This window comes from Castor canadensis, chromosome 9 (assembly GCF_047511655.1).
Source record: "Castor canadensis chromosome 9, mCasCan1.hap1v2, whole genome shotgun sequence".
NCBI classification, from domain to species: domain Eukaryota; kingdom Metazoa; phylum Chordata; class Mammalia; order Rodentia; family Castoridae; genus Castor; species Castor canadensis.
Genome location: NC_133394.1, coordinates 68,118,208 through 68,262,386, shown reverse-complemented (window position 1 = coordinate 68,262,386; position 144,179 = coordinate 68,118,208). Strand labels below are relative to the sequence as shown.

General features: G+C 35.7%; 1 non-coding gene and 2 pseudogenes across 1 annotated transcript; 2 read left to right on the top strand and 1 right to left on the bottom strand.

Moving 5' to 3' along the window:
* Positions 1–44,329: 44,329 nt before the first annotated feature.
* Positions 44,330–118,560, top strand: LOC109675178 (targeting protein for Xklp2-like; annotated as a pseudogene).
* LOC141411156 (U6 spliceosomal RNA) lies at positions 103,033–103,135 on the top strand. Its single transcript, XR_012435996.1, has one exon. It is a non-coding gene; the product is annotated as a U6 spliceosomal RNA (small nuclear RNA).
* A 1,357-nt stretch (positions 118,561–119,917) lies between the features above and the next one.
* LOC141410806 (gamma-tubulin complex component 5-like) lies at positions 119,918–135,451 on the bottom strand (annotated as a pseudogene).
* Between the last annotated feature and the right edge of the window lie 8,728 nt (positions 135,452–144,179).

The following is a 144,179-nucleotide window of genomic DNA, read 5'->3' as shown; positions in this document are numbered from 1 at the left end:
GTCAGGAACAGTCAAGGAATCCCTGTTAAGCTCAGTGGTTTTCTATCCTCTCCAACATCTCATATACCACGAGATATGTTTCTTTGTCCATTTTGCAATCTGTTCTCTCACATGATAACTGTGGCAATAAAGGAGGAAGTAATTTTTTCTATTTAAGGATTCCTTGGGAACTTTCACTAGAAAATTTTCTTCACCTAATCCCAGAGGACCTTCTTTTTCTCCTTGATGTAAAAAATAACACAAGGGGCCTCATCATTCCTCAATAAATAGTTTAGACAGAAATGTGTCCCTCAAAATTCCATAGAGATGCCTGGGTGACAATTTAAACCAATTTGTACTTCAATCTCCTACAAATGGAAATGAATAATTCTGATAAGACAGCCAGGAAGTATAGTCAATTCTGTGGGTGACAGGTGTTAAATATAATCAGGAAAAATTTCTTCTCAACACCAGAGCAGCTCAAAAAAATATTAATTCTACCTGTCCACTTTTTTCAGACAGGAGAACATCTGTCTCAGGTGGGCATCAACAGACCTACAAACTTCTGCCCCTAAGGTGCCTAGACTCCCTGGTTTTTTGAGCATCCTGGTCCACTTGCACACTGTGGTTCTTGATGCTCAGGGTTCCCCCATCTCCATTATGTGCTCCTGGATGGATAAAGAGGACACAATGTAAGCAGAGAGTACAACTCAGAGGTTGCTCAGAAGGGAGGTAGTAGGACAAGCATGGAAATATAAACCATTGTCATCACTGCTGGGCCATGTTCTGGGTGAGGCTGTGAAAGAAGCTCTGGGAATTGTGTCATTAGATGGGTCATTCAGCTTCCACATTGACAATTGAGATTGATAGAGGGAAAGTGAGAATGAGATTCCTGGAGCCCTGCGTGCTTCCTACTCTCTCTGTCTTGGGTATACCAAAGAACTTTCCTCCATGATATGACTTACCATTGAACAAGTGAATTCAAATGAAATCTGTCCTCAGACCATGAGGACCATTGACCAGTGCTCTGTTCCCTTCCTACCCCTTTTCTCTCATCTCCAAGTACAATAGGTGGTTCAATGCAGTCTTGTCTTTCTGTGCCCTGATAATTCCATGTAAGATTATACAATCTGGTTCATCCACATTGTCAAAAGTGACAGTATTTCCTTCATTTTAGTCTGAAAAATATCCTGTTTTGCAAAAGCTCCACATTATCATTATCCATTCCTTGTTTCAAGGAAGTTATGTTAACTTCTTTACCTCCTTACTTGGCTCCTATAAATAATTGTGCCATTATTGTACATGTGTGTGCAGACATGACTTTGACAAGATTGCTTTCTATCCCTTGGACATGTGCTCATTAGTGGATGTGTGGGAGCTATGTACTTATAGTATTTTTTTCTTTTGCAAATATTTTATTAGCATATATGAGTTCTACATGGTATTTTATTGTGGTGCAATGTATCATGGTTAGATTCATCCACATCATCATTCTCTCCTCTACTCCCTCTACTTAAAATGATTGCCACATGTTTGTTTATCTCTTTTCATGCAACAATATAAACTGTCTCAATTACATTAGCCCTATATTTACCTCTATATTCACCCTTGCCTTTTCCTAGTACTCAGCCCCCATACCTTTTGACTTCATATTCATTGTTAAAAGGGGTATTTCATCTGTGAATATCTTGTATTTTAATGAGATTAACCCCTCTATTACTCTTTTTTACCCCTTCCACTCTACCCAGCTTTGATGCGTTTCATTCTAACTTCACAAACATGGATGTAATGTACTTTGAAATATTGCTGTGATTTTAATTTGCAATTCCCTGATGGTAAGAGAATTTGAAGATTGTTCATGTGTGGATTATTCATGTGAATGTGAAATATCCATTTAAATTTGTTAAACAGATTTTTAATTTATTTAATTTTGTTTCCTTGCTCTTAAATAGTTGGGAGTTCTTGATATATTTGGCCGGAAATTCCTAATTGGGAACATGTTTTTCAATAATTTCCTTGTAATTCCTTTGTAATTCCTCCCGGTATGGTGAATAAAGTCAGTAACATGATGTAATCTCATTTGTCTGTTTTCTCTTTGGTTCCTGTGCATTTGGGAGTCTGACATTTCTTGCCAGTGCTGAAGTCTAGAAAATCTCAGAGAGAGGGAGCAGAGACTTTCACAGAAATTTCCCAGGTTCCTGTCACTGGCAAATAAATCAGAGATTACACAAAATGAGTAAGTATGGGACTGTTTCATCACAGAGGACAGTACACCCTTGCAAGGGAATGAGGGCTTCTAAAGGGAGAGTCATATGTTATGGCCTTTGCTTGGTGGGATTTTATATTAAGATGTGGGATGTGATACAATGTTATATAGGTTATTTTATGACAAAGACAATAGGAAAAGAATTATTATTTCTTTGACATTTCAGAGTTTGTGTTAGAAAGACAGACAAGAGATTTATAGATGACACTGTTTTCAAATTGAACAAGTTCTACAAATCTAGGGATTCAGAATGATCTGCATGGGTGTGTGTGTGTGTGTGTGTGTCTGTGTGACTGATATAGGTGTGGTGAGTGCACATATCTATCCAGGATCAGCATCTTCAGCACATTTATTATTTTTATTTCCCGCCAAATCAAGACCCTGGGGATGATGAAGCTGACAGGAAAGGGCTAGCCTCCCTGAGAGATCAGCCAGCACCCTCATCCCAGGGGAGGCAGATGACAGGGATTTGGCAATCCCTCTTATGTACTCTCATGCAGGATATAGCCAACATGCAAATACCCAATTACATCATCAGATGAAGCTGCACATTTACTTAAACTCAGGCTCTTCTAAACGTGGGTATATTCTCTTGGAGTTTTCCATAACAACATGGAACAAGTGTGGATCTGTTTTTTTCTTTTTTCCTGACATTTCTCCCAGATATGAGTATCTCAGGGACTGTGAAGGATGACATAGTGATGCTACATTTGAGCTCATGTATTACTGTTTTACTCTGTCCCCAAATGTCCTCTCCCAGGTGCAGCTGCAGGAGTCAGGACCTAACCTGATAAACCCTTCACAGACACTGCCCTCACCTGTGCTGTCTCAAGATACACCATTAAGAATGGTTACTAATGGACTTGGTTCCCCCAGACTCCAAGGAAGGGTCTAGAATGGTTGGGGCAAATAGAATATGATGGTAACACTTACTACAGCACATCCATCAAGAGCAGCATCTCCATCTCCAGAGACACATCCAAGAATCAGTTCTCCCTGCAGCTGAGCTTTGTGACCACAGAGAATACAGCCATGTATTTCTGCTCTGGACAGAGTGAGATGACTTCAGTGTGAGCCCAGACAAAAACCTGCCTTCAGAGGTGCTCAGGACCAGCAAGGTATGTTCATGACATGCAGGGAGCAATAGGCACAGACAGAGCACAGATTTAGCCCCAAGACCAGGAAGGGTTTCTTTACCATGATTATGAATGTATATCAGTATTATCTTCTAGATTTTTGGAGAACATTGATGCTGTCAAACATTCCACAGAGGACAGCAACAAGGAATTGCATGATCTGAGACATGAATAGAGCTAGTCTAAGAAACTCTGGCATAAAACCTAAAATTGATAAAAAAAAACCCATAGAAATATGTATTTCAGAATTGTGATCTGTGTGAACTATATTACACAAACACTCAAACACACACCTTCACACACATACTCCCAAACACATACTCTTACACACATACACCCATACATGCACCATTAGACACAACCATTCAGGCACACACACTTCTTACATATACACAGATAGACACATATATCACTCACACACATTGACTCACACATGCATTATCTCACACATTCTCACTCACACTCCCTCCTACATACATTCATACAACCTCACACATAAGCACATTCTCTCCTCTTTCTCACATACACTTTCACACACACACAATGCTCACACACACAAACACACTCATATACACTCACACCCATTTTCAAACACACCATTCTGCATGCATTCACACACAAATATATGCATTCTCACTCACACATTCTTCTAAATACATTCATACAACATCACACATAAGCACATTCTTTCTCACATATGCACAGACACCACCTACTCACACTCATACACACATTTATACACACACATTCTCATGCACACCTTATACACACTCAAACACTGTCACACATTCTTATACATATGTTTATATGACATCACATAAAAACACATTCTCTCTTTCTCTCTGTCTGTCTCTCTCTTTGACACACTCATAGTGGAGGACATTAGGGTAAAGGTGCCCACTCCTTGTGCAGTTGGTTTTGGCATGGGGAGAGTGGCAACTTGAGCATGGAGACAATGTGGCACCTTTGCCAAAAAAAGAAAGAAACAACTTTATATTGCCTTGACATATTTTAAATTAGAAACTTATGCAAATGATGTTGACTTTCATTTCAATTTATCTTTTTTTCCCCAGTATAATAAATGAAATTCTCCCTTTGTTGTGTCTGTCTGATGAGCTTTCAAGTACCTTATTAATACTGACACAATGTACAATTTATTGTTTTTAGTGAGCAAAATAATGTCACTTCTGTAAAACTGAGATTCTTCCCCAATACTTCCGTTTTTAGTTCTACATGTAATTAAATAAATTTGATTTATTTTTTCCTGGTTCTTCTTTTTTATCTCTTTTATTATTGTTTTTCTGGGGTAAATTGTGACATTCACCCAAGTTAATATATCATAGTTCAATTCACCCCTCCATCATCCTTCTTTATTCTCTTACCCTCATTCCTGGAATAGTTTCAACAGATCTTATTTTTCCATTTTCATACATGAGTACATAATATTTCTACCATATTCACCCTCCAACACACCTTCCCTAAATCTTCCCCTCTTTTACTGTTTCAATCCCCCAAACAGGACCTGACTTACCTGCTTATTCTCCAGCTTAAAAAAATTTGTTTTTAATAAGATAAGCTATACAGGGAGTTTCATTGTGACATTGCTATGTATGTTTGTGTTATAACTGGAATTGGACAATCCCTTCAAATTTTCCACTTTCTCTCTTGGTCCCATTATTTTTAAAAATTTTTTTTCTTTTATTCATATATGCATACATTATTTTGGTCATTTCTCCCCACTTCCCCCAACCCCTTCCCTTCCTCCTCCCCTCCTCCTCTCTACCCTACCCGCTTGCTACCAGGCAGAAACTATTTTGCCCTTATCTCTAATTTTGGTCCCATTCTTATAGTGACAATTTCTTAAGATAAAGTATGTATGCATTTTTGTTACCTGCATAAAATGCATTGTGTTTATTGTGTTGAGCCTTCATATGAATGAGGTTTATTATTACATTTCTTGGAATACTGACACCTATATCAGACACTTAGGTAGGTCTGCCATTGTCTTTTCAAGTTTTTTAATTCACATATGATGACTATGAGAAAGAGCATAATAATTAGATGCATGTATGTGATGTGTGGTAGTAAAATCAAAGTAGGTGTCATATCTATATACTCAAACATTTTCATATGTCTTTGGTAGGAAACCTACAAATTATTCTGCTCTTGTTACTTTGAATTATATAATATCTTTCTACATGCTGCATTTACTCTATGATTCTTCAAAAAGCTAGAGAACATTCATGCTAACTCTGTTATTACACAATCATCCCCTCACTCCCTGCTCTCTCTCTCCCTTTTCCATCTCTAGTGAGCACTGCTCCACTCTATTATTCTATGTGATTCATATTTTATCTTCTGCAATGTGAGTGAGGTCATGTTGCATATGTCTTTCCCTGCAGTAGCCCTAACTCAAACCCCACCCCTAACCCAGCCTAACACTAAACCTAGTCTGAACCCAAGCCCTGGCCCTAATGCTAACCCAAACCCTAAACCCTAACTCTAACCCACACCCTAACCCTACATTAACTCTAGACATAACTCTAACTTTAATCCTACCAATAGCCATAGCCAAAGTGCAAAGCCTATCCAATCCATAGTCCTAGCCTTAACACTAGCTCTAGACATAACCCTCACCCTAACCCTAATAGAAGCCCTAGTCTTAGCCCAAGCGATAGCTCTAGGCCAATCCCTAACCCTAAGCTTAACCTTAACCTAATCTTAACCAAAATCCTTGCTATAATCATTACCCTAACCCTAAAGGTAACACTAACCTAATCTAAACCTAAACAAAATTCTAACCCTAAGCATAGCAGTAACTCTAGCCATACCTCTAGCCCTAGCCCTAGTCCTAACTCTAGCCTCAAGCCCACCCTAACCCTAACTATACTTAGCCCTAGCCCTAGACCAACCCCAATCCTAACTATAACCTTAACACAAACTCTAACTTTAACCCTTATCTTAACCCTCCCATTCCCTAAATATAACATATCCTAACCCTAACTCTAACTGTAAGCAAACCCCCAGTGCTAGACCTAGCCCGAATCATAACCTAATCGTAACAAAAACCCTAACCCTTACCTTAAATCTACCAACCTTAAACATATCCCTAACCCCAACCATTACCTTAACCCTACCTTACTCCTAAACACAACCCTAACCCTAACTCCATACCTAACCCTAGCCATAGCCCTAGCCCTAACCCTAACTCAAACAGAAACCCTAACCATAACCCTTACCCTAATCCTTCCCAAATCCTTGATGTAATCCTAATCTTAACCATAACCCTAAACATAGCCCTACCCCTAAACCTAACCCTAACACTAATCCTAGTCCTAGCTCTAGTCTTATCCCTAACCCTAACACTAAGCATAACTGCAGCCATAGCCCTAGCCCTAACATCAATTCTAAAACAAAACAAAAATAATAATAATAAAAATCTAACATCCTTTCATGATAAAAGCTCTGAAGAATCTAGGGGTAGAAGGTAGGCTCCTCAACATAATAAAACCAGAGCCAACATCATACTAAACGGAGAACAACTGAAACCGTTCCCCGTAAAGTGAGGAACATGTCAGGGCAGTCTGCTTTCTCCACTCCTATTCAATATAGTTTTGAAATTCCTAGCCAGTTCAATAAGACATGAGAAACAAATAAAATGGATCCAAATAGGGAAGGAAGAAGAAAAACTATCCCTTTTTGCAAATGATTTGATCCTCTTCCTAAGAGTCCCCAAAAACTGTACCAAAAAAACTAGTAGAAATCATAAACTCTTTTGGCAAAGTAGCAGGATACAAAATTAACATACTGCAGCTTTCCCATATACCAAAAATGCACAAACTGAGAAAGAAATCAGAGAAAAACCCTCATTTACCATAGCTTCTAAAACAATATAGTACCTAGGAATAAATTTAACAAAAGTAATCAAAGACCTATTTAATAAAAACAATAAACTAATGAAGAAAGAAATTGAAGAGAACAGCAAAAGATGGAAAGACCTTCCACGCTTGTGGATTGGTAGAATCAACATTGTGGAAAAAGCCATACTACCAAAGAAATGTACATGTTCAGTGCAATCACTATAAAAATTTCAATACTTTGCAGAGAAATAGAAAATTCAATCATGAAATCCATATGGAAATACAAAAGACCTCAAATAGCCATAGCATTTCTGAGAAAAAGTCCAATGCTGGAGGTATCACAATACCTGGCTTCATACTATACTACAGACCCATAACAATAAAAACAGCATGGTATTGGGCACAAAAACTGAAAGATATACCAATGATCACAATTGATGATCCAGACATAAACCCACCCATCTATAGCAAAGGAGCACAAAACACATGATAGATATAAGACAGCTCTTCAAAAAATTATGCTGGGAAAACTAAATATCCACATGCAGAAGACTGAGATAATATCCCTGTTTTTCACCCCATACCAAAATGAACTCAAAGCAGATCAAGGACCTTAATATAAAGCTTGAAATTTTGAAACAACTGCAAGAAGCAGCAGAACATACACTGGAACAGATAGGTGTAGGGAACAACTTCCTCAAAAGAACTCAATAGGTTCAGCATATAAGAGAAACAATGAGCAAATGGGACTGCATCTAACAGAAGAATTTCTGCACATCAAAGAAAACAGTCACCAGACTCAAGTGACAGCTTACAGAATGGGAGAAAAATCTATGCCAGATACTCATACAACACAGGATTAATATCCAGAATCTACAGGGAACTCAAAAAACTCAGCCCCCAAAGAATCAACACCCCAATGAAGAAATGGGCACATGACTTACACAAGGAATTCTCAAAGGAAGAGGTACAAATGACTAGTAAATACATGAAGAAATGTTCAAGTTCTTTGGTTATAAAAGAGATGAAAATCAAAACAACACTTACATTTCCTCTCACCCAAGTTAGAATGGCCATGAACTAACAATAACAAATGCTGGCAAGGATGCAGAGAAACAGGAATGTTTTTACACTGAAGTGGGAATACAAACTAGCACAACCACTATGGAAAACAGTATGCAGATTCCTGAAAGAACTAGAGATCAACTGGCATACAATGCTGTGATACAGCTCCTGGGCACAAAAACAAAAAATATAAAACAGGATATAGCAAAGACACCTATACACTCATGTTCGTTGCAGCACTATTTACAATAGCCAAGCTCTGAAAACAAACCTGATGCCCTACAACTGATGAATGGATCATGCAATATTTTGTATATATAAACACTGGATTATTACTCAGCCACAAGGAATGACGACATGTGACATGAAGGTAAATTGATGCAATTGGAGCTCATCATGTTAGGTGAAGTTAGCCAGCATCAGAAACACAAAAGACGCATGTTTTCTCTCATAAACGAAGAGAAGTCCAAACATCAATATGTTTACAAAACAAACATGTCATATACAAACTCAGTTGTAGAACATTTTTGTAACAGTGGAATTTGGGGAAAGAGAGAAAGGAAAAGAAAATAATAGAACATCAGTAATATTGTAAAGCATAACATGTGAAGGTAGAGGAATAAGAATGTGTACTAAAGCTGCTGAAAAATGAGAGTGGGTGTAAAAGTGTAAGGGAGACTATTCGAATGGATTGAACAGGCCAAAGTAAAGCACACCTACAGTGTGCATACATATATACATCCTTTTGGACATCAACTCAAATATTAAGTATGAAAACCAGGACTGTAAAACAGGCATAGTGTGTGTGGCTGGTGGGTGGGGTAGGTGCTAGTGGTAGGGTGGTGGAAGAAGGAAGGAGATTAAATTGATGATCTATTGTTGATAGACTTCATATACCTATATGAAAGAGAACTATAAAAACCTCTTACCATTGCTTCAATTGGGGCAGGGGGTAGGATGAGAGGGAGAGATCATGGAGGCAATGTAAATAATGTACAATGTAACCCTAATCAGAATAGTCACTATGAATCCCCCCTATATAATGAATATATCTGAATAAAGAAAAATTAGAATTAAAAAAATCCATACTATGGATTTCTAAGTCATATATGGGCTAAATTCAAGTTACAATTCATCTTAAGGCAAGTTTCCTTGAGCCATTGACACAGGAAATTATGTAAAATAACTACTTACAAATTACAATGTTGGCAGTTACATCAAATATGAATTCCTTCCCCTAACATGGGAAATGAGAGAGAGAAATTGGGTACCTGGTTCAAGAAAGTGCAAGATTAGACAGTACAAGCAACATGCAAACATGAAAACCCACTGACTCCAGGTCTCAAGTACACTGGGCAGGGGTGTAGTCCAAGGGCTGAGGCATCCCAGCTCTTTGGATTTCTGGAGCCAGCCCATGCCGAGCTCAAACAGGTAGGAGTCCCATACCTGCTGCTCTTCCAGGCAGACTATGCACACTGACAGAGTCACATTTTTCAGGGGTCTTGGGAAAGGCTTGGCTTCCTTGGCTCCACAAGATGCTGAGTCTTAGTGTTGGCTCCTCATTATGACAAACCTCTGTCTAAACACCAGGGCTATTCGTGGTATCCATTGTAGTCTTGGTGAAGGAACATATTTCTCTATAGTTCTTACACTTGTTGTCCTTGCAGAATTAGAACCATGTGGATTCTGCAAACGTTGGCCACTTCCCTCTTACACAGCAGTGGGTCAAGCTTCACATGCACTAGCTTTCATATTATCTTGAGAGCAGACAAGTGCTGATCCATACACAGAGAGCAGAGACTGACATCAGAGCCCGACAATGAAGGCTAAGGATCCAGAGGCCTTCTGGGCTTCTCGCTCAAGGTTTTTTGCCTAGAGGATCCTAGCACCCTAAGCCTGTGATGGGAGGGACAACTTTGCCCATCTTCAAAATTTATTTGGCCTCATTCTTCCATTGACCAATAGTACCTAGCTTTCTTTTTTAGATGTAAGTCTCTCCCTCAAGTCATTGCTTGGAGACACTCTGAGTTCCTCTTAACTTCATCCCCAAGAATGAGAGACCAATAGAAAAGAAATTGATGAACGAAGATTCTGCCAATTTTCTAGAGAAGGCTTGAACTTCAGTGTTTTACAGTACATTGTTCTAGGAAGAAATATAATCAGTAAATCAAAACTAAAATCTGTTATGAGGATGCTATGGCATCTATGATACTGTTTGTGCCTCCTTTCAATGGCTATTTAAAGACTCTTTTCCTTACTCTCAAGAGAACTTTAGTATACCACACCTGGTAAAAGGAATTGTATTCCTTTCTCCACCATCATATAGGCTTTGATGACTGAGAGGATCAGGTTCTCATGGTTCCAGTTTCCACAATTTTTTCATAGTGGTGATGTTTGCACAGGTGGATTTGTATTTCATTACATGTGCTGGGTAATGGTACAATAGGTAAATTTATTGTTCCAATACATCATTAAAACTATTGCAAATCAAGACAGATGCACAGGTAGAAAGAACACCTGAAAACAATGGTGTGGACAGAGCAAAGACTGTAGTGATGCAACTGCACCATAGGTTCTTCACACATTCCTGAGTCAAGTCCTGGAGTGAATCAAGAAAGGCTATCTCCTCATTCTAAAAAGTGGGTTGTGCCCACCAAAGTAGGCAGGGTGAAATTCTGTCCTAAGGCTGGATCACAGGAGAACTAGGTCCCAGTGATGAGAACCACAGGTCATCACTCTGGGCTCAATCTTACCAAAGTGATATCTTGGAAACCATGCATCACCACTCCATGCTTTTCAGACTATGGATACATCTCTAAAGTGCTACAGACTCTCCAGGACATTCACATCTACTCTGTACACTAACCTCTCTGTGACTTCTAGCTAGAGCTTACTATGTAGCAGGAGGATATTGAAATAGACTTCCCTCTGATCATGAAAACCAGACTAACCTTGACTCTGCAGTTCTGGGACAGGAGCCAAGCACTGGTTTCCCAGCTGATCCCACTCAGTGATCAACACTGAACACAGACCACTCACCATGGATTTGGGGCTGAACTGGATTTACCTTGTGCTACTTTTGAAGGATATTTATGCAGAACGTGAGATACTGAGTATGTGAGTGGACATGAGTGAGAGAACCACTGGATAAATGTGCCTGTTCCTGACCAGAACTCTCTATATTTGCAGTTGTCCAGTTTGAGTTGCTTCGTTGTATTCTATGGTTTCTGGTGTTCCTGAAAGATGCTGTTCACTTGAGAGATGGTAACAATTTCACTGAGTAGGGAATGCTAAGCAATCATTGAGTGTACCCTGTGTGTGCTGGTGTACTTCTCAGATCAAAGTGAATTAATTTCTTTGTCGACATGAAGTGAATTCTTCTAGTCAGTTTGAGGCTCTTGATAACCAGTGTGTGGGTTTGTGTGTTTTGATGAAGTGAGGAACACAAAAGACTGGAATAACAACCCCCTGGTTCCCAGTGTGCTGTATTTTGCATCCACATAAGGGAATATCCTCCCATATGATGGGAGATGTAGTTCTGGTAGGGAAATTTCCTCATCCAAGGTTAAAGCAAGGTTAAAGGAGTTTTCCTAGCTGATGGCACTTCAAAGGGCTTGAGGTGGTTTTTGTAGTTACCACTTGAAACACTTCCTGTCCTTCAAAATGCTGGCTTCAAATTGAGAGTTCTATGCAGGAATATCAGAGCCTCTTTCCTTCTGTTACCTTCATAGAGTGTAATGGAAGTGGAATGCAGTCCTGGTCTGAAATGATGAGCAGTGTGGTCAAAGTGTATCATCTTCAATGTCCCAGTGGTCTTGAGAGTCACAGAATTGGAAGAGAGAGACCTAATGCATTAATATTTCAATTGGGTGTATGTAGCTTGATCCTTTAAGTACTCAAGTAGCAAATTAAGCAAATGTGCTCATAGGTGAATGTGTAACTGCTATTTCTTAGCAAACCAGCAGATTCACAAATGAATTCTAGCACTGTTTTTACAAACTTAATGGTTTGGAAATTATGTTTGCAAATAGTCTTGCTTGGGAGCAATAGTTCAGAAAGGTGTACAGTTTCATTTGAGTGATAAGAAGTAAAATATTGTTCCTCCTTCTAAGTTCCTAAGCCACCTATTACATTGTAGTTGTTAGCAGTGCTCTAACAACATCATGTATGTGAAGAATGAAGTGTAGACCTCTTTTGGCTTTTCCAAACCACTTGATTTGATGTGAAAAGCTTAATTAGGATACAGAATTCTAAGAGCATTATATGTTATATCAGTCCCCTACCTTGTTGTCCTTTACCATTTTTCAGATATTTGATTGATTTAATGGACTAATGCATATCAAATTTAATGTACTGAATATACTAAAGTAATGGAAACTAGATTAATTTTAAGTTGACAAAAATTAAATTTAGAATATTTTCTTATTATTTGTCAATTTGTTTTAATTTACCATAATATTTTACATTTTTGGAATCATAAGTCTTTTGTCATATTTTTAAAAGGAGGAAACAAGTTGGTATTCATGGGACTTGCATTACATCTTTTAGTAATTTGTGGTCTTGTTCAGTTCTAGCTGACAGGGATAATCCTAGCATGATTCTCCTGGCAGGGCCCAGGATGATACCTGGTTTCTCCAATTTTTGGTTACATTGTCCCATTACTCTTCAGTTTGGGGTTCAACATCCAACTCCTCTTCTAGGTATAGTTGCTGTATCCCTATAACAAGTAGAAATCAGGATTCAGTTTCTAAATTTTCCTTTGATAGAGTCTCTGCTAGCTTCCCACTTGGGGAACTGATGATGTCTCTATCCTGTGTTTCAGAAATGCTGTAATTTTTCAACAGCATTTTGTTAAAGGAACAGTCAGGTTGTTAGGTGTCCATTTGAGTCCCTCATTTTGGAGAGTCCAGATGTCACCTGTTCATACAGAACTGTAGGAGTACAGTTCCAGGATGAATAACTCTGGAGACACTCAGATATGAGGTATATATTAGAAGACCATAATCAACAGTTTTTGAACATAGTGAAAACATTTTAAATTAAAGGGGGAGTCCAGATTGCCAAGTTAACTTTCTCAAGGTCATGTGACCAGTTAAGGATTCAAACACATATCATTCAACACAACACTCTTCATAGAGTAATGGGTCACTCAGCCCTTCCTGAAGGAGAGCACAGCTACACTCTCAGTCTGGAAAAGTCAGGGCACAATTTCCTTTTATTTCTTGAACTATAGAATGGTCATCATGCATGTATCTATGATGGTAAAGAACTGAGCTCTTTTTATAGTGGAAAGGGATATATGAAATGTGAGATACCTCCCTATGCTGGGTAATCTGCTTACTAGTTCTAGCAAAATGAGAAAGAAACTTCTGCATTTTCTTTGGTGGGGCTGGGGTTTGAATATTCACACTTGCAAAGCAGGTACTCTTCCACTTGTGCAACACCTCCACCCATTCTGCTGTGGTTATTTTGGAGATAGGGTTTCATCTGTTGGTCAGGGCTGGCCTTAAACCTCCCAATTTTAGCCTCCCAAGTATCTAGGATTACAGGTGTGAGCCACTAGCATCTGGCTTTTATTGACTCAAAATCTTTCTGCTTCTCAAATTTTAAATTTCCTCTACCTTATTTACTTTGAAAATAAGCAAAACTGTGTGAGAGGGGAAGAAGAAAGTGGTATAAATAATAAGATATTTGTTACAACATAAAAAATAAACTCAGGGCTATTATCTCACGTTTTGACCAAGTCCACTTCTAATTTTTCCATCTATATTAAAAAATAACTGAACATAAGAAAGAAATGTTATTTTGTGGTTATTGGGAGTTACATGCATTTATAAGGAATGACAGAAAGAGCCCATATATCCTTCCCTGAGGTTCCCTATAGCAACATGTCAGAAAACTATTGAAACCTACCAGGATTCTGACATTGGTATAATTCAATGATCTTGTTCATATTTTCCAGTTTCACTTTCGTGTGTGTGTGTGTGTGTGTGTGTGTGTGTGTGAATATTTAATTTTATGGAATCTTATCACCTGTGTAGGTTTTTGTATGCAGCACAAAAACTCAGGAAGAACAGTTCCATTTACCACCAGGTGTCTTCATAACCCACCCACATCATCCTTACACTTCTCTACTCTCAGTCCCTGGCTCCTGGAAAACACTAATCTGTTCTATATTTTGCAATTGTTAAATACAAGGAATAATATAAAATGTTACTTTTAATTTTTAAGGGTCAACTTTCATTTAGCATAATTCCCTAGAGATTTTTCCATGTGCAAATATCAACTCACTCATTTTCTTTGCTGAAAAGCATTCCATGTTAATGTATGACTCACAGTTTGTTTAACCACTTATATATTGTACAAAATTTGGTTTGCACATATTTTTGGCTTGTGCGTTCTGTATTTCACTTTCTTTCCCTGCTGGTCCTTCTTAGGTCTACAAGTCCTAAAAAGTGATTTTAGGTTCACTGTCTTATAAAATGATTTTTCTCTTAAAAGTGTTTTATTTATGGTATTTTTGAGTGTATCTTTGTATAATGCTGTAAGTGGGGCTCTGCATATTGCAACACACACATGAGTTTCTTCTCTCTGGAACTGACATTATACTATTCTGAGTCAAGGATAGGAGTCTTGCTTCTGTTTAAAACACCTATTCCCTATATTTAAATATATAGGGGCCCCTCATCTTATCATGAAGATATGTTCCAGTAAACTCAACTGTAAGTTGAGAATATCCTAAAGGGAACATGAGGCTGATGCACTTAATTCCGTGCACATCCCAGCTTCACAAAACCATGCCCTGTGGAGCAGTGGTCTCATTGCTGAATGAGAGCTGTGGTTGCTGTCACTGTCCAGGATGGTGAGAGAGAATCACACCATGATTGCTGGAAAAAATTATAATTCAAAGTTTGAATTTCTACTGAATGTGTATTACTTTTGCATTATCATAAAGTCAAAAAGCATGTCAAGCCATTGAAAGTTGGCAACCATCTGTAGTTGTTTTTGTTGGTAGGTGCTGTTGCAATTTTTTAATCCCTAAAATTATTAATAAAATTTATGAAAAATATGATGTGTTATATCTGCTTTTTCTATTGTTTTTTCTTACTTCCCAAGGCTCTAAGATTATTTCCAATATTTAATTTTGTTTGAGAAAGTTCTATAATTTTTAGTTTTTCTTCATCTCAGAATCTCTTCATTTCTTCTTTACTCCAGCAAGATACACTGGGCATAGGATTCCTAGGTTATAATCATTTTCCTACAGTATTAACGTAGGCTCATTCCTTCTGGCTGGCCTAGGTTTAGATGATATACCAGCTAACGTTCAAATTTTTACCCTCAACAGGTAACATGTTTTCTGCCTGCTTTAAAGATTTTTATCTTCAGTTTTTAGTAGGTTTTTTTTTCCCACTGAGACTAGATATAGCAAAGTCTTGTCGAGAAATCATATGTAGCCAATGTTTACCTCAAACTCAGGATTCTTTTTCTCTGTCTCCTAATAGAAGTTTAATTACGGTATGATTTGGTGTAGATTTCCCACAGTTTCTACTTTCTGGAGCTTGATCAGCTTCTTGCATCTACATCTGTTTGTTTCACAATTTTAGGATGTTTTCCAACCACTATTTCCTTTACTACTCCTATAACTCTGTTCTGCTTCTCCTGAGACTCTAGTGTTACCAATGTTGAATCAAATTATTGTCATGCAGGTTTCTGAAACTCTGTTCAGTTTTGTATCTATTTTCTCCATGCTTAGATTGGGTGAAGTCTATTTATCATCCCTTAATTTATTAACTATGTTTGTTGTCATTTCTTCCCTTCTACTGAGAAAATTCTGAGCTTATTTTTTTGCTCTTGCTTCATTTCTGTAATATCTATGCAATTTATTTTTATAACTCATGTTTATTAAAATTTTCCTACCATTTCATTTGCTTCAAGATGATTTGTAATAGTTTGTTAAACATTTTATGATGGGTACTTATACTACTAGCCAGAGCATTCCAACATCTTATTTACCTCAATCATGTGGTAAGGTGTTTGCTTTCTTGGTATAAATTGTGTTTTCTTTGGTTCCTTGAATGATTGATGACTTTGAATCATACACGGGGAATTTTGTCTATGGTGTTCAGACACTAGGTGTTAAAATCTTTTATTTTTAGAGCCAGTCATTGTACTTAGATTTATTAAAGAGACCTTGGCCTATTTTGTGGGGTGTTGTTCCAATGAGAGTTCAGTTTCTCTAATTTTCTGGTGCTGTTTGGTTCTGCTTAGTTTACCTGTCATTTCTGGTGCTCTCCTAAGTCTCTGAAGATGCTTGTTGCAGGGACAGATGGGGTTTCATCACACTGAGTGTATCTTTCCTCATTAAGGGACCTGCAGTCTTGGGCAATCAGAGAAGAGAAAACATGGCAGATGACATCCTTGTTCAGCAGATGCCCTCTTGCTATGGGGACCTTGGCTTTTTCCAAGCCAGGACAATTTTAGCAGAATAACATCTGGGCTGACTCTATGCTGCTCAGTGTCTGAACAGGGACATGTTGTGGTAGATGCCCTCATGATGGTCATTCCAGGATCCCTTCCATGCTCCCTAGGAGATAAGAACCATTTCCTGGTTGTCTGTTATCAGCGGGTAAACCCACTGACCACCCTTGCTGGTGATGTGGTAATATCCAGTTGTTGTCACTGAAACTCCTTTCTGTTAAGGAAGAAGGAGCCCAGCTGGGCCTCACTCTGTTACTATGCTGTTGGTTGGGCAATACAGGGATTTGCCAATTTCTGTAGAGTTGTGGTCATAGGACTCCTTCCTTGTATTACCCCTCTACTCCTGGTGTCCCTTGCTTCTTTGTCTTCATCTTCCCCCTTCTCTCCTCTTGCAGGAGGTCTCTTGCACTTTTACAAGGGGTATAGAGGTATTTAGAGGATATGAGCAGGGAGAAACAAATTTCCCTCATTTTGTATGGAAAGACCTTTTCTAGGTTCATCTGATATTTTTCTAGTGATCTTTGATGGCTGCCTCACTGTCCAGTGAGGCACTCATGGAATGTGTTTCTTATTTCCAGCCTGGAATAAGTCACATCTCCAACACATTCTGCTTTCTTTTAAAGGCTTGAGAGCCTGTGAAGACCAGACTCTTGATTACAGGGAGACTCATTGGGACTTGTCACTGTTGTTGATACAACAAACATTAGATGTTTGTATGAGGTTGTATTGGTAATTTGGCAGTTTATTCCTAAAATATGTTTCACTGAGATTTAAATAATTAACATTGCATAGTTGTGTGTTAGAGCTATTTTGCACACTTGATGGCTTTTTTCTCAGTGTTCTTAAATTTTATATTAGTTAATATTAAATGCTTTAAATGCACTTGAAAATTTTAATTATCTTATAATTTTATTCTTTATTAAAATTTTTCATGTTAAATGATTTAAGTGGATCCTAATAGTTCAGTAAATATTGCATAATTAAAAATTAGACTTTCAGAGGCTGACACACATCTGATTTATTATTTAGAATAGTCCATGATTTATTGTTACCTTTTTTCTCTAAATCATTTATTTTTAAATTTTTCTTGAATAATTTCTTCTTCCTGATTTCCATAAATTTTCTGTATTTTTTCTATGTTTTGTGAATGTTTGGTTAATTTTTTATTTTAATTTAATTATAAACATTTGATTTCTAGTTTTGGTTCTAGGCAATACACTTTTTTGAAAAAGTATCTGAAGTTCAAGAAATATATATCATAATGATTAAAGTTTCAATTTATTTTGCAATCATTTATAGAAGCATTTGTTAAGAGTTTTAAATTTCATTATATATGGCTAAATAAACTTTTATTTGTTTTTTACTGGAAATTTCTTTGTATGCTAGCCTAATCCATTTTTCTTCTGCATTTGCATCTTTGTATGTATTTTGTGGGGCTGGGGTTTGAACTAAAGCTTTCCCACTTGCAAAGCTGGTGCTCTACAACTTTGGCCACTTTTACAGTCTTTTCTTGTGTGTTTTGAAAGTAAGTATGTGTGTGTTTATCCAAGATAAATTCAGATATTGATACTTATTTAAGTTGTAACAACTTGCTGTATATTTAGATAAACTCATAAACATAAATGTTTTTGCATGTGTGTATATATTCCGTATTTTCAGATTTAATCATTTACACATCTTCTAAACTACTCTCAGACCTCTTCATGTCTCTACATTTTTTGAGCACCATGGCTGTCATTACATTTCATTTAGTATTTATAATCTCTGGTGAGAGGACATTGAAATACTGAGTTATCTTAATATTTACAGCAATCCCACCCCTATATTTCTTGAAGCCTCTAAAAACTGAAATGTTTGTGACTGCCAAGGAAAAGCCACAAGTGGAAAACTCCAATGCTCTAAAATCGTTTCTGTTTTTAGATCATTTCAGATTTTAGATTTTCTGATTAGATATTTTTTTGCATGTATTGTGTGGAGGATTAAATCCAGTAAGATTTTCTGATCAGAGATGCTTTCAATATGTATTTTAAAATAAGTGATATTTATGTCCTTAAATACATTTTTGTCAATTAAAGCACATTTTAAAAAACTGACTTCCCCTCTTATGTTATTAGATCCAAGGACTGATGTAGGTCTGAGAAATTTTTCCGTGAAAACACCAACAACCTCATTACTTTGCCTCTTTGATGGTGGTGGTGTTGATGTACATGCCTCAGAGTGTGAAATGGATCAGAGCCACATGTATTCAACAAGCTGCTGAGAAATAACCAACACCGCTTTTGGGTAGGTCTTCCCACATGTAAATTTCTATTATAAAATTAAGGAAAATGGCAGATATTCTGATCTTTTTCTACATTTTTGTCAGGGTGCATAATGTGGTGTTTCTGTGGAATTTTGAAATCCTGAAATGCATCTCTTCTTTTTGGCCCTCTCCTGAATTCTGCGACTAAAGATTCTGTTGGTTATTTTTTATTCAACACCTGTCAGCCTTCCATGAACTGGGACATTGTGAAGACAGGCTTTGGGTGATGTGGGATTAATCAGACTAGAACCATATCTCCATTTATTTTGTTTTATGTGGTGCTGGGGCTCCAACCCAGGGCTCTGTACATGTTAGGCTAGTGCTTTACCAGTGAGCAACACCCCCAGTCCTGCATAACTCCATGTGTAATGCTCTAGCTCAGAATTAGCTCTCCTTGTTGCACAAGTCTTTGAAATTTTTATCCATATCATAAGTACATTTCTTCATCCTGTAACTGTTATCTAGACATGTAGTAAAATGTGGATTTGAGGGTATATGGATGTGAAGCCTGGAAATTTTCATCTACTCATTATATCTTTTTAATTGATTTTATAATTAAAAAAATAACTTTTGCTAATTACAAAAAACAAAAGTATTCTTTGGAAGAAACATTAGTAGATGCAAATAAATCTGAAAAATTCATACATCATCTCATCACAAATACCTATTATAATAGCTTTAGAGTTCTTTATCAGGTAGACTTATATGAATTTGTATGAGCATAGACACAGGTAGCTTCACACAGTGATCATCCTACCATATCATTTGTAGGTCACATGTGAAAAATAACTCTTTTGCAAAGGTTCTTCATATCCATAAGAAGTAATGCTATAACTTGGAAAGAATCCACTAGCTGAGCCCCTCTCACATTTTCACTCCTTAAAATGAAATTGTTTAAACTTTCTTAGTAAGTTCTTGTGAATTGATCATCATATCCTTAAATGATATGTTTATAATAGCATATCTGATTCATTCATTGTAGAAATTATCCATTGATTTATTGCACCCACTCAAGCTATATTACAATTTTTGTTTTCATAGATCATAATGACTAGATATATATTGTTCATTGCAGAGCCAGGCAGTTCAGAAAAAATGAGATTTCCTTTTTTAATATTTCCCTTATCTTCACATGTGACATTTGCTACCCATTGCCCTTTCACCAGCATGCCAGCACATCTTCTCTATGTCCAGTGCCCCTGTTCAAGGAGATAGCCTACCTTCCTTCCATCCTTCCACTTCTTGAGACTGATACTTACATCATCAATTTCCCCTTGAGCATGTCCTTAACTGCATTTCACTTCACCTGTTTTGAGATGGTCCATTTTCATTATCTGTCAATTAGAAATATGTTTTCATATCCAGTATAATTTCTTTTATTTTGAGATTTTAGTTATTTGAAAGATTATAGCTTCTGCATATTTGGAATTTTCTATTTATGCTTTTTTGGTGATGCTGGGATTTGAACTTAGGACTTTACACTTGCTAAGTAGGTATTCTACTACTTGAGTCACACTCTTAGCCCTCTCTATATCTGTTGCTTTCTCAGACTTCTAGCTTTGACAGTGGTCAGACAATGTACATATCCATATATTTTCATATGTTTTAAATTTGAGATTTTCTTTAATGATCCACACATGATCAGTTTTGGTTTTTGCACATGGTGGTTCAGGAACTGTCCAGTACAATCTTGTGTATCCTTACTGTCTGCTTGTGCTATCAGTCATTAAGAGGTGTGTACTTTTATTTTTCATAATTATTGTGGGTTTGCCCATTTTTCCTTTCACAATTTTACTACTCTTAGCAGACATTTTTAAGTCCTTTTAAAATGAAGATTATTATCCTTTAATTAAGGGAATATTTGTCACTGTTTCTGTGATTTTTTTCTCTCCATTAAACGTATTGTTTTTTATGTTTAGGGTATTGTTTTATCATTGCTACTAATTTTTGCAATTAGTTTATTTAGAGTTCTTACATATTGAATGGTTTCCTTACATCCTGGTTTACTACAGTTGAGGCACTGAAACCTGACTGGTGCCATCTTGGAAAAGAACATAGGGAAAACAAACTAGAAAATACTAAATAATGCAGCTGTCAAATTTCTCACACAGTAGTCAGTCCAGTCCAGCTGTGTATCATCAACAGCTTAATTGGTAGGCCATACTTTCCATCTTGGTGGGGTAGGTATTGGTTTGGAAGCCTGAAAATCTACATTCCACATAGAACAATGCTTTGACTTGCCATTTTATTTAACTGATGTATGAGTCATACAGCAAGAAAAAGGCAATGTTCTTTGTCTATGTCTCCATTGGAAATATGTTTTGTATGCTATGTCAACTATGACACTAGGAAACACTGATTTATTTGTTCACTCTACACTGGAAACAGTGAGTATCAGAGGTGTTTCATGTATTTTTTTTATTTTTAGACAATGATTGCAGAATGGATCGTTATTATAGTTATTTCATAAGTGAGATGAGGATTAAATAAGAACAGGTACCTACTGGGGAGTGATCCTCCTCATCTGATCCTTATGCCACAAGACCCAGTAGGCAGAAGAATTCTTGTGTTTTGGCATGGGTGTGGATCAAGTGGTAGAAATCTCGTGTTTCCATCTCTAGGCCAAGGGGCTCAGTGCCCCAAGATGCTCCTGAAATCAAACATCCCATGGCCTCTTGTTGAGTTAGGAGAGTCTGGCTCCAGTGAATCTTGTGTGGAAGCCAAGACAGACCATTGGCCATCCCCTCAAGCCTTTTGGGTCAATGCCAAAGCCATGTAATGGCTATGAGGTTCAGAACTTCTCTGAGCAACTTGGAGATGCTTTATTGTATCTATGCCCAGATCTTTCACTGTTGGAAAGCTTCTTAGGTGTTAGAATTTAGCAGGAAGAGAAATAAGATCCTGACTTTGGGGATCCTTCTCTTTCTACCATCAAGCAGTCACAGATCTCTTTCTTTAAACCTTAGAATTTTTGAAGAATGCCAGCGTGCTATTCTTACTAGTTACTTAGGCTGCTATAGGTAGGATGTGGTTTGAGGTAAGCTTAAACAAAAATTTCTTGAGACCCTTCTCAACCAAAAACATGACACAATGGCATGTGAATGTCATTCCAAGCTGGTCAGAAAGCTGAGATTGACACAGTTTCAGGACAGCCTGGACACAGAAAATTTACCAGACTCCATCTGAATGGAACAGGTTTGATGTGATGTTGTATGTCTGTCCTCCCTGTGATGACATGAATCATAAAAAGAGCATCACATTCTATGCTAGCCTGATTACAAAGCAAGTCCATACATTCAGAATAACGACAGCAAAAAGAGCTGGATGCATGGCTTAATTAGTAGACTCCCTGCCTAGAAAACCTAAAGCTCTGACTTAAAACCCCAAAAATTGTGGAGTATGAAACTGAAATGAATGATGCATATTTCAGTCACTTTTGTTCTTTGTAAATTGTTGATTGAGCTATTCTCATGGGATTAAATTAATTGTAACCTATGTTTTTTAGGACTTTGGGAAAAGAGAGTGTATCACAAGCTTATGTCTTACATTGGCTTGAGAGTGAGAGCAAAATAAATAGGCCCATTGGCAAGTGAGTGAACACTGACAACCATGTTGTTGCAATTTTATCTAGAATTTTTGATTTGCCGTGTGGTTTGTAAGTGTTGTGTTTTTTTCTAGACATGTTGGTATGGTTGCACATATATTCAACTCTTCCCAATTCCTTTTCTTCTGAAGTCCTAAGTGAGGAAGAAGAAAGACTGTCTCTTGATTACATTAAGCAAGATTGTGTAAGATAGGTGGACAACTTTGTGCTATGAATATTACAACTAGATGAGCAGTTTCCAGGACCTGGCTGAGAAGAACCACTTTCTCTTCTATCACTGAGGAGATGGGAGGCAAAATTGTTTCCCCCACCCATAGTGACTTTGTAGTCTGGGTCAATGATGGTATTAGGACCTCCTGCATAATGCACAGCAAACGTGAGGGACTTGGTTCCCACCCCATCCCTTATGGGATTTGTGATCTCTCACGTCACTTTCTGGGCTGTGTTCTGGGTGTTCTTCTCCACCATTTTCTCTAGATCCATCCTGACTGATTTTTGTTCTTCCTTCCTTCTTTTGGTGACAGTGGGTTTGAACTCAGGGTCTCACACTTCCTGGACAGTGGTCCTTACTGCTTTAGCCACTCTACCAGTCCTCTAGATCCTTCCTAAAACCACAGTGAAGATTCCAAATCATAGTCAATGTTTGTCTCTGAAAAATGTTTGAGTTGCAGTTTCCTGAAGCAAGATGTTGCCAGAATTAATTTTCTGCTGTATTTTCCCTTCTCATGCACTAATCTGGGACAGAGACTCTAGAAGGAAGGATTTTCTCACTGCTAATATCGTCATGATAATTGTATTGAAAAATTCACTTCACAAACAACTTCCACAAAATGCCTGTGGTTTCAGTGAAGATATTTTTTAGATTTGCCTGAATCCAGGTTGAAATGTGCACTTTTTCACTTTTAATGAGTTCTCTGTGGAGGGTTCTTCCTTACTAATTATAAAATTATTTCTTTTTGTTGATTCTGCCTTGCTCTCACTGTCATATGTTGCCTTGGGATACGATCTCATACTTTTGTGTGCTGTTTTATTTTTTCCTTATTTTACCATTTATATGTATGAGCCTTACAGAAAACATACATAAAGTGTATTTTCCCTAGGTTAATGAATAACAAAATTTTCATATGAAAATTTTACATTCTGTATTATTATCACCCAGGTACCAGACAAAGCCAGGTAGCTCTTATGAATCACAGTCTGGTGAAATTATATAAACTCATTGATTCTCAGCCTATATGACCTTCCTCACTTGTTTCTTCCCTTGGAACCCACCAGACAGGTCAATTTCACATTTGCCGTGGTTCTCTCTTATTTCCTGACCTGTGTGGCAGGATATGCTTTCTCCTGGGTATCTGTGAATAGAAAACTATCTTTCAATGGAAACTTTTTTTAGTCTGTTGGTTTCTCTTTATAAAAAGAATAAAATGTATTTTTAATTTAATTCACCCTACCTTGCCATTGTATCTGCTACCCAAACACCCTTTTTTCACTTTATCCAGTACCTCCAACTCTTGCCCTTCCCCACTGTAGTCAGGTGGAAGTGACCATCTGCTGGCACATACCAGCAGATACCTCCCTTTCCTTAAACTCTTCCCTTCCCACCACTTTGAGTTCCTTGGAGTTTTCCAGAGTTCCTGCTATACCCCAGTGAATCTCTGAGATTTCTCCTGAGAAGGAAAGGGAAGTCATGTTTGGTGGATCCAGCAGAGAGCACCAGGGAACTTGCTGAGTCAGTATCTGTTTCTCTCCTTTGCAAGGTCACATGGTAAGGTGTGAGGTGTGGAAGAAAAGAATTCCTTTCAGAGCAGATTTATTAGGATGAGATTACTGGAGATGACTGGGCAGAACCTGGAGAAAATGAGGCCCTGGCTATTGTTTCTCCAGAGGAGGAGCTTCCTGTGGAGCATGGAGCTGTTTCTCAGCTCTGTTCTGGGTTGCCTATGATGGGAATCACAGCAGGACCCTGCCCTTTTCCTGCCTTCTTCTGTGTCCCCTGAAGAAAGAATGGGAGCACCACCAGGGGACCTTCCAAGCTGTGCTCAATGGGCTGGCCACACCTCTTGCTATGAATGTTCACCCCAGGTGGTGGAACTACAAGAGCATGATTTATGCAAGAATTCTCATCAGGACTTCTGAACCACATGGTCTGGAACCACAACGAATTTTTGCTCAATGATAGAGTCAAGGCTACCCAGCTCATGAAGAAAAAGGGGAAAGTAAATAGTTCCTGGACAAAGGGTGTAAAACAGACTTTTGCTTCTGTGGAGGTACTGGTAAATCTGTGCCTCAAGAAAGGCAGCCATGATGAGTTGTTCACCTCCCTCACTGAAAAGGTCATGTAAAAAACGATTACTACACCTATGCTGTAAGGCGCTAGATCTGTTTCCATTGCCCATGTAAAATATTAATATGATCCTGAAAATGGTTCAGCTGAACTCTATGAAGTAAACAGTACCTGGAAACTATACACCCTGAGAAACTTAGTTTCTTATGTAGTACAGATATCTTAATATCAGTCAGATTTCTGATCTGCATCAGATTTCTTCTCTCCTACAACCATAAGTCTCCTGACACATCACTGCAGAAGGAGGAGCAGTGTGTATAGCAGTTCATCTCTCAATTCCTCATCTGCATCACTCCAGCAGCTACATTTGGACTCTGTCTCCTGCTTTGATGGCTGTCACAGACTCGGGTACCTGAAGACCCCCTTGAAGGTCCATTTTATCTTCAACCTCCTGCTTTGGGAGTCCTACTTGATGTATCTGTCCCAGTGCTTCAACATAAGTCAGTGAAAGGACCTGGAACTTAATGGGATCAATGTGAACAACAATGATTGCTGAGCACTTTGAAGTCTCCTAGAAAGAGCCTCTACCATCATCCATGACCTTAAATGAGTGTGGGATCATAAGCCCCAAGGTCACTACCAGACTGCCTGCCATGAGACACTGTTCTTAGCTCACAACCTTAAACTTCTGTGGGAAGTGAATCTATGTGGTCATGCTGGAAAATCTCCTGCACCATACCATCTGCTGATCAAGAAAAATCACATAGTGTATCCTAACCCACTGGAGAGTTATGAGGATGTCTGAGGCACCTCCACATGGTAAAACTTGTCCACTTGCACACAAAGCTGATGTAGATCCTGCACCATTTTGGAGAATCCATCAAGGTCTGATTTGGTTCCATCCTCTGTCATCACTATTGTGCCAGGACACTCTATGATCTAGTGCCCATCCTGTGCCCCTGATACCTGCCTGCTTACCTAGGTGTACATATGTACATCTTTATTCTGGGAATGTGAACACAAAAGCTCAAAATATATGTGATTCTAAAAAGAACACAGAAGTGACAGTTTTAAACAACTGCTAAAAGTAGGCAAGAAAAAAAGTGATCATGGGTTGAGGGTAGACATTGACTTGGGGTTTTTTGGGATCTTTCAGGTGATGCATCCTATAGAATTAAAATTACAAATCAGAAATTCTAGAGGGGCATTTGTACTTTGGAGGTATATGTGAAAATTTACCTAGAAAGGATATCATAAAGAAATGGAAACTTAATGTAAAAGTTAAAAGGAAAACAAACAAACAAAAAAACCAACTAATTCACTGTGTCAATAAAACATGACATTTGCCACATGTGTAAAATATTCTGAGAGAGTGTTAGCATATTGGGAATCACTGTGTGACAGTAGTCTGTGAGTAGGAGGATCTCTCCAGAAGGGATTGTTGTTCTTGTTCTCTTTCTTATTCTTTCTCATCTCAATCTCTCATCTCTCTCTCTCATCCTTCTCACCTCTCTTATACACATGCAAGAAGGTCCTAGACAATTACTTTTTTTCCCCATTTCTTTGTACAAAGCGATTCATAGTTCTGATCCTAACATTTCTCAAATCTGTGTGGATGTAGAGTTCACTGTCAGTGGCAGATCTTGCTATATTTAAGAACTCTTAAACAAACATCTAGTCCTTTCAATGAGATTTTGTTTCATAAGTTCTTGTTTATATGGTTCCATTTAAATTGGATTCAATTCTGTCTAATGTCATTGACTTCTTCCTTTTCCGAAGAAGCTTTTTGGGAGACAATTTCTAATAAGTTTCTTGGCCCCCATAACCCAGAATGCATTTCTCCTGAAAGAGTAAAACTCAATATAAATTAAGGGTCTCTGGATGCATAATAGTGTGCCTGGTTACATTTGGTATCATGGCAGAGTGTATGTGCTTCTAGAGTGTCCACATTAAGTTAATTTTTGTCAGTGATTTCCTTCTGAACCACTTTGTCTGGAATGTGTGGCTTAACTTGGGTCAGGTTTGTACAGATTTTTTGTGGAGTTCCCAGATGATCACTGTTGAGGCATTTCAGCAAAATGACTAATAGATCAGTGGTGCACAATTTGCTTTTACTTTTTGAGTTTTATTTTCACTTGTTGACATTTATGATCATTGAAAACTGCATATGGAGGAAAGAGCAGAATTGCTGAAGTCTTGGGGGCTCACAGCCACTGTTGCTTGGAGGGCTGAGCAGCACCTTCTGCCCTGCTAGGTTAGGTAAAAGGTGCAGGATGGGCTGAGGCAGATGGAAATCAAGGAATGCAGGTGCCAGAGGTGTTTCTCTGAGATCCACTAAATAAAAGCTCTTAACCTTGGACTTTCTCAGGAAAGACCTCACATTAGAAAAAAAGAATATAAGAGATGGAGTCTATCTAAGGAAGTGCAGCCTTCTGCAATCTGTTCCTCAGCTACAGATTGATGAAGAGAATAATTAGAACTAGGGAAATGGCTGGGAGACTGTCCAGACACATCAAGCTCACTCTACTGATTTTCTTACCCCTATAGGTGGCTCTTCAGGGAAAATCCTACCTGCAAAGGACTCACCTACATTTGCAGAGGGCCACCAGTTTATTCTTTCAGTAGACAACCCTTCTGAGGAAGTGACTGCATTACACTCTGGAAGTCTGGTAAAACACTGTCTCAGACTTGTTGCTGCCTATCAGCTTTATGGCCTTGGCCATGGGCTTATTCATGTTGCAGACTTGAATCATCTACCATCCCCTCAAAACAACACAGTCTTCTCTACAAAATGGCATAGCTGTATTGTTATCCTGTATTGTTTTCAATATCTAAAGTAATTCAGAAAATTACATCATTTCTACCTGTAAAGGAAAAGTAAATGAAAGGGAAGAACCACCTCGGTACCAAACAGGAACAATGAACAGAATCTATTACAATCATCACCCTTTATCCTAGGAGGACATATTATAAGACTACTTGTAGATTCCTAAAACTCTGTACATCAAACCTTGTACATACTGTGTGCTTTTTCCTACACAAACATATCTATGATAAAGTTTATATATTGAAAAGAATAGCAGATTCTGCTATAAGAATAGCAGATTATAAATAAGTAGTAATAAAATAGATGATAATTTGCCACAAAAATATTTTCAGCATCACCACTGTTGCACTGAAGGACCATTAATAAGTAACATAGGATACATTTGATCACAAGATTGAAGGAGATCTCATTCAATTCTGAATGTCATAAAATCTGAAACATAAAATTGTTTACTTCTTGAATGACTCACTTAAATATTTAAAATTTGGGGGGAGCCATTGATGATACATAAATGAAAATGCAGAAAGCAAAATTATACTTATGAGAGGATTCCTGTGCTTGATGCTATGAAGAATGTGTTGAAAAGCCACAAGCCCCTGGCCTAAATGATTACAAAATTTTTAAAAGCCATTATAAAATACACTGCAAGAGCTATATAAAATTTAAATCAATTGACCTATCTATTTTACCTTTAAAAATCTGTCTCAGAAAATCTAGTCATGTAACAGAATAAAAATTAATATACATTCATGCTATTGCTTTGATTTTATATTAACTGAAAACCAGTTAAGCATCTAGCATCAGGCACAGGGATAAATTAGAGTACACTTATAATATAATATGCTGTGGAGACTTTAAAATTCTTTATAGATGTTATTAAAAGTCATTATATAAAGTTCCTCCAACTTACATAATCAAGGTATAAAACATATAAGCTACTTAAACAATCCAGCTACTGCATGCACAAATGAAACTTTTCAAAATACAGGCCCCAAGCTTCTAAGGACTTAAAAAATCTGAGAAGCATGGCTTAGCAGTTGCTAGCATGAAAACAAGTAAATTACAATGTGAACCATCATGTGAAAATCTAGAAATGATATCACTAGGTTCTGTGATTATATAGCCATTAGTTGACTACCTGCCAGTGCCAGATCACATTCATGATCTCATAAGACCCTTGAAGTAATGCTGTGAGTGTGACAGAAAGGCAGTTATGTCTTTTTCCAAAAGTCAAATGCAAGGAGATTACATGAAGGTTGAAGATGAGACAGCTCTTGGAAGCCCAAAGCTCCAAACTTAAGTGTAGTTTTATTTTCATGGCATCATGAGGGAAAAATTGATTTCTGGGAATAAAAATAGCCCTCATTAAATACTAAAGAGGTTCCAGGTCCTAGGATAAATATTTCTACCACACCCACCAGCAACATTACTTAGGAAATGCTAAAATTATCCCCTTTGGAGAAAGGAAGAAGCAGACAGATTTGTTCAAGTGACACATGAGGTAGATTAAGCCAGAATTCACACCAAAGTTATCTCATTCCCAAGCCAGGGTTACTAGTGTTACTGCTTTAAAAATGTTTGAGAATGAATCAGAGTTCCAGAAAAAAACCAGAACAAAAAAGTAATATCTGTCCATATATATATGGAGATAAATACACATACACACACACACACACACACACACACACACACACACACACACACACATATAGCTACAAACTATAGTAACACAATCGTAATCCAATATGAAAATAAACAATAGCAATATATGGCATGATTGGGCCAGTAGCCCAATACCACTGTGGGGAGCACACCTTCCCCTTCCCAAATTGCAATGTGCAATGGTTTTCCATTTCTCTTAGAAACCATAGAAATGAAAACATTATGAAGGCAATTTTTACTGGTGTACAGAGTGATGTTTTATTATTCCTTAGCTTATATTCAAATGAACAGATGAATATTTGTTTGTTTACATTCTTAGCAACAATTCTATTTCCACTTGTAAAATGATTGTAATTTGGATGATGTACAAAAGTTTGAGCTTCTAAATGATTTTTTTAAATTAAGATCACTGAGAATGTTTCAGTGAGCCATTTTATGTGTCTCTGTCTTCACCTCTGAGTTTCATTCTGAGCATAAGAAATAGTTCCAGCTTGAACTAAATAAATGTATAATTTTTATAATCTTTAATTGCCTAGCTCCCCACCTATACAGCATTCAAAGAAGCCCTTTCTCTCTACTTGGGACTCTCTATGCAAAGAAGCAAACAATAGGTGGAATTTGGGGTGAGACAGGATCACATTATTTTGTTCATGCAGCAGGAACAGTGTAGCTGTCCTGTAGGAATCTCTGTATAACCAACGTATTAGATAGCTCAAGGGAGTGAGCCATCAAATTCAGAGGCCAATAGGTGGCCAGATGTCAGCAACCTGACCTTCATGATTTAATGGCCTCCAATCCACCTGCATGCCTGCTTCAGAAATATCTTTTTATAGTGCATATCTGATTCTACTGCTCTCTTGGCAACCTAATAAGTGACCTAGGATCTGTTTCTATATCAGCTCTTGCCACTGCCTGTGGTACTCCAGGCACACTGAATGCCAAGCATTCTCAGCTTTTGGAAAGTCCCTACACATCACATGTAATACCCTTTTTCCAGAAATACTCCCTGATGTCTCTGATGAACTCTAACTGATCGTTCAGTTTTTCCTGGGAAAACTCTTCTCTGTGGTCTTTGTGTTTCACAATTGATGTGAATTTGTTTTTTACTGGACATGAATTCCTCAGAGTAAAAATGACTTTTATTTAGATTTTCATTCCCAGTGCCTGGAGGAATTGTTAGTATTGTGTTCATAGAAAGCATTCAATAAGTATTTATTGAACAAAAATGAATTAATAAATGGATGGATGGATGGGTATGTTGGTGGATTAGTGAATGCATTGAAAAATGGGTGAATAGACTAACACTGGTTAAGTGGATAAAAGAGCAGATGGACAGACAAGTGAATGACTATGGATAGTTGTGTGAGCAGATGGACAGACAGATTGGTAATTGGATGGAATGGGCACAAGTTCTAAATTTGCTATTCTCTTACTGTATTTCCCTTAAAGAAAGAAAACAGAGTAGATAAAAGAGAGATCTGAAGAGAACTTAAAGTAAAATTTTAAGGCCCAGTTGACAATTTAGGAAATAGTACACCAGATCAAGAAAAGATCTGGGCCATTCTATTCCCTTTCCTGTGGAAGGACTACTTATTCAATTAGTGGAATTAAAGTGCACATCAAAATTCTTTCTCTGATTTATCTTGCTTTTTTTCAAATATTTCCTCCCAGTAGAAGTAAATAGGTATTTAAGTTGATGAAAGATTAAAATCACAGAACCATGGGTTAATATGACATTAGAAGAAATTGCATTAAAATTTTTAAGTCCTTTTAATTTAAAATGTAATTTTTGTTAACAATGACTGCAGAATGTCTATAATGGTGCAAATATTTCTGTTTTGTGTTCGTTTTACTTCTATATTTTATTAACATCAAAAATTCTTTTTTGTTGATATTTTAACTGGATCCTTTTATTGAACAACATTTTAGCCCTATATTGATTGTAAGACACTGAAATAATGAAATATTTTGTAATATAACTATAGGTCACAGATGCAGTAATATCAGCATCAAGATGGTCGCATTCAGTATAATTTCAGAAACCTGGGAGAAACTTTGGTGGCATGGTAGCCAATCTTTATTGCCCAGAGATGTTAAGGAACTATAATTGAAGAAAAGAAACAACAACAACAACAACAAAAAAACAATGCACTGTGAGTTGGTAGTCAGTCAAACAATCACTATCAATTCCATATTTACTTAGGTACCATGGACTGGACCCAAACTTGTTGCAAGAAGTGGCTGGACCATTTACATATCGGAATTCCTCATGGCCATAATGCAATCCTAAATCCTGGTTAATGGACTAGAGATGAATTCCTATTTTGGAACCCTAGAGAAATTGGTTTTTGGCCCAAATCATGGGTTTGTAGTGGCACAACCATGTTTGCTATTTTATTCTTAGAGATGAATTTTCCTGTACCATTTGTAGACAATGAGGCCATGAAGGACACAAAGGTTACACCACCCCTTGGCAACATGATCCACAAACAGAGGTCCAGCCTTGGGGAGGACTCCAAAGTATAAGGCACAGGAAAGGGATGCTCTCACCCTAGTCTGAGTCCACTGCAATTTGTTTCCATTGATGACACATGACATAGTTAACAGATACAAATATGAAAAGAATATACACCTTTACTAATAAAATACCATGTTCAATAATTAACACAGGGAATTTAAATATTCTACTGATTAAAAAATGGAAAACCTACTACAGAATGTGGTTCTCATAAAGGTGATCCCAGGTAACTTGTGGTCAGGTCCATGATACAAGACTGTTTGCAAATTACAGAATTCACATGGCATGAAGTGAGAGCATCAGGAGTGGATGATATCTTTGAGCAACTGTTGCATAATGTATTAAGTAAATTATGTTTATACTACCACATCCCCCAATGAGAACATTATGCATCCAAAGGAAATGGTCATTTGCAGACTGTAGGAACCCATGAATAATAATGAGGTAATTTTTTTTATTGTGGAAAATATGGTCTAAGCAACATCTTTGCACCAATGCAAGATATGTATCCTATCACATAGGTCACAGGTACAGAGGTTCATGAGCCCCAGGTAACAACATTGTGAATTTTTTTTAATCAATTATTCAGTGACTATATTACTCTTTAAAAAGTGAAAAGGTATAATACCTGTAATTATTTATATTTCACTTAGTTCAGCACTGCCTAGGGATAGTTTACCATATACATGCCATCTTCCACATGGACATTTGTTGCATGTCATCTTGGCAATGAGAACAGAAAATCTCAGATATGAAATTGATGGTGGAGGCTTTTCATTTTTGATATCCTTGGTGTAATTGTGATGCATCTGACAAAAAACCAAAATTTTTCCTCTTGAGTTTTAGTAAACTTTTATTGTTGCACTGGCAACAATAAAAAAACAATTGTAAGTTTTTAAAACTTACAATATTGCATATATTTCATGGTTGCATTCACCCCCTTCAACATTGTCCTTTATCCCCCACTCCCCACATCTGGAATAGTTTCAAGAAGATTTTTTTGTTGTGTAGTGGGGGTACATTGTGACATTTGCAAAATTTCTTACAATGTATCAAATATATCATACTTCAATTCACCCCCTCCACTGGTCTCCTTTATCTCCCCCTCCCCCATTCCTGGAATGGTTTCATCAGGTATCATTTTTGCTTTTACATACATGTATACACATTTTTGTACCATACTAACCCTCCTACTCCTTTTTGCTACCACCTCCCCCTCTCCTCCCACTTATATCAACACTGCCTCCACCCCTTCCCCAGGCAGGACCTGTTATGCCCTCTTATTCTCCAATTTTGAGGAAGAAAAGAAAAAAATGATACAGGAAGTTTCCTTGTGATATTTCTAGGTATAGATGTATTATAGTCCAAAATGGTTCATCTCCTCTGTTTTTCCTCAGTCTCCCTCAGTCCGTTTCTTATTTTGATTTCAGCGAGTTTAAGAATTCCGTATTCATTCTTGTATACAGAATACAAGTAATTTTCACATGTACATGCATGTGTACATAGTATTTGCAGTATATTCGCCCACCCTCTAACAGCTATCCACATATCTTGCCCCTCCCATTGGTACCAAACCCCCATTCAGTATGAGAGAGAGAGAGAGAGAGATGCAAAAACATAAGAACATTGAACCTCTGCTCACAGAAACCCCTTCCTAGTATCTTGTTTTCATTATTAATATTTCAAAAGTCTGGAATCACATTGTAAGTCTGAAAGTAGTCAAAAATGAAATACTAGATAAACCTACAATTTAAATAACTGTAAACTCTTGGAGATCAAACTGCAGGGAAGAAGGAAAGAAAAAAATTGAGGGAGTAGTAAAAGAATCAATACAAAGAATAAGTGAGCAGAGACAGAAAAGGAGGGAAGAAAGACTTGAAGGAAGGAAGGAAGGAAGGAAACAAGGAAGAAAGGAAGGAAAGAAGGAAGGAAGGAAGGATGGAAGGAAGGAAAGGCAGGGTAATGAGAAAGGGAAGAAGGAAGTCTTCCAGTCCCAGCCACCGTAAGTCTGGTGGTCTCCAGTGGTGGGTCTACTCCTGGGTGCTAGCTCTGCAGTAACGTCTTCCCAGGGCAAACTTGCTTCAGAGGAGGGGCAGCTGCAAATGAAAATATTTACAGCATGAGCTTGTTATGGGACACTTTGATCAGAATTCTGTGCCCTCTGGGAACTGTCCCCTCTAAATTGTAGTAAACAAAAGTGCCAGAAGGAGGTGATGGTGGTAAAATGAAGACCTCTGAATCAACCCACAACTTCTACAAGAGACCTTTCTGCTCTTTTCAGAACACACCTTGAGATATGATTATACCATTCTCTCTAAACAACTCCAGTCACATATTCACTCATCTCAGTCCCTCAGAGCCTTTCTTGTTGGCATCACCTATGACCCTATGCTGCCTTCTAGTGGTCAACCCAGCTCAGGATTTTGATACCAGTATGATTTTCCTGTATTAGGGTAGTTGCTCATTCTGCAATAAAATCCCTACTGTGTCATGGACTCCCTACCAACTAAATGGTGGAAGAGAAAACAGAAACCTGGAGAAGTTTGGGAAGAGTTTGAAAATCTGTAGGGCAATGTCACTGGAGGGATCCAAATATCTGCAGGGTATAGGTTGTACCCTGTTTCGGAACTGGGTTTCTCCAGGGAAGAGGCTTCAGCCTGTCTTTGGCCCAAGGTGTTTGGATAGCAGAGGCCATGGTATTTCATTAGCCACAGTTGTTCTCAGGCTAGAAGACTAAGATCTTAACCACCCTCAGTGTGTCTGCAGGTCAATAGTTGGATTTCATCCCTATTCATGGGGTACCTGCAGGACAGAGGCCGCTTGAGTGTGCATGGTGTCTGCAGGTCAGAAAATATCTCATGTCCCTGATCTCTAGGGCAGAGTCCAGTGCCAAGTCACTGTCTCTGGTCTTCCACAGGGAAATCTTGCATCTTATACTCAGCTCCCATATATCTGCTCAGGTGTAGCAGTGGCCTCTTCTTAGAACTAATGTATGTAGAGCAGAGGCTATTCTTCCACCAACCTTCATTGTTCAGAGCAGAGCTGACAGTTATGTATAGGACAGTGGTTGAGGCCTATCCTGTCATAGGGGTCTGCAAGATAAAAGCTGTGTCCTGTACACTGTACTCTGATTGCAGTCATTTCCAGGGCAGAGAACACAACCTGTACTTTCCTTGGGTGCCTTGAGAGCAGAGACCACTTGTTGGCTCTGGCTGTGGTCTCTTCCTAGCCTAAGTACCTGCAGTGCAAAAGCCTCAACCTGTTCCCACTTTCTGGGTGTCTTCAGGGCAGAGGCTTTGTCTTCTCCCTGGCCTTGGGGTTTCTTAATGACAGAGGTGCTAGAGGATTCCCATGTCCATAAATCAGAGGCCATGATGAATCTCTGTGTCTGCAGGGCAGTGGCAATTGATGTCTCCAGGTCAATTATTTTCATGCCATGATCTGCCTCCTGTCTGGCCTCTGTGTATCCACAAAGCAGAAGTCCAAGCATGTCCTCTGACCCAGGTATCTATAAGGCAGCAACTGAATCCTATCCTTGGCTCAGGGTACTGTTATAAAGAAGCTGTACCTATCTCATCCCTTGGTGTCAGTAGGCCAAATGCTACTTGTTGGTTCTGGTGTATGCAGGGAAGTCTTGCCTAGGTGTGTACAGGTCACAGACTGTGGCCTCAACCAACCCTGGGGATCTGTAAGACAGAGGACATGGTGTGTTCCACCATGAAGTTATCTGCAAAGAATAGGTTGCACTCTGTACCCTAGTCTCAGGTGCCTATGGGGCAGAGGCAGTGAACAGTTTCCTGACTTGAGGAATATGCAGGTTAGAGGATTTAATTTGCTTCTTGCTCCTAGGTGTTTGGAAGGTAGTGGTTATGGAATTGCTCCAGATTTCTGCAGGATGGAGGCCTCGACTTGCTCCCCACGAATGTCTGACTGCAGCACTGTGGTGATGGTCTTTGACTCCCATGTTTCTGTAGCCCAGAGGTGATGCATTTTCCCTGAGCCCCGTTTGTGTGCATAGCAAAGGATTTAGCCTCTTCCCACATTCTACAGTCATCAGGGCAGAGGCCATAGCCTGTCCCTGGTGCACCTGCATCTACAGAGATGAAGTCATGTTCTGTTCCCCATCTCCATGTGTCTACAGGGCAGAGACTGCTGGCAGGTTCCATGTGACTGGAGGGCACAGGATGTTGGAGGACTATGGGAGTTTTCATGCAGAGACACAGTTGTCTCACCTTAGTTGTCTATAAGGGGGGCAGTGTGGCCTGTCTCTACACAGGTTAACTTCAGGGTCATGATGTCTGCATGAGAAAGACAGTGACCTGTTCCAAACCCTCAGGTGTATGGACAGAAGAGGTTACCTGAAGTCTCTATCTGTATGTAGCATAGATCCTGCAACCCATCACAACACTCAGGTGTTTGCAGTGCAGAGGCCTTGGCTTGTTCTCAACACTTGCATGGCTGGATGTCTCCAGGTGTCATCAGGGTCAAAGCCATGGCACACACCCATCTCAGGTTTCTCCTGAGCCTATCCCTAGCTGGAGTGCTGAGGCTGTGGTCTGTCCCTAATCCTCAGGGGTATGGATGGCCCAGACTGCTTGAGGGCCCAGGATGTCTGAAATACTGGAGGTAGCCTGTCCTTGTATAGGCTGTCTCTATGGCACAAGCTATGGCCTTTCCCTGACCCTGGTGTGTGTAGGTTAGCAGGGCAGAGGTAGCATCCTTTTGCTGGCCCACAGTTTTAGTCATGAAGAGATTTCTTGAGGTCACTGGGCATCTTATTTGCCACATTGTAGCCAGCATGAAGAGAGAGTAACAGAAAGGTGCCAAGACCAAGATAATAAATTTAACATGCACATGTTATCTGACTATCATCCTTTTCATTGCTCATAAGATTTTGTTATCTGTCTGTGAACTAGGTTAGATACTGACTTCTCCTTGTTAGTCTAAAAACAAATATGTCATTTTCCCAACGCATTCAAACTGAAACTGTGTGACTAAATAGAAATTTCAGAAAAGTCAACACCAATTTTGTATGGTCAAACTTCATGCCTGACACTTTTGGGAATTTCCCAAAACATCAGATGACATTGTCAAAGGATTTCAAACTTGAGGGCAATCCACCAGATATCAAGTGCTGTTGTCATTTTACCATCTAATGTTGCTTCAAATTCAAATCTACAATATGTACTCACCTTCTTCTAGACTCTGTATCTAAGTTTATAATTTGCTCCATCAACCTTTTCTTTTCTTTCTCATTTTTATTGAAAAATAATTTAAATCCTCTTCAAGCAATGCAATCCAGAGTGAGCTGTTTAAATATGACTATAACATAGGAACATTGTAGATATATTCATTGGTCAACAAGGCACACCCTGTACTCTTGTCTGAAAAAATGCTGTTTTCTTATAAATTCTGAAGCTGTTAACCAAAATTTAAAAAATAATTAATATTAGATCTAAATATTTCATCAGGTAATTGAACCATTTTCCCATAATTTACTTGGATTTGTGTAATCTCTGCTTCTGGCTACTTCTCAAACTCTACAGTATTCTCCTATTAGTCAGATTGATAACATCATCTGGGCATCATATTTTCTGAAGTGCCTTAAACATTTGCCACCTGCCCCTGATTCCTCTAATGATTTCTATGGGAATTGAGCAACTGAACCTCATGGACTAAATGACAGAAAAACTACTGATATCCAGTGTTGAGATTTTCAGATGACATGTGTCAGTTAATCAGAAAGGCTGAACAAAATGGGGGAAATATTAAAATAAAATTGAGACCAGTGTTGAAAATTCCATGAGCAGGCAGAGGGAGTAAGGCCATTCAAGCAAGACTTAGTATTTCTTGCAAGTGTCCCTGATCATTGCAAATAAATCTTAAGTCACTCTCCAAAAATGGTATAAGGTGCTCTATTTGAAACAACCCTCACTATCTGAAAATCCCTATTATGTTATATTATATATTTTATAGTATTATAAATAATAATCAATGATTATGAAGGTTATATAGCTTCCTCATTTTCACTGTATTAGCCATGTCCTAAGGTCTTTCCACATTTTATTTGCAGTGAGGACAATATTCTATTGTATACACAGTAATCATTTTAAATATTTTGAACCTGATAAGATTTTATTTTTGACATTGCTGAGTTTTATACTTTTTCTCTTTAACTTAGTTTAGGTGTGGTAATTTAAAAATTGACTTGTTATTGGAAAGAATGAACTCTTTGGTTTTGACAGTAATTCTACCAACTTAATTTTGTTTGAGTGAATTTCTAATGACTTTTGTAATTAATAATGCTTTTACTATTGCTATTCTAATGATTTCTTTTACTTAACAAATAATTTATAAAATTTCAAATTTTGTACTTAACACCAGGATGTATATTCATGAATTATAATTAATATTATATTACAAAATTTGAATGCTCTGTTTCTATTTATTCAAGTTTTAATTGTGTCATTTAAGTTTCCCTAAATAGGATAAAAACAAATTTTTAATTGAATATTTATTTATTCATTATTATTAACTTGGTGGTATTGAGGTTGAAGAACACCAAGGCCTTGACTTTTTCAGCAGGCACTCTACCACTTGAACTATGCTCCCAGTGTGGGTATTTTGAGATGGGGGTTGCCTTATGTCCTGGCCAATACTCCAAGTTGTGCTTCACCACATAGTTGGGATGACAAGTGCACAAGCCACTGCACCCAAACATTGTTCAAGATGGAGTCTCATGAACATTTTCCCCAGGCTGTCTTCAGACCGTGATCCCATTGATCTTCACCTCCCGAGTAGCTGGAATTTCATGCTTAAGCCACTGTGCCTGGGTTGAATCTGTAAAGTTTTTGAATGATTTCATTTTTAATATTTTTGGTATTAATTTTTGTTGTATTTTTTCAGAACTCTAATTTTGCCATAAGTCTATTTTTCTTGGTTACTTTGAGATGGCTTTTACATAATGAACTAATGAAAAACTACTAGATAAATTTTGTAAAAATATATAGTGTAGTCATCAAATAAGCAAACATGTCAAACCTGTTTGGTAAAATTCAGTTTTATTATTCTTATCCTTTTTAATTTATCACTTTGATATGTTTATTTGGCAATATTTTAAAATATAATATAAATCCTAAATCTAATTTGTCTCAATGATTCCTTAAATGAACATTACTTTTAATGTTATATTTATTTCTATGTTTCCCAAATATGTATTTTTAATGGATGGTGACTTTTAGCAAGTCCTGTGTAATGTCTTTGTTTTGAAGGTAATGTTGATATTAATACTGACATATTGGCTTTGCTTTATTCCCATGTCTTTTTCCTCATAATCACCTCATAAAGACCTGCTGATGAAGCAAAGCTAACTTTAGTAACTTGAGGGAGCAAGGGAGAATATCATTCTTTACAAAACAACATAGGGGGAGAACTAAAAAAGAAAAATGTGTCTATGTGTGTGTGTGTGTGTGTGTGTGTGTGGTGTGTGTGTGTGTGTGTGTGTGTGAGAGAGAGAGAGAGAGAGAGAGAGAGAGAGAGGTTCCAAGGAGGCAAAGAATTTGAAGCAATGTTTGGTGGCTAAATACTTTTCCAGAGAAGTAAACTGTCAATACTAATGAACTAACTGATGTTCTGAGTAGATGGCAATTTGCTCAGAAAAATGAAGTGTATGTTAGTACAAATGGGTTTGCATAAATATCGTCAGTCCAATTATGGTGTTACTTAGTGGTTTGTAATCTTACCTTCTTCAGCAGGACTTTCTTGAAGAAACTAGCTAAGTCATGTTGACATGAGTCCATTCAGTTCTCAAACAATACAAATCATGTTAAAACAATCTATTTCCTTTTTGCTCTGTTCAAGTTTTGATTTTTGAACATTCGTACCATTTCATTAGAAGTTTGACTTCCAAATTATACATTAATAGATCTAGTTTTGTATTTCCTCTTCTGTTCCTTATGTCTGTATTTCTAGCTTTATGTCAATGGCATCTCTGTTTTCTTCTATAAATTCTTTTGTAATCAAATTTATTTTTGTGCATGGAATTATGTAATACTTCTGAGTTTTAATGAGTATTCAATTGTTTTGAAATCCTATTGCTTATTTGCTAAAATTAAGTTCATTTTTACATACATCTACATTTCTGGGCTTCCTATTCTCCCTCAGTGATCTATATGTCTATCCTTATGTTTGCTATCCATTGCAACAATTATTGTACTTGGTTAATATGTCTTAGCATAAGTGCCTAAAAACTTATATTGACTTAAAATATCACTGATGCTATTCTAGATTTTGTGATTTTCCCATTTAATCTGGGAAACTGGACATCCTTTGGCATTCATTGCAAAGGAGTCTGATAAAAAGTGCTATCCAGTTTCTGTAGTGGCTGTCCTATGGCAAGGTGTATAGTTTGATAATGGGGAGAAAGCCTGAGCTACTAAAGAAGGTTGAGATTCAAAGACATAGTGCTTGGAAACAAGAGATCCTAAAAATGAGAAGAATACTGACACATCTGTGAGAATCACAGGGATAAAGTGAACCATACTTTTCTGTTGAGAGTATCATGGATCTAGAGAAAACCTGTGCCCAATATTTCTTTCAGATCTGGTACATTCCAATGGCTAATGCACAAAGAAAAACTGAAAACCTGTGTTTTCCACAAAAGGAATGTTGAAATTCTACTGTTTTGTGTAGATAATGTGTAGGATAATTGTGTGCGTATGTTTGAGGGTGATGTTGTACCTCTCGATGATTAAATTTCCTTTTAGCAATCCACAGGTGATAATTGGCTAGTGCTTTAGAAGACACGTTAGTATTCTGATTTGTTTTTAAATAAGCTGAAACATATTACCAGTGAATCATACAGAATAGAGAAATCTACCAATAGAATTTCTGTTCTCTTTAGGGCCACAATCCTTGATGAAATCTTGGTATGATGGGAAAAAGATTGCTATTCCTGTAGTAAATACAAGTGTTGGTTTACTTCTCTGATTATAAAAACAGTGATTTCAATGGGAAGTATTTGAGTACAGTGGAAATTAAAGTAGAACAGCACTAACAGAAACAATTATGAGTGCTATTTAATATATGGTTATTATCTCTATTAAAGTTAACAACAAACTTTGAGAAATCTTTGTGTCTCATCTGGAGTGGAGAAAAATGTAATGCAAGGATATATCCTATTACATTCTCATGGGTCACAACATGTTTTTATGCATAAATCTTGTTGGTATTTAATAGTAACATAATGTTCAGTGTATTGATTACCCTTGGTCCCACCATGTCAGTGTCGGCTACACATGACCATGTAAAATATCTGCTCATACAAATAAAGACATTATCAGGCAGCTTCTTCCAAGAAGTTGGGCATATCCAATTTTGGAGGAATAAACTTTAAAAGAAATTAAAGCCTTTTAACTGGACTAATGAGAAAACTCCTCTAGTGTGGTGATTGTAAGAAATACCTTAAACCTTCACCGAGTAAGGATTAATGGATATTTTAAACATTTTGGAACCTCCTGTATTTTTAAGATCAGTAGCCTGAATTTCTAGAAGGCCAGGATAGATAGCTACACTTTGGGGAACCTTATTTCCCATGACTTATACCATTAGTTAGGGCAGGTTCCCATGTGACTGATGAATTCAACTTTACTAGCAGCTGAGAAAACATATAGACAAGAATTTTTCTTCTGCATGTTGTAACTATCTTGAAGACAGCAGATAAAGCAACACAATTATGCCATTCTTATGTAGATTATATGGGCTAGGTTATACAATGATATCTGAAAGCAAATATATTAGTAATCTATTGCTATGCAATGAGTAAGATAGTCTTAAGGCTTCCTTCAATCTATGCAGACTTCAGACAATTTTCTTTCTCCCTAAACACACTTATTCCTTTTATAAGAAAATTGAAATTGTAATTTTGTGCCTTTTGAGATAAAAAAAACCTGAGTATTTTTCTACACAGGAATATTGTCATAAAGGAAAAGACAAAAATCAATAAAGAGTGTTCAATATATTTAGTCATGAATGAAATGTAAATAAACTTATACTGAGATTCCATCTCACCCCAGTAATAATGGCTATTGTCAAGAAAACAAAAATTACAAATGATGATGAAGATGCAAGTGGACAGGGAGCATCTACATTGTTGGTGGAAATGTAAATTAGTGTAGTAACTGTGGAAATCAATAGGGAGGTGCCTCAAAAAATTAAAAGGATCATATGATCTTTCTCTACTGCTTTTGGATGTGTGCCCAAAGTAATTTAAATAAACATATGATAGAGATAGATGCATTATCTGTTTATTGCAGCACTATAAACAATAGGCAAGTTATCGAATCAGCCATTCTATATACATTTGTCTGTTGTTTGGTAACTGCACTGACTATATATAATAATATATATTATATATAGATAGATATTCAGTCATAAACAAGGCTAAAAGTTTTATTTGCAGTAAAGTAGATGTAACTGGAGATCATCATGCTAATCTAAAATACCCAGATTCAGAGAGACAAATATCACACCTTCTCTAATATGTAGAAACTAGAACTAAAAACAAAAAAATATAACCATAAAAGGGGGACCAATTTTGGAACAGGGATCCTGGTGGAGGTGGTAGAGAGAGAGGGCAAGGGGGAGGTATGATCAATGTACATTTGTATGTGCATATGAACAGGAAATTAGGAAATCCATTCAAAATTTTTGTAAGAAGTTTTAGAAGTGGGTTGAGCAAAGTAAGGAAAAGAATGAGTGTTAGAGAGAAAGAATATGATCAGAGTACATTATATGAGTGTACTCACAAGCAAATATATGTAAGAAAATATCCCAAGGAAACAGTTCACTTTGTATAATTAGCTTGAATGAATAAATACGTTTAAAAACAACAGTATCCTAATGTCCCATTGTCTGTTGGGAGGAAGAAGTCTCAGCACCACTTAGCAAACATGGTGACCTAATTAAATTGAACAACTTCTCTGCTGGGGCTAGTGGAGTGGCTCAATTGGCAAGAGCACCTACCAGGTCTGTGTGTGAGGCACTTAGTTCAAACCCCACTCCTGCCAAAAAAAGCTAGAAAAGAAAGCATGGCTGGTGGAGTGGCTCAAGTTGTAGAATGCCTGTCCAACAACATCTTTGCCAGTATTCCTCAGAATATTCCCTTTAGCTCATTCTGAAATTTGAAAGTTCTCCAACCTTTTGTTTAACAAAGCAGAGGTCAATTTCTCTCCTATTGCAAGAGTCTTGCTATTCTGAAGTCAGAGGGTTAATAAATTAAGAAACAGTATATGCAGCTAATTACCTAGTGAGAACTCTGTTTATAGCATTCAGTACAGAAAAACTTTTCCACAAATAAATTGAATGAAAACCAGCAGAAAGTGGTTAGCTATGTTTGTTTTGTTTGCTTTTATAAAAGTATATTTCCTGTTTAGAAAATGATGTTTAAATAATAATAAATATATAGCATGTAGAATCTCTGAGATATCTCAATAATGTATATCAGCTAGTATACTTCTAGGCAATTTGAATATAGTTGACAATAACAACTCCTTATTACCAAAGGCACTAAAGAAATGCTCTAGTGGATTTTTTATTGCACAATAGAAGTGGTAGAACCATACAAACTCATTGAGGATCCAAGTCACATGACCTACTAAATCATACTCTGTAGAAATTAAAAAGAAACAAATTAAAAAATACATGAAGAATTTAAAGAAGAGATAAATTCAAGGAAGAGTGTAAAAATATACATTAAATAAAAATAATAGTATAAAAGACACTCTATTTGGTTTACTCATATATATACATGTATTTGATATTTTGAATTAACAATATTTTGGTAGAATCCAGAGAATAGAATTTTCAGATTCAACAAAACTTCAATTCCATTTGTGATTCCTAATAACACAAATACTCACATACACACACACGCACACAAACACACAAACACATCTGGTAATAAAATAATTTCAATATATACGCATCAACTGTCTGTAGCACATATAACCATTCTATCACCCTTATTGCTATAAAGCTTGTTAAATTGATATTATACCTCTTATGATGAATTTGGTCTACTTGCATTTGAGAATCAATCAGTGATTCAAAACCTTAAAACACAGGAAAGCATATGTAAGAGAATTATTCTCTGCAACTGCTTGTGTAATATCAAAGAGATGGGGAGTACTGACATTCATTTACAGTCATTTAATACTGAATATTGTAATAACAACTAATATTATGATAATATTTCAGCAACTTCACCAGTAGAACACAGATACTACTGAAGCTGGTTTCTTGGCTGGTGACACAGCAGTGGTTGGCAGGAGGCTGCTCTGGGCTACCCGGATGACGTTTTGTCTACAGCCATGGAGGCTTGAGAGCAGGTATGGGGACTTGGCACACAGCACCAGCGCCAGAAGGTTTCGTGTGCATGCCTGAGGTGCTGGGAGGCAAGGGAAGCCCAAAGCCAGACTCCAAGGTCGGGTCTGTGTAACAGGCCAGGGCTGCGGGAGCTCATTAGGCAACAGGGCCCAACATGGCCTCGCGTGCACCCAGGTTCCCAAAGAGGCAGCACAGAAGTCCTAGCAGTGATGGCTAGCTGCCAAGGTGCATGGGGACATTGGCAGCTTTCGCAGGGCAGGGATCCTGGATCTGACAGAAGGGAAGATCAGGAAAAGCCATGGGGAGCAACAAGAGCAGTGTCCACTCCTGTGGGCAGCAGGAAGACGGGCTCTAGTACCAGGCGGCCAACTGCGGCGATTCTCTGATCTGGCCTCCCTCCTTTTGGATCACTTCGCCCCAGCTCCCCTGTGACACAGACAGCTCCCCATGAGGCAGATGTCCTCCTCCACCACCTCTTCCCCCTTGGCCTTCCTGCATTGATCCATCTTACTATTCCTCCTGCACTGCATTGATGCATCTTCCCCTTCCTCCTGTACCAGCATAACTGCAAACCCAGCATGCTTAGGGCTTCAGGAATCTCCCTTCCCCTTGTATCTTGCAGACCACAGCAGTCAGTTAACAGCTGACAGTGGCATCCCAAGTGTGGTTCCACTGCCTTTCTCCCTCCCTCAGATGGAACCCTGATGAAGCTCCACCTGGAAGTGGTGGTACTGAACTGCCAAGGTAGGAATTTCATTGGTCTGCATGCTTCGAGCCCTGGTTGTTTGTCAGTAGCAGGCATGTGGAAGAGGAACAATATAGGAGAGCAATCAAGGTGTGAGTTTACATTGGCTGAGTAGGTCAAGGCCCAGGGCTCTGGGCAGAAGTGCTGGCGAGTGGGAGGAACCAATTGCAAATCATCCCACAAGTGAGAGGATTTTTTTTAAATTTCCTTCTTCCTCCTGCACTCCCAGGGCTCTCACTCACTTTGCTAGATAATCAAGACACCAACCAGAGTGGATTGCATTCACACCTCTAATCCCACTCAGGAGGGAAGTCTGGAGTTCTATTACCAATAGGAGGAGAATGACACGTTTTTCCTGTCTTCCACCTAGACTTTATGGCCACTCTCCTGCTTTCCTACAAAGTCAGGACAGAGAAGAAGGGTGATGGTGCTAAAAGTCATGTACAGGCAAGTAATCTGTGAGTCCCCATCTTAAAAGATGCATGAATAAAAAGAGTTGCAATAAGCACTGATGCTCCCTTTGAAGCACACAGTTCCATCTCCAGTCCCACAGAAACAAATAAATAAACAGGGAAAGAGAGAAATACAGAGATGATAACTTCATATATCAGCAAGTGAACTAGTAAACACATAAATACATAAACAGACACATAAATACCTAACAGAAAACATAAATGAGTGAGTGATGTTGTGAATACCTAAGTGAAGAAAGGACTAAAAAAAATAAACCAACATACCTACAGAGTAACCAACACATGCATGCATACATAAACACATATATACATAAAGGATGTAATAAAATCCTGATGGGAAGAATACATCCACAAGCACAGAAAACTGTGCAGGAATAAATGAATGAATGATAAATTAATGCTCATTTGAATAACTGAATGAAAATACAAAATTGAATAAATCCTATAACTATCAGTATTTCCATAAATATTTAATGTATCAAGGACTAAAAACCAAATGAATGCACAGATAACTGCTCAAACACCTAAAGAAACACAGACATACATATGAAAATGAACGAATGAATGAATAAATAAATGCGTAAAAAAACAATAAACATGTAAAAGATGGAAGGAAGAAAGGAAGTAAGGAATGAACAAAGGAAGGAATGAAGGAAGGAAGACAACTGTGAATCAATGAGTAAAAATAAATAAATAAAAATATAAATGAATATATAAAAACTCCATAGATCCATCAGAAAAACACACATTTTGCTCTTTAGCATCTGGCCAGACGTCCTGCATCCCAGATGGCTGCAAGGAGGCAGCTGTCTTCCTCCACCACCTCCTCCCCCTTGGCTTCCCTGCATTGATTCATCTTCCTATTCCTCTGTCCTGCATTGATGCATCTTCCCTTTCCTCCTGCACCATCACAACCATAAACCCAGCATGCTTACGGCCTTAGGGATCTCCCTTCCCCTTGCATCTTGCAGACCACAGCTGTCAGTTGACTGCAGACAGGGGCATCCCTAGAGTGGTTCCACTGCCTTTCTCCCTCCCTCAGATGGAACCTTGAGCGATTACCACCTGGAGGTGGTGGCGCTGAGCTCCCAAGGTAGGAATTGCACTGGCTTGCTTGGTTCAAGCCCTGGTTGTTTCTCAGTAGGGAGCCCATGGGAAGAAGTAGAATACAGGACAGCAATCATGGCAGGAATTTCCATTGGGAAAGTTAACTCAAGGCCTAGGGTGCTCAGCACAAGTGCTGGTGGGCAGGAGGACCCAAGTGAGAAGAAATTTTTATTTATTTATTTCCTTATTCCACCTGGACTCCAGGAGGCTCTTGCCTGCTTTGCTAGAAAATTAAGACACCAACTGGGGCGGATTGCATTCTTACCTCGAATCCCACTCGGGAGGGAAGTCCTGAGTTCAATTACCATTAGGAAGCAAATGCTAATTTTCCCTGTCTTCCACCTGGACTTTATGGCCTTTCCCCTGCTTTCAAAGAACATCAGAAAAGGGAAAAGGGAGATGGCACTGACAGACAAATCCTTGCAAGTAATCAGTGATTCCCCATCTCAACAGATGCATCAATAAAAAGGGTTGCAATAAGCACTGTGGCTCCTTTCGAAGCATACAGTGCCATCTCCAGTTCCACAGAAACAAATAAATAAACAGAGAAAGTGAGAAATACAGAAATGATAACTGTATATATCAGTGAGTGAACTGGTAAACACATAAATACATAAACAGACACATAAATACTTAACAGAACACATAAATGAGTGAGTGATGTTGTGAATATCTAAGTGAAGAAAGGAATAAAAAGAAATAAACCAATACACCTACAGAGTAACCAACACATGGATGCATACGTAAACACATATATACATTAAGGATGTAATAAAAGCCTGATGGAAAGAATACATCCATAAGCACATAAATATGTACAGGAATAAATGAATGAATGATAAATTAATGCTCACTTGAATAAATGAATGAAAATGCAAAATTGAATAAATCCTGTCTCTATCAGTATTTCCAGAAATATTTAATGTATCAAGGACTAAGCTAACAAATAAATGCACAGATAAGTACTTAAACACATAAAGAAACACAAATATACACATGTAAATTAATGAGTGAGTCATAGAATAAATGCATGAAAAGAACAAACATCAAAATGATGGAAGGAATGAAGGAATGAGTATATGTGAGAATATATTTCTGGACTCTATTTCATTCCATTGTTTCTCTACTTTCATACTCATATCATGCTGTTGGTATTTTCAATGCTTTATAACAATACTTGATTTTGTTTGGCAATAATGGGGTCTGAACTCAGAGCCTCATGCTTTCTAGAAAGGTGCTGTGCCACTAGAGCCAAACTACACTTTTGCTTTAGTTTGTTTTTCAAATTGGGTCTCTGATTTTTGTCCAGGCTGTCCTTGGACTAAGATCCTCCTTCTTCTGCCTCCTGAATAGCTAAGATAACAGGCATGCACCATCAAGTCCAACTTATTTTTTGTTTTTGTTTTCAAGATAAGATTTTTCTAGCATTTGAAGGGGAAGGGATGGGTTTGGCTCAAATCATGATCCTCCAATCTCTGCTGGGATTATAGTTTTGTACCACCATATCCAGCCTAAAACTTCATAGTAATTCTTTAACTTCAACAGGCAAAGTCCGTTAAAATTGTTTCATTTTTTTCCCTAAAGTTGTGTCAGGTATTCCTGGTATTTTGTATTTTCATTTGCCTAATAAATTGGTATGTCAGTTCAGAAAATAATATAAGTTCCCATTTTAACTTATGCTTTAGAAGTGAGTTTTAAATTGACTTGGGTATATTTATTGGGTGCAGTGTGTCATTTTAATGTATAACTATACTCACTGGGTTTCCACTTAGCACTGAATATGTAGAAAAAACTGAGGCTAACTGACAGGTTGATATTGAGTCCTCTGATGCATTAATACAGTATATCTGTCCAATTATTTAGCCTTATTCTGATCTCTCAGCTGTGCTTTCCAGGGTACATTTCTTGAACATTTTCAGTAAAATTAATTATAAAATATTTCAGGTAATTTATGATATTGATAATAGTATATTTCACTGGTTGCAAATTTCAATCACTCATTTCAGGTACACAGAAATATCACTATTCCTCCTACTGTGTTGGATTCTGTCTTGCTAAACAACTTTGCTTAACACACTTATTAGTACCAGTAGCTTTCAGTCAATTCCAAACAACTTCTTCCATACATAATCATAGCTAGAAGATATAAAGATAGCTTTATTTCTCAATTTTGGATCTAGATTTAAGTTTTTCATTTTACTGCATTTTTCTTAGCTAGAACATTTAGCATAATATTGTATAGAAGTGGTGAAATAGGGTGCCTCTGACATATTTCTAAGCATACAGGAAAACACATAGCTTCCTATATTGAAATATGACATTAGCTATGGAGTTTTCATAAGTTCCTTTTATTGGTATAAGTAGTTTCAGTTACTTTTGATTCCTTTCTGTTTCTTGCCTACTGAGAATTTTATCAGAAGTGGATGTGTAAGTTTTACAAATATTTCATTTATTTTTATGATTGTATTTGACTTTTGAGTCAGTTAATGTGAATGATTTGATGATTTTGAATGTCTAACACTCTGTTTTCTCAGATATATCCTAGTTATTGTTGATATATTTCCACTAATATAACTTTGTTTTAAATTGCTAAAATACATTTTTAAACTATCATACTTCCTTTTTTCTCCACTCTCATCCATATAACTGATTTTAAAAAGTATATTATAATGTATTATATCAATCTGTGTAAAATGCATGACAAGCAAGTATTTGCGTCTTTTATAGGTCAAGTTTTCATTTGTTTGTATGTTTTAAGCAGATCTTATTCAGTTCTAACCTGGTATATGATAACTTCTACTGTAACAAATTCAAATATATGATACTTTATCATCTGCCAGTATGTTTATCTTGAAATGGTGAATCTACTTTTGTGTGCCCTATCTCAGAGAAGTAATAAAGAATAAAACAATATAAGAATATAAATCTGTGATGGAAAATATTCTGAAAAGGATTTAAAGTCATATAGATGTTTACTTCATGTGATGCGGCAATACATATCAAATCATAGACAATATTGTGGGAACAATTTAAATATCTAAATAATACAAACACTTAAATGTTTCCTAAACATATGTGAATGCAAATGTCAAATTGGACTAGATAACTTCATGAGGTTACTTGTAGTTCAAACACTTGTAATTCCTTAGGTTAGTAAAAAGGGTAACAATATTTTTGCATTAATATATTAGAAATTCCAGTGTCCATATCCCTCAACATGAAAAAGGTAGTAATTGACAATATTTTCATGATTTTCTTAACAGGTGTAATTTTGAATGGAATTTATTTCATGCTGGATATGTATTTATTGGCTTTATGTAGTTTAAGTTTATATAGCCCAAACCAAAACACCTTTAATAAGGAAACATATTGTTAGCTAATAGATAGTCCATCCATAATGTCTATGAGTGTTTAATTTCCTTGACTACTGATATTAAAGAAATTGTACTTTAGTACTAGTTGGGAAAATAGGAATAATGTGAAAAATTGTACTCATCTATGAAAATGGAAAACTGAGACTTGTAGAAATTATTCCAGGAATTGGAGCAGGAAAGATGTATGATGGAGGAGGTGAATTCAACTATGGTGTATTGTAAGAACTCTTGCAAATGTCACAATAATATAATAACATGAATAAATAAATCAAAAAATAAGAGGATGAGAAAGAAGAGTAGAAATAAGTATAAATAATCTGTTTCTGCAACTAGTTTTCTGTCCAGAATTCATGTCTCAAAATAATCCCATAGTACAAACTGGGAACTGTATTCCAATAGCTCCAAGAAGTAAGCATGAAGTTTATATCTACATTAAGTCTTTGGAATAGAAAATAGCATGGCCAAGACAAACAGAAACATTAGGTCCCTAACTACTTAGTATCTGAAGTTTGAAAAGCTCCAAGTAAGAGTATGACCAAAAAAATTGCTATGGAATCAAGGACATCATTTTGTCTCTCCCAAAAACCATGTAAAACCACTTTAAAAAGGCCAAAGTAGTTATAATTTAAGAGAACACAAACATTTTAAAACCAAATATGATAACAAAATAATAAAAGATGCACTAAATTAAAAACAAAACAGAATGAAAATCTTGTTTTCCAAGGAAATTGAAGAATGTAGCAGAATGATATACATTTTATAAATAAAAGTCATAGTATTTATATCATGTTAAATACATTAGTAACAGAAAAACTAAAATCATAATATAAAATTATTAGTATAAAAGATACAAAAGTGCAAGGAATTTGGTCAATATCCAGGGAATTGTATTTAGAATGTTTTCCAATAATAAAAGAATTATTGGTAACTGAGAATGAAAGAAAACATGCTCTAATTTCAATTTAAGAGAAAAGAGGAAATGCTAATTTAATTACTAAGTAGGGTGTTAAAATTTTATAAAGATCTAATGAAATATTTTAAAAATATACATACCAATAGTGAAAGAAAGATTGGACTTTTAAGGTGACCCTACTTCTCTTGGTTTTCATATGTTTGTGTGATCCATTCTCTGAAAGAGGATTTTCCAAATGCAATGTCTTACCTTATAATTAATAGAAGAAGACAAAAATGATGGCAGATACATTATATGTGTGTGATTTCATGATTACTTTTAACATGATTTTGCAAATTATTTGTGCCTGTCTCTTCCTGATTGTGGGAAACAAGCCACAATGTTGGATAACTTCATATGGCAAGGGATCATGAGTTGCTTCCCAGAGCTGAGACAAAGTAGCTGAGAGTGACCTCTTTAAAACACTTTTCCGTCAGCCTGAATTCCCACATAGTTCTATACCCAGAGGAACTGAAATTCACCAGTAAACACTTGAGTGAAGAGGTAGTCAGTCTTACCTCACCCAAGCCTTTAAATGAGAACTGAGGCCTGACAAAATCTTGACCACTGCTGTGTAGGGCCAAGATGAGCAGAACCTGAACTCTCACTCACAGAAACTTTCCAACAATAAACAGATTCTGTTTTCAGATACTTAATGTATGATTAATTTTACCCAGAAACTGAAAGATCTTGGTCCTAGCAACAAACAAGTTTCCATCAGGATGAAGAATTCAATTGAACTGAATGCTGAAAAACCTACTTGAGAGCCAAACATTGTCCCTCCTGCTTCTGAGTCATTCCCCAAACAATGGAGTTATAAGCTTGGGAGTTGATTGGTCATACTAACAAGAGGATATTTAATTGATAAAGGAGTCTATATAGAATGTGAAAAATCCTTAAGTGTGCCTCTTATTACTCCCAGGGTATATGTTTGAGATCAATGACAAACTACAAAAATCTTATTTGGGTAGGAATGCTAATGGTTCATTAATCAGGCAATGAACTAAGAGCAGATATGTGTTTATTCAGAACAAACAAAGTATGTAAAGAAAGTAGTTATAAATGCTATCTTTCTAAAAGTTTATCAGATAGAAGCTGAGAGTAGAATGGTGATTAATATAGGCTGGGAGAGAAAGGTGGGAAAATTCTGATCTATAGGAGCATCACTAGGAGACATAGGTTCTAGTGTATCATGTGCAATACAAAGACTAACATGACAATAGTGTGCTGTGTTTCTCAAAAAAGATAGAAATTGCTGTGTTGGTGGAGCACACCTCTAATTCCAGCACTTGGGAGGCTGATGTGGGAGGATCTAGGTTGCAGTCCAGCTTAGGCTTTATAATGAGAACCTGCACAAAAAAAGACAACATAAAACAAAAGTAGAGGAAAGGATTTTGAATATTTTCAGTACAAAGAATTAAGAGGAATAACAAAAGAGGAGATAAATATGTGTATTCAGATTTGAATGTTACAAAATATATACACATAGCCAATATCACAAAGTACCCCATAAATATGTAAATTTTATGCACCAATTAAAATAAATGAGAAAAGTACCAGAAATAATAATATAATCATGAATAGATTATAATAGTTATGAACAATTTCTTTGTTATGTTCGAAATAAAAAAGAGTGCACAATTTACATAAAAACAAATTTGAAAACAGAAAAGGGAATATAAAAAAATCGGTAAAAGAAATTTGGTGATTTTATTAAAAAGTGCTAAGTTTCCCAGGTGTAGTGAGCACCTGTAATCCCAGCATTCAAGATGCTGAGGCAGGAAGATTCTAAGTTTGAAGCCACCATCAACTACACAGTAAGAATTCTCACTCTTTCTTTTTGGGGCAGTACTATGATTTTACCTCAGGACCTCATGCTTACTAGGCAGGCATTCTACAGGAGCTTTTCACAACAACCAAAGAAAGGTGGAAATTCAGCTCATAAAAGTAAGGACTCTGCTTACACCTGTAAGTAATGGAGTAACAACTCTATAATGCAAATGCAGACATTCCTCCAAAATCCTGTTTTATACATAAGTCAAACTAGCACTAGCCAATAATACACAAACTCATAGATTTTAAAAGTCCCTCTTTCCTTATAAATACTTTCAAAATTTGAAGTGCTCAGAAAAATTTGCCATTTTTTCCTAAAGTTGAAATAGTCTAGCTATCACAAAAGGAGATCTGTAGAATACTAGAAAGAAAAAAGTACAATCCAATAATATTTGTGAGCAAAAACACAAAATGAAATATCAGCAAGTCAAATCCAAACATGTATTTTAAGAAAGAAAGAGCATTATGTCATCACCAAATAAAATGTATATCTGGGGAATGCAAGAATAGATGCTAGTTTTTGACACACAATGTATTTAAAGAAAAGTTGTTTGATAATATAATAGACTTGGGAAAGTTATCTGCAACATTTCTCCATGTTTCTCAGTAAAATTCTTAGTAAAATGGGAATACTAGGATAGTGACTTATGTGATAAATGGTATGTACCAAAATACAGAAATAAAGTTTTTATTGAAGTGTGAAATTTTCTAATGCAAGACAAGGATTAGTAGTATTCTTTTCTGCATTAAATTAGGAGATCAAAGTGCTGCATTAAGTCAAAAATTCAGAGACCAATAATACAAAACAAAAATATAAAGCTAAGGGGATGGAGGAAGAACAAATCAGAATTACGTTTCTTATGAAAATATAGATGGTACAATATATAAAGATGATATTCGGAAAGGGTAAATAAGTCAGTATAGTGTTCACTGTTGAGGCCAGGGACTGTGGAAACTAGAATCCATAATAATGTCAAAGACATTTTCAATGATAACTGTAATACTTTAATTCTGAAACAACTAGAGATAATATAAATATTTGTTCACTATGAGAGGCAATTAAATATGTACTACATTTTTGCAAATCAAAAACTTGAGTGTGTACAGGTTTTTGTATGTATTTTACACATACATGTAAAAGAAAGAGACACAAAGACAGTTTGTGTTAGGTTGAGAAAACTGAGTTCACAATTTGCTTGGGGTTTGACTGATAAAAGACATTGTTCACTCAGTAAATGAAATTTCACTTTGTATATAAAATTTCAACGTAGTAAAACAGAAATTATGATACAATCTTAGTTATTTGACACAGGCATTAATATAATGCTGTTCCTGGTGATTATTGGCCTTTGTTTTCTACAGATTACTTATACAGCAAAATTTAATAGCTTGATTTCAAAAGTTGGTCTACTTTCTTTCACTCGGTGAAAGTCTGGGGAACTAGTCTAAATAGATGTGTATACAAAACATACATACCACCATGGAAATGGTAGGAAGGGATAAAATTCACAGATTTTTATTTGATGTGTCAATGAAACAGAAGAGGGAGTCTGGGAAAATTTTCTTCACTATTACTGCACAGAGTTACAAAGACAAGATTGTTTTCAGATGATTGGGGCATAATTATTTCATTCAAGTCTAACAAAATTATTATAGATTGATTTGAATAATAAAAACAATAAAAATAAAAGGAAATTATGAATGTAGAAACTGAACAGACTTTTGTTGCTGCAATCTATCCTTTTGTATATACTTTATGGTTGAAAGTCCATATATCTACATCTTAAAGTCAATATAATGAAAAGTGATGTGAATCAAACAGCTGTTTAGGGAATGAAGCAAGAAATTTAAATCTGATTTTATCATGCCAGTTTAAAACTGAACAGAAGATTAGGTTTATTTTAGTTATCAGCTTGCTTAATTACAGCAAATCTCATTTTCTAAAAATTTCTTCTGTAAGAGCCATTTCTGACTTTCACATAACATGTATCTGAAGTCTCTTTTGTAATTTTAAGTTATTGGCAATATTCTCTAAAACATGAGGTTACCTAATACAATATTGTGTAAACAATTTGCTCCATTACCATATTTCACCATCTTTCTATCCTTATTTCCATTTCATTATTAAATTCTATATACTTAATTTTCATGTTGGTTTTAAACTCTAAAATTCTACTTACATTTTCAAACATGTTTTAGAATTCATAACTTAGAGTTACTGTTTTTGATTTTCACACACAGTATTTTCTGTCAACATCATTATGTAATAATGACTCATTTATCTTCACAAAGTTTTACTTTTACAAAATAAGTCAAATATTTTCAACCTTGGATAATATTTATTGTTAAGAATGATCAATAAAAGTTCACCTGTCAAGTTGCTTTTCTTCACCTTAAATAAAACTCCATAATTTTATCAATGAATTTTTTGAGCTATGCAAACAGAAAAACCCACATAAATTTTCACAAATAACACCTCAGCTACAAAATATTCTTATATATCAAGTATACTTGTATATTCTAATATATGTATATATCATATATAGAGATAGATCTCTGTTGCTATAAAATATTCTAATTATAAATGTCATTCTGTCTTGGTGGACATTTTAATTGTTTCTAAATTGGACTATTCTAAATAAAGCTTTTATACATATTCTTGAACTAGTAATTGTATAGACATTAGCATGCATGTATATTATAGGAACTTAAATTTCTGGGTCCATAGGGAAAGTAAACCCTTACCTATACCATACAAAACCAAAGAGTTTTCTAAACATGATTGAATAATTTTATAATTGCACCATTAATGAATGAAATCCCATTGACTGCAGATTCTCAGCAACATGATAAATTTCAGTCTTATTTGATTTTTCTGTTTTGGTAGATATGTATTCAGAGCCCCTCTTGGTTTTAATTTGAAATGCTGAGTAACTATTTTAAATAGTTATTGGGAAAATAAATATCTTCTTCTTTAGGAATAATTATTATAATTAGTTTTAAGGTTTTCTTTTTTCTTGTAGATTTTTAAGATTAGATAAAATAAGTTACTTTCAGATGTGTTAAATTAACATATTTAATAAACTATGTGCTTCATATGTTTTTAAATAAACTTAAGTTTTGAAAACTTTTAAGTTCTAAATTTTCACATAATTTAGTTAATCTTCCATCTCACTTATTGTACTATCTTTTAAATCCAATGTACTCTACAATATGTGGATTGATGAGGATGTTTTGTTTGTCTATTTTGTTTTTGTTTTGCTTTTGAGACAGGGTTTCACTGCATACTTTGGGCCTGCATCTGGTTAGAAATTCTCCTAACTCTTCTTCCCAAATGCTACGATAAAGGACCTATACCACACTTGGCAGAGTATTTATTTATGTTTTTAAAAAAATGATCACTACATTTTCTCTTATCCTTTGCTGCCATAAAAATGCAAAAGGAGAACTTATCTTATCATCTATTTCAAGTTGCCTTTGTTTTATTCATTGATTTAGAAGTATCCGGCAAAGTTTGCTGTCTTATTTTTATAATTACTCAATTCAAAAACTTTTTGTTTATTTTCAATTTCTCCTGTAATCCTGAATTTTATTTAATTTCTAAACATTTGCTATTTTTGAGTTTTCTTTTTATTTGAAGTTTTTTTATTTTATTCTAGCAAGATAGTAATTTTATTTTAATCTTTTATTGAAATTTGTTCTATAGAACAACATATGGTCTATTTGGGTACCTTTTTCCTGTGTATTTCATAACAATTCCTTATACTATTGTTGAGATTTTAATAAAAGCTAATTAGTATATAGTGGAGGAATAAAAATAATGTAATTGGTTGTAGCATTCAACATACATAAAGGAGATACAGAAGATTACAACATGTGTCTTAATGGTGACTTTGGGGTTAAGAAGAACTGATTAATTTTAGATATAGCATAAAATCCTATCATCATACACTGTTTAAACAGTTAATTCAATGTACAGTTTCCTTATCCCAGATCCACAGGGATGGATTTACATACATAACTCCAAAATGTTAGATAAACACTACTACAAAAAAGTTATTGAATCTTGCTTTCTTTGGTTGTTTGCTTCTATACTTCTCTCTCACCTCATTCAGGCTCTTTTCACTGTTTTCAGTCATTGCTTATTACCACAATCATCTCATAACCACATCTATATGGCTTCTACAATTGTATGACTTTTTTCTGGCATGTAGAGATTAAAGTGGAGAAATTTACTCCATGCTTTCGAACTGCAGTGTTATTGCAATACAATATATTTCTTTTATATTCAAAGCAAGAAACAAATGAAACTTGTTTGTGTTTCCTTGAAAAAGTGAAAAGAAAAAAAACTATGAGTCATATTTTTCTCAGTATAATAATATAGAACTTATATGCAAATAAGTTAAAATTTTATTTTAATATATTAATAACTGTATTTAAAATACTGTGTTTGAGTCTATTACCAAATGTTCACTTGTCATTGAGAGTTTAGAAAAGTGATTGCTACTTTGATGATATGGTATATTTTATAATTAGCTGTACTGTTAGTAACATAAATATTTCCCATTATTATCCTAATGTTCAGCTCTTCTCTTATACACTTATTGAATTACTTACTATATGCAAAGCATTATGATGACTACAAAATCTATTAGCAGCCTTCTTAATCCACACCCCAGAGGACATAAAATATATCCAAATAAATTGTTAACTGCTGTGCAAAGTATTTGGAAAAATCATCAGTGAAAATTTCATGAGCTTCTTATTAGTCATCTAATATTATGTCACAGATTATCTCCAAATTTAGCATCATAGACAGCAGATATTTCACAGGTTTTTTTATATCAAAGTGTCAATAGCAGCTTTGATGACTGGTTAAAGCTTAGCATCACTCATAGTTTACAATTAAGATATAATTGAGGCCTCTAGGTGTCAGAGGGTCTGAATGAGCTGAACTATACATAGTCAAGAATAGCTTACTAACATAGTGGTTGTTTCATGCCTAAGGTTTTACTGGTCTTCAAAGAAACCTTCATTTACTCACTAAGTGGATTCAGCATATAGATGCTTGGGTTTCTTTATATGATGGCAGCTGTGTTCACTTAAGTGAGACTTCTGAAAGTAAGGTAAATATCATTTAGAATGAAGTCATAGAAATAACACATCATCACTTTTGCCATATTCTCTTTCTCACATATATTGACTCTTGTCTAAAGGAAGAAGAGGAAAACAGAGTATGAATACCAGAAATTAGAATCCTTGGTTAGTATCTTAGAGGATATTTTCTATAGACTTATCTTCTTATATATAAACATGACTTTCTACTTGTCCAAAGAATTCAAGGACTTCCCAGGATGAAATAATGAAATGCAAATTATTTTGTAAGATATAAAAGTTATTCTTTATCAGCTCCCTTCACAATGTGGTCTATCTTGTATTCCATTGGTGACTACACAAGTCCATACTCCATCAATTTTTGAGTTTCTGGTGCATGACTATTGAAGTGATGATGATAAGGATGATGATGCTATTATTCATATGTCTTAATAATTTTGTATTATTTGTGATAGACACTTATACAGTGCATTTACTGCTTTAATTCATTTAGTGCTCAATAAAGCTTTGTGTCATACATATTAGCATTCCCATTTTGCTGCTGAAAAAATTAATACCTAGGATCTAGGATAACATGATTAGTAAGTTGTGAAAGTAAATGAAAGAAATTAGATAAGGTAATGACATTTTCATTCAGCTGGAGGTATACTCTGCTAATCATGAAGCTCATATTATGCTAACTATTCTATATCTTTTTTGAGGCCATTTCATATACCTGGAATGATCATTTGAATTTTTGCACACTTGGAAAATTGGAATATTTGCTAAATATTCTTCCCATTAATTAACCAAGTTTCAATTGAAATATTCATCTCCATAATTCCCAAATGCACATATATATCCTTTTACTACCTAAAAGGTAGTATGCATCACTACCTGTCATGCATATATAATTATTTCACTATGTATTTTTTTCCTTCACTGATAAGTTTAAGCACAAATTATCAGTTCATTCTACTTGAACATAAGGAATGTTATGTGGTATATAATTAAAAGTTCTTTCTTCAATGATTGAAATTACCATTGAAGGAAGGAATACTGAGTTGGTCTGTACAATTGTTATTTCATGAAATGTTTGAGATATAAAATAATAAAATACTCATGGAATGATAAATGTACATATATTCATAGCACTTCTACTAATGGCAAAGACATTTTCAGTGTGTAAAGGCAATAGACATAATTCACAGTACCTGTCAGATTTTATCATGTTTGCTTTATCCTATCAATGTATGGAATTCATAATGTATTGTTACTAGTTTAAAAATCATAAATTTGAGACATATATATATAATGATGGTAAAATATTTGAATGAAGACTCTAATTTGACATCTGTATGCTTTGTCAAATTGCCTATACTTCATTTCGTAGATAAGAAGACATTATTTAGCATGGGCTTGACATGTTTTAAGGAGATAGTATGAAAACTGTTATTTTTGCTTTGAAGGATGAACTGAGGTAAGGAGTAAATTTAAGCAAAGAGAAATACAGTTTTTAAGTCTTAAATTTCATTTATATACAACATAAATGCATGTAATTTTATCATAGTAAAGGGGCATTTAAAATATATTCCTCAATGCACTTTTACTTCACAATTCTAATTATGGGTCAAGAGGTACACCAAAAAGAAATGATAATAAATTGAATCAGAATGTAATAATTTATCTCATATACTACAATGAAATTAAGAAACTTGGGATCCATATCTTTCTTTAGTTTATATGACAAACTAAATTTGAAGATAAAGCATATATAAGCAAAATTTAGTTGTCGCTATTCTAGATTTATTTTTCTATTAAAACACAACTGATCCTTAGTCTATAACTTCTTGCTGCAACAAAACCATTGAACATCTAGATCTATAAAAAATTGGACTAATTAAGATACATTGGTATTGGGAAAGTTTCTCTTGTGAATACTTAATTCCATATCAATTTATATAAAATTATTTAGAGTCAAAATAAACCAATTGTTTTGCTGGGTTTGTATTTGTCAATGGTTCTCATTTTGTCAGGAATTCTCATTGTGAATTTTTAATTTTCAAACTTGTTTTAAAACTATTATCTCTATGTTGTCCATACCAAGGAAGAAAATTTTGCATTTCATGTTTAAGTGGGAAAGAAATATCCTAATTCATCATGCTAAAATAGCAGAATATCAGGTATTGGGTATCTTAATAATTTCTGGCACATATTTTAGCAACCCATTTATTATAATAATGAATCCAATGCAGGAACCCAAATCCCAAGAGCAAAAAAAAAAGATTAAATCTGAATTCTCTTCTTTCAAGATGCAGAAAATGGAAGTTATTGGTGACATTTGATCCCTTTTTTGCTGTCTCTCAATTCTAAATTATGTGCTAGTCATGCTGAAAAAAAATCCTGTGCCATAAATGTAAGTCTTTTACAAGATTTATGGACTTTGCTGGTGCTGTTTTCACCTTTCAGACTCTTTCACAGATGGTTAATATCAATTGTGACACAAAATCATTATTGAATAACTCTGGTTCATGGAAAGTGAATGGATGTGTTGTTAAATGTCCTTCTGTACCTGACAATATTATAATTGTCTCCATGGCTTGTTTCAACATGAAGTCAAAAGTTGAATCTAGATAGAGATGAAATTCTTTTATGGATCCTTGAAGGTAAATAAAATTCTTCTCACTGGAAGTAATATCTTCTTCATCAGATCTCTCACAGTAATTTAACTATCTGTCTCTTATGGTGCTTCCCATTTTCTGCCTTTCATTGCAGTAATAAATGTGTATCTTTTCATAGGAAACACTCAAAAGCCTAATCTTTATTTACCTTCACATCACCCAGACACACAGCATAGAAGAAAAAATATTAGTGGGCTAAATCATAACAGTAGCAAAAACCTTCTAGACCAAAACCTCAACCAAAGTTTGTAAAAAGCAGTAAGTAAATTACATTACAAATCTTTACATTATGAAACTACAAATGATCATTTCAGCATGTGAAGTAGTCCAAGTGCTGTGAAATATTTACAGAGGTTGAATCAGATAGGATACATATATTAAAAGGTATATTGAGTGGAATTACTATCTATGAATGTAAGCATGGGCAAAAGACATTAAAAATTTGTATATTAGAGTTTCGTGAGGGTTAGGTTGTACTATCATGGACAAGCAGAAATTACTACTTGGTGGATTTAGTACCTCCTTAAGGGATTTCTCAGTTTTGCTATTAAAGCCTTCCATGTAAATGAATCATACCTGCAAAATTTATTCAAGAAAATCACCCTTAAAGACAACTTACCTTTAATCACCTGAATATAATATCTTCACATCAAAAAACTAGACTTATCATTAAGCAACAGGAGACTATACCCTAGACCAATTGACAAAAAACAGTGACCATAATGTAGATTGTTCATTAAAGTGATGTTGCCATCCTTATCAGGTACCACAATTATTGGGAAGTAAAAATATTTCACTTACATAACTGATTAATTGCAAAATCAAATATCTATTCTACCCAAGGAATTACACAGTGTTAGCCACACTCATGTTTAAGGATGATTTATTCCAAGCAATTATTCTAAGATTTCTGGTACCATATGAAAGTTCAGGTGTCACTTTGGAGAAAACCAAGGGAATAGCTGGACTATGAACTGACAAAAGATTATGAAATTATACAAATATAAACATTACTAGTTTGAACAGAAGGGGTCAGAGTTGAAATGATATGAAGAGAGTCTCTGGTGCTTCTTACATTCTACAGGACAGAAAAATAGAGGAATTTACCTTGGAGTTTTCATTATTCTTCAAGAAAATGAGAATATGACTCCAAGGGACATCAATAGGGCTGCTTCATTTGTTTCAAAGTTCAGGGACACCTCTTCAGCAGGACACATGACCTCCACCAGCAGCCTTGGGTATGTATTGCCTTGCAGATCTGTGGGAGTGAGACCACCTATAACCACATTAGAAATCCTTAGTTGGAATAGCCATGAAAGCATAATTTCCTTTGTCTAGAGTACATAGGTTTAGAAGGCAAAATCATCACCAGAGTACAAAGGCAGGTCATTACACTGCAGAGGTTATTTTTCACACCTTAATGTCTAAAAAATTTGCCTTTATAGGGTTTGAACTTATTTGGGAATCATAACCCATTTTGTCCTTTTGTTCATTTTGGAATGAAATTTATTCTATTTCTCTTACCAATACAGTTTTAGAAATGCATAAATTTAAAAATTTTACAGGTTCACATCTGGAGAAGTTTTCAGTTCAGGTTGAATTTCATATTAAGTCTTCCCATATTCACTTTAGATGTTATTTACATAAAACTTTGGATTTAAGATATTTAGACTTCATGATTAAATGATTATAGATTTCGGGTCCTGTTGTGATGAAATTAATGTATTTTGCATGTGAGAAATATATTAATTTTGCTGACCATAGTAAGAATTGTATGAATTGAGTTGTTCCCCTCCCCACAGAAAAAACTTATGTTGAATCATTAACATTCAATGTGATTGTATTTGGAGTAGTGTCCTGAGGGAAGTAATTAAGATTATTAGGTAATAGGTGTGGGAGAGTGATCAAATAAGGGTTAGTTTTCTTTTAAAAAGAAATATGAGAGAACTTTATCATTGTCTTCCCACATCAGTATCAATAAAGACCAAATGAGGGCAAAGTAACAGATTATTTTCTACAAATAAGAAGACAGCCTTCATTACAAACAGGGCATATTAGTTCCTTCACCTTGAACTCAACATCTAGAACTCATAAAAATACATTGTTGATGTTAAAGTACATAGTTCTATAATAGTTTGCTATGGCAATATGATAAGAGAAAAGCTGTATGTGTGTGTGTATATGTATATATATATATATATATATATATATATCCATATGTACTCAAACACACACAAACACAAATACACACACATGCATAAATATATGTGTATGTATACATGTAGATGCAGAAATGTGTATGGATTCACCTACATGGCAATTTAATAGGAAATTATACTAGAATTATTTTATATAAATAATTTATTATTTATGTTTGAAACTAATATATATTATTACTTACATAAACCTTTAGTTGCTATTCTTGTACATCTCATGTCCATTTTATTTCTGTTATTCTGAACCTTAAATGTTTCTGTAAATCCACTGTACCAAAAGGTGAGTTGCCCCAAAACTCAGACACATAAACAGGTGGACAATGTATGCATTATTGAACTTCATCTTCAAGAAAAATCAATACCAATGGCAAACATCTTCAACTGTGAGCTGGGAGAAAAACAGACTCAGATAAAGAAAAAAAAGAGTCTTTATTTCTATAAGACATGGATTAGTTTAGTGTCCTATTGTTAAAAACAAAACAAAACAAAACACCAGAACCCATAGTTTAAAATCTATTCAAATGATCTAATTGCAATTTTCACTTTGACCATGTATCACAAATTCAATTAATGAACGCAATGATTCACTTTTAGAAGTGTGAGACTCAGCAGCAATCTCACATCAGTGAATAAACTTCTAAAAATTAAAAAATGAACCTCACTTCTACCAAAAGATTAACATACCACACTGATCCTTAAGCTCACTCTGACAGCAATTTCTGAACACATGTTTTTCAAAATTTTGTATTAAAATAGAAATAAAAGTTGTGAAGCTCTCAATATTCATAAAGTTTCTCATTTCCTTCATATTCCAAAATGGACAACGTAAAAAGGTAATATGGAAAATCCTTGCAAGCTTTGTGACTTCATGGTCCTACTGACCTAAATGGGGTGACTGGGGATGCAGAAAGGACAAAGGATTGAAGACAGACAGGCAGAAAATGGGGATCAGGTATGCTGGGTGGTCAGATGGAGATGCCCAACAGCCTCATTACTTCTTTTTCTCTATTGTCTCTTCTTTTACTTTGCTTTTTTTCCTCCATTCTTAAAAACCTTTCTTCTTTTCTCTATTCTTTAAAACCTTACTTCTTTTCTCTGTTCTTTAAAGTCTCAGTCCTCTGACTCACACTGTCCTATGTTTCCTCTAATCTCTCTTAAAGTTGGCTCTCAGACTTGCACTGCCATATGTTTGCTTGAGCATAGTCTCTCTTAGAGTCTCAGGCCTTGGACTTGCAGACATACAAGGACAGCTGCCCTCCTGCTCCCCCCCAGCATCCACAGTATCCTTGCAAGCAGTCAAGAAAACAGCCAACCCCCTCACCAGCCACCCTATCAGTAGCTTCTGCCCCTCTTAAGCAGCCAACCAATCAATCCTGTCCTTCTTCAGGAGGTGGAACAACAGATCTTGGGGAGGTGTGTGGCATTGTAACAGGAGAAACTTTGAATCCCACTGTCTAAATATAAACATCTTAGGAAAAGCAGCTGTCCTTCATTTTGCATTTCCACTCTTCTGCAGCCGGGCAATGCCAAACAGCCTGCCAAATATTGGGCATAACTGAGCTACCTGCCTTCTGTGGCTGGGGCCATGCCAAATTCAGCCTGCAGATTATTCGACACAGCTGTGCTTAAGTCAAGTTCTCATAGGCTTCTCATAATCTGCCCCACACAGAAACTATTAAAAGAAAGCTGGCGTTTGGTTCAGAAACGGAGAAAAAGTGACCAGAAGCTATTCCTATTGCTTCATAATCAAGTAGTAGCATAGATAGCATTTTTATTAAATAGTTTACTATTGAACAAGCCCATGAAACTTTCAATCATTTCCCCAATAACAACATCAAAGAAGAACATTAATTGGTGTTCTAGTATACTAAATTTTAGTGACCCTAGATAACGTTTGATTCCCTAGTGGAAGTTCAATGCATAAAACCACGTGTAATGTGTATCTGCACTTTGCATCCATGACAGCATCTACCGAAAATATTAATTTTTATTTCTCAAAGGATTTTCTAAGCAAATATTTCCGAACATTGGGCCCTGGGATAAAAGTTAGGGCTAGTAATTATATTATACCTGCTCTGAGTCTAAGAACTCCAGAGATTTATCTCCCTGGAACCTTATGGTTACTTGTCAAAGGATCTATATGTAGCAGGTATGTAAAGTTGAAGACATTGCTCCTCTGTCTTCCTGCTGGAGAAAGGTATTTACATGCAGAGAGGCAAGAACTCAAGATCCTCAGGTTTTGTGTTTCTAGGGTAAATGATCTTCTACTAGGCAGTAAAATCTTTCTCTCTCTCATACATACACACACACACACACACACACACACACACACACCACCTCTCTATTTCTATCCCAATACCAGAAAGTGCAAGCAGCTATTCTGACCAACCAATTGGAAATACATTTTCCAAAGTTTATTACTTAAGGCACATCCATATATATGATAATATCTAGGACTAGGCTATGATTTGGCAATATAGGAAATATTACTTCATGTAAATAAATAGTATGTTTAAGTACATTCTAATTTGCTTTGTACCATAAAACTGTTTGCATGCACAGTAACATTATACATGTAAAACAATCTGAGTTCAAATACATACTTATGTACATCCACAATTAAATACATTCCAAAGAGAGTCATGATTTCTCTGAATATTTCTTTTATTTTTATATAATAAAACTTTACATTTTGGATCCAGTTCCCCAGTTTACAAATCTTATTTTTTATATGTGTTTATAAACATACCAATAACATTTTTTTCTTTGACATACAGATCTCAGCATCAAATTCTCTCTCAAGTTCCTGATATATAATATTCTTCCAGGAGTTTCTACTGTGTCCTCAGATTCTTTAGCCATTGGGACAGTAAAACTTTATCTGATGCATCAGAGTAAGTTTTTTTTTAAACTGTCAGCAACAAATTTTGCAACAACCATTTTTTAAATTCCCTATTTGGCAAAAAAATGCACTCTTTGAATTAACCTATCTGTTGCTGGATCTTTATAAATGATCTTTCTCAGGTATGGACTTAATCATTTTGATTAAGTTAACTTTGGCTAGTTTTAAACAGGATCAAATTACCCTACATCTTGCAAATTTTCTAGTGCAAATTCACTAGATATAGCCTGGCAGGATAGTGAACAAGTGCAATCCCAGCATGTGAAAGGCAGAAGATCAAGAGTTCCATATCCAATTCTGATAATAGCAAGACCCTATTAAGGAAAGTTGGCTATCATTTTCAGGGTGGAAAAAAATCTAAAGGAAATTTAGAAAGAATGATATTTCTTCTATCATATCAAAAGAGAAGCCTTACAAAATACTCAGAGAATTTGTCAGTGTTTAGGCACCCCAGTAAAGAGTAAATTACTAATTCAGTAAATAGAAAAGCTATCAGCATGGTTAAGGCAATAAAATTCAGGTATAACTTTGAAAAATAGGTTTAAACATAGCTATGAGGATAAAATAGGATCAAATATGTAAAGTCCTTGAATATAGAATCTCAGACACAGTAGAGGTTGTAAAGTGATAACTTTATTATTTATACTTTTTTAGCCCTGTCTTTTCATTACTCATTAGGAAAAAAGAAGATGGAAGAAAATAAATAGAAATGGTCGGAAAGAGCAAATAAATATTCTTCTAAATTCTTTTGTTATATCATTGAGGTATAATTAGTGTACAATAAAAGTTATGTATTTAAAGCATATGATTTGATAAATGCTACTGTATGCATACAATAATGAAGCCATCACTGTAATCTATCAAGGTAGTGGACATAAATGTCACCTCCAAATGACTCTTTGGGTCCTTTTGAAAGGAATGCCTCCCTTACCTCTCTGTCCCTTCCATCACAAGACAACAGAACTGGAGAGGGAATTTAAAAAGGGTGATGGAAGGGGTCATGAATATGATCGAAGTACATTATATAAATGGGCAAAAATGTCATTGTGAAACTCATTAGTTTGTACAATTAATGTATGCTGTTAGAAAAAGAAAGGAAGAGAAAGAAAAAAATCTATCACAACTGAACTTTCAGATCATGTCCTTGAATCTCACACATAAGACAAAAACATTCAGTATTGAAGACAGAGAAAGGTAATAATGAACTTTTTTGAAACAATGGACCAGTAAGTAATCATATTCTTTGATCCTTTCTGTGGAATCTCACATATCTCATATAATACGCTCCCTTGGCTTATTAATATGAAGTAGATTTAAATAATTGCAGAGTTTAAGTCTGTTTCAGTTCTATGCAATATCATCATCTTAGATGTAAGAGAACAGTATATAAGATGTTTGTAAATATGCTCCATATGGGGTTAGCCTAACATTGCATAATTGACATTTTCATGTTGCATCTATGTGGATAATCTTGGTTTCTATGTGTAGGCATCAATGTACCTGGAATGCATGTGCTTTGTCAATGGTGGAACTATATTTTTGGAGATTGGTGCTTGTAAGCATAGGCTACATTAAGATAGATAGCAGTACCATGATAATGAAGAAATATAGTAATAGTTGGTAGCATCCATTTAAAATATGAAATACATTTTCAACCAAAAGGATGCAGTGTTTGTATGTATTTGTTAAAATTATTCACTTCCTAATTGAAGCAATAGTAATATGTTTATGTTAAAATGATTTGTTAGAGACCACAAGATATTTATAGAAGCAAAAAGTATATGTCCCATAAACATTTATTTTAAAAGGCAAACACAACGTCTTTTTTACATTTTTAAAAAATTTTATTAGCCTATAATACTTATACAGGGGGATATTGTGATATTTACTTTTGTGCTTACAATATATCTTAGTTACATTTGCCTGATGGGATATCAGGCTTGTAGATACTATGGTTTCATCAAATTAATCACCTCATCACTCACTCTTCCTCTATCACAATAATCCCCTAACATCCAACAGTATATTATGTTATATTCATACATGCATGGGTTGTTTTAATATTTTTCATTCTCTAACATTTTCTTTCTTTCTCCCACCTCCTGTAGTCCCCTCAAACAAATTCACCAATACAATTTTGTTTTCTCTCTCAATATACATGTATGCAAATATATGTATACATGATAGATAGATAAGAGTAGATGATCATATGTGTATTTAAATATATGTTTATAGGTCTAGAATACACATGTGAGGGCAAAAATGCAACCTTTAATTTTTCAAGCCTGGTTTACATTGCTTAACATGAGGTCCTCCAGTTCCATCCATTTACTTGCAAACAACATAATTTCATTCTTCTTTATGGCTGAATAAAACTCTGCTGTGTATATACACCATGCTTTTTAAATCCATTCATCAGTTGTGGCACATCTGGACTGTTGAAATGGCTATCATCAATAACACAAACATCAAATGCTGGTGAGGATGTGAGGAAAGAGGAACACTTCTACATTGTTGTGGGAATGTAGATCAGTGCTCTGCTGTGGCAAGCAATATGGAGTGCCCTCAACTAAAGATAAATTAAACTAAAGATAGAATTATGATACAATTCAGTGATACCACTACTGGTCATATATCTGAAGGAATGTGCTCTGGTCTACAATAGAGACACTTTCACACCCATGTTTATTCCAAATACAACTTTTTTTCCCACATATGTCTGTACCACTTTTAGGAAATTTTGTCCCACTTAATTGAAAGCAATAAAATTTCAGAGCTTACAGTCCAATGTGCTATCTCATCTGTCAATGAAAGGTGGTTAGATTGAACTCAGGAAAATGAGAAAATGGTTTATATTATGTTAATGCTAAAGATGTTTGTAAGGATGTTCTCCTAAGCAATTTAGAGTTTCCGCAGTTATGTATAGATACTTTATTAATTTTACTTAGCATCTCTGCATGACAGGTGATATGGTTTGAGTCTTCAATGTCCCTAAAAGTTCATAGGTATAAGGCTTGGTTACCATTCTACAGCACTTTTGAAAGAGGATGGAAGGATTTGAGAGATGGGGCACAATGTAGGAAGTTAAGTGGACAGAAATGTGCCCTTCAAGGTAATAGTTTAACACAGGCTTCTTTATCTCTTTCTTTTTGCTTCCTGGTTGATATAAAATAAGCAGCCTCTTCTCTCATGCTTAGCCCTGCCACAGGCCAAAAGTAATGTGATCAAGTGACCAAGAACTGCAATTTTTAAAACCATAAGCCAAAATAAATGTTTCCTCCCTATAAGTTGTTTACTTTTGGCAAGTTTCACACAGTGAAAAGTGACAAACAGAGCATACAATAAGGATCAAAATGTATTTTTTGTTTTTATAAAGATCTAATTCTTTCAGCACAATTTCTGGAAGGTACTGAAACATTTATTTCCTCCAATGAGTTATTTTGACAGCTTTGTCAAACGGATTCAACAGTGTCTTTTTTTGTAGTCTATTGTTTCATTTGTCTACATGTCTTCTCTTAGCTTCAAAATAAATCTTTTTTTTCCTTTTTCTTTTATTATTCATATGTGCATACAAGGCTTGGTTCATTTCTCCCCCCCTGCCCCCACCCCCTCCCTTACCACTCACTCCACCCCCTCCCTCTCCCCCCCTCAATACCCAGCAGAAACTATTTTGCCCTTATTTCTAATTTTGTTGTTGAGACAGTATAAGCAATAACAGGAAGGGACAAGTGTTTTTGCTGGTTGAGATAAGGATAGATATACGGGGCATTGACTCACATTGATTTCCTGTGCGTATGTGTTACCCAAAATAAATCTTGATATAAGATAAAAGTGTCCTAGTTTTTTCTATCAATATGTTCTTGGCAATATATGGGTGTTCTTTTCATAAACATTTTAAAAAACATCAATTTCTACCAGAGAATGGTAAGATTGTATAGAGAATATGTTGAATCAACATATAAAAGTGTGATGTATTTGATATATTGCAAGAACTTTTGTAAATGCCACAATGTAACCTCAGCACAAAAATAAATAAATAAAAACAAAATATCAAGTGGAAATTATTTATTACTTATATTAACTGTTCCTTGAAAATTATGTATCAGTGTTAAAACATGAATTCTGGAATTTCTATTTTAAATTTTTAATGCTTATTAAAAATATTCAGCATATATTAAAAGTATTCAGCATATTTTGCTGTATTAATCCCAATTTTTCAGTTTTATATTCCAAGTTCATAAATATATACAAATTGAATTAATTATGTTAATTGCTATTATATTCTGTGATCATGCTGAGTTAAAAAACTAGTACTTGATGTCCTTTTAAGATTTTTTAAAAATCCTGCATCATAATTATATGACATAAATAAAAATAAGCACTCCTTTCTGTATATACTTTATTTTATTGACACTGAACTCAAACAGAATAACATTACATAGTAAAAAGAAGTGGAATGGAGATCCATACTTTCTTCACTGTCTTATTGAAAATGTTTAAGTAACTCTCCCTTAAGTATGATATAGGATTAAGTATATCTAAGTTTTCAGTTACCAGCATGAGGAAGGTACATCTAATTTTGATAGGCATTCTTGTCATATTTAAGGTCCTTTTGCCTCATTCAAGTTCTAGATTTTCTTCTATGCTTTTCTTCCAAAACATGTTATAATTCTAGCTTTCCCATGCATGTTTTCAATTTATTGTAAAGTATTTTTATGTATGGTCTCCAATTAGAATTATTGAATTATCTATTTTTCTCATTAAATGTGTGCTTCATATTAAATTTGGAGAAATATATAAAACTGTGAAGATATATGAGTAATAAGATACAAAAGACAGAAAAAAAAGAAAAAGTAAGAAATTTGGATTGAGTTCTCTGTTAAAATGATAACCTTCCTTAACCAGAGTTGATGTCGCTTTGGGGAAGTGAGAGGGGATCCCTGAGTACAGAGACTCTGGGGCAAGTGCTTGCAACCAAGATTAATAATGCCCTTAGCATTTAGACTGACTCTATTTTATGAGAATTCAAAATTCCAATTATGAGTCCCTGACATTTTAAGACTCCCTTTTCAAACAGTTTCCCAAACAATCCTAAATAACTCCCTTCAGAAAGCACTGCTGAAGATGATGAAAAGAGTCAAACCACCTTCTCAGTCTCTAGCTGTGTGTTAAAATGCTTTAGGGGCCTGTGATCTGTCCTGCAATATGCATGCATATTCTGTAATGCAGTACCATTTAATAAATTCATTTTAAATAAGAGCTATTACATAATAAACAAAGTGGTTAACTTTCAAGAATAATAACTTAGAAAACCACAGAATCAAAGATCCCAGGATCTGGAGACACAGAAAAACTCACTTCAAATTAGCACACCATCATTAGCAAACTGTATGAGATTCACCAGAGTGTTTATGGTCACTGAACAAATACAGAAATGGAAATAAGATGTCCTCAACCTTCTAAGACTTAAAAGTGTAACTTAATCCTAATCATTTTTTAGAATACATATGTGCTTTATCATTTGTTTTTTAACCTTTTTTATCTGAAGAATGACATCTCAGAAACTGATAAGCATTAATATTTCAGTCACATTATGTATGGTTGACATTTTAAAATATATTTTCATATGATATTGAGATTATTCTGTTGGAATGTCTCTGCACAGCAATATGTGATACTGAAATGAATGAAAATAATGAGGGACTAGTGAAGTCCCTGGTAAGAAAGAGAACAATTAAAAAGAGTATTATATAAGGAAATATGGTTAAGTGAGCTACCTTTAGTGAGAATCAAAGAAGCTGCTTCATAAAAAATAAAAATGTTCTCATAATCACATATTTGTCTATTGGCAGAAAAAAATAAAGATGGGTCTACCTACTGAAGCCATGTCATATTGATGTGGTCAGGGAGCAGGGCCTAAGAAGAATTGTGCAACTTCTGCCCAAAAGTTCCTCACAGATTTCATTGACTCTTCCTGACCACAGAAGGTGTTTTTCAGAATATACTCTGTACTCACTATTCCTCCTTCACTGCTTTGCTCCTACAATTGTTTGGGATTTTCATTTTCACTGGGTATTGACTAGTTAAAAGCTTAATAATACTTTACATAAAAATATTCCAAAGACTCTTATAATCCTCCTAATGATTGATTCATCATGGTTATCATAGTTTTAAAATTGGATTGTTAATTAGATGAGAAACTTTCAATTTTTATTCTTATAGTAATGTAAGCAAAACCTGAATGCTGCCAATATCCAAAATTATACTGTTGGAATGAGCATTGTGTTTCTCTTGAAATTTTTTTCTCTAGGCAAGTGCTGCTTATATTCCATCACATAAAGGTCATATTTGAATCTATAAGCCTTATTTCAGTTAACAGATCCACTTGTACACAAGTGAGATGAAGATAAAAATATTAAATCATATGGGAAATTAAAATTTGAGACAAGGAATGCTTAACTGCATAGATAGTGTGAGTAAATTATTACAATGTTCCTTGACTCCCCAAAGCAAACTTTCTCATTCTGTTTACCTATAGTTAAGCCAAGAGGCAGGTGAAAACCACTTGCTTGTTAATTATAATCTTAAGAGTATGACAAGAAATGTTCCACCAAAACATTTTGAAATTACTAAGTGTATTAGAGAAGACAGTAGGATGCCTTCAAGTAGCTATCTCACCCTCAAGAATAGCAAACCACACCCTTTTCCATCTGGCCTCCCCCATCCCAATTTCCTCAATAGTAAAAGAATATGTAGGAGTTAAGGACATGCTTTTATCTCTGAGATATAGCCCACAAGTGACCTCCATAATAAATTTTTTAAAAGCTAAAAGGATTATTTTAACAATTTAGAATACCAGAGGACAAAGGCAAAAACATTAATAGCATTTGAGAAAGGAAAAAAATGGTCATTTAAAAATAAATGAAACCATACTTCAAACTTTTCATTCACAGCACTGGATGGAATATGACACTAAAGTAATCCCTTCAATGTTTAGAAGCAGAATTAAGTGCAAGCCAGAATTCTATGCCCAGGCAATTTTCCCACAAAAATAAAGCAGATTTTAAACCTGCATTGAATCAGAAAACACACCCATACTCTGTTTTACAAAACTTTTCAAGCCAAATGACAGAATCAGAAAACAGTGTCTCTCATTCAAATGAATTATGGAGAGACAATGACAACTCTCAGCCCTGTTCAGATAGACACCACCAATTCAGATTACAGCTAGCCAGAATATGTCTACAACAAGGACATGTCTGAGACTGGAGAAGGGAACACAGAAATAGAGATTATTGCTATTCTTTAGAATAGTGATTTCCAAACCCAAACATATGTCACATCCATATCCTGGATATCCTCCCTCAGCAGTCAAAATGTACTCTCTACCATACTATGTGCCTCCAGAGCCTAATGAATTATAACCACTGAGCATTTGTGCTTGTCACCATCTCTTCAGCCTTACCTTTAGTGAAGTACCAGTACAAAATCAGAGGGAGGGACAAGAAAGAAGGTGCAAGATGGAGATATTAATTTTCTTGGCTCTGTCCCTTCCACACAGTCACTGGATTTTTCCCTTAAGCCCCCAACTCTCACACAACAACTCTCCCATGATAGCAGCTCTTGCCCATTCTGGCCAGAGCTCCCTCCATTTGCTCAGTTATACTTAAGCATAGTCATGGACTCCCTCCACAGTCAATCACTGAAAGCTTCACCATTATTCATGGGTATCCTAAATCTTGCTCAACTCTGTAATTTGTGAATTGTCCCTTGGAGTATGATAGCTATTACCTGTTCCATTTTTTAAAAAATAGGTAAATGATAACACTTTTTGCTACCCAGAAATGAAATATGTAGCTAAGTTATATTATCTGTATATTGTTAAAAATAGAAGCTTCTTATGTAAAACATGTAAAAGTAAAATGAACCTAGCTGAAGTAGGAATGGGAGAATATGGATATGCTTTATCTCCAACTCCCAACTTACTACTGATCAAAAATACATGAAATCCTTGTGATTGAGAAAACAAGACCTTCATGAATGTAGCCTAGAAATGTCTTGTAATATTTCAGAATTCTTTCACATAATATTCAGCATTTTAAAGCCTTTGTAGCTAAAGCAGTATTTTGAGATTTAGGGTTTTCCAAATTAAGATTCATCCTTTTTAAAAAATTAGAATATATTTCCCCACATTTGAAGTAGTAAGAATGTAGTTTTCATGGTACCAGAATATTTTCCTGGCCAACTACCTAAGAAAAATCATGCATTTCCAGAAATTTATATACTTTTATACAAAGGGTAACAACAATGTAGACCAAAGATGACCCAATTTCCAAAGGAATATCTATAGTTAAAACTCATGTTTTTCTCTTAAAATAAAAAAAATGAGCATAACCATGAGTAAGAAGAAAGTTCATATTGTGTCACACTATCCATCCACAGATTCAGGATGAGAGCACTGAAATGCCTTAACACATAGCCAATTTCCCCTTCCTTTTGAGAATGATCTATGGAGAAATCACTTTCTCCAAAATGTATCTGGCACTTACTTTATATTTAAAACAAACATTGGTCATGCTAAGGGAATGACACATACAACAAAGGGTGGTTAAAAAAGAAAGTTAAGAAGGTGAATATGGGTAATGTACCTTCTACACAAGAATGAATATAGAATTATTAAATTGTTGAAATCACCATAAGAAGGGGACTAAGGTAGAAAGGCAAAAAATAGAGGGAATAAACCAATCAGATTATCATACATATATTCATGGAAATGTCATGATGAAGTACCCTGTATAGATATCTTAAACAATTATTTAACCAAATGGAGAACAGAAAGGGAAAACAGGTCCTGTTTGGGTGTTGTTAACAGTGGGAGGGTAAGATATAAGGAAAGGTTGTAAGATGGTGAGTAAGGTAGAAATATTATGTACACATGTGTGGAAATGGAAAAATGAGACTTGTTATAATTACTCTTGGAAAAGAGGGAGGAAGGATAAAAAAGTATGGTGGAGGGTGTGCATTCAACCATGATATATTGTAAGAAATTTTGCAAATATCCCAATGTACTCCCAGTACAACAACAATAAAAAAATTAAAATAAAATTTAGAGTTCATAGAACAAGAGACAAAACAAAATCCAAGGAAAACAGCAAGCAAAATTGAAAAGAATAAAATCAAACACCAGAGACATGTAATAAAATGCTTCACACTTATTGAAGCAAAGGGGGAGAGGGAGGGGGCAGAGGATAGGGGGGAGAAATGGCCCAAACAGTGTATGCACATATGAATAGATGAATAGTAAAAAAGAATTGCATAAAATATTTTGCATGTTCAGTCCAGTCATGATGGTGGACAACTGTAATTGCAACTACTGGGACGTTAGAAGTAGGAACATCAAAGTCCAAGGTCAAGTAGGCAAAACCACTAGACCCTATCCGTAAAGCAAAAGCAAAAAGTAATGGAATATGTCTCAAGTGGTAGAGGCAAAGGCTCTGAGTTCAAACTCCAGTAAGGGCAAAAATGAATAAACAAATGTAATAATTTTGCTAATAATAATACAAAGTAATCCAGAAATATGCTTATACACACATGTACTCATGCATATACACTCATATTACTTGTTTATACTATATACTTGAATATGAGTGTATATATAGTGTGGACACTTAACAATATCTCTGACATACCCCACAAAAAAGTAGTTTCTATGCTAAATGTGATCATTGTTAAATCTGAGCAAAATCCTTGTCCAATGAACACATTAAATGGATCAAAGGGAGTAAGTTTGCAAGGAATGTTAAATATATAATTATGAATCTATGTGCTACTAATTGTCTACCATCCATATTCATGAATTAAATATATCTAGAAATGCAAGTAAATTAGTAATATTCAGGAGAATTTAATGAGAGATAAAACAAAAATAAGACAATGACTACTATAATAATTCTATCTATTGGATATAGAACAAATTTTAATCCTAAATTCAGAATGTACATTAACTTGTGATGGACAAGTTAAAGCTTATTGTATGACATTATGCTAAGAGAAAAAAGTAAAACACATTCTCTATTAACTTAAGATTAGAAATCTATTATTGAAGAGAAATCAAATTCTTCAGGCATTGAATTTTTAAGTTATCCTTCTGATTTACCATCTGGTTCAAGGGAAAAAAGAAAATCAGAAATAAAATTAAAGATTTAAATAAAAATAAGTTTCATCATATAACATGGAATAGTATGAAACTGAACTTTGAAAGAAATTCCTACCTTTGTATATTACCAATATCTAATTATAAAGTAAAAAATAAAGTAAGTCCCCTAATTAATAAGCAGGTGGAAGAAACACTCCATTTCCTTTTCTCTCAGAAACAAAGACATAAATTAGTGTTTGATTTATGGAACAATAGCATTTATGAAGTTAACAGATATATTTTATAAAAGGACCTGGAAAAGCTAAAGAATTTTTTTAAAAATGAAAATGTAATTGAAATAGATTTATAATCAACCTAAAAACATTGATAAAATAACTGAAAAATGTGCTCAATTACATTAATATCTTTGAAAATGTAGAAATGACCAATTTCCTGAAATCATGTAGCTATGTTTGAATACTGAATGAATAGGAATTCTAATAGGCTAAGAGAAAAATCTAAAACAGATTCCGAATATTGGTAATTTAAATTTTTCAAAAATCCAAATATCAGGCACAAAAATTTTTAAAAAGATTTTTACGTTCAAATAACAAATACTTTACATCCTAGAACAATGGAAGTCTTCCAGAGCACAGATAAAATGTAAACTACTTCTCAAAAAACACCACCATTTCTTAAAACCAAACCTGTGATAATGACAGTCCAAATGGAAAATTGCAACCATTTATCTTATGAACGTATAAAAGTACAAAAAATAAAACTATGGGAAAATCAAATGTGTACAAAGACACACATGATCAGATACAAATTTTCTTAAAATGCAAATATACTTCAGTAACAGGAAACCTAATTGTCTGATGCATCAGCAAAACAAAATTAGGCAATTAATGATCTTAACTGAAGGAAACAGAATTTTATAACTTTCAACATCAATTCCTGATGGTTTAATAAAAAATAGGTTAATTGTTTAAACATGAAAGAGTATCTACCCTAAAATGCTAACCAATATTTCTGTGGCATGTATTAAAAAGCATTCCACAGTGAAGGTCAGATGTAAGCAAGTATGTTGGCAAATTGGCAACAGGTACAAATGACATTCAGGGTATTCAAATGAATACAGTGATACGTGAAACAGTTACTATATAGCAGAGTAACTGTTTTGTAGAGAACTACAAAACAATACAGAAACATAGTAAGCTTCACCCAAGGAGATATTCTCTGTCCCCAAAAGACTGAGTATAGAACACATAACAGTTTCCCAAACAGGCTTAATTAAATTGACAACTAAAAGTTTAAAATGTAGTAGATGCATGTAGTGGGAACTCTTAAGTATGTTACACCCATCATCTCATTTAACCACAAGAGTTCTATGAGATCATTACACCCTTTTAATAAATGAAGCTGCCAGGGTTCCAAGAGATGAACCGTGGTCACACAGTGAAGAAGGACTAGTGAAGAAAGAAGTCCAGAAAATATACTGAATTAATATATTATTTTTAAAGAGGGGGGAAAAAAGGAAAAATGATGAAAGGAAGGAATTTTTGTCAGAAGAGGTAAGTTAACTCCATCAGAAATTTAAACATGCAGTAAAGTTATCATCAATTAAATTTCATGTTACTGTCAATAGCAGTTTAAAAATGCTAGACAAAATCAGATTAAACTGAATTACCTAATGGCTATCTATGTCATTCTAATAGCTAAGATGATATATCCTTAAACACTGGATAACTAATTCTTTTAATAGGAGATCAATAAAGAATTGACAAATCAATTAAGAAAAATTAATATGATTAATCTGGCCTTAAAGCCTAGTAATGAAAGGACATCGTAATCAGAAATAAGGGTGTAACAATTACTCACTATTTATGGAAAAAAGAAACTTCAGCTCCTTACCTCAAACTTTCATTTCAGATGGGCAATTGATTAAGAGCATAAGTGAGAAACAAATGATTTACAAAAAAGATCAATGGAAGTGTATCAAGAAGCAATCTGAAAGGGAGAAGATAGATAGAATCATCCTCCCCGAAGGGACAAAATATGGAATATCTATTAGCAAATAAAACCAAAATCTCACTAGAAAATGAGAACGGATATTAGAACATACACCCACAAATTCATTCTCATAACCAGTCAGAAATGAGCAAATTAAATATCACCTCTGCTATTAGACTGGCAAAAATAGCCTTTAAATTATTCAGACCCTTTGCCCCCATACATTTCCATTGTAAAAATTCATCAGGTTATAAAAGGAAAGTTTAAAGTTATAAAATGTTAAGGTTATAAAAACAAAATGTCAAACAACAAAGTTTACAAAGTTGTGTGATATGTTTCTAGAAACAAAGCAGATCGGTGATGCTTACAAAAGAAGTAAGTCACTAATTAAAATTGTGAGTAACCTGTTAGTTCTATTTAAGGAAAACAGAGGCTTTTCCTTACTACCCACATAAGGAACATCAGAGTTTTGGAGACAGTAGGAAAAAATGAAGATTTTCTTAGGAAGTCTTTCTTTAAATAGTTTCTGAAGTTTTTATTTAATGTGACAATTATTTGAAATACCTTCTAAAGTCTACTTTTGACAAATTTTCATATATTACTACTGCATACATGGAGTGACCATTCTGTCCACAAAAGCTCCTGTAAGACTGTTGAGAAGTTAACCCCTCACATGGGCATTTTTGTTGTCAGCTGCAACTTTGAGAGTTCACTATACTCTCCTTGCCAGTTCAGTTTGGGAGGGACGCAATATTCATGCATACCCTCAGCATCCAATATTTATTTTCTGTTGTTGCTGAAGTAGTGACTTATCCATAGTTTCATAATGACTGAATTAGAACTGCCAATGTAATTTAACAACCTAAGTGTCTGTACCATCCTAAAGAGCAATGTGACTAAATCTAACAAAATTCTACAGGCCATCACACACTCTTTGACCTAACAATTTCATTGTCAAGAATTTGCCCCATATAAAACAGGTCACAGGTGTACAATTATTGAAATATTTCAGTGGTTCTCACTGCAGCTCTGTTGTTAACAACAAAAGCATGGAAACTATCTAAATAACCATTAAGGAGAACTGTCTATGATATAGAGCTACAGTGAAAGACACAGTTTGTAACTCAATTGTTAGAGTGTCTGTCTAGCCAGAGCTAGAACACTGAATTCAAACACCAGTTCTACAATAGAACAACAACAAAGAGATATGAGAAAGTCCTCATATTATTTTATGACATACTCTTCAAATTTTAAATTAAAAACAAATTTAAAGATAGTAGTGCAGTGACTACTAGGTATGTGTTTATGTTTGTGCATTGCCTGTGTAGGTCTATGCATTTCTGGAAGTATATACAAGAACTAAGGACCTGGTTTGCCTCTGGGGAGAGCAACTGTCTGGCTCAGGAACTTAAGAAAGAGTAAGAATTTTACCTGAAAATGTTCTATATGTGTGGGTTATTTAGAAATGTGGGTGGCTTAAAAATATAAATGTCAAATAACTACAAAAAAAAGACATCCATAAGGGTTACTTCTTTGCCTTGTAGTTCCCTTCTTTCTTGCTTCCTCCCTCTCTCCTTTCCTTCCTTCCAATTGAGTCCAAATCCTCCCTTTTTGCTTACTTTTCAGATAACCTCCTTTTAGGTTATTTTTCAGCTAGGGTTTTGTGCTTTTGCCTAGAGCCAGTCTTGTACCTTAATCTTCCCACATGCATTACAGGTAACACCACCATGCTCAGTCTGTAATTTTTGCATCTTTTATCAATGGAAAATTTCAAAAGCACTCAAATATTGTTGGAGCCTAAAGGTCAAGCAGTGGGGCCTAGCTGATGCAGTCCTTGGCTACAGCTCAGAAAATCAAGAGTTAGCACAGCTCTCTTCCAAAAGTTCCAGAGCTCTATACCGACCTTCAGCCCTAGAAAATAGCTAACTGCATCCTCATACTTGTTCCCTGTTGCAAGAAGATAAACAACCCGTGATCTCCTCATGAGACCTCCTGACCTCCCTTTCTCTGATGACCTGAAGATATCCTTTAATGCTGACACACCTTGATGAATGAAGATTTGCTTTTCACTTCCTTGTACTTACACATTAAAGAGACCTGCTGAAATAGTTTGGTGCTCACATTCCCCATCAGAAGTCTTTTCTCATTCCCCATCACCCCCAGTCAGGTCTCCCTACCCACTCACATGGGACATGAGAAAATAGGAGGTATGAATCTTATGAAATAAAGAATATTTAAATACCATTATTGATGATCACTTCTCAATTTCTGTAAGTTCCTCTTTAAAATTAATCAAATAATTGTAAAGGGCCCATATGATAGCCTGATATGTTCTACAGGGAGCTGCAGTTGACTTCTTATGTACAGAACCATTTCTAGGTAAGAGGCTTTCAGAGCTGTGTCTCATGACATCATCCATGAACTCCCAGAGTCAAAACACAACTGGGCCATAAACTGCTATTTGTTCCATCACAAATCATAAACAGATCTACACTTGAAGAGAAGAGCAATTACTTGAATTTGGCCTTTTCTATATGTTTGAGTTGTGATAGGTCAGTGGTTGTCAGCCTTGGCCACCATTGGAATCACCTGGAGGGCTTTGAAGATTATCAGTGTGTTTCTCCCTTCATAAATATAGCTTTCAATGTATGCAGGTGTGGACCCAGCTCAGGCTTTCAATGTTTGAGTGAATCTAATTAGCAGTTGAGTTTAGGAGCCTTTATGACTGGCCAGCAGTGAGGGAGGAAGAAATGAAAAAGAGGAGGGAGGACATCCTGTTTCAAACTTCTTTATGCAGTGTTTTCCCTTGTGCCAGCTAAGAAGTACCAGTAAAGGCTAAGTGGAGCTTCCAACCCTTCTTCAGAGTCTTGAGAACTTTCCTCCAAATTCTTAGGTACTAGTCTACCTAGCCACTTCCCATCAAAAATCTGAGTAACCATTTTGTAAATACTTACTTCTGAGCTCCTAGGTTCTGAGACCTAAACCTTTGCTTTACTTCCACTGCTTTGGGGGTGGTAACTGATATCTTGAATTATCTTCTCTTAGTTTGGCAGCATCCTCTTTTGCTTTTTCAGCACTGCAAAACTTGTGTAACCTATTTCCTGTATTAAAATGCTTGTTGAATTTGGGATAAAATACACATATACGTGGAACTGTAATAACAAAACTCTGTATGTGTATCTTAAACAAGTATCTTTTTTAAAAGCAAAGGACAGAGTGTGCTTAGCAAAGAAAAATGAAATACATGTTTCCTTTAAAGGAATAATGAAAAATTGCTGAAGAAATGAATTCTAATTAAAAATATATGTCTGAAAATATAATGAAACCCCATTGGTACAATTAATGTATACTGATAAACAATTATAAAAACAAGTAAATATTTAATTTTAAGACTCTGATTCAGAGAAATAATTAGATATTATTATAACTATTCAAATCTAGATATTACATTAAATATTATTTGTTAAAAAGGTCAAGTTAAGGCCAATATATTCTATTTTTACTAGTGTGTACTACTAGTACAAAGGGGTTGCCCTGTAGTGTTTCACGCATGCATTTGCTGGCATTGGTCAGATCAATTCCCCCTATTCTCTTTTCTCCATCTCCCCTCCCTTCCTCACTTTTCAACAGCTTTCAGTAGGTTGCCTTGCACCAGCTTCATTCATATCTATGATGTATTTTTACATTTTTCCCTGTCTCATCTTTCACTTTCTTTTTCTCCTCTCCTCCTCATCCCCCTCCCTAGACATTCCCTCTATTGTAGTCAAGTTATGTATGTATGCATGTATATTTCTCTATATATTTTAGGTCTATATTCAGCATATGAGAGAACATGTGACGTTTGTCCTTCTGAACATGGTTTGCTGTGCTTAACATGCTTACATGTTCCCATTTTCCTGCAAATGTCATATTTCATTCTTCATTATCACTGAATAATTCTCCATTGTGTAAATATATCAAATTTACTTTATCTTTTCATTGAGTGAAGGGCATCTTAGCTGATTCCAAGACTTTGCTATTACAAATAGTACTGTAGTAAACATGGGCATGCAAAAGTTTCCATTATATTCTGACTTACATCTCTTCTCAAGAGTGGTATCCATGTGTCATATGGTATCGCTATTTTTAGTTTAAGAATCCTCCATACTGCTTTCTGTAGTGGTTGCCTTAAGTTTATATTCCCACCAACAGTGTATAAGGGTTAAATTTTTTCAACAACCTCCCTGGCATTTGTTGTTTTAATTATTGATGCTAGCTGTTCTGATTAGAGTAAGATGGAATCTCTATGTTGTTTGATTTGTATTTTCTTGATGGCCAGGGATGTTGAACATTTCTTCATGTATTTGCTGTTTATTGATACTTTTTTTTATCAGAGAATTGTCTGTTAATTTCCCATTTATTAATTGGGTTGCTGGTTGGTACTTGGTTCTATTTGAGTTCAGATTTTTTAGCTCTTTGTGTATTCTAGCTATTAATCCCTTGTCAGAAAGCAAACAAAGGTTTTAAAAGTATTATTCAAGGAAAAAACTGATAATATTTGAAATGCTTGAATCTAGATATTATATATAAATGTTATACATTAACAGGTAAAACAGAACTACATATTTACCTTATGGGAAATTTCAATGACTATTCAGTTACTATTTCTGTTATATGCATGGTTATTTAGGATTCACATAGGGACAAAGTGAAGAATTCAAATTCAATTAGTATATATATTTTTTTCTTTTATGTCCATTGAAATTTTAATGTCTTTGGAAAATAAAGATTAGTGACTATGATCAACATAAAACTAGCAGATTTAAGAGGATGTATATAATAGTCTTTATACCTTGATATTATAATTAATATACATGTGGGGTTCATATTTTTAAAAATACATACACTTATTTTGTTGTCAAGAGTATTCTGAGATGTATATACCAAATATCCCTGTCCTTGCTTTACAGCATAAGATTTTCTTTTACCTGCAGAATTAAATAAAGCCCATCTTTTGTGCATCTGTTAGAGATGGAGCATTGGGGTTTACTTTTAAATGGACACTAAAGTAAAAATACTCAGTATAGAACTATTTCAAAACAGCAATGCACTAAAATGAACATTAATACTAATAGGGTCAAAGAATAGACACTAAAACAAAGAGCTTAAAAAAACAAATTTCCCTATTCAAGGTAATTTAAAAGTAATTTGCAGCTATCTTATGAAATATATATGTAAGCAAAAATTGTGTGCAAGTGATGAAAAAAAACGTGACTTAACAGAGTTGTAAAGACACCAAATTCTTCTGGAGAAACACACACAATAAACAAGTAAAACATATACATTGGGTGGTGAAGAGTGTGTTTTATATGAAAAATGCCACCTCTTTCCTAATAAAATTCCTTGAGGCACTAGTATTACTTGGATGATCAACCATACAAGACCTTAAAATAATCAACTTTCTTTAAAAAGTTAAAAATGATTACACTTCAAGTGCATTTTTCACTACATATTAAATAAAAAGTAACAGCATCATAGTTGTCAGCAGCAGACATTGGAATGCAGTGTGGAACAAAGGAATGTCATCAAAAAAACAATCAACATAGGGAAACTGTTTTCAAAATCCCTTGCCTTTTAAATAGGGCAAAAGTTAATGGACAGTGATAAACTTGCTCAGGGTTCTTTATAGTTAATAATTGTCAGTGTAATGAATTTGTGGAAGTGGCCTTTCCTGTGCTAATCCTGCAGATATCTACTTTCTCCTTTCAGAGTACACAATGCAAGCAGCCTATTATAATTCAGTGACACTGTAGTTTACTCATTTGTGTGGATTTAGTATTTAGAGAACAAGAATAATAGCTTAATAGAATAACTCTTTATCACTACATTTTTTCCAAGACTAAGAAATAGATACTCCTTTGTTTTCTGTACAAGTTCATTAAAATATGTATGATAGGGAAACGTCTGTTTTTCAATTAGCTAGATGATAAATATAAAACTCAATTATATCATTGCACTTAATGAAGATAGCCAGACTTCATAGGACTTTAATAATAAGTTTTTATGAGCATTCAGTAAAGGAGGTAAACTTTTTCACTTTTGTAATTGTTACAGAGCAATATAATGTTAAGATAAAATGTTTTTAAGGCTCCAGGTTCAAAGTAAGACAAAGTACATGATTATAATAAGACAGCTGAATAGGAATAATGAATAATTGTTGTTACTTTCTCCCCTTAATGAGCACAATTTAAATGAAAGAAAACTGTAATATTATTTTAATGTCATTTTTGTACCAGTCTATACCAGATGTAAGAATTAGTGGTCTTGGTCAATAATAAACTGTAGTAGTAATTTTAGCCTAGTTCCTTCCAATTCTCAGAATTTCATTAATGAAGTGAAACTTGAATTCTAATTTTTATCTTGGTTGCATTTTATTATGTATTGTCTGTTAGTGGAGAAATAATAACTTTGCCCTCACTGGGCATTAGTAAGTGCAAAATAATGAGTCCCATAGTAAAGTCAAATTTCTTTTTATACTTGAAATTCAGGAAAATGTTCATATCAAGGATATGATCTAAATAATGTACAATATAAAGAATTCTAGATAATGCACAATGTATGGCAGAAAAAGTATGCATCAGCATGCTTTAAATGTAATTTTGACTTTGCTTCATGCATGTAATATGAAAAAATAGGGCAAAGTATAGTAAGTCAGACAGCTAACATATTTCTTATTTTACTCCTTGGCAAAAAGTTACTTTCTGAAAGCAAAGAGAAGAACCACAGAAGGAGGGTAAAAAATTTAAAAAGTTATTATTTCTGAATCAAACACAAATAAACCACACATTTTATAACAATAATCTCATAAGAACAAATGATTTTCTGGTAATGTGAGGTACCATGGGAGTAAAAGGTAAAAGACAGTCTGATTTCACAATTCATTGCATGCTCTTGGATCAGCCAAGATTATAGCCTTGCAATCTTGGCTGTTCTAACATCAGCTCATTGGAATTACAATTTTCCTCCTTTATATAAGTCGTATTTTCCAATGTCATTGGGTCTAAATAGTTGTTAGCAGCGTTTTTCATCCTCATCTCTTTTCTCAGATTTTTTATTATGTGTAGAACTCTCAAATGTTTTTATAATGTTCTTGTGCAGTACAATGATAGCTACTTTGATGGATGGGGTGAATTTAAATATGATATATTTGAAATAATGTAAGAAATTTTGTAAATGCCACAATGTATACCCAGCACAATAAAAATATATAAAAACTACATTGACAGTGAAAAAGAGTTAGGTCCTCAGTGACAAAAACTTAGGTCCTTTTCTTCCTAGCCTTACTGGCAAAAACCCCTGTATGTATAAATTGAAATGTAACAACATTCACTACTGATCATCCTGGTTCTGTTCTAAATTTGTTTTTGTCCTAATTATATTTTTATTATTTTTTATTGTATGAGGTGTACATTGGGACATTTACAAAAGTTCTTATAATATATCATAGATGAATTCATCCTCTCCATCGCTCTTTATCCTCTCTCTCCCCATTCCTGGAATAATTTCTACATGTGCCCCAAGATTTATCCAAGGTTATTCCTGTAGTAAGGCTACAACTCAGGAGTGTGGAAAAGAAGTTTTTGATCATGTAAAAATATTTCTTGTACATATACCCATATGTACAGATATGATTGGAAGCAAAGATTTTTACTTCTTCCCATTTCTAGTTTTGCTTTCTTCTCCAAGTCAACACACAGAAAGGTAAACATTTGCCTGGAACACATCAACTCTAGTTGCTTCAAACCTAGAACAAGACAGAAAAAGATCAAACCAAAATGAGTTGAAAAAGAGAGTAAATAGTATGTTTAAATTTCCTTTTAGGTCTGAGGATTCTTTCTTATTTAGACCACCTCTTGATTCTTTTTAAGATTACTGTAAATTTCTTTTAAGTTCTGCTGTATTGTTCATTCATTTTTGGAGATAACATGTAGCATTTCTTTACTGGGATTCTCGAAGTGGGTTTAAGCTAGTGGTAATTTACAAAAGTTCATGTATGGGAAAAAATGAACTAGAAATCTAGAAATAGTTTATACTGATGAGAGTTTTCTTATTATATATCCTACTATTAAATCTTAGTTTCAGTGGAAGCAAGGAATGGGCAATGTAAAAGGGTATGATCCTATTTAGTGATGAGATCCTTCAAACTGTGATTTAACACATATATTTTATTCTTAGAGGAACTTTAAGGTTCCAAATATTTAGATTTAGATGGATAATAAGGGACCATATCAAGTGTTTCTCATGTTCTTTATCTATTATGCATTATTTTCAACTGAATTGGATTATCAGCATCAAATCAAAGAACACCAGTATTCCACACTAAAAAGGAATCATCTTTACCTTCTTCCAGTACACGGCACATTCTTCATCTTTCTATACAATGAAGAATTTCTTCTATTTTCAAGTGCCTCCAGAGGAAAACTATTATTTTGTGATATGTTATATATAATATTGCTGAGCATAAAACAAGTATAGGGAGAATGTAGCACTGGTTCACCTTTCTCTAATTATTTGAAAAATGGTTATTAGAATAGGGTATTATGAACTGTTCTTGTCTCTATAGTTCCTTTTCCTCTTAAGTTGTGTATAATCAAACTAGTCCAGTTTATATGGTGAAATTCTGAGAGAGCTGCCTCTGTCAAAGTACAGAGAACTTATTAACAATCTTTTCCCACCTGTTGATGCCTGAGTTTTGTCCTCATTTTCTTTCACTCTCTGTTAATTGGAGTTCTTACCACCTCATTCTTCCTGTTCTGATTAGATTGCTATGTTCATACTTCCCCGACTGTACCATACTGTGTTCTCCATTGCCATACTTATGGTTATTTCCAGGGCTCAGTCCTCAGCCCACTGCTCTCATTTTTGCCAGGCTATATTGTCTATGATCATTGAGGTATTAGGGATCATCACACTAAACTGGACTTACATCAGAGAATGAGAGTTCCAGTTCAGACTCTGCTGCTTACTTTCTCTGACACCTTATGCAAATCAGTTGCCCTTTCTGGACCTTCATTTTCTCATATTTTAAGTTAAAATAATGATAGTGACATCGACTTTCCATCATTTTTCCATGAAGTTTGTGTAAGTTGCCATATGTAGTATAAAATTTGATATCTTGTACTTAAAGTGGAGGGGAGGGGTATGTAGATCCTTCCTGATTTTGAATTTGTAAAGAAGAAACAGACTGTTCTCACAGAAGGACTGAAATTTTTCTCAAGTCTTTTTATATACAATTGACAAGTTGTTCTCATGAAATCTTCACTCTAAAATGCATGGCATAGATTAAAAATAGTAAATATTGTTATTTATGAGGTTAAATAATTAGAATTATAGTTTTAAAAGCAAGTGTTTGAAGACAGGGACTATGTTTTCCTTTTACAATAATATCCTTAATACACTGAGGTTAGTCAATAATTAGTGGATAACGAAATGACTCAAATTATTTGTAAATAGATTTCTATATTTAAATTCTAATTATTATGAGATTTTAAAACCAACCCACTTCACTCAGTAAGCATTTCTAGACTACCTACTTAGTAAAATACACTTAGCTGTGCACTGTAGATGACACCAGAAAAATACACAAATTATTCCAAGGAAGTCATTGTCATAGAAATCACAAAATATTTGAATCTAAAGGACCATAGGGATCCTACTTCAGCCCCCAATTTACAGACCTGAAAAAAGAGAAATTGTGAGGTTTATAGCTTTTGTAAAGTTAAAAACCTATTAAGTCAGAAATCCTGGAATTCAAAGTATAAAATACAGTGAGAAAGGTGCATGTATAAAAATAACTTAATTACGTGGCAGATTATGAAACATGCTATGAAAGAGACACAAACAGTGCTTCCATGAGACTATGGAACTCTGTGTTATAATGGTGACAAGAGTCCAAATCTAAAGATCATCCAATATCACCCTTTGCTTTGTGACCTTGAGAAAGTTTAAGACTGAGATGAAGATTTTCCATTTGTTAAAATGGTAAAATAGTAAAGATAATGCCAATATCATATGAATTTCTGATATAATAGCTTAAAAGGAGTTTTTATTTTTGTGATGAAGTTGTAGCATACCATAAATATAAACAAATGACAAATCAGATTTCATTATAAGACAAATAAATGTGTACAAATATTCCCACATGCATGTGCTTGTGTACACTCAAATACACAATTTCTTTCAAATGTAGACAGTTCCAATTTGTGACATGATATCTTATCACCATCTAGTAACAGTTGAGAAATTTCTGCTACAAGGAGTTAGAAGGTAGCCTATCCATGGTAGATGAGCGCCTAGAAAAGAGATAAAACATTGGACTGTTGAGAAATGTATTTAAGAGAAGGAAGAAAGTTTAAAATTGATGTGCAAGAGGACTTATCTCCTCTTGATAGATAGAAGCCTCGTCTAAAATAATCTTAATAGCAAAGGAAAAAAATAAAGCTGAATTAGAATGTAATATAAACCCCCAATGAAATGAAAAATGAAATTGAGGTCATGCTTTAATGTCATGTAACTTCAATGATACAGTTTATATTGTCAGAAAGCACAACTTCCTGAAATTGGCAAAGTCATATGTCTTAAAGATTTGTGTAAACTGTATTACATGTATAATTTGTTTGTCCAAGGTATAAAGGGCATTTTATTCTTTTACAGAATCCTACAATCTTTACTCATATGGTTTGTAAGACCATAATTAAAATTATGCATCTTGTACTTAAAGTGGAAGAGAGGGCTATGTATATCCTTCCTGACTTTGGATTTGTAAAGAAGAAATAGTCTGTTCTCAGAGAAGTACTGTAATTTTTTACAATTCTTTTTATATCCAAGTGATAAATTGTTCTCATGCAACCTCAGCTCTAGAATGCATGCCATAGTTTAAAAATAGCAGATATTGTATTGAGGGGGGGGAGCGGGAGGGAGTGGAGTGGGTGGTAAGGGAGGGGGTGGGGGCAGGGGGGAGAAATGAACCAAGCCTTGTATGCACATATGAATAATTTTAAAAAATAAATAAATAAATAAAAGAAAAATAAAAGGAGAAAAAAAAATAGCAGATATTGTTATGTATGAGGTTAAATAATTAGAAATTGTTGACACATTGCACAAAGAGTGTGTGAAAGAGGTCAAATATGACCTCCAAGTTTTTAGTACCTGACAGAGTCATTCACTAGCAAGTGGCAAAGTAGTAAGTCTAGTTCTAATATGGTAAGATGATTTTGGGACATGAGTGGACCTACCAATCACATCAGTAGATACAGGCTATTGGAACTCATTTGAAATGGGAGGGCCAGAGCATAGGTTAAAGATGATCTGTCAAAATTAGCTGCAAATTCTCTGATAATCACACTATTGAGAGACCCATATTCCCTTAAATCTGAGGAGATTTCTCTGAAGTCATTGACAAGTAGAATATACTAGAAGTGATCATTAAGGATGTTTCCAGGCCTAGAACTTGAGAAACTCAGAGTTTCTAAATCCTGTCTTTTAGAATAGTCCCTCAGTTGGTGATAATTATAATGTAAGATGTCTGAGTGTCTGGAGACTATTATGCTTATGAGGAAATCCAAGCTTCCCATGTTGAAAAGTCATGAACAGAAAGAAAGATGTTCAACTAACCTTCCCAATTCCAGTCACCTCTACTCATGTGCCTGGTATGTGAGTGAAAAAGCCATCCTGGAATTTCTTATGACATAGTAGTAGAAAGTTCTCCAACACCATCACCTGAAGCACCATGGGAACCAGGAAATTCACATATCCAACTGGTAGGTCCATTTAGGTAATGTCTAGACAGTAGCACAAAGTGTCAACTGTTTTCTATTATTTGCTAATAACAAGAAACAAATAGAAAAAGATGATGCAAAAATTATTTACTCTCCATGAGGAATTTAGTGGCAATATATAGGAGCTAGATCTTGCTAACATACAAAATAAAATGATTTTATATTCCCAATCTCTTTTAGTAGAACATTTCCAAAGTAATGCAGAGTATTAGAGCAACAATCAACTCCAGTGTGATATCAGGAAAGCATGGTTTCTGGGTACAAATGACACCAAAGGTATGATGAGAATATAGGTGAAAATTACACAGGTGAAAATCTCCTATGTAAGTGCATGCCTGGTGCATAGTCTTCAATAGGCAATATGGTTTCTAAGAATCTCAGTGGGCGACTTTGAAAGTCACCTTCTCAGCACTGAATTTTTTTTTATCTGAAGTGTGTGTTTATTTAACTTCAAGAATATATACACATTTTAAAGCACCAAAACATAGTTTGTTTTACTTATTTAAAGCCATCATAATTTTTTTGTTGATGAATTAGTTAGAACAAATATTCATATTATTCATATTTATTTCATGACAAAATTATAATCATCTCATTTTCCTGAAATATTTTAAGTAAACATAAAATATCTCTGTTTTTGCCATGAATTTTTTTGTGTACCTCAGTGAATTAATTCAGTTAGGTCACACTAATTGATGGCATGGCTATGATTAAAACAGATCTCACCAACATCACAGGTTCATATGATAATTTTTGCTATCTTTGAAAATAATTTTTAATAATTGCATTTATAATTTAAATAAAATATGAGAGCTTTTAAGTATAAGCCTAAGGAATTTATTTTAACTTTCTGTAAGTTAGTTTTCTTGTTTCTTAAAATAAACAATTATACCCATCTCATACAGTGGTTGTCATAATTAAAAGAATTAATGTCCAAAAATAACTATTACTTAGTATGTAGTAATCACCTAAAATGTGCTTGACAGTTTTAGCCTGTAGCAGAGGAAAGCATCAGTATTTGGTATCTATCACACATAGTAATAGAGACGAAGAGGGTAGAACAGGTTCTGCCTAGAACTGGGGAGAGTGGCACAAACAATGTATAAACATGTAAACAAATACAAAAATGATAAAATAAAAGGGTACAAGTTATAATAGCTGTACACAATAACTTATTGTAGATAAATTATTTTTCCTTTAGAGACATGAATACTACAACAAGGAGCATAAAAAACAATATGTATATATTTCTTAAATTTTTTTCCTCATCTCTGATATTATAACTTAACATAAAAATTATTAAATTTTTTTCCCAGAATCCTGGTTATACTCCTTACTATAAGATCAATAATGATGATGTCATTAATTTTATTTGACATTTTCTCAATACTGATTGTAAGTCAAATACTTGCTAATTCATACTGTTTTACATGCTAAAAATGATACATAATCTACAACACTAACTTTCTGCGATGAGGTTGTTGCTTATCCCAACAACCTGCCTAGCAAGCACTAGACTCTGAGTTCAAACCCCAGTACCACCAACGGAAGAAAAAATCTGTAATCGTCTTTGTCATATAATTTGTAGCAAAGTAGCAGAATTTACCTAGTATCATTTGCAAAACTTGTTTTCAAGGCTATAAATACACTTTAAAAATTTTACTGACTGGATTCCAAGATGGTGGCTAGAGGGAGGAAGCAGAAAGTGAGCCTCCTATAGTGAAATCTTGGAAAGACACTGGAGACACACTTTGCAGGTATAATCACTGAGAAGAGGCATAACTTTGACCCCCCCACACCTACAGCTGGCGCAGAGAATCTCCACTTCATGTTAAACGGAGAAACCAGGAGGGCCCCCACGCCGCCAGTCGCCCGCACCAAGATGGCTTGGGATGACGTGGACCAGGTGAGCTTCATGGTACGTGGTACTCCCACAGACAAGCCAGGGCCAGAGCAGCATAGCCCCCTGGACAGACTGACCTCCACCTGGGGAAAAAAGAGAAACTGAGTAACAAGCAATAAGAACAAATAAGACACACAGGAAAGAGGGTGGGGCACACTGAGCACCGAAGATTGGGGGAAGGGAATCCTTCCAGGGACTGTAAATAAACAAGCCAGCCTGGCCAAGAGGCTCTGGTGGGAGTGGGGGCAGGGCGCTCACCCAGCAACCAGGAGCGGGAAAACTGGTGAGAGTGGTGGAGGGAGGAAAACTCCACAGGAGAGGAGGGAAGACCCACTTCCCATGTGAACTGTAAACAAACATGGCGGCTGTCAGGAGCAGCAGCACCGCCCAGTAATCAGGAGCAGGAAAGCTTGTGAAAGTGGAGGTGGTAGGAAAACTCCACTGGCGATGTGGGGAAGACCCACCTCCCACATGAATTATAAATAAACACGCAACCCTGACAACGCGGGTGCAGTGTCACCTTTCCCAGTGCTTGGAAAGGGGAAAGCTTGTAGCAGAGGCTCCTGCACAGGATAACTCTGAACAAACAAAGCCTGCAGGGCCAGGTGAGTGCTAAGCTCACCCCAGAGATCTGCATAAATAACACCTCCAGCAACAGCAGGCTGACAGCAGCGGGCAGGCAAGACACAGCTGCAGATACCATTCTCAGATCTGTCTCCAGACTCTTTTCTTTTCTTTTCGTTGTCTCCCAACCTTTGATGAGACAACAACCAAATTACACCTGCAAGCAGAAAAACTTACTGAAACTGTATTGCATTTGAACTTGGGACACTTGGTGGGGTTTTGTGTGTGTGTGTGTGTGTGTGTAGTTTTGTTCTACTTTATGCATCCCCTTTGATGAGACAACTACAGAACAACATCTGAGGCACCATATCCAAGTTTGGAGACTGAAACAGACACCCAAATTATTAAGACTGCAAAAAATTGCATTTGAATTTGGAAGTTTTTTGGTTTTTTGGTTTTTTTTTTAAATTTTCTATTTTCCATTTTATTTTAATTCATTTTTATATATAGACATTTCTTTCATTTACTTATTTTTTATTTTTATTCTTATCTATTTTTTTTATTTTTGATTTTCAATCTGCTCACTGTCTCTCTAATGCCTGTTCAGCTTAATGTCAATTAGTACACTAATGCTCCCTGTTTATACCTTTGAAACTTTGTTGTCTGAAACCTTGTTCTGCTTTCTTCCTCTTGTCTGTGTATTTGTTTTCTCCTTTTCTTTAACTTCTTGCTTTCCATCTCAGCTCACCCTTCCATTCTAAATATTACCATTGTTATTATTACAAGCTAGAAAATACTTAATTGCACACAGTACAGGGACAGTAACAACACCAAAGACAATGATGGGAAGACAGAAAAAACAGGGAAACCAGTTTTCCCAGAGCAAAAAATTAGTACAGGAACCAGAGGGGAATGAAGAAAACAGAAACTCAGATCCAGAATCCAAAAAATGAAGATAAACTATGCCAAACGACCCAATAACGCCCACAAGAATAATTTAAAAGACATGCTACAGGTACTCAATGAGAATTTTATAGAGATGATACTGGATAGGGTCAACCAAAATGTACAGGAGACACTCAAGAAATTCCAAGACAACAAAAATAGAGAATTTGAAAAAGCAAAAGAAGAAATAAAGGAAACCATAGAAGCACTGTATAAAAACCAAAGTGAAAGAGAGAACACGATGAATAAATGAATAAATGAATTCAGGACAAAAATAGACAACATTAAAGAGGAAATCACCCAGGATATGGAAAACCTCAGAAAAAAGAGTGAAACAGAACTGCAAAACAAAGCGGAAGGCCAATCCAGCAGAATAGAACAAACAGAAGACAGAATGTCAGAACTTGAAGATGAAATGGTAATTAAAGGAAAAACCAAAGAACTATTAATTTAATAACTCAAGACCTGTGAAAAGAAAATGCAAGAACTCACCGACTCTATCAAAAGACCAAACTTGAGAATCATGGGCATCAAAGAAGGAGAAGAGGTGCAAGCAAAGGGAATGCATAATATATTCAACAAAATAATAATGGAAAATTTCCCAAATCTAGAGAAAGATATGCCCATACAGATGCAAGAGGCCTCCAGGACACCAAACAGACCAGATCAAAATAGAACTACCCCACGGCATATCATCATTATAACAACAAGTTCAGAAACTAAGGAAAGAATATTGAAGTCTGTAAGAGAGATAAAACAAGAAACATACAAAGGTAAACCCATCAAAATCACAGCAGACTTCTCAACAGAAATATTAAAAGGAAAAAGAGCTTGGGGTGAGATCTTTTGGGCACTGAATGAAAATAACTTCAACCCCAGGATACTCTACACAGCAAAACTATCATTCAAAATGGATGGAGCAATAAAAGTCTTCCATGATAAGCAGAAACTAAAACAATATGTGACCACAAAGCTACCATGACAAAAGATTCCGCAAGGGATTCTGCACACAGAAAGTGAAACCCAACTTAACCATGAAACCACAGGAAAAGAAAAAGCAAGACAGTAGAGACTAACCTCAACTTAGGTACACACAATCAAACCTTCAAACAACTAAGACAACTAAATGACAGGAATCATTTAGTTAGTACGTATCAATACTGAAATTTAATGTTAATGGACAAAATGGATTAAAAAGGAAGATCCAACAATTTGTTGCTTACAGGAGAACCATCTCACCAACAGAAATAAGCATAGGCTTAGGATAAAAGGCTGGAAGAAGATTTACCAAGCCAATGGCCCCCAAAAACAGGCAGGAGTAGCAATAGTTATATCTGACAAAGTAGACTTCAAACCTACATTGATCAAAGGAGATAAAGAAGGACATTCCATACTAATAAAAGGGGAAATAGACCAAAAGGAAATAATAATCATCAACCTATATGCACCCAATGTCAATGCACCCAATTTCATCAAACATACCCTGAAAGACCAAAAAGCATATATTAAGGTGAACACAGTGGTTGTAGGAGACTTTAACACCCTATTATCATCAGTAGATAGGTCATCCAAACAAAAAATCAATAAAGAAATCCAAGATCTAAAATATAACACATCAAATGACCCTAGTTGATGTCTACAGAACATTTCATTCAACTTCTATGCAATATACATTCTTCTCAGCAGCCCATGGAACCTTTTTCAAAATAAATCATATCCTAGGGCACAAAGCAAGCCTCAGCAAATATAAGAAAATAGAAATTATACCGTGCATATTATCTGATCACAATACAGTAAAAGTAGAACTCAACAAGAAGAGTAAAGACAAAAAACTTGCAAACAGCTGGAAACTAAATAACTCATTACTTAATGAACAATGGGTCATTGATGAAATAAAAGAGAATATTAAAAAATTCCTGGAAGTCAATGAAAATAAAAACACGACCTACTGGAACCTATGGGACACAGTAAGGGCAGTCCTGAGAGGAAAGTTTATAGCCATGAATGCATATATTAAAAAGACTTAAAGATCCCAAATTAATGACCTAATGATACATCTCAAACTCCTAGAAAAACAAGAACCAGCAAATCCCAAAACAAATAGAAGGAGAGAAATAATAAAAATAAGAGCTGAAATCAATGAAATAGAAACCAAAAAAAAAAACATACAAAGAATTAATGAAACAAAAAGTTTGTTCTTGGAAAAAATAAACAAGATTGATAGACCCCTGGCAAACCTGACTAAAATGAGGACAGAAAAAACCTAAATTAATAGAATCAGGAATGCAAAAGGTGAGATAACAACAAACACCATGAAAGTCCAGGAAATCATCAGAGACTGCTGTGAGAACCTGTATTCAAATAAATTTGAAAATCTTAAAGAAATGGACAGATTTCTAGATACATATGATCATTCAAAACTGAACCAACAGGAAATTAATCACCTGAATAGATCTATAACACAAAATGAAATTGAAGCAGCAATCAAGATTCTCCCCAAAAAGAAAAGTCCAGGACCTGATGGATTCTCTGCTGAATTCTATCAGACCTTTAAAGAAGAACTGATACCAACCCTCCTTAAACTGTTCCACAAAATAGAAAGGGAAGGAAAACTGCTAAACACATTTAAGATGCCAGTATTACACTAATCCCAAAACCAGGCAAAGACACCTCCAAAAAGGAGAACTATAGGCCAATCTCCTTAATGAACATTGATGCAAAAATTCTCAACAAAATAATGGCAAACCGAATTCAAAAGCACATCAAAAAGATTATTCACTACAACCAAGTAGGCTTCATCCTAGGGATGCAGGGGTGGTTCAACATGTGAAAATCAATAAACATAATAAACCACATTAACAGAAGCAAAGACAAAAACCATCTCATGATAAAAGCACTAAGAAAACTAGGAATAGAAAGAAAGTACCTCAACATTATAAAAGCTATATATGACAAACCTACAGCCAGCATTATACTTAATGGAGAAAAACTGAAACCATTCCCTCTAAAATCAGGAACCAGACAATGATGCCCACTATCTCCACTCTTATTCAACATAGTACTGAAATTCCTAGCCAGAGCATTTAGGCAAGCATAAGGAATAAAAGGAATACAAATAGGTAAAGAAATGTCAAAATATCCCTATTTGCAGATGACATGATCCTATACCTTAAAGACCAAAAAAACTCTACTCAAAAGCTTCTAGACATCATCAATAGCTATAGCAAGGTAGCAGCATATAAAATCAACATAGAAAAATTATTAGCATTTCTTACAATAGAAATGAGCAAACTGAAAAAGAATGTATGAAAAAAATTCCATTTACAATAGCCTCTAAAAAAATCAAAAAGATTTTTGATGTGTAAACCTAACAAAAGATATGAATGACCTCTACAAGGAAAACTATAAACTTCTGAAGAAAGAGATTGAGGAAGACTACAGAAAGTGGAGAGATCTCTCATGCTCATGGATTGGTAGAATCAACATCGTAAAAATGTCTATACTCCCCAAAGTAATCTACATGTTTAATGCAATTCCCATCAAAATTCCAATGACATTATTTAAAGAGATTGAAAAATCTACCATGAAATTTATATGGAAACACAAGAGGCCATGAATAGCCAAGGCAATACTCAGTCAAAAGAACAATGCTGGAGGTATCACGATACCTGACTTCAAACTATATTACAAAGCAACAACAATAGAAACAGCATGGTACTGGCACAATAACAGACATGAAGACTAGTAGAACAGAATAGAGGACCCAGATATGAAGCCACACAACTATAACCAACTTGTCTTTGACAAAGGAACTAAAAATATACGATGGAGAAAAAGCAGCCTCTTCCAGAAAAACTGCTGGGAAAACTGGTTAGCAGTCTGAAAAAACTGAAACTAGATCCATGTATATCACCCTATACCAATATTAACTCAAAATGGATCAAGGATCTTAATATCAGACCACAAACTCTAAAGTTGATACAGGAAATAGTAGGAACTACTCTGGAGTTAGTAGGTATAGGTAAGAACTTTCTCAATGGAACCCCAGCAGCACAACAACTAAGAGATAGCATAGATAAATGGGACTTCATAAAACTAAAAACCTTCTGTTAATCAAAAGAAATGGTCTCTCAACTGAAGAGAACACCCACAGAGTGGGAGAAAATATTTGCCAGCTACACATCAGACAAAGGACTGATAACCAGAATATATAGGGAACTTAAAAAACTAAATTCTTCTAAAACTAATGAACCGATAAAGAAATGGGCAAGTGAACTAAACAGAACTTTCTCAAGAGAAGAAATTCAAATGGCCAAAAAACACATGAAAAAATGCTCACCATCTCTAGTAATAAAGGAAATGCAAATTAAAACCACGCTAAGATTCCACCTCACCCCTGTTAGAATAGCCATCATTAGCAACACCACCAACAACAGGTATTGGCGAGGATGTGGGGAAAAAGGAACCCTCTTACACTGTTGGTGGGAATGTAAACTACTACAACCACTCTGGAAAAATATTTGGAGGCTACTTAAAAAGCTAGACATTGATCTACCATTTGATCCAGCAATACCACTCTTGGAGATATACCCAAAAGACTGTGACGCAGGTTACTCCAGAAGCACCTGCACACCCATGTTTATTGCGGCACTATTCACATAGCCAAGTTATGAAAACAGCCAAGATGCCCTACCACTGACAAATGGATTAAGAAAATGTGGTATCTATACACAATGGAATTTTATGCAGCCACGAAGAAGAACAAAATGTTATCATTGTCTGGTAAATGTATGGAATTGGAGAACATCATTCTGAGTGAGGTTAGCCTGGCCCAAAAGACCAAAAATCGTATGTTTTCCCTCACATGTGGACATTAGATCAAGGGCAAACACAACAAGGGGATTGGACTTTGAGCACATGATAAAAGCGAGAGCACACAAGGGAGGGGTGAGGATAGGTAAGACACCTAAAAAATTAGCTAGCATTTGTAGCAACTGAGGCCAATAGGAAAAGGGGACCAGCAAGTAGAGAAAAGGTTAGATCAAAAAGAATTAACCTAAAAGGTAACTCACACGCACAGGAAATTAATGTGAGTCAACTCCCTGTATAACTATCCTTATCTCAACCAGCAAAAACCTTTGTTCCTTCCTATTATTGGTTATACTCTCTCTAGAACAAAATTAGAAATAAGGGCAAAATAGTTTCTGCTGGGTATTGAGGGGGTAGGGGGGAAAGGAAAGGGGCAGAGTAGGGGGTAAGGGAACTGGTTGAGGCAGTTGGTAGAAATGACCCAAGCCTTGTATGCACATGTGAATAATAAAACAATAAAAAAAAGCAAATGAACAACAACCACATTAATGTTGAAAAAAAATTTTACTGACTGTTCAAAACTCTGCAAATTACATTGACACTTCCTCTAGGGAAGTGTGGGCAATTTTTAGTTTATTCCAAATTAATAGCCCCTATTCTTTGTGTCATTGTGGTACCATGCTTGCCTTCTCCATTACAGCCATTAATCTATTAATAAAAGTTTTCCATTTCCATCTTGATATTTCAAAGCCCATGTCATAATTTAGTCTGCATGCTGGCCTTGATTCTGGAGACTGGTCCTCCCTCTTAGCATGCTTTATAATCTTTAATTGATAGTTACCAATTACATATGGGGAAACAGACCAATTTTAAAAAAATTAAAATCTTAAGTAAGTGTGAAGTTTTAAGTAAACATGCTAGGAGTTAAACTATCTTTGATATTTTTTCTTCTTGTGGGAATAGGATATCTCAAATTCTTTCTGTTTTCTTTGTATTTCCCCAATAACTCTTTTTTGTTTTACTTATGGAATTTTTTTGTATATTTAACAATGTATTTTTATTTTTAAAATATTTTTATTCATTTATTCACATATGCATACATTGTTTGGGCCATTCCTCCCCATGCCTTCCACCTCCTCCCTCTCCCCCCACCCTGCCTCGCTTCCAGGCAGAACTTGTTCTGCCCTCTTTTCAAATTTTGTTGATGAGAAGACATAAGCGATAAGGAAGACAAAGCATTTTTGCTAGTTGAGATAAAGATAGCTATACAGAGAGATTCCTAGCATTGTTTCCATGTACAAAGTGTGACAACCCAAGTTGATTCATTTCTACCTGACCTTTCCACTAGTCCCTGATCCCCTTCCCATACTGACCTCTGTTGCTAAGGTTTGTGTATTAGTTCCTTTGCAGTGGGGACATCAAACACTTTCATGTTTTGGGTTTCATACTTATCCCCATACCTCACTTAGGTGCTCACCCCTTAGCATGTGACCCAAGTCCTAGAACATTATATATTTCCACTAGATCTAAAGTCCACATTGAGGGAGAATATAGGACTTTTGGTCTTCTGAGCCTTGCTAACCTCACTCAGAATGATATTCTCCAGTTCCATCCATTTATTTGTGAATGATAAGATTTCATTCTTCTTCATGGCTGAGTAACATTCCATTGTGTATAAATACTACATTTTCTTAATCCATTCGTCAGTAGTGGGGCCTCTTGGCTGTTTCCATAACTTGGCTATTGTGAATAGCACTGCTAGAAACATGAGTGTGCAGGTGCCTCTGGGTAACATGTGTTGCATTCCTATGGGTATATCCACAGGAGTGGGATTACTAGATCATATGGCAGATCTATGTTTAGATTTTTAAGGAACCTCCATATGTTTTCCAGAGTGGTTGCACTAGCTTGCATTGCCTCCAGAGGTCTATGGAGTGTCGTTTTTCCCCACATCATTGCCCTTCATTTTGATGATGGGTATTTTAACAGGTGTGAGGTGGAGTCTTAGTGTGGTTTTGATTTGCATTACCTTTATGGCTAGAGATTGTGAGCTTTTTTCATGTGTTTTATGGCCATTTGAAAGTCTTATTTTGAGAAAGTCCTGTTTAGTTCAGTTGACCATTTCTTTATTGGTTCATTGATTTTAGGAGAACTTAGTTTTGTCAGTTCCCTGTATGTTCTGGTTATCAGCCTTTTGTCTGATGTATAGCTGACAAATATATTCTCCCATTCTGTTGGTGGTGTCTTCAGTTTAGAAACCATGTCTTTTTTTGTGCAGAAGGTTTTTAATTTTATGAAGTCCCATTTGTCCATCCTTTCTCTGAGTTGCTGAGTTGCTGGGGTTCTATTGAACAAGTCCTTGCCTGTATCTATCACTTCCAGAGTATTCTCTGTTCTTTCCTGTACTAACTGCAGAGTTTCTGGTCTGATATTAAGGTCCATGATCCATTTTATGTTGATACTACTACGGGGGCATAAACATGGATCTCATTTCATTTTATTGCAGATAGATAACCACTTTTCCAAGCAAAATTTGTTGAAGAGGCTGTCTTTCTCCATCATATATTTTGGCACCTTTATCAAAAATAATATGGCTGTGTGGATTCATATCCAAGTCCTCTGTTCTGTTCCACTGGTCTTCATGTCTGCTTTTGTGCTAGCACCATACTGTTTTTATTGCTATTGCTTTGTAATATAGTTTGAAGTTGGGTATTTGATACCTCCAGCATTGCTCTTTTGGCTGCATGTTGCCTTGGCTATTTGTGGTCTTTTATGTTTTCAAATGAACTTTATGGTAGATTTTTCAATCTCTGTGAGGAATATCATTAGTATTTTGATGGGAAATGTATGTATCATGTAGATTGCTTTTGATAGTACAGCAATTTTTATTATATTGGTTCTATCAATCTATGAGCACGGGAGATCCCTACACCTTCTGTAGTCTTCCTCCATCTCTTTCTTCAGTGGTTTGTAAATCACCTTTGAGAGGTCATTCACATCTTAGGTATTTGATTTTTTTGAGGCTATTATAAATGGAATTGTTTCCATATATTCTTTCTCAGTTAGTTTATTATAGATGTATAGAAAAGCTAATTTTTTTTGTAAGTTGATTTTGTATCCTGTCACCTTACTGAAGAGTTGATGGTGTCTAGAAGTTTTTGGGTAGAGTTTTTTGAGTCCTTAAGCTATAGGATCATATTGTCTGCAAATAGGGATATTTTGACACTTTCTTTACATATTTGTATTCCATTTATTTCTTCTTCTTGCCTAATTGCTTTGGCTAGGAATTTCAGTACTATGTTCAATATGAGTAGGTATCATGGGCACCCTTGTCTCATTCCTTATTTTAGAGGCAATGTTTTCAATTTTTCACCATTAAGTTTGATGTTGGCTATAGGTTTGTCATATATAGCCTTTACAATGTTGTGGTCCTTAAACAGCTTGTGCTTTCTTGGAGCCCTTTCTGCTGTCACTCATTATTCGTACATAGGACCACTACTTGTGTGACATAAGGCAGGTGAGAGGAAGTGTTCTCTAATCCTAGGATAAAGCTCCCATTCTTGGAGTGGCTCTTGTCCCTTATCTTTGACCTTTACATGTTTTTGACATGGACGGTAAGTTAGGACTCTAGAGCCTGTCACTGAGAAAATGCCCTTTCACAAGGTTAGTTTGGGCTCTGGTCAAGTCATTCTTTCCATTAGCTGTGACAAGCACAGGGCATTTATTCCAAATGCTCTCCTCTCCTGTATTCCTGTCAGAAATATGAGGTGATTTTGGATACTATGATCATGGTTCTGGGAGGTGAAATGAAAGGAACTCTGGGCCACACTAGACTGTAGCCCAGAAGTTTCTTATTCCCATGCTAGTCCACACTCATATTCTAGTTATTTTTCATCACATATAAATAAATAAATATAAAAATATCTCATTTAAAAATTAAAAGTTGACTATTTCAACCACCTTCTGCAGAAGCTGCTTCTGGTCTATTTATGGGCTTCTGATTTGTGGCTCCGGACTCCTCTGTTTGCCCAGTATTTGGGGTGGAGAAATGTCAGTTGTCATAGGGGTTCAAGAAATGTTTCTGAAATCAAGCACATGAAATTGGCTCATATCTGTAATCTTAGCAACAATTTAGGTCCTTGAGAGACTGGAATCAAGAGGATCAGAGTTCAAAGCCAGTCCAGACAAATATTTTGCCAGACTTCAACTCCAAAATAACCAGAGCAAAGCATGTGAATGTAGTGTCTCAAGTGATTTGCACCTGTGAAGTCCTGAGATCAAACCTGAATCCCAACAAAAATGAAGGTTACTCATTATATTTTTCAGATTTTTCTTTTAAGGATTAGTGTGATGAATTCTTCACATGTCAAAGCTAAACTTGTAGTGGAGGTTTAAATATTTCAAATTATTTAAACCATACAAAAACCCCATAAGATAGGTAATGTTCCTGGCTCCTTACACTCAAGGAAACCAAGGCATAGGTAAATGATTTCCCTTTCCATTGATCTCAAAGTTCATGTTAGAATTGAGATTAGAATGGATCATAGTCTCTAGATTCTGCTTTCTTCATAGTTTTGCCTTGAAGTCTTTGAGAGAAGCCATGAACTGATACAACAACTCTTTCATGGTCATGTACACAACAAAATAGAGAGCCAAGATTTCAGTTTCCTGTCTCCATCATCTGCTCACCTCTTCCAACATTCATCACAGCAATGACAGGTGATCTAATGGGCCACATGTCTAGTGCACTCTGGAACGTGTGGACACTCAGCATCATAAAAGCTTCAACATTTTCAGCACTAAATTTAATACATCATTTTGAATGAATGAGGTGATAGATCACAAACGTTATAGAAAACTGCTTGGTGAACATCCTCTAACAAGCGTGAAGTGGATCACTGTCTCATATAGTGAATAAAGTCAAAGAATGAAGTAGGACATAATATGGACATCTGTGTGGGCAGTATCAAGCAGAAATCAGGGTATTATAATGTCCTACATTCCCAGAAATTGTGATCTATCACCTCATTCATCCAAAAATGATGTATTAAATTTAGCACAGTGTTACAAAACAAAGTCTGGAAACAGGCAAAATTTTAGAAAATGTGCTCACTTTAGCTGCACAGATGCTAAAATTAGAATGATATAGAAATAGCATGACACCTGCACAAGGATGACATGCAAATTCATGAAGTGTTCCATATTTTTTTCATTAGCCATAAAGAAAAATTGTGGATTTGTGGTAAGAGAGATGGACTTGGTGATCATCATGTTGATTAAGACAAGCCAAACTCAAACAGCCAATATTTTGCAGGTTCTCACTAGTTTGTGGAACCTACTTGTAAAATGATGATGATGATGATGATGATGATGATATAATAATAATAATAATAATAGCCATGGATAATGAATGTGAAAGTGTGTTGCTTTGGAAAAATCAACATGCGGACATGGCGGACAGGAAAGGATGCCAAGGGGTTAAAAGGACTGAAATGAAACCCGCAAAGCACTCTTTGATAAATGAGGAATGGAGAGAGGGGCAAATGGAAATATAATGCAGAGGGTGAACTTGTTCAACATACACTGTATACATGTATAGAATTCCCACAAAAAAATCTTCTCATATTATTAATGTGTATTATTTCAAAAATAGTATAAAAGAATTTTTAAAAATTTCTGAATGCCTAAGTAAGAGAATAACAAATATGACTTTTGATTTAAATAAACTGAGAAGCATAGTTCTGGTATCTGTGCCATAGTCAGTTGAATGCATTCAGCTTCCAAGACTCAAAATAAATTTGCTACTAGTGAAATCAGTTCCATGCATTTAAGAAAAATGAAAAAAAAATGATGAGAAGGATTCCTTATATATATTTTTTTCTTTCATTTACTTATTATTTTATTTTTGTTGTTATCTGTACTAATTTTATTTTTTATTTTCAATCCTCTCTCTGTCTCTCTAATGCCTTTTCAGCTTATGATTGATTAACACACTGTCTCACCCTGATTACATTATTGAGACTTTTTTGTTTGCTTCCTTGTTTTGTTTTTTTTCTACTTGAATATTTGTTTTTCTCTTTTCCTTTAACTTCTTTGCTTTCCATCCCCTCTCACCATTCCATTCTAAATATCACTAGTGCTGTTATTAAAAGCCAGAAAATACTTAATTGCACACAATACAGGGACAATAACAATATCAAGGGCAATGATGGGAAGACAAAAAAAAACAGGGAAACCAATTTCCCCACAGCAAACAATTAGAACAGGAACCAGGGGGAAATGAAGAAAACAGCTACTCAGATCCAGACTCCAACAAAATGAAGATAAACTATGCCAAAGAACCCAATGAAGCACACAGAATAATTTAAAAGAAGAGATACTACAGGTACTTAATGAGAATTTTATGGAGATGATACTGGATATGGTCACCCAAAATGTACAGGAGACACTCAAGAAATTCCAAGACAACAAAAACAGAGAATTTGAAAAAGCAAAATAAGAAATAAAGGAAACCATGGAAGCAGTAAATAAACGCAAAAGTGGAACAGAGAACACGATTAATAAACAGATAAATACACTCAGAACAAAAATAGACAACATTAAAGAGGAAATGACCCGACCCAAGATATGGAAAAACCTCAGGAAAAAGAATGAAACAGACTTGCAAAACAAAATGTAAGGTCAATCCAGCAGAATACAACAAACAGAAGACAGAATCTCAGAACTCAAAGATGAAATGGAAATTAAAGGAAAAACTGAAGAACTATTAATTAAACAACTCAAGACCTGTGAAAAGAAAATGCAAGAACTCACCGACTCCATCAAAAGAGCAAACTTGAGAATCATGGGCATCGAAGGAGAAGAGGTGAAAGCAAAGGGAATGTGCAATATATTCAACAAAATAATAACAGAAAATTTCTGAAATCTAGAGAAAGATATTCCCATACAGATGCAAGATGCCTCCAGGACACCAAACAGACCAGATCAAAATAGAACTACCCCATGACATATCATCATTAAAACAACAATTACTGAAACTAGCAAAAGAATATTGAAGGCTGTAAGAGAGAAAAAACAAACAACATACAAAGGTAAACCCATCATAATCACAGCAGACTTCTCAACCAAACATTAAAAGCAAGAAGAGCTTGGGGTGAGATATTCCATGCACTGAATGAAAATAACTTCAATCCCAGGATACTCTACACAGCAAAACTACCATTCAAAATAGATGGAGCAATAAAAGTCTTACAAGATAAGCAGAAACTAAAACAATATGTGACCACAAAGCCACCACTATAAAAGATTCTTCAAGGGATTTTGCACACAGAAAGTGAAAACCAGCATAACCATGAAAGGACAGGCAGCAACAAAACACAGGAAAAGAAAAAGCAAGAAAGTAGAGAGTAACCTCAACTTAGGTACACAATCAAACCTTCAAACAACTAAGACAACTAAATGACAGGAATCACCACATACCTATCAGTACTAACAACAAAAGCAACAACAAAATTAAAGACAAACAACTTGCAAACAGCTGGAAACTAAATAATTCATTACTTAATGAACAATGGATCATTGATGAAATAAAAGAGGAAATTAAAATGTTCCTGGAAGTCAATGAAAATGAAAACACAACCTACTTGAAGCTATGAGACACAGCAAAGGCAGTCCTGAGAGGAAAGTTTATAGCCATGAATGCATATATTAAAAAGACTGAAAGATCCCAAATAAATGACCTAATGATACATTTCAAACTCCTAGAAAAACAAGAGCAAGCAAATCCCAAAATAAATAAAAGGAGAGAAATAATAAAAATAAGAGCTGAAATCAATGAAATAGAAACCAAAAACACCATACAAAAGAATTAATGAAACAAAAAGTTGGTTCTTTGAAAAAATAAACAAGATCAAGAGACCCCTGGCAAACCTGACTAAAATGAGGAGAGAAAAAAACCCAAATTAGTAGAATCAGGAATGCTAAAGAGGAGATAACAACAAACTCATGGAAGTCCAGGAAATCATCAGGGACTACTTCAAGAATCTATATTCAAATAAATTTGACAATCTTAAAGAAATGGACAGATTTCTAGATACATATGATCATCCAAAACTGAACCAAGAGGAAATTAATCACCTGAATAGACCTATAACACAAAATGAAATAGAAGCAGCAATCAAGAGTCTCCCAAAAAGAAAAGTCCAGGACCTAATGGATTTTCTGCTGTATTCTATCAGACCTTTAAAGAGGAACTCATACCAACCCTCCTTGAACTGTTCCATGAAATGGAAAGGAAGGGAAAACTGCCTAACACAGTTTATGAAGGCAGTATTACACTTATCCCAAAACCAAGCAAACATACCTCCAAAAATGAGAATTATAGGCCAATCTCCTTAATGAACATTGATGCAAAAATCCTCAACAAAATAATGGCAAACTGAATTCAACAACACATCAAAAAGATCATTCACCATGACGAAGTAATCTTCATACCAGGAATGCAGGGGTGGTTCAACATATGAAAATCAATAAACGTAATAAACCACATTAACAGAAGCAAAGACAAAAACCAGTTGATCATATCAATAGATGCAGAAAAAGCCTTTGATGAGATCCAACACCATTTCATGATATCTAAGAAATCTAGGAATAGAAGGAAAGTACCTAAACATTATAAAAGTTATATATGACAAACCTACAGCCAGCATAATACTTAATGGAGAAAAATTGAAACCATTCCCTCTAAAATCAGTAAGTAGAAAAGGATGCCCACTATCTCCACTCCTATTCAACATACTACTGGAATTCCTAGTCAGAGCAATTAGGCAAGAAGAAGGAGTAAATGGAATACAAATAGGTAAAGAAATTGTCAAAATACCCCTATTTGCACATGACAAGATCCCATACCTTAAAGACCCAAAAACTCTACTCAAAAGCTTCTAGACATCATCAATAGCTACAGCAATGTAGCAGGATATAAAATCAACATAGAAAAATCATTAACATTTCTATACACTAATAATGAACAAATTGAAAAAGACTATATGAAAACAATTCCATTTTCAATAGCCTCAAAAAAAATCAAAGAGATTTTTGATGTGTAAACCTAACAAAAGATGTGAATGACCTCTACAAGGAAAACTATAAACTTCTGAAGAAAGAGATTGAGGAAGACTATAGAAAGTGGAGAGATCTCCCATGCTCATGGATTGGTAGAATCAACATCGTAAAAATGTCTATACTCCCCAAAGTAATCTACATATTTAATGCAATTTCCATCAAAATTCCAATGACATTCATTAAAGAGATTGAAAAATCTACTGTGAAATATATATGGAAACACAAGAGGCCACAAATAGCAAGGCAATACTCAGTCAAAAGAACAATGCTGGAGGTATCACGATACCTGACTTCAAACTATATTACAAAGCAACAACAATAAAAACAGCATGGTACTGGCACAAAAACAGACATGAAGACCAGTGGAACAGAATAGAGGACCCAGATATGAAGCCACACAACTATAACCAACTTGTCTTTGACAAAGGTGCTAAAAATATATGATGGAGAAAAAGCAGCCTCTTCAACAAAAACTTCTGGGAAAACTGGTTAGCAGTCTGCAAAAAACTGAAACTAGATCATGTATATCACCCTATACCAATATTAGTTCAAAATGGATAAAGGATCTTAATATCAGACCACAAACTCTAAAGTTGATACAGGAAATAGTAGGAACTACTCTGGAGTTAGTAGGTATAGGTAAGAACTTTCTCAATGGAACCCCAGCAGCACAGCAACTAAGAGATAGCATAGATAAATGGGACTTCATAAAACTAAAGAGCTTCTGTTCATCAAAAGAAATGGTCTCTAAACTGAAGAGAACACCCACAGAGTGGGAGAAAATATTTGCCAGCTGCTCATCAGATGAAGGACTGATAACCAGAATATATAGGGAACTTAAAAAACTAAATTCTTCTAAAACTAATGAACCAATAAAGAAATGGGCAAGTGAACTAAATAGAACTTTCTCAAAAGAAGAAATTCAAATGGCCAAAAAACACATGAAAAAATGCTCACCATCTCTAGCAATAAAGGAAATGCAAATTAAAACCACAGAAAGATTCCACCTCACCCCTGTTAGAATAGCCATCATTAGAAACACCACTAACAACAGGTGGTGGTGAGGATGTGGGGAAAAAGGAACCCTCTTACACTGTTGGTGGGAATGTAGACTAGTACAACCACTCTGGAAAAAAATTTGGAGGCTACTTAAAAACCTAAACATTGATCTACCATTTGATCCAGCAATACCACTCTTGGGAATATACCCAAAAGACTGTGACACAGGTTACTCCAGAGGCACCTGCACACCCATGTTTATTGCAGCACTATTCACAATAGCCAAGTTATAGAAACAGGCAAGATGCTCCACTACTGATGAATGGATCAAGAAAATGTGGTATCTATACACAATGGGATTTTATGCAGCCATGAAGAAGAATGAAATGCTACCATTTGCTGGTCAATGATTGGAACTGGAGAACATCATTCTGAGTGAGGATAGCCTGGCCCAAAAGACCAAAAATCATATGTTTTCCCTCATATGTGGACAGTAGATCAAGGGCAAACACAACAAGGGGATTGGACTTTTAGCACATGTTAAAAGCAAGAGCACACAAGGGAGATGTGAGGATAGGAAAAACACCTAAAAAATTAGCTAGCATTTGTTGCTCTCAATGCAGAGAAACTAAAGCAGATACCTTAAAAGCAACTGAGGCCAATAGTAGAAGGGGACCAGGAACTAGAGGAAAGGTTCGATCAAAAAGAATTAACCTAGAAGGTAATACACATGCCCAGGAAAGTAATGTGAGTCAACTCCCTGTATAGCTATCCTTATCTTAACTAGCAAAAACCCTTGTTCCTTACTATTTTGCTTATACTCCCTCTTCAATAAAATTAGAGATAAGGGCAAAATAGTTTCTGCTGGGAATTGAGGGGGTGGGGGGTGGGGCGTAGAGTGGGTAGTAAGGGAGGAGGTGGGGGCAGGGGGGAGAAATGACCGAAGCATTGTATGAACATATGAGTAATATAAAAAAATTAAAAAAAAAAGTCCATGAATCCCAATAAGGAAAAAGAAAAATGATGAGAAGAAATACTATCATTACTTGGATCCAGGATCAAATTCTTACTGTTTTTAAAATAACCTGCAATTCATTAAGTGGAGAAATGTGGGTCAAGTTTATTCCTTCTTTGTATATTACTAAGAAAAAAATGAGATTTTAGAGTTACAATAACCATTCCATAGTATATTGATTATCATATTAACAAATGCTTTCATTTTATTCTTTTGATACACATTGATGTTTTATGAACCACAGAAGTGCCTGACTTCATTTCTCAAATATTGAAGGACTGAAGTTGTTGTATGCTAACAGAATGAGGTAAGAAATTTTAATTCAGCCTAATTCATATAAATATTTTCCTTCTATATTATGGGTCTTTCAGGATTAATATTCTTCATTTTGTATAAATAATTTATTCCTAGTGTCCTTTCTCTTCCTGGAGATGGAACTATAATAGATTCAGAGAGAGAGACAGAACAGAGAGAGAGAGAGAGAAAAAGAGAGATGAAAACATGAAAAATGTGAAAGAAAGAAAAATAGTAAATGAATAAAAAAGTTCTTTGAGTTTTTCCACTATGCATTAGTGTGATATATGGCACATCTTATATCCATGCAAGAAAGTTCGCAGTTGACTGTATTTTCGTTTCAATAAACAAAAGTGTTTCATTGTACACATTCATGACATGATAATTTTAACAGGAGAACCTGAGAGTCGGGTCCTATCACAGTTTCTCTCCTATTCTTTTCTAATCTGGTTACTCCTAGTCTCTTAAACATGGAAACATTGATTTCTTATGAGCTAACATTTCAGAGAAATATGCCAAGGCTTATGTTTAGAACTAATTAACACTTCTGAAATGAAATTTACAAGGTGGAAGCACAGCCGTATGTTTTACAGAACACTTCTGTTCACAGGACAGAGAGAATACCATCATGCACCCAAATGAAAAGAAAATTCTACTTTTGGACAAGTGAGACTTTGTGTAGGAGGACTTTGAATAAGATATCACCAACATGAATATTTTTTAGTAGATTAATTCAGACTTATCTACAATATCATTGAATCTGCTGTTCATGAGGTTCAGGCTAGACAAGAAGTAACATTTTAAAATGTGTAATAAAGCATGCAAAGAGAATATTACAAGGGACTCACTTTTAAACTACGAGTATGCAGAATTTCACAAGGAACCCAGGTTATCACCTTAACCTTAGCAAAGTTCCTTGTGCTTCAGTGTAGAGATTTCTACTCCAGAGCATTTCAGGAATTGGCATCCTTTCTTTAAACACCTCCAAATGTCTCATATTGCCCTGAGGTAATCATTATGAAGATTGACTTTTAATTACTGAACATATGTTTTTCTACATTTCAACTTTTTGTTAACATAAAAATTAGCTGTAAGTTTAACAAATGACTCTTCTGCAAAAGGTATTGAATGGGGAGGAGGTCTGGTGTAAGAAAATTCCTTCGTATACTTATACATGTAAAATGATAAGCAATTACTAAAATACAGTTTGGTGTTTTCAGTTTTGGTTTGAGTAAGAGGAAGGCATCTTCCACTGTGGTGTTCAGTTAAGACCCTAAAATGTCCTAGTTCAAGCCATTTCTATGTGAGATCTAAGAAGTTTCTCCAGGCTTCCCTGTTTATGATTTGTGGCTGGATAATCTGACTTGGCTTTCCAATATATTCTAGTTCTCCAATTTGCCTCAAGGTGCATCCTATTAATGTAACATGTTATTAGAATTTTAACATTAAATATGCTTTGAATCATTTTGATAAATCACATTTCAGTTTATTTAACTAAAATTCTTCTGCAGTTTCCAAGTAGACTGGAAACAAATAAAACTTGATACAGAATTTTACCTATTGATTCTCGGCCATTTCACAAAAATTGCTCTGTTGTGGCTCATAAGTTGTCACTTTTCTATATATTAAGGAAGTTAGTCTTTGTGACCCTGAGTGTTTCTGCTCTCCAATTCACTTAAGCCTTTTCCCCTGGGGCTTAAGGAAGGCAGTATTTGAATAATATATAATATAACTCTAAAGCATGTGTTCCACTACAGTAATGTGTTCTACTTCTAAAAGTAGAAATAGATGTTTCTGAAAAATTTGTTGTTCATATTCATAATTATATTTTAATTTAATTAGCTTTATTTAGGAACAATTAACATGCAATAAATTTATACATATAAGCACTAATTTGGTAAATTTTGACATAGGTATACACCAGTAGTATCCTCAACACAGTGAAGCTAATAAACACATCCATCATGTGGAAAATTTCCTGCTGTTTCCTTTCATTTCTTCCTCCTACTCCTTTATTCCAGTGGATTGCCATGCTAGCCTAATCCAATTTCTGTCACTTTAGCTTTGCATTTTTGAAAAGTGAATATAAATAGAACCATGCAATATATATTTCTTTTGTCTGCCTTCTTTCACTTTGAAAAATGACTTTGAGATTCATCGATATTGTTGTGTGAATTAATAGCTCATTCTGGTGTGATTCTTTATCAATAGTTTGTGTACGAGTAGTTTATGTCTTTCATTACTGATTATTATGCTATTGTGTAGGTATGTTAGAAAGCTTTTTGTTGCTGTGACAATATATCTAAGAAAAAGAAGTTAAAGGAGAAATGTTTATTTTGGATCATTGTTTCAATGGTTTTAGTCCATTGTAGGCAGACCCCATTGCTTTTAGGTCCATGGAAAAGAGAAACATGGTGAAATGGCATAATGGAGGAAAACTGGTCACATCTTGGTTGCCAGAAAGCAGGGAGAGAGAGTCCCTTCAAAAGTACTCCCCAGTGATTTACTTTCTTTGTGTTGACCTCACTTTCTAATCATCCATTTGGTTACAAATTCAACACTGGATGAAATTACAGCCTCATTATACAATTCCATCTAAATAGTGACCCCAGCTGGAAACAAGGCCTTCCACATTTGAGCCTTTCAGGCTGCTTTTTATCCAAATCATAACATTAGTATAGATAATTAAAAAAATTCCTGTTTCTCTATTGAGTTATTTCCTACAGTTGTCTATTGCAAATAAAGCTTCCATCAATATTTACATACAGCTCTTGATGTAGACATATGTATTCATTTTCCTTGAATAAATATTTGGAAGTATGATGTCTATCATAGTGGTTATATATTTAACTTTTGGAAAATTCCAAACTGTTTTCTGAAGTAGTTGTTCTACTTTACATTTTCAAATATGTAAACAAAATGTCCTTTCATACTCTTCACACTGTCTTTCAAAGAAGTTTTCCATTTTGATGAGGCTAATTTTATCATCTTTTTACTTTTTCATATCATGAGTTTAGCATTGTATTTAAATTTGGCCAAAGTCAAGATTACAAAGATTTTCTCCTATGTTTTTCAGAATGCATATGTTTTTAATCAGCGATAATTTCCCTAATTACTACTTTAGCTTCCAAATTCTGTCTATTTTCACTGTCTTTGAAATTCATCCTAATTTTCCTCTTAATATGTTCTTTTTTTGGCATATGGTTATTTAGAAGCATATAACTTAGTGTACAAAATTTGGGATTTTTTCAAATATTTTTATGCAATTGATTTATATTTTATGTCAACTACATCCAGAGAACATAATTTCTTTGACTCCAATGTTTTTCCTTTTTTATTTCTCTGTTCACTTTTGTTTTTGTTTGTGGTACTAGGATTGAATCCAGTGCCTGTTGTGTGCTAGTCAAGTGCTCCAATACTGAGCTATATACCCTACTTTTAATTTATTGAATTTAGTTTTGGGGCACAGTTATGTGACTTTGATTTTGTTAGCTCCTTTTATGGTTATGGTGTTTGAACTCAGGCCTCATGCTTTCTAGGCAGGGTTTCTACCACTTGAGCCATCCCAACAAACCAGAGGAATGATTCTTTACTAACCATGATTATTGCCTTCAGAGGACACTTGGAAATTTCCACAGGTATTTTTAATGGTCAGAGCTGGGGTTTAGGTACAGCTAGAATCTGGCTTGAAGCAAGATTCTCCTACCTACACCTCCAGTTTAACTAGAATTATATGTGGGCAACACCAAGTTTGTCTTATTTGTTGTAATAGGGTCTTGTTTCTTTTTGTCCTGGGCTGCCCTCAGAACACCATCCTCCTGAACTCTGCCTCCTGAGTGTACAGGCATGCACCACCACACCTCACTTCCAATTTCAATTTCTAAGGCTGTAGGTAATTAACTGGAGGGGAAGGGATAGAGTCACACATTTTAAGTTTTAATTTTCTTCAATGCTTTGTAGAGGATTTTAGCCAGGTGTCTCTGGAAGAAAAACTACATTACTCTGTATGGAAAGAAAAGTGTGATGTATGCATAGCACAAAAAGGACAAAGTGAGAGAAGCTAAAAGTGTATTGTTACTTGTGGAGTTTGGATCTGAAAAAATGACTAAGTGTGTTTTGATTTTGAAGAACATTGGATGGCTGGTAAGAACTTTGGGCAGTATTGGATAAGCATTGGGAGTGTGGAGACAAAACAGACAAATGGAATAACTTCATTTATTTTATATTTTAAAAACATTATTCTCATAGCTGTGAATGAAGTTAAAATAGTAGAGACTGGAGGTAGATCAACTAGGTGGCATTTCCAGTAAATTTCTGTGAAGTATTAAGACTGATTAAAAGAGCTCTAATGCAGGCAATGCAGTTTATATACTCATCAGATTATACAGGATCACAAAAATTATTGAACAAAAGGTTCTCACTAGATATCTAGGATTGTGTACCTGTGCCCCAAAAGAAAATTCTAAACTGCAGGATAGGGAATGGAATTGGAATTACAGATTGGAAAGCAATTGGGAAATAGATGAAATATGAAACCACGAGGTAACATAGGTGTTTTCTCAGCAAGAAAGAGGTTGAAAATAGATTCTTGGGAATACATGCATTTAGAGCATGGAAGAGACTGAAAATGAATGGATGGTAATAGGAAAAAAAATAAAGTTGGAAAGAGTTGGGCTTCTCTGATGTGTCTCAGAGTGGTGTGGAAGATAAGGAAATAACAGTTCTGAAGTTCCTGAAAGTATTAGGTACTTCAGACAGGTGAAGTAAACTGTTAAAATAATTTGTTGGGAGGAAATTACGTTGAGACCATTCCAGTGCTCAGTTCCTATGTATGTAACACAAACCACAACTCATTTTCTTTAAAAACAAAATTTAATCTCTTTTGATCACAGATGCACAACAAAATGTTATTTAAAAAAAAAAACAGGGACTTTCCACTGGCAAGATTTGAGTTAGTCTACTGTTCTGCTTTCACTAGTCCATATTTTCTTTGCCTTGCCTTTTCACTGGTCCTATAAAGGCCTTCTTCTCAAGCTTGGGTGCAGCCTGAACCACTTCTGGTTTAGTGCTGCCTTATTTGTGAACAGTTGATCAAATGAACTCTGACATTTTAATGTGCCAAAGTTGATCTTTTTAACAAGTTGATGAGAGCCTATTATTAATAGTTTGTAATTAGGATGCCATGGGTGAAAAGATGAATAATTTCAGTGATATCAGGAGAGCAGATACCAGATGTGCAATAGGATGCAATATAACTGGGAGCTTAAAAAGACAGAGTGTAGATTTATCCTTAGAAAAATATTGTGTGAAAATGAATGGAATGGGACAGGAGCTGGAATAATAAAGAGGATAAAATGAAAGGTACTTAAGTAGTATGGGTACGTAAACATTTTTGTAGATGGAATTGGTGTGACAATGAGTGAAGATTAGGTAAAAAGGACAATGGATGATAAAAACACATCCATGAGGTAGAGGCAGATAACAGATCAGGAGGCAGGGAATATATGCGTGAAAAGAAGAGGAGGTTACCTTTGCAGGCAGAAAGACTATTTGAAAGTGTCAATGCTGTGTGCAAAGTTGGGGAAGGACTATGATATTTACTTCCTTCTGTGTCCATGTAGTAAAATTACCTGCTAATAGTGAAGTAGGTGTGAGTGGGTAGCAGTTATTCATGTAGAATGAGAGAGAAATGACAACAATATTCAAAGATGTTTTATTTCCTGATAGCAAATAAAAAAGATTACAAAGGAATATTGAGATCAGTTGCTCATGGTTTTGAAGGGAAAATAGCTCAGTAAGTCTGTTTTGCATCCATTTTTGTTTATTTGTAGATAGAGTGAAGTGCTGTTCTTTTCTCTTCTTGATTACATAAAAGGAAAACATAGCTTTAAGGATTTAAAGGAAATCTAATCTGAATTTATAACTTAATTATGCTAGAGAGTAGAAATATTGAATCAGTACTAAATTTCACCTGTCTCTCAAATTTATTATTCAAGGTAACTTAAGGAAAATAGTTAAATATTTAAATGTATCTCAATAGAAAACTGGAGAAAATTAAGCCTTGAGAATAATCTACATAATTATGACAATTTTTATTTTTATAGGATTTAGTACTTGACAACAACATCTAGTTTTTTGTATTCTGATGAAAAATCATGTTTGCTACACAAAGGAAAAGAGCTTCAGTCAACAACTTATTGGAAACTTAAATGGTCATCTGAAAGAGACTTCAAAGTAGAGTGGGAAAATGGGTGCATGTTAATAATGTAATGATAATAATAACAACTTTGAACATTCATCCCATTAATCTTTCAATTTCAAGAAGTGTATCTTATTTTTCTTTCTGTAATATAAATGCAGACACTGAAGCTTATGAAGGTTGAGTGTTTAATTTGATTTCTCGGGGAGGAAGTAAGAGAAAAATGTAGGCTTTGGAAGATCATTGTCTCAGCACTTTACTGTTTTCATATCTTTTTTCTCATTACCAACCTAATATACTTTTCATAAAGTTTCATTGTTAGTTGTATTAACACCCATTTTTTGTGTTAATTTTTGCTGATCTCAACTCTTGCTTGGACTTTATAGTTGGTTTTTCATCTGTCCTTCTCCAACTTCTGTCTCTCAACAGATAACAGCCTGAAGTGTCCTATCCCAAAATGTTTAGCATGTTTGCAAACATGTCTCATGACTCCGCTGTTCAGAACACTGTTCTTGCCACTCATGTCCCTCACAGTAACAGTCAAGTTGTTTTCCTGTTTATCTTATAAAGCTCTTCATAGTCTCACACAAAATTTTTTTCATTACCTGTAGGAACTCATTCTTACCTTTCCAGTAAAATGTGTCTGTAATACTAAAAATGGTTGAGCATGGTCAACCTGGGCCATTTCACAACCTGTGCTTTGGGGCTGGAGTGCCATTTTCTCAGCTATTCACATGACTCAAACACTTACTTCCTTCCTGCACACACTGTCAAATTTTCAGTGAGGCTTTCCTTAGCCAGTTTAAAATGTCAGTGCCCCATCCCATTCCCTGTTTTATTTTTTTTCTTGAAGATCATTGATTTCCAACATGCATGTATTTTACTTATTTACCTTGTTTATCCACTGTTTTGTTTCAAAATCTAGAACATAAGTTTCATAATTGTGTTTTATACTTCTGTGTCACCATTGCCTAAAACAGTACTTGGTATGTAGTAGATATTCCATAAGTAAGAAATGCAGTTTCAGAATGGGTCCTGCTTCAGTAGAACACATTTAATTTCATGTATATCAAAGGAAGGGGGAGCAAAACAACTATTTAGTGAGCAGATGGAATGATTATATAGAGTTTAAAGCAGACACTTGGGTATTTGAAAAATGCCATTGTGATGAAAAGACAATTTTTGGAAGGAGGCCTTTGTGGCTTTGAATGTATGGCCATGCTCAACATTTTAGTCATCAAAACTTTCCAATTAAATTCACATAAAAGTTCAATGTTTATAGATTGTTCCAGGTCTCTGCTCTTAATAATATTTGATCTAGTTTTCAAAGTAACTTTTCTAATTCATATTGTTTTTTTCTCCTTTCAGGCATATTTCCACTTAGAATTTCAAATCGTATTTGTCTCTGGCATCAACCTAACAATCCTTCTTGGACACCTCTAGTCATTTCAGCAGCCCTGGTCCTGAATTGATATCCCAGTCTTGCAGCTGTGCCTTGTTGCCTCATCACAGTATGGACCAGGCAAAAGGAATCAGCTCATCTAATGGGCATCCACAGGTTACACAAAGGAAAGCATAGAATTTGTCAAACCATACACTAATATACAGATAGAACATATTTATTAGAAAGCTTGAACATATTAGACTACTAAATTTCTGAAAAAAACCCAGCATTTTTGCCTTTAAAAACAACCAAGACACACAAAAACAAAAGAAGAAGAATGGGCTAAGAGAGCTTTTTCAAAGCAAAACCTCCTTGAATAATGCTAAACTTCAGGAAGATAGTATCACACCTCTGAGATCAGTTAGTAATAGTAATACTTACTACAAAGAGGAAGAAAAATAAAAAGAAAAAGAAAATCTAATAGAACATTCTATTCCGTCAAATGCTTGTTCTTTCCTGGAAGCTGAGGGAACCATATCAATAAATACTCCATCCCAGCCTCAAAGAAGATCAGTTAGACTTGCTACTCAGAAGGATTTGGATCAGAAAGTAAAATGTCATGTTCAAATGGAAGCAAAGAGATGTGCCACTCCTGAAATGATCAGTGTAATGATCATTTCCAAAAAAATGAAAGTAAAGAAGCCACAAGAAGAGGAAGAATCAGTATTCAATATATTTCCAAAAAGAATGAATCTTCCCCAGAGAAAACCAAGGGCAGACATAATGGGCCTTGTGTGCCACGTGTAAGGCAGAAGATTTTGAAAATTACTAAGGAGAAAGAGTTGGAGAAGAGAATGAAAATGCAGCAGAAGGTGGTGGAGAAATGGAAAAAGACTGAAGAATCTAAGAAACTTGCTGTTAAAGAAGCAGGGCAGCTCATGAAGAAATCTGTTAGCCAGGTAACCAAACCTGTTGACTTCTACCTCCGCACAGATAAGCTAATCAAACAACATCCAAAGAACAAGGAAGAGTATAAGGAAGTGAACTTTATATCTGAACTGTGAAAATATCCTCCATTTCCTGCCCGAGTGACTAAAGAATGTTACCATTATGAAGCCTTTCAACCTGTCCCAAGGAAAGAAGAAAACATTTGATGAAGCAGCTTCTACATATGTGCCTCTTGCACAGCAGGTTGAAGCCTACCATAAAGGAAAGACTGACAGATTCCATTTGAGAAGCAAGAAGGAAGACATTAGTCTGTTACCCTCTAAATCTGTGACCAAGATGTCCAGAGACCCACAGATTCCTGTGCTGCAAACTGAACAGCTCACAAGGCCTGTGACTTGCAAAAGTGCAGTGGAACATGAGGCCAAGAAAATGCAGCAATACAAATTCAAAGCATGGGAACTTGATCCTAGAATTCTCGAATATGGACCCATCTTACTCAAGCAAACTCCTATGAAACCTCCTACTCAGCCTGTTGTTTTGACTTGGAAATTAATAAAAAGGCAAATCCAATAAAGAAGTACTGGGCTGTGGAGGTGAAGTTAAGTGACCAGCTTCTGCTGTGCCATTGTCTCCTAAGTTCTCTACTGGATTCCACTGCTAGGCCCCAACTGTGAACTGCAGCAACTACTTGGCAACAGAAGTTGGTCTTTACATGACATCAGACATGGAAAGAATTAGTTTCTCCAGACTTACCTACCCATCCCTTACAGAGCATACCTGAGTGCTGTGGATATCCAATTTTGCTGAAAATTGTTTTCATGCATCTTTGACGCTAAAAAAGCAACTCAACTCATCTATGCCTCAGATTCCTTGTAGTTTTATCCCTTAAACCTTAGTTGACTCTTAGTATTTTTCTTAACTCTGAGTAGAATTTCAAGTCTCTGTGTCAGCACAATGCAATTTCTATATCTCCTGTCCCCTCCCTTTTTATATATATGTATGTCTGGTTTATTTAAGAAATAAAGATGATGAAATCTCAAAAGAAAATATTTACTCAATAAAGTTTGCTGACCTCATGAAGTTTGATCAGTGTAAGAATTCTAAGCTCTCCTACTGTTTTACATGATCTTCACTTTCTGAGCCTAGGCACAAATTTTCTGACCCTCACCATGGCTCTTAGTCTTCTTAGCCACCAAAACTTAAAATGAGAAAAAGAAATAATAGTTGTGATATAAGGAAAGAAATGCATGTTGCTTTATATCATTCTTTTAAATGACTTTCCTATGTAGAAAACTTTAGCTATTCCTCTTATCAGTAGGCACTATGTTAGGACTGTAGTTATACATGAGTATATAAATAAATATACTTATTTTTCTCAATTTTTAATTTTTAAATTTAGTTTTATGATCATAATATTTTTCCATATTTCTAAGCATCATGTAATAGTTTGATTCATAAATATACTAGTTTATGATCAACCCTGCATAGCTATTAACTTAAATTTTTGTCATTTTTTGTGAGTACATTAAAAATATTAGTATTTGGAGATGTACTTATAAGAAAGACAGATGATCTAAAGTATAATGGTAGTGGCAAAAGAGGAAAATCAACAGGTAAAAGTGACAGAGAAAAGAACTTCTGTAAGAGACATACATATAATTTGAAATTTCCAGTATTTTTCATATGCCTTTTAAAATACACATTTTTCTTCCTGTTTGATTTTTATCAATTAAGAGAAATTAAACTCAGTTTTTTAAGGGAGCCTAACATGTAACTATTCTCAGTGCTGTAGAATTTTCACTGTTCTAAGTCTGGTAACATATGCCACTGAATCTAACCAAGGAGACATTTGCAGGGTGAACATAGGATCCATCTTCCTGACTGACATGCTGTCCTAAGTGAAAATTGTTGCTCCCATTATTATTGAGAATATCTGTATTGCTATTCCACATGCCCTTATCAAGACCCAAGACAGGCTATGCTTACCAAGGGCCTAACAAAATAACGCTTTCTGGAGAATACATCCTCCAGTTAGGCTTGGGAACCTTAAAAAGAGATGCAAATTTAAAACTTAAATCCCACAAAACTATTACTAGGACTCTTACTATTCTATGAGAGCAAAAATGTTGCTTGTATCTCATCTCCTTAATGTCTTTGTTTCTTTCAAAATACTAATAAAATAGTGAGTGGTTTACATCTTACATTTACTAATGAGAAGATTAAGGTTATCATGCAACATGACTTTTCTGTATTATTTCAACATTTATACTTGAACACTTATTTATAATTTTCTAAGACATAGGCCCAGAACTTATTATTTTTTTAATTTTAGTTTTAATTTACAAGTAATAATTATATATGGCTATATGGAAATACTTTATAGAACAATTCAATCAAGCTAATTTAGAAATTATCTCATATACTTACAATTTTAATAGAATATGCAGATATACTTTATATGTATAGCATTTAAAGCAGGTTTTTGTAGTATAAACATAATACAATAAACATCCCATATTTAAGCATTCAATTTTTTCTTAAAATATAACCATGCATGTGACCTATACTAATGTACCTATCTTCCACCCTTAAAATTTCCCTTCTTGTCCTGTCTTGTCCGCATCATTCATTCTTGTCATTCTGACCCCAAGCTGCTTTTGATTTACTTTTAATTGCATTGGATGAGTTTGCATTTTATGTGAAATCATAAAATAGGCATTCTTACTGTCTGGCTCCATTACTTCACATTGGTTGATTCATTCATTTCCTGGTGGATATTTTTGTAGTTTGAACTACTGTAATACCATTTACACTATCACAATTTGTGTTCAAGTATTTTTGTGAACATGTATTCTGCTTTCATTCCACTTAGATAAATAATTAAGAGTGGAACAATGTCCATTTAAGTGTCAAGAAAATGAAAATTTCTTTCCAAATTTGTTATAACATTACACATTCCTGCCAACAGTGAATGAGTATAACACTTGCTCTACAGACTGAACACTGTATAGTATAGATCTTTTCCCTTTTAGAGAGTCTTATGGGATGCCAAGGTATCTTTTTGTGGCATCAATTTCAAGTTCTCAAATTACTACTCATGTTGAGCAGTTCTTACATGTACTTATTTGCTATTTGTTTATTTTCTACGGTGAAGTGTTGATTCAAGTCCACTGGCTTTTGTTTTTTATTAAATTGTTTGCTTTCTTATTCTCAAATTGTTAGGGCCCTTTTATATACTGGATACAAAGTTTTCCTCAGAAATATAACCTGCAAATATGTTCTGTGGATCTATAGCTTTTATTTCTTTCTCTCTACTGCATTTTTTAAGGAAAACAGTGCTTTATTTTGATGAAGTACAATTCATCAATTTTCCTTGTGTACTTTAGCTATGTTGTTGTATGTAAGGAATCTTATCCCAAAAGAAGCTCACAATGAATACTGATTAGAAAATAGAAGTTTTGTATCTTACATTTCACATTTAGATTTTACAGTGGTCTGTTTTATTACTTTTTATAATAGAGTGTTTGATATTGGTAGAGGCTCCTGTCTGCATTTATAAACCCAGTTGTTCCAGCACCATCTGTGGGAAAGTCTACCCTCTCAATACTGAATTGCCTTGCTCTTGGTTCACATTAGAAAACCAAATATGTGAGGATATATTTCTTGACTCTATTCTGTTCCATTTTTTTTATACTTACATACTAATACCATGCTGTTGGTATTTTGGAAGCTTTATAACAATATTTTTTGTTGTTTGCCAATACTGGGGTTTAAACTCAGAGCCTCATGCTTGTTAGGAAGGTGCTGTGCCACTTGAGCCACACTGTACTTTTGCTTTAGTTTGTTTTTAAATTTGGTCTCTGGTTTCTGCTCAGGCAGAACTTGGACTAAGATCCTCCTACTTCTGCCTCCTGAGTAGCTAGGATAACAGACATGCACCACCAAGTCTGACTTGTTTTTTGTTTGTTTGTTTTGGAGATAAGATTTTACTAACATTTGGGGGAAAGAGGTCTGGGTTTGGCTCAAATAAAGATCCTCCTATCTCTGCATCCTAAGTAGCTGGGACTATAGTTTTGTGCCACCATACCCAGCCCAAAACTTTACAATAATTCTTTAAATTCAATAGGCAAAGTCCTTTAAAATTCTTTCATTTTTTTCCCCAAAGTTATCTCAGGTATTCCTGGTATTTTGTATTTTCATTTGCCTTGTAAAATTGATATGTCAGTTCAGAAAGTAATATAAATTCATATTTTTAACATGTTTTAGAAGATATTTTTAAATTGACTTGTGTATAGCTATTGGGTGCAGTGTGCACTGGGTTTCCAATTAGCACTGAATCTGTAGAAAAAACTGGGGCTAACTGACAGGTTAAGATTGATGCACTAATATAGTATACCTCTCCAATTATTTACCCTTATTCTGATCTCTCAGCAGTGCTTTCCAGGGTACATGTCTTGAACGTTTTCAGTAAAATTAATTATAAAATATTTCAGGTATTGTATGACATTGAAAGTAGTATATTTCACTAGTTGCAAATTTCAGTTACTCCTTTCAGGTACACAGAAATATCACTTTTCTCCCTACTGTGTTGGATTCTGTCCTGCAAAACAACTTTGCAGAACTCAGCTATTAGTAGTAGTACCTTTCAGTCAATTCCAAACAACTTCATACATAATCATATCTAGAACATATAAAGACAGTTTTGTCTATTTCAAATCTAGATTTAAGTTTTTCATTTTATTACATTTTTCTTAGCTAGATCATTTAGTATAATGCATAGAAGTGGTGAGATCAGATGCCTTTGACTTATTTCTAATCATACAGGAAAATACAAAGCTTCCTATAATGAAATATGACATTAGCTATGGATTTGTCATAGATGCCTTTTATTTGTATAAGTAGTTTCAATTACATTTGATTCCTTTCTATTTCTTGTCTACTGAGATTTTTATCAGAACTGGATGTTTGAGTTTTACAAATATTTCATTATTTATTTATTTATTTATGTTTTTTTTTAGTTTATTCATATGTGTATACAATGTTTGGGTCATTTCTCCCTCTTACACTTTATCCCCTCCCTTTCCCTGCTTACTCGCTCTCCCCTCCTTCCCCCTCACTTCCAGGCAGAGACCATTCTGCCCTTATCTCTAAATTTGGTAAAGAGAGATTATAAACAATAATAAGAAAGACAAAGAGTTTCTGCTAGTTGAGATAAGGATAGCTACACAGGTAGATTCCTAACATTTCTTTCATGTACATATTGATGCACAGATGACACGTACAGGAATTTCAGGTGCTCAGGGTTCTTGAGCCTGATCTGAGAATGAAAGCACAGACTCTAACAGCAGAGGTTGGAAAGATTTTATTTGTACAGAATTTAGTTGGAGAAAAGAGAAGAGAAAGACTGCATATTGGGGAATGCAGGGGGACCTGGAAACCAGTGATCCCCTGGGCCAGGGTGGGGAGTGGGCTTTATAGCCTATTTTTGCATTGCCTGAGGGCAGAGATGCCTTTCAGATGCAAACATGCATTTCCTAAGGAGGAGAAGTGTCTGCTTGACCTCCAGCAGAATGTCCTTCAAGTCCCCTATCTCAGTGACCTCCCTAACTGCTGTTAGGAATAGGGACTATGAAGTCTGTTCAGTAACTGCTTCCTGCTGACAGGGGGTGATGAAAGGGCCTGCAGCATCAGGGCTGACCACAAGAGGGGTTATTAAGGGGATCACAATAGTAGGTAGTTTTCATCTACACCAGAGGCATTTGTAGTTTAATGAATTCTAGGCAAGAAGAAACAAACTTGAAAAGTAAGTTTAAAATGCAAGGTCCAAACACAAGCAAGAGAATAATGGCAACTACAGGCCCCAGAAAGGGTAGAAACCAAGTCCTGGAGGGAATCCAGGACTTTATTTTTTCCCATGCCTGGGTAGAAACCTGAGTTTCAAGAGATTGCTCCTGGAGCCACTTAGCCTTCTGGAGAATGTAATCTGCACATTCCTCTACAATGCCTGAAGTGTTTATATATGTGCAACAGGAAATATTGGCGATAGCACATACCTTCCTTGTTTAGCCAAAAGAAAATCTAGGGCCAGGCGGTGGCCCATGACCATACAGGCAAGAGACGACAAAGACCTTTGCATGTCCTTAATGGCAAAGCTTACCTGCTCTGAGGTGTAACCACCTTGGTTAGGTTTTTGCAGTTACATGATTGGCAATTACCCCATAGCTGATTCCAGCAAGGGCTGTAATTAATGCTGTTATCCCTAAAACTATTAAAGTAACCTCTCTTTTTTCTATGGGAAGCTGTTCCTATTTGTTAGCATTCCACTTTTCTTTCCAGATGGCTGCATGAGCATGCAGGATCAGGAAGGCAAACTTAGAGTCTGTATAGATGGTGACTTTCTGTTCTTTTGATAGTCTTAGGGCATTTGTTAGGGTCACTAATTCTCCCAGTTGAGCACTTGTATTAGGAGGAAGAGGACCTGGTTTGAGGATGTCAAATTCTGTCACAACTGCAAATCCTGCATGTCCAACACCATTTTTGACAAAGGAACTGCCATTAGTGTATAATTCTAGATCTGGGTTTTTTTAAGGGCCGAACAGTTAAGTCAGATTGGGCAGCATAATTTTCCATAAGTACCTCCTCACACGAGTGTTCAGGATTTCCCTGTTCCTTTGTAGAAGGAATACAGGATTTAGGCTCTGACAGGTCCTTAAAGTTATTTCTGTCCTTCCCAGAAGCTGGGCCTGGTATTTAAGTAGACAGCTGTCAGACAGCCAAAGTTCTCCTTTTGAGTTTAAATTTCCCCAAGATTGTGTCCAGTATAAAACATTAGGGGACAGTTTAGGATAAGTTTCTGAGCTTCAGGCACTAGAAAGCTTCCTGTGACCATTGCTCTAAGTCATCCTGGCCATTCCTTGGCTACTTGATCTAACTCTTTGCTTAATTAGCCTACTGGCTGGGGTGTGATGACCCAGAGCTAAGTCACCATGCTCAAAGCCAGTCCTCTCTTTTCATAAACATATAATTGAAACTTGTCTTGTACTGGGAGACCCAGGGTGGGAGCTGTCATAAGGGCTTTTTTTAACCTGTGGAATGCATTTTCTGACTTGTCATCCCACTCAATAAAGGGCTGGTTATCCTTCTGTGCTTCCTTAAGGATTTGATATAAAGGACTGGCTAGGTCTTCATATCCCAGTTTCCAAATTCTACAGTATCCTGTGACCCCCAAAAAGGCCCTCAATTGCTTTAGAATTTTAGGTAGAGGAAATGTCAGGACTGGACAGATTTTATCTTCTCCTAGAGACCCCATTTCTTTCTCCAGGAAAAGACCTAAATATGTAACCCTAGTCTGACACAATTGGGACTTTTATTTAGGAATTTTATAACCTCTATCTTCTAAGAAGTTTTGTAAGGACTCAGTGGCTCATGAAATGACAGACTCATTTGGTCCACAAATGCAGGAGGTCATCTACATATTGTAGCAGAGTAGCTTGTGGATATTGCCAGAATGCCAAGTCTTGGGTTAGAGCTAACCCAAAGAGGTGGGGGCTGTCTCTGAATCCCTGGGAGAGGACAGTCCAAGTACCTGTCCAGATTTTCTTGTGGGGTCCTCAAAGGCAAAGATAGGTTGACTTTTAGGGTGTAAGGGAATGCAGAAGAAGGCATCTTTTAAATCCAAGACAGAATAGTAAGCAGTACCTGGAAGTATTTGGGCTAAAAGCATAAAGGGATTTGGAACTCAGGGTGGAGAGGCAACACTGCTTCATTGATCAGGCAGAGATCCTGGACTAGCTTCCATTTGTTATGTCCCTTCCTGACACCAAGAATAGGAGTATTATATGGGCTGGAGCATTCTATTAGTGGTCCCTGTTCCTTTAAGTCCTTGATTATGGGAATTAACCCCTCCTTAACTTCTGGCTTTAAAGGATATTGTTTTTGATGGGGAAACCAGGAGGGTTCCTTGAGATGAATTAGGACTGGGGCAGCTGTTTATGCCCATCCCACAGTGTGTCCATCTGTCCACACTGTGGGGTCTACTTGTTCCTCTATTAGGGGCAAGCAAAAGTACTCTCCTGGGGGTAAAAGGGGCTGTACTCCCAATTTAGATAGAAGATCTTGCCCTAGCAGAAGAGGAAGCATTTCTGGGACAATTAAAAAGAAGTGACAGAAATGGAAATCTCCCCTGGAGCAGGCTAAAGGCTGAGTGAAATAATGCTCTAGTGGCTGGCCTGATATGCCTTGAACACTAATTTTCTTGGAGGACCTGGGTCCAGGAGAGACAGGAATAGCTGAGATGCTGGCTCCAGTATTGATAAGGAGGCTGACATTGTGCTTTTCAATCATGAGTAAAACTTGGAGCTCCCCTGCTTTTATGGTGGTAACAGGAGCCTGTATGGGAATCCCTGGGACCCCTCATTAGGTGGGAGGCTCTGGCCTTGATTCCCCTTTGAACTGGGGACAGTGTGCCTTGCAATGTTTTCCCCAAAAACTGAGGCAGGGTCCTGGAGGTAGCTTTCTCTGGGGGCACTGCCTCCTAAAATGGCCTGACTGTCCACATTGAAAGCATGTCCTCAGGTTTGGACTTTGCCTCAGGGGAGACTTTCTGAGCACTGTGATCAGAGCTTCCTGCCACTTATTCTTTCTCTTTTTCTTTTCCAAGTCCTTCCTTCTTTTTCTAAGTCCCTGTTATAGAATACAGACGTTGCTACATGGACAAATTGGTCTAGATCTCTGCTTCCTTCAGCCACCAATTTCTGAAGTTTTTATGGATATCTGTTGCTGACTGTATTAGAAATTTATCTTTTAGGATGATTTCCTCTTCCTGTAACTCTGGTATAATGTTGGTATGCTTTTGTAAAGCATCCTTAAGTCTCTGTAGGAATGCTTCTGGAGTTTCTAAGTGTCCTTGCTGTATAGCTGTGACTTGGGAGTAATTAAGAGGTCTTACCTTGGCTCTCCTTAGACCCTCAAGAATGCAGTGAATGAAATAGTTATGACTCCATTCATCCTTACCATTTTCAGTGTCCCATTTAGGGTTATACGTAGGCACTGCCTAATCTCCTGTTTGGATTGTGAATTGAAGTTCCGTTTTAGGTAGCCAATGCCTTTGTCTTTCTTCTCCCTCCCCCTCCTCCTCCTGTGAGGGCCCAGTCCGAAACAGGCCTGTAGGGCCACTTTTATCTAAGTGATAATCATCTCCAGCTGTGACTGCCTGATTTAGAACCCACTGTTTCTCCAGGGAAGTGTGGGTCTGAGAGAGCAATAGAATTGCCTCTTTCCATCTCAGTTCAAAGTTTTGGCTTACTTCTCTAAATGCCTGGATGTACTGATCTTGGTTTTCTGTGTAATTTACTAAATCCTTTTTCATTTCCTTTAGTTCACTCACTCTAAAAGGAACGTGATCCTTATCCCCTCCAGGAATTAACTGTAGCAGGTACAGTCCTATGAGATGATGTCTGGTGTGTGAAGTAGCTGGGAAATGGGGATGAGGTGGAGCTGATGGGGTTTTTGGTTCAAGTGAGTTTGGGGGCTTTTTGCAAAGGGTTACCATGGTTTGGGTGTGTAGCCTGCATTTGTTTAGCCAATCTGGGTGGTCTCTTAGAAAAAAGAACAGTTGAACATATGAAACTTTGGTCCACTTTCTCTCCTTTTTACAGAATATATCTAATTGAAGAATGGTATTATAATTAATGTTCCCTCCTTCTGGCCATCTTTCATCATCTCCCAGAGGAGACTTTGGCCAAGCCTGGGTGCAGTAAAACATGAGTTGGTTTTGCTGAAGACTTTCTGGATCAAGATCTTTCCCATGTTTTAATAACCAGACAAGGGGGGGATCCTTCCTGGATCCTTGAGTCTTGATTCCCCATCTAAAAAAGGGAAGCAAGGGAAAATTGGTCATCTTAACAGAGGTTTCTTCTTTTATCTAGGTGTCCCCAAATGAGAAGAAACTCTAGTGGGAGAGGACGTCCCTCTCTCCCTTGCTCCTTCCACTGCAACTTGTGAGTAAAGCCATGGAGGATTTAAAGATATCCCAGTTGCACCCACCCCCCTGAGATTATCTTTGACCAATCTCTCATCTATTTTGACTTGCCTGTTTGCCCTGCAACCCAGGTAGGCCTAGTTCTCCTCCACCAGCTTAACACTTGTAATTAAAAAAATAACTCTATCAAAATAGCCAAGAGTGCTCACATGGCCAGAAGGGGGACCCCAGTAGAGGCAGGGATGGGGACTCCTGATAAAGTAGACTTTTATCCCCTTATATATTCTGTGAGGCATACATGCTTTTTATGAAGAGAGAGAGAGCAAGAGCATCTGGAGGCTTTTGCTCTGGTAAGGGGCAGAAAATGGAGACCTGAGGTTTTTGCCTTCTAACTGTATTTTTTTTCTTTCCCTGAGGGCAGGCTGTGGAACCTGTTTAACTGGTTAAACTGATGCTTGACAAAGACAGTTAAGCTTAAATTGGAGACTATCACTTTCTGGTGCCTGTAGGGATTTTTCCTAAACTCCCTGAAGAAAGAAGCACACTGCTATTTAGAGCAAAGGCAGGTGGAAGGGGCACTCATCCTGAACTGCCTGGGAAAGGGGAAGGAGGGACTGAGGGTTGGGGGAAAAGAGAGTTTCCAGGCTCAATGCATGAGGGATTAATGGTCATCACTGCTGTCCAGGTAGATCCTACCCAAAGGCAGTACTGGAGCATTGGAAGCAAGAGGGGTCCTCCACTCTTGGTCCATGTAAACCATGAAGGAAGCATAAGAGATCTGATTGTCTTTTTGTCACAGACATGGCTGGAGGAGTCTGAGTCTTAGCCACCTTTGGAGCCTCAGGGAAGGTCAGGAAGTTGCATCTCCACCCTTTGGGTAACACTGGGGAGTGCCCCAACCAGAACACCTTTTGTGGCTTGAAGACAAACTTTCCTTTCCACTGGCTGTTTTTGGACCTCCCATTAAGCTGCTCAGATCTTGAAAGAGAGAGTTAGCATTTAAGGAGAGGAAAAAAGAAAAAGCCTTGGTGCACTGAAGTTGGGTTCCATCCACATAGCATTGGCAGTGTGCCATAATCCCCCACCTGGCATCTGAGTTTCCTCAGATTGCCTGCCATACAGCTGTATTGGGCTCAGAACTTTTCCTCAGTTTCCCAAGGGAGAATACTTCCTTAACAAGACAGAGAGAGAGAGAACAGGTCGACCTGAGAGTTCCACCATAGCTAGGCCTTGATGTGTGGTCTCTCCAGGAAAATAGACTCCACCAGAGTGCCTGATGCTCACAGACACATTCCTAAGCAGTCTTTCCCAGTTTGGCACAACCTATACCAACCTCAGGTGATGGCTTGTCCCTTCGTGCATTGCCAAATATGATGCATGGATGACATGCACAGGAATTTCAGGTGGTCAGGGTTCTTGAGCCAGCTCTGAGAATGAAAGCACAGACGGACTCTAACAGCAGAGGTTGGAAAGATTTTATTTATAGAGAATTTAGTTGGAGAAAAGGGAAGAGAAAGACTGCATATTGGGGAATGTAGGGGGACCCGGAAACTGGTGATCCCACTGGTGAGTGGGTTTTACAGCATATTTTTGCATTGTCTGAGGGTGGAGATGCCTTTCAGATGCAAACAGGCGTTTCTTAGGGAGAAGTATATCCTTGACCTCCTGTGGTATGTCCTTCAATATGTGTTACACTCTAAGTTGATTCTTCTTCTCTAGTTCCTGATCGCCTTCTTCTATTGGCCTCTGTCACTTTAATGTTTCTGCATTAGTTCCTTTGCAAAAAGGACATCAAATGCTATCATGTTTTTTGGGTTTCTTATGTATCCTTATACCTCCCTTGTGTGCTCTTGCCTTATCATGTGAACAAAGTCCAATCCCTTTGCTGTATATGCCCTTGATCTAAAGTCCACACACAAGGGAAAACATACGATTACTGGTCTTCTGATCCTAGCAAACCTCGCTTAGAATGATGTTCTCCATTTCCATCCATTTACTTGCAAATGATAAGATTTCATTCATCTTCATGACTGTGTAAAATTATATTGTGTATAAATACCACATTTTCTTGATCCATTCATCAGTAGTGGGGCATCTTGGTTTTTACCATAACTTGGCTATTAGAAATAGTGCTGCAATAAACATGGGTGTGCAGGTTCCTTTGGAGTAATATGTGTTGCATTGCTTTGGCTATATCCCCAGGAGTGGGATTGCTGGAGCATATGGCAGATCTATGGTTACATTTTTAAGAAGCCTCTAAATTTTTTCCACAGTGGTTACAGCAGCTTGCATTCCCACCAGCAGAGTACCAGGGTTCCTTTTTCCCCACATTCTCTTCAACACAAGTTGTTGGAGATGTTTTTGATGATGGATATTCTAACAGGGGTGAAGAGGAATCAGTGAGGTTTTTATATGCATTTCCTTTGTGGCTAGACATGATGAGCCTTTTTTCATGTGTTTTTTGGCCATTTGAATTTCTTCATTTGAAAAAGTTCCATTTAGTTCTGTTGCCCATTTCTTAATTGTTTCACTGAATTTGGGAGAGTATAGTTTCTTAGTTCCCCTGTATATTCTGGTTATCTCTCCTTTCTCTGATGTATAGATAGCAAATATTTTCTCCCACTCTGGGTTGTCTCTCTAGATTAGAGACCATTACTTTTGTTGTGCAGAACCTTGTTAACTTTATGAAGTTCCATTTGTCCATTCTTTCTCATAGTTGAGTATTTTTAGAAAAAAAATTCATATGGGATTCATTCTCAAAGAATTAAATTTCACAACACATTTAAAGAAAACATTGATGGTTAATCAATTATCTTAAAACACAGTTATTTACTACACATTTATTAACTATTCTAATTATAATTTTCTTGAAATACAGAATATTAAATTGACTCTGCAGAAAGCTCTAGGTTTGAGCCCCAGCATCCTTACCTCAAACTGTTCTTAAATTGACTTCTGATGACTTCTAAAACTAAATTATTCCTTTTCATCTGTAAAAGTTTTTAAAAGTTTGCATGTGATTTCCACAGCAATGCATGATTTCCACAGCTTGTCAATATGAGGACAGATTCAATATCTCAGAATTAATTAAAATGTTTGGCAAGCCACAGATTCTAATGATCTGTCTATGCATATGTCACAACCTGAAAACTTCTCATGAAAGTCGCTCAGCTTCAAATGCAAACTTTAAGAGAAAAGTGTGAATTTTCTTTCATTATATGAACTGCTATAAACAGAATTCTTTAAACCAAAACACCAGAGTTTCCCTTTTCTTTTTTGGCAAATTCACAACAAGGAAACAAACTCTTTGATTGGAACTCAGGGCCTCAAGCTTGCTAGGACAGTGCTCTACTAGTGTCCCATTTTTACCTTTAGTCTGAAAATTATTCATTATTACAGAATGAGGAAACCTTTCTTCATAAAACATCATTTCAGAGTTGCTGCTGCCTTTAGGGACAGACACTTGAGTTGGTCCTTCTATTACAGTTCACACAGTTAATGCTGGCTATCAGACAATATGGCAGTATGGGGCATTAACAGTTTATTCCACTGCAGCTAAGAGGCTCAAAGCAACCTAAGCCCAGAGGCACACTCTGAGTCAATGTTGTGTCTTGTGCCTACACTGATATTTAGAAGCATATTCTGACTGAACAACAGCCCTTCAAAGAGTCTGTAGGCACAGACCATGCCTGTAAACTTTTACAAACCAGAAAGAGGCAAAATTATACATCTGAAATATGTGAACATAGCATTTCCTTGTATTTTATTTTTAGAATGTATAGTTTACTATATTTAATGCTGGAAAGCCCCACCTGGCAGAAATAAACTGCTTAACTACACATTGTACTGATGTTGCCTTTTAACCACTGAAAATATTGTAGGTGTGTATCACCTTGCACAGTTAATGGCTAGTAGTGTGTGATGTACATCATCCAGCTCAAGATGCTTTTCAGCAATGGACTGTATCTTCATTAGGTTCTTTCTGACTGTCTTTGACTCAGTAAGCACCTGAGAAGTGGAGTCTTCTCCATGTCAAAGAAGAGTGTGTGTAAGCATTTTCTGTCTGCCAATAAAAACACAAATATGCATTCTATGAAATATGAATTATGAGCTTATAAGTCAACAAATAGTAAGTGATTTCATCTTAATAGCCTGATATTTGATTTAGGAAGGAATATCTATGCCCTCTATATCCTCTGTTAACTGCAAAGTTTATAGATAAATACACATTATAAGATACCAGAGTAATATCTAAAGCAGAGCACTGGAAAGTTAGTTACTACCATACTGCATAATGCTATGATAAGACTTCTAGAAACAAATTTCATTGAAGAAACACTGCCCAAACTGGCTTGGAAAGCTCATTACACTTTATTATTCACTTTAAATGGTCATATTCCAAAAAGGAGAAAATAGTATTTAAAGTAGACATGATTATTAATATTAACTACCAGGGTCCACTATCCTCAAGAGGGAGAAAGTTCACTAATTAAGAAATGCCACAGCATTTTTAAGGACTAGTCCTAAGGAATTGAATGACAAAAAAGCATGTGGAACTTATCACTGCCTTGCCAAACACACTGCTAAAGGCTTCCGATGAAGACAATGGTTTTATCACTAAAGAGCAGCATGATTACTCATTCAATCATAGTGGTAATTTCCATTAAAATAAAATGTTTTGATCATCTTCAAGGTACAAAATAATTATATATCTCAGTATAAAAAGTATATATGGTTGCTGTAAATCCAAGGGTTGAGGGAGACATGTAAGAAGGAAAAGGTTACCTCTGGCTGATGTCTGGCATGATGTGCTCTCTCACACTTCAGATTCTTAGGCAGCTGCAACTACTTTTTGGCCATAATGACAAGCTTCAGGACAGTCTTGAGGAAGACACTATAGTGTGCTGCCTACTGGAGGGGGCCTGGGTTACAGCCAGCAGTTGCACTAGCACTGTCACTCCTTTCTCTTCATTTTCTGTTACACCCTACTACAGTGTAAGTTGCACACCAGTAATATCTGCAATTTACTGGAACAGTTTTGTTCCTATGGAGATTTGAAAGAATTTTAAACTTTATCTTCCCTGGAAAAAACAGAATGCATGTTTCTAGCTTAGGCTAGAGACATTACAAAACATGATATTAGTAATTAGTAAGGTAAAGCAATTTTTAGGTAAAACAGAGGAAATTTTATCTGACCCAATTTAACATAGAAAAGCATCATGAATAAATAACTTGAGTAGGATAGGCAAAATATAAATGGAAATTATTTCCTGAATTGGAATGAAATGAAATATATCAATTTTTTCCTTAGATGATCCTTCTGTGTAGGTGCTCTAACTTTATTCCCTCATGTGGATTCTTTTTATTACTTTTTGGTGCTGGAGATTGGACACAGGGACTTATGCATGCTAAAACACATTCCCCACCACTGAACTACTCACCATTTAATAACTGGATGGATTTTAACAATAACATGATTGTCACATATCACTTTAGAAGAATAGTGAGAATTCCATTTTCATGAAAATTCTTACATGAGATTGATGAAACATGACCCTGCAGCAGACATAAGATCTAATTGAAGGAAAGCCAGCCCATCCAATAAACACGTCTTATTATTCCAGGCTGTAAGGACTTAGAACTTCCTTTCCTGTGCATTTAAATACTGTTAATAGAAAGCACACATCTCAACAAGCTGCATAACTGAAAATTGTGCCAAAAAAGAAAAACTAGTTAGAGGTCCACTGCAGTTTTGTATGATTTTGTTCAAAATCAATTAACTAAAGAGAAATATCATAAATGAACGAAGGTTTTCTTTAATTGTTTTACAACATATTGTGCTAACATGATTAAAAATTAACTTATTATAACAAACAAATGTATTCGAGTTATACCTTGTAGTAGTTTCATATCTTATTGATAATCCAAAATGTTAATAGCCGAAATCACTCGATGTCATCTAAATTATGTATGGGAAGCACTATATACTTTAATTCAAAAATACAATTTACTATGAAAAACTATGAACTGACATAAAACTTGGACAAATTATATTTAATTTGCTAGTACCTGATATCATCTATAAAGATGGAAGAGAATATTCCTAAGCTATAATGGCAACACAGTTTGTTGCTTGAACAGTGCTCTTCAGTATCACATGAAACATTTATTTTTGACAGGAGATCAAATAAGTGATGCCAGCACTCTCCTGTACTCGCTGCATAACTTCACCTCTGCATGATGAACACCTTGGTGCTCTTCCACAAGTGCCCATGCATGCTCCACTCATCCACAGTCTGCAGGTAGGGCCAAACTGTTTCAATCCAGGGAGAGACCAGGAGGAAAAATCTAACAATGATGACATACATGGTCACCATTCAGAGTCCTTATCACAAGATGAAGAAGAGGTTTAAACACTTCCAAAATATCTTTTAAGAAGTGATACATCTTTCTTATATTTTTTGAAAAGAAATTTAAATCCTCAAAATATCTTCGAGAAACTGATGAATAGTTCATTTAAATATGAGATAACAATATTGTTTGCCATTCATGTCAGCACCCTCTGGATCATGAAAACCAGTCAGAGACACAACCATCATTTGGGACAGCCCAAGAAATGGGTATGGCCACACTGTCTACACAGTACCAGTAACAAAATGCCTATAATGAAAGAGGAAATGATTTCATTCTCTATGATTCACAGTAGGAAAAACTGCACAATTGAAAGAAACCAACCTTCTTTGCACTGAATTGCAATACTGAAATGGCAAGAAAATGGAAGCACACCTAGAATACACACCCAAACAAGCCTGGAGCTTTCTAGATTATGGTCTAGTTATAAGTAAGTTTGGGCCTTTTAGCAACTTATGGTGAGTAAAAATACATATAAAATTAAGTGTAACATTATAAACCTTTTATTACAATTTATAATCTTCCTACCTTGGTGTCTTGAGTGGTAGGATTACAGACATGAGCCATTAAATCCAGTATAATCTTAACCATTTTAAGTGTATGTTCACATATTAACCATTTTTAGTGTATGTTTAGAATTATTAAATACATTCTCAGTGTTGTAAAAAAGATCTGTAGAAGTTTTTATGATACCACACTGAAACTCTGCACCGTGCACCCACTGAACAACTTCCTATTTCCTTCCCCTAACTCAAGTAGTTAAGGTTTAGCATCTCATATCCTAAACCTGTGTTTTTATGTATAAAAGATTTATTGTAAATATCTATATAAGCCTGCTGTGTATTTTTTTTTATAACTTGCTTTGTCCTTGACCCATTGTTTCAGTGATCTTTGGAGGGTAATTTTAAAACTTGACTTGATACACCATGAATTAAACATTATTCAATAAAGAATTCAGCATTCTCTTTACAATTGGCTCAGAGGCTTTTCCAACACTGTCCCATTTAAGAATGGTGTTGCATAGGATACTGAGTAGGTAAGATGCCTGGACAGCATTCTGGGGCGCGTTCTGATACTCCAGTACTAAACATCTTGTGCAGAAACTTGAATTGAGTCAAATGAGGTGACAACTTGTACAACACTATTGCAAGAGTTGTTGTGGGATCTACAAACATCAATAATCCAAACTCAACTGTAAGGAAAAATGTGCTCCAAAATTTGATACACATGCCAACAACACTAAGCCACTATTTTGAATTATGGAAAGACATGGTCAAATGGAGGTGGTCGATTTTAAACTCACATCACAAGGAGCTTATTTTCCTAAGGAAAAAAGAACTCCAAGAGAAGGAGAAAAACAATTTAGGGGAAAAATTATGTATAAAGGAACTGAGAGTTCACAGAAATGGAAAGAAGAGTAATTCTTAAAGACACTCAACTTCACTTATAACAAAAAGTACAAATTAAATCCATATAAGTTAAAGCAAACCTCCCCTGCCATGGTGACTGTTTTACTGAGGGGAAGGGAAGGAAATGACTACAAAGGAGTGGGTTAAGCAAGTTTCCAGCAAGGTAGCACAGTACCATATCCTGAACATGGAAGTGGTTGTAAGTATCTAGCATGTGATAAAATGGCAAAGATTTAAAGATACTACATATGCCCCCTTCCCAAAACAAGTAATTCTGGTGAAACCACTGTTGGATGTGTAGTGAGACTTTTGGCTTGTGCCATGTCACTTTTCCAGTTTTGACCCTGTATTTTAATTATGTAAAGTTTCACACCGGGGAAAGCAATGTGATGGAAACACAGAACAATTTTGTTTTAGGCTTTGCAAAAAGTAAAAATAAAAGTAGTTGCAAAATGGGGGTGGGCTATATTGGTTGACTACTTTATACTCATTATGTTGGCAAACATCAAAAAGTTTGTTAACATATTGTTGGTAAGTGAGGAAGCAGGTATACATGTGAAATGCTGACTAGAATATAAAGAGTATCTTTACCTTCCTAAAGAGCAATGTGACCAAATCTAACAAAATTCTACATGGCATCACACACTATTTACCTAACAATTTCATTATTAAGAATTTGTCCCATGGAAAACAGATCACAGGTGTATAATTATTGAAATGTGTCAGTGGTTACCAGGTATGTGTTTATGTTTGTGCATTGCCTGTGTATGTCTATGCATTTCTGGAAGTATGTACAAGAGCTAAGAACCTGGTTTGCTTCTGGGGAGAGTAACTGTCTGGCTCAGGAACTTGAGAAAAAGGAAGAATTTTACTTGAAATTGTTTTATACATGTGGGTTATTTAGAAATGTGAGTGGCTTAAAAATATAAATTTCAAATAACTCAAAAAACAATGACATCTATAAGAGATACTTATTTGCCTTGTAGATCCCTTCTTTCTTCCTTCCTCCCTCTCTTCTTCCCTTCCTTCCACTTTAGTCCACATCCTCCCTTTTTGTTTATTTTTCAGTTAACCTCCCTTTAGGTTGTTTTTCATCTAGAGTTTGGTGATTTTGCTCAGGGCCAATCTTGTACCTTAATCTTCCCACATGCATTACGGGGAACACTAACATGCTCAGACTGTAATTTTTGAATCTTTTATCAATGGAAAATTTCAATCCCCAGAAGTGGGATTGCTGGATCATATGGCAGATCTATGTTTAGATGTTTTTTCCAGAGTGGTTGTACTAGTTTGCACTGCCACCCGCAGTGTAAGAGTATTCCTTTTTCCCCACAATCTTGCAAACACCTGCTGGTGGTGGTGTTTCTAATGATGACTATTTTAACATGGGTGAGGTGGAATCTTAGTGTGGTTTTGATTTGCATTTCCTTTATGGCTAGACATGGTGAGAATTTTTTCATGTGTTTTTTTGACCATTTGATTTTCTTCTTTTGAGAAAGTTCTGTTTAGTTCACTTGCCCATTTCTTTTTTGGTTCATTAATTTTGGGAGAGTTTAGTTTTTTGAGTTCACTGTTTATTCTGGTTACCAGTCCTTTGACGTGTAGCTGGCAAATATTTTCTCCCACTCTCTGGGTGGTCTCTTAGGTTTAGAGACCATTTCTTTTTTGAGCAGATGCTTTTTTGTTTTAGAAAGTCCCATTTGTCTATGTTTTCTCTTAGTTTCTGCTCTGCTGGGGTTCTATTCAGGAATTCCTTGCTTGTACCTATTACTTCCATAGTATTTCCTACACTTTCCTATACCAACTTTAGAGTTTGGAGTCTGATACTAAGGTTCTTGATCCATTTTGAGTTGACACTAGTACAGGGTGATAAACATGGATCTAGTTTAAGTTTTTGCTGATAGCTAACCACTTGTCCCAACAAATTTTGTTAAAGAGACTGTCTTTATTATTATTATTACTCATTTATTCACATGTGCATATATTGTTGGGTCATTTCTCCCTCCTTCCCATGCCTACACCCTCTCCTCCACTCCCCCTCCTTTCCAGGCAGAACCTGTTCTGTGCTTTTCTTCAGTTCTGTTGATGAGTAGAAATATGCCATAATAAGAAAGACATAGCATTTTTGCTAGTTGAGATAAGGACAGCTATACAGAGAGATTTCTAGCATTGCTTTCATGTACAAATGTGTTATAACCCAAGTTGATCCACCTCTAAGTGAACTTTACACTGGTTCGTGATCCCCTTCTCCTGTTGACCTCTGTGCTTTAAGTTTCTGTATTAATTCCTCTGGGGTGGGGACATCAAATACTTCCATGTTTTGGGTTTTCTATCTAACCCTGTACCTCCAGTGTATGTTCTCACCCAGTCATGTAACCCAGATCCTACAACATTGCTGTATTTGTCCTCGATCTAAACACTGCATATAAGGGAGAATATATGATTTTTGGTGTTCTGAGTCTGGCTAACCTCACTCAGAATGATGTTCTCCAGTTTCATCCATTTACATGCAAATGATAAGATTTCATTTTTCTTCATGGTAGAGTAAAATTCCATTGTGTATAAATAGCACATTTTCTTGATCCATTCGTCCATAGTGGGGCATTTTAGTTGTTTCCATAACTTGGCTATTGCGAATAGCATTGCATTGAACATGGGTGTGTAGGTGCTTTTGGAGTAACCTGTGTCACCTTCTTTTGGGTGTATCCTCAGGAGAGGGATTGCTAGATCATATGGCAGATCTCTTTTTAGATTTTCAAAAAGCCTCCAAGTTTCTTTCCTAAGTAGTTGTACTTATTTGCTTTACCACCAGTAGTGTACGAGGGTTCCTTTTTCCCCACACCCTTGTCAACACATGTTGTTAGTGGTGTTGTTGATGATGGCTATTCTAGCAGGGGTCTTGTGGAATCAAAGCATGGTTTTGATTTGTGTTTCCTTTATGGCTAGAGATGGTGAGCATTTTTTCATGTATTTTTTTACCATTTGAATTTCTTTTTTTGAGAAAGTTCTATTTAGTTCAGTTGCCCATTTCTTAATTGGTTCATTGATTTTGGGAGAGTTTAGATTCTTAAGTTGCCCATCTATTCTTGTTATGAGTACTTTGTCTGATGTATAGCTTACAAATATTTTCTCCCACTCTGTGGGTGATCTCTTTAGTTTTGAGACCATTTCTTTTGCTATGCAGAGCTTTTTAATTTTATGAAGTCCCATTTGTCCATTTGTTCACTTAGTTTCTTGGCTCCTGGGGTTCTATTGAGGAAGTTCTTGCCTATACCTATTAGTTCCAGAGTGTTTCCTGCTCCTTCCTGTATGAACTTCAGAATTTCTGGTCTGATATTAAGATACTTGATCCATTTTGAGTTGATACTAGTACAGTGTGATAGACATGGATCTAGTTTTAGTTTCTTGCCGATGGATAACCGCTTTTCCCAGCAGCATCTGTTGAAGAAGCTGTCTTTTCTTCATGGTATATTTTTGGTCCCTTCATCAAAAATAAGATGATTATAGTTGTGTGGGTTCATTCCTGTGTCCTCTATTCTTTGCTACTGGTCTTCATGTCTGTTTTTGTGCCAGTAGCATGCTGTTTTTTGGCTATTGCTTTGTAATACAGTTTGAAGTCGGGTATCATGATACGCCAGCATGGCTGTTTTTGGTGAGTGTGGCCTTTGCAATTCGCAGTCTCTTGTGTTTGGAAATGAACTTAAGGGTAGATTTTTCAATCTCTGTGATGAAAGTCATTGGGATATTGATGGGAGTTGCATTAAACATGTAGACTGCTTTGGTAGTATAGCTATTTTTACTATGTTGATTCTTTCAATCCATGAGCATGGGAGATCTTTGCATTTTCTGTAGTCTTCCTTGCTGTCTTTCTTCAGGGGTTTGTAATTCTCCTTGCAGATGTCATTCACATATTTTGTTAAGTTTACTCTTAGGTATTTTATTTTTTTGAGGCTATTGCAAATGAATTGTTTCCATTTATTCCTTCTCAGTTTGTTCATTGCTGATGTATAGAAAAGCTAATGTTTTTTGTAAGTTGATTTTGTATCCTGCCACCTTCCTATACCTGTTTATGGTGTCTAAGAGTTTTTGGGTGGAGTTTTTTGGGTCTTTGATGTATAGGTTCATATCATCTGCAAACAGGGATATTTTCACAGTTTCTTACCTATTTGTATTCCTTTAATTTCTTTTTCTTGCCTAATTGCTCTTGTTAGAAATTCCAGTAATATGTTGAAAAGGAGTGTGGATAGTGGGCACCCTTTTCTTGTTCCTGATTTTATTGGAAATGTTTTCAGTTTTTCACCATTAAGTATGATGTTGGCTGTAGGTTTGTCATACATACCCTTTGAAATGTTGAGGTACATTCCTTGTCATCCTAGTTTTCTTAGAGCTTTTATTACGAAGTGGTGTTGGATCTTGTCAAAGGTTTTTTTCTGCATCTACTGAGATGATCAACTGTTTTTTCTCTCTGCTTCTATTAATGTGCGGTATTACATTTATTGATTTTTGTATGTTGAACCACCCCTGCATTCCTGGGATGAAGCCGACTTGGTTGTGGTGAATGATCTTTCTCATGTGCTATTGGATTCAGTTTGCCATTATTTTACTGAGGATTTTTGCATCAATATTCTTTAAGGAAATTGGCCTATTCATCTTTTTAAAGGTGTCTTTGTCTTGTTTGGGGATGAGTGTAATACTAGCTTCATAAAACAAATTAGGCAGTGCTCCTTCCCTTTCTATTTCATGGAACAGTTTAAGGAGAGTTAGTATTAGTTCTTATTTAAACGTCTGATAGAATTCAACAGTGAATCCATCAGGTCCTGGACTTTCCTTTTTTGGGAGACTCTTAATTGCTGCTTCAATTTTGTTTTGTGTTATAGATCTATTGAGGTGATTAATGTCCTCTTGTTTCAGTTTTGAATGGTCATAAATATCTAGAAATCTGTCCATTTCTTCAAAATTTTCAAATTTATTAAAGTATGGGCTCTCTATGTAGTCTCTGATGCATTCCTGGATTTCGGTGGTGTTTCTTGTTTTCTCCCCTTTTTGCATTTCTGATTTTACTGATTTGAGTTTTTTCTTTCTTCATTTTAGTCAGATTTGCCAGGGGTCTGTCAAGTTTATTTATTATTTCAAAGAACTAGCTTTTTGTTTCATTAATTCTATCTATGTTAATTTTTGTTTCTACTTCATTGATGTTAGCCCTTATTTTAATTATTTCTCTCCTTCTGGTTGCTTTGGGATTTGCTTGTTCTTGGTTTTCTAGGAATTTCCTCTGTACTATTAGATCATTGATTTCAGATGTTTCTGACCTTTCAATATATACACTCATTGCTATAAACTTTCCTCTTAGGACAGCCTTTGCTGTGTCCCATAGGTTCTAGTAGGTCGTGTTTTCATTTTCATTAACTTCCAGGAACCTTTAAATTTCCTCTTTTATTTCACTGATGATTCATTGGTCATTGAGCAATGTGTTGTTCAGCTTCCAGTTGTTTGCATATTTTTTACTGCTGTTTTTGTTGTTGATTTCTTGTTTTAATGCTTTGTGGTCAGATAGAATGCATGGGATTATTTTTATTTTCTTATATTTGCTGAGGCTTGCTTTGTGCCCAAAGATGTGATCAATTTTGGAGATGTTTCCATGAGCTGCTGAAAAGAATGTATATTCTGCAGCATTTGAGTGAAATATTCTGTAGACATTGGTTAGGTCCATTTGGTCCATGGTATGATTTAGTTCTAGAATTTCTTTATTGATTCTTTGTTTGGATGACCTATCTATTGGTGGTAGAGGACTATTGAAGTCTCCCACTATCACTGTGCTGGAGTTTGCATATGTTTTCTGGTCCTTCTGAGTATGTTTGATGAAATTGGCTACGTTCACATTGGGTGCATATAGGTTGATAACTGTTATTTCATTTTGGTGTATTTTCCCTTTTATTAGTATAGATGTCCTTCTTTATCTCATTTGATAAATGTAAGTTTGAAGTCTACTTTATCTGAGATTAGTATTGCTACCCTTGCCTGTTTATGGGGACCATTGGCTGGTAGATCATCTTCCAGCCTTTCACTCTCACCTGGTGCTTGGTTCTGTCAATGAGGTGGGTTTCCTGTAGGTAGCAGCTTGTTGAGTCTTTATTTTTAATCAAGTTTGCCAATCAGTGTCATTTGTTGGGGATTTAAGTCCCTTAATGTTTAGTGTTAGTATTGGTAGGCATATGGTGATCCCTGTCATTTGGTGTCTTAGTTGTTTAAGGGTTTGATAGTGTGTAACTGAGTCAATGTTACTCTCTACTTTCTTGCCTTTTCTTCTGCTGTTGTTTAGTATTGTCTGCCCTTTCATGATTTTGTTTGGTTTCACTTTCTGTGTGCAGAATTCCTTGGAGAATCTTTTGTAGTGGTGGCTTTCTGGTCATATATTGCTTTAGTTTTTGCTTATCATGGAAGAGTTTTATTGCTCCATCTATTTTGAATGATAGTGTTGCTGCATAGAGTATCCTGGGGTTGAAGTTGTTTTCATTTAGTGCCCAGAAGACCTCACTCCATGCTCTTCTTGCTTTTAAGGTTTCTGTTGAGAAATCTGCTGTGATTTTGATGGGCTTACCTTTGCATGTTATTTGGTTTTTTTCTCTTATAGCCTTCAATATTCTTTCTCTATACTCTCTGCTTGTTGTTATAATTATAATATGTCATGGGGTAGTTCTATTTTGGTCAAGTCTGTTTGGTGTCCTGGAGTCTTCCTGTACCTGAAAGGTCATAGTTTTCTGTAGATTTGGGAAATTTTCTGTTATTATTTTGTTGAATTATTATGGATTCCTTTTTCTTGCTCCTCTTCTCCTTCTTCAATGCTGATGATTTTCAGGTTTGGTCTTTTGATGGAGTCGGTGAATTCTTGCATAGTCCTTTCACATGTCTTGAGTTGTCTGACTAGTCATTCTTCAGTTTTTCCTTTAAATACCATTTAATCTTCGAGTTCTGAGATTCTGTCCTCTGTTCTATTCTGCTTGAGTGCCCTTCCATTTTGTTTTGTATTTCTGTTTTGTTCTTTTCTCTGAAGTTATCCTTATCATGAGTCACTTCCTCTTTAATATTTTCAATTTTCACCCTGAATTCATTTATCTCTGTTTTTCTGGTGTTCTTTGTCTCACTTTGATGTTTATACAGGGCTTCAGTGGTTTATTTTATTTGTCCTTGTGCTTTCTGATATTCTTTCTTTCTGTTGTCTTGGAATTTCTTGAGTGCCTCCTGGACATTTTGGTTGACCATATTGAGTATCATCTCTATGATTCTCATTGATTTCTTGCAGGATATCTTCTTTCAGACTATTCTGGGGACCAATTCCTGATATCTGTTTGGTAAGCACTACAACAGTGGGAAAGAAGGAAAGAACTGGTACTGTTGCATGACCACCAGACATGCACATCTAGAGGAGGAGGGTGTAAGTTCCCACTTCTGGGTGCTCTTGTCCATAGGTTGATGTTGGCCATAGGTTTGTTAAATACACACTTTATAACATTAAGGTATATTCCTAGCATTCCTAGTTTCTTTAGAACTTTTAGCATGGGAGGTTGTTGAATTTTGTCAAAGGGTTTTACTGCTTCTATTGAGATAAGCAAATGGTTTTTGTCCTTGATTCTGTTTTTATGTTGTATTATGTTTATTGATTTCATATGCTGAACTTTCCTTGAATCTCTGGAATGAAACCAATGTGATCATGGTGATGTGTCCTTTTAATGTGCTGTTGAATTGCATTGGCCAGTATTATGTTGAGGATTTTTGCATTGTTTTCATCAGGGACATTGCAGTATAACTAGTTTTTTTTTTTGATGCATCTTTGCCTGGTTTCAGTTTTAGGTAATACTGGTTTCATAGAATGAATTTGGTAGTATTCCTTCCCTTTGTATTTTTTGGAATACTTTGAGGAACATTGTTGCTTTCATATTTAGCAGTTAAACTATCTGGACCTGGGTTTTTCTTTGTTGGAAAGTTCCTTGTAACTATTTCAATCTCATTGCTTGTTATAGATCTGTTCAAGTTGTATGTCCTCTTGGTTCAATTTTGGTGGGCCTTACATGGTGAGAAATTTACCAATTTCTTCATTAGTTGATAGTTTGCTAGAAAATAGGTATTCAAAATATTCACACAACATTGTTGTATGAACTTCTGAATTTCACTGGTTGCCATTATAATATTTTCTTTTTCATCTCTAATTTTATTAATTTGACTCTTCTCCTTTCTTTGGTTAGTTTGGCTAAAGGATTGATTTTTTAAAACTATTTTCAAAGAACCAAGTTTTTGTTTTTTGATTCATTGCATGGTAATTTTGTTTTCCAATTTATTAACTTCTACCCTAATTTTTATAATTTCTTCCTATCTTCTGAGGTTGACTTCTTGTTTTTCTGAGTTTTTGATATATGGTCAGGTTGTTTAAGATCTCACAGATTTTCTGATATAGATGCTCATAGCTTTAAACATCCCTCTTAAGACTGCCTTTGCTGTG